At 35.2% G+C, this 144,179-nt stretch overlaps 8 protein-coding genes and 2 pseudogenes across 8 annotated transcripts; 3 read left to right on the top strand and 7 right to left on the bottom strand.

Annotated features, from left to right (window-relative positions):
- Positions 1–13,183: 13,183 nt before the first annotated feature.
- Positions 13,184–14,134, bottom strand: LOC144377530 (olfactory receptor 4F3/4F16/4F29-like). The gene has a single exon (XM_078048970.1). It carries the CDS (start codon positions 14,120–14,122, stop codon positions 13,184–13,186), a length of 939 nt encoding a protein of 312 aa, XP_077905096.1. The 5' UTR covers positions 14,123–14,134.
- Positions 14,135–24,008: 9,874 nt separating this feature from the next.
- Positions 24,009–24,959, bottom strand: LOC101978330 (olfactory receptor 4F3/4F16/4F29). Its single transcript, XM_005337154.3, has one exon. It carries the CDS (start codon positions 24,945–24,947, stop codon positions 24,009–24,011), a length of 939 nt encoding a protein of 312 aa, XP_005337211.2. The 5' UTR covers positions 24,948–24,959.
- A 13,910-nt stretch (positions 24,960–38,869) lies between these two features.
- On the bottom strand, positions 38,870–39,820 carry LOC101954481 (olfactory receptor 4F3/4F16/4F29). The gene has a single exon (XM_005337156.3). It carries the CDS (start codon positions 39,806–39,808, stop codon positions 38,870–38,872), a length of 939 nt encoding a protein of 312 aa, XP_005337213.2. The 5' UTR covers positions 39,809–39,820.
- Positions 39,821–47,860: 8,040 nt separating this feature from the next.
- On the bottom strand, positions 47,861–48,862 carry LOC101959094 (olfactory receptor 4F3/4F16/4F29). The gene has a single exon (XM_005337172.3). The coding sequence runs from the start codon at positions 48,860–48,862 to the stop codon at positions 47,861–47,863; it is 1,002 nt and encodes a 333-aa protein (XP_005337229.3).
- Positions 48,863–66,340: 17,478 nt separating this feature from the next.
- LOC101959372 (vacuolar protein sorting-associated protein 4A pseudogene) lies at positions 66,341–67,739 on the bottom strand (annotated as a pseudogene).
- A 137-nt stretch (positions 67,740–67,876) lies between these two features.
- Positions 67,877–68,818, top strand: LOC101954769 (olfactory receptor 4F21). The gene has a single exon (XM_005337157.3). It carries the CDS (start codon positions 67,880–67,882, stop codon positions 68,816–68,818), a length of 939 nt encoding a protein of 312 aa, XP_005337214.2. The 5' UTR covers positions 67,877–67,879.
- A 6,831-nt stretch (positions 68,819–75,649) lies between these two features.
- Positions 75,650–76,615, top strand: LOC101959654 (olfactory receptor 4F15). Its single transcript, XM_005337173.2, has one exon. The coding sequence runs from the start codon at positions 75,650–75,652 to the stop codon at positions 76,613–76,615; it is 966 nt and encodes a 321-aa protein (XP_005337230.2).
- A 14,427-nt stretch (positions 76,616–91,042) lies between these two features.
- Positions 91,043–91,987, top strand: LOC101955035 (olfactory receptor 4F3/4F16/4F29). The gene has a single exon (XM_005337158.2). It carries the CDS (start codon positions 91,049–91,051, stop codon positions 91,985–91,987), a length of 939 nt encoding a protein of 312 aa, XP_005337215.2. The 5' UTR covers positions 91,043–91,048.
- A 3,585-nt stretch (positions 91,988–95,572) lies between these two features.
- Positions 95,573–110,863, bottom strand: LOC101959945 (lysosomal cobalamin transport escort protein LMBD1 pseudogene; annotated as a pseudogene).
- An 18,104-nt stretch (positions 110,864–128,967) lies between these two features.
- Positions 128,968–131,373, bottom strand: LOC144377626 (olfactory receptor 4F17). The gene is made up of 2 exons (XM_078049025.1): positions 130,388–131,373; positions 128,968–129,031 (listed from the first exon to the last, which is right to left on the bottom strand). The coding sequence occupies exons 1-2, from the start codon at positions 131,371–131,373 to the stop codon at positions 128,968–128,970; spliced, it is 1,050 nt and encodes a 349-aa protein (XP_077905151.1).
- Positions 131,374–144,179: the final 12,806 nt, after the last annotated feature.

Raw genomic sequence — 144,179 nt, forward strand, 5'->3', positions numbered from 1 at the left:
AACTTGAGTACTCAGTCCTTTATCCCATCCCTCCAATCTCAACTTACTTCCTGAACCCAGTTTCATCATCTGTAAAATAAAGGGGCTGAGGCAGATGACATTAAGGAATCTTTCAAGTGTAATGTATCTATTATTTTATCCTTCAGTGCTGGTCTTCTCTGTAATGAAGCTCACCACAATGTTGATATTCTCTTCATTGAATTGCTAGTATTTTTGTATCTTTTTCTTTCTTTGTAGTCAGGTGTATCTCATATTCCATAGAAAGCCCTCTCTTCAAACTAATCTCCCTCTTTTATAATTCATTCTGTGATTTGATTAACAACATTGCAAATCTGCTGTATCACTTATTTTTTCATTTATCACAATCATCAACAAAAAATCAGCAAACATCTATTAGATGCCCATCATCCCCAGTGGACACTCTGAACTTCCTGAAGTATATTTAAGGCTTTTGCACTTTAGCACACACATACGAAATATAAAAATCAGTAAAAAGTAAACTATTTTAAAATGTCAAATAAGGCAAGGCTTGGTCGTGCACACCTATAGTCCCAGCAATTTGGGAGGTTGAAGCAGGAGGATCACAAGTTCAGAGTTCAGCAATTTAGCAAGGTCCTGAGCAACTATAGAGACCCTGTGTCAAAATAAAAAATAAAAATGTGTGGGTGTGTAGCTCAGTGGTTGAGCACTGCTGGGTTAAATCCTCAGTACAAAGAAAATGTCAAATATATAATATGATCATATGATTTTTGAAACAGAAAAGACATACATGAAACAGGGTGTTTAGGGCTGTCTTCAGAACAAAATCATAATCCGTGCTGCAGATTAAGTGAGGGATCTAATCTAGTTCCATATACAGCATCATAACAAAGCTAAAAGAATTACTGAATGAATTCCCCAGTCTGGAGAGGGATGATTACTTAAAGAGCTGCTTAATCATCCCCTAGACTGCAGCAGTGGCAGTGAGCTCTCTATAGAAATAATGATAACTCACAAAAACAAAAACAGTGACCACCATGTGCAAAACACCATAATTACTCCTTTACAGACATGCCAGGCCAGGAGTGAGTAGTAGAACTGATACTGATGCTCTTGCTGCTCTCATCCTACATGGAGAGCAGACAGCTTTTTCTTATGACTTCACAGTCGTATTGTATACCTAGACCGTTTCTGGGTGTCCTGTGTTCTACTCTCAGCACACTGGGCAAATCTAAGTGAAAAAAAGAGAGATTTGTCCTCAAGTGTTCACAGCATGTAGATTTCTTAGGCCACTTCAAATGCATCCATAATATATTCTGGCTTTTAAAATAAATATGGTAGGAGAATGCAAAGCCATATAAAACCTGCTGTGCTTTCAGACCCCCAATGTCTTGGTACCACAGAATCCCTTAGCTTTTTGCAGAAGAGACTCAGTTCTTACCTTCTCTAGTGAATGGACAAAGAAGCAAAGGCACTCTGTCTCCATACCCCAGAGAGTGCCCTCTCCTCGCATTGATCACGCCTTCTCCCTCTTCTGTAATTCATTTTCTGACTCGATTAACATATCATTGCAAATTTGCTGGATCATGTATTTTGTATTTATCATAATAATTTGTACTCAACCAACAAACATTAATAGATGCTCATCATGCCCAATGGACACATTGAAATTATTGATGTGTTAAAATATTCACTTCCTTAAGGCTTTCACATTTTTAGCACATCCACAACATGTCTCTGCGTCAAAAATGAACTCCAGAACTAATACAAGTAGATTCTGTTTAAACTTCCAAAACTTTCTCCTTAATGATCTTGTTCCCTTTCTCTGACTTCAAACTTTAATTGATGTGGATTTTTAAGAAAGAAATTTCACTTTCTGTGTCCTTTTCCATCTCATTTTATTGATGCTTGCTCATTAAGCTCCGCCAAAGCTGCTTCCCTTGTGCAGGTAATATTTAATTCATTTCTTTACAAAATAATACTGTCACTAGAAACATCTATTTAATAATACTTGCCCTTGGGGGCTTCAACACTGTACTTCAATATCCCTATTTCTGTATTTGCCACCAATCTACTCATTTAAAGACCAATGTGTAACTCTTTCCAAAACATAACCACACATTCCCTGGTCAGATCTAGCATAACTTTATGCACAAACATCTTCAAAAATGCTATTATTGTGAGAGATGGAACTAATTGGAACACAGGGGAATACTGACCAAATGATTTAGCAGAGACGGCATCACCAACATGAGACTTGGGATCACCAATGTCTATCTAAGGGAATTGTCATCCAGAACCTGACAAACCAATGGATAAGCTGTTAAGTGAGTCACAAAAGAGGGAGTGGAGGCAGAGATAAAAAATTTTAGAATATAAAAGACAAAAACTATATAAATGATAAGGTGACCCTAAGTGGCATCATACTCTGAAACCTAAAGCAGAAGTTTATGTTTGCATCTCTAGGGGAACTTGTTTTCAAGTACTCACAAAGAATACACAAAAGAACATATATCAAGTCACAGTAAATTTTCAAAAATGGAAATGGTACATTCTTTAACATGTTCCAATCATAATCTAAGAAAATTGAATTTATAATAATGTTAAAAAATAAGTTTAAATTTTAAAAATTTAAATTCCTCCTAATAATAACAAACAAGTGCTGGAGGCTGCACGGCTGGGGCGTGTGAGCTCTGCCGAGCTCTCAGGCGCGCCTTAGCTCCGCTCCTGCCACTGCCGCTGCTTTCACCTGCCGCCTTCCTGCTTGGGCGCCTCCGTGCGGTCCCTATCAATGCACGCCGGCTTGCAATCCCGCAACCCGGCTGGGCACAAAAACACAAGCCAGTCAAACTGAAACAAAGTTTTAATTTTGTAAGAGGCCTTGTGCGTCCCCCTAACAAGCCGGTCCACACACGTGTGTCTCTACCGGAGACTGGGGGGGGGGGCCGGGGGGCGGCTCCACTTTCCCCAGGAACACCCTCCTACCATCCTTCCCCAACCAATGGGAACTCTCCGGGAGTCCCATAACTTGAGTTCCCAAACGGGCCTAGGTGAACAGCAGGAGTCCATTTTCCATATGAATGTAATACTTTTGCAGTGGCTCCTAGCAAACAAGTAGGGGAAGAAAACTACAAAAATATTCTTGTGAAAACTGAGAAAACTTGAAAATGGATTGTATGTGAGATGACATTAGTTATTTGATATGTGTTTTGTTAGACAAAAGAGTTATGATTCAAAAATATTTACCACTTGATTCTCAGGGCATTAGTATCTGAAATATACAAAGAACTCAGAAACTTGACACCAAAAACCAAATAATCCAATTAATAAATTAGCAAAAGAACTAAACAGATACTCCTCAAAAGAAAACTACAATTGACCAACAAATAGGTGAAAAACGTACATCTCTAGCAATCAGGGAAATTCAAACCAAAACTACACTGATTTTGCCTCACTCCAATCAGAATGGCAATTGTCAAGAATACAAATAATAGTAAGCGTTGGTGAGGATGTGAGGGAAAATGTACACTCATACGTTGTTGGTGGAACCATAGATGAGTGTAACCACTCTAGAAAGCTGTAGGGAATTTTCTCAAAATCTAGGAATAGAGCCACCATATGACCCAGCTAGCCCACTACTCAATAATATATACACAAGATCCAAAATCAACACACAATGGTGACACAGTCATGTCAATGTGTATAACAGCACAATTCACAGTAGCCAAGCTATGGAACCAACCAAGGTGCCCTTCAACAGATGAATGGAAGATGCATAAAATGTGGTGTGTGTGTGTGTGTGTGTGTGTGTGTGTGTGTGTGTGTGTATGTATGCATGTGTGCCAGAAAAAAAGAATGGAAAGTTTGGTGTTTGCTGGTGAATTGATGGAATGGGAAGCTATCATGCTAAGTGAAATAAAGTAGACACAGAAAGTCAAAGGTGTAATATATTTTCTGACTTGTGGAAGCTAGTCCAAAATAAGGCTGAAAAAGAAAAGAGAGAAAGGGAAAAGGTGGGAAGGGATTCCATCAAAATAGAAGACATAAGAGTGGAATAGATGAAGAAGGGTAAAGGGAAGGGAAGAAAGGGAAGGAGGAAGGAAAGGAGAAAGGACAGAATACAAAAAAACCGTGGAATTAATCTGACCTAACTTTCCTATGCACATATCCCACAGTGCATCTCACCATCGTGTAGATCCACAAGACACAACCAAAAAAGAAAAAAAGTAAATAGCAGAAAAATCTGTAGAGTAGAGGGAAGGGAACAGGGAGAAGGAAGAGGGGAGGCAAAGGAGAAATACTGGGGACAAAATTTGAACAAATTATATTGAATGTATTTTTAATTATGTCAAAACGAATCCTATTGTTCTGTGTAACTAAAAACAATTAATAAAAATGAAAAAAAGTCTGAGAGAAAAAAGTATTTGTAATTCCAAGAGTTTTGAAGGAAACATTCACAATAAATTAGTAGTCAAATAATTACATGGCATAACAAAATAGTTTGAAGCCCGAAGAAAAGATTGGGAAGCTCTATTTGCATGTACATGAAATGCCCCAGAGTGATCCCTAGCATAAACTAGGGGCTTTGGGAGATAATGGAGTCTCCTCTGGTGGGGAATATTGGTAATGGGGGAGGTCATGAATACAGGTCTGGGTATATGGGAAATCTCTGCCTTCTGCTCCATTGTTTGTAATCTAAAATTGCTCTTTAACATAGTCTTCTATCTGGGCATGGTGGTGCACATGTAATCCCAGGAACTTGGGAAGCTGAGGCAAGAGGATGCCAAGTTCAAAGCCAGCCTCAGCAACTTAGTGAGACCCTATCTCAAAATAAAAAAATAAAAAAGGAGGGATGTGGCTTAGTGGTTAAATGTCCCTGGAAACTTGAAGATCAGAAATGAGGCAAGAATTTCATCTCTTACTATTTCTTTTTCTACTGTGACCTCAAAGTCCTGGCAAATACCATTAGATAAGGAAATAAAACATATAGAAATTGAGAAATAAAATGGTCTCTGTTCATAGAAATGAAAGAAAAACATGGTCCTCTCTGCAGAACATCTGAAAATTTATGATAAGAATGAAACTCAGTTAAAAAATCTACCAACAAAACCCCCTGGAATTAATAAGTGGTTACAAAACCCACTAATATTAAAAAGTCAATCAATTGCTTTTCTATACACAAGTAATGAACAAGTAGAATTTGGAATTAAAAACACAATACCATTTTCATTCCAAAAATTGAATTACTGGGCTGCTGATGTAGTTCAGTGACCAAGCACTTGCAGGACATGTGAAAGGTCATGTGTTTGATCTTTAGCACTACACCTAAAAAAATTACAACAGCAACAATAAAAACCTTAGTTATAGATCTAATAAAATATATGCAAGATCTGTATAAGGAAAAGACAAAACTCTGATGAAAGAAATCAAAGAATAGCTAAATAAATGGAGAGATATTCTGTGGTCATGCATAAGAAAACTTCATATTGTCAAGATGTCAGTTTTTCCCAACTTCATCTATAGATTTAAGGTAAACTGACTTGAAATCCAAGTCAGTTATTTTGTGGATATCAAGTATACATGGAGAGTCAAATGACCCAAAATTGCCAACAACCAATGAATATTGATTAATCAGAAGAAACAAAGTTGAAAGGCTGACATTACCTGATTTCAGAATTTACTATAAAGCCATAGTAATCAAGACAATGTGGTCTTTGCAAAAGAATACAAAAATAGACCAAAGGAACACAATATACCTATGTCCCCCAAAATAGATCCATGTAAATATAATCAACTGATATTCGAAAGAAGTACAAAGACAATAAAAAGATAATCTTTTCAGTAAATTGCATTAGAACAATTCAACATACACTTGAAAAAATGAATCTAGACACAGACCTTACATTCATAAAAGATAATTCAAAATGAATCACAGACCTAAGTGCTAAACATGAAACTATAAATTAAACTTTCAGAAGGTAAAATAAAAGAAAACTTAGATGTCTTTAGGTGTGGAATTACTTTTAAAATGCAACACCAAAGACATAATTAATGAAAGAAATTATTAAAAACCTAAAAAGTACAAATTTCTGCCAGGTGTAGTGTTGCATGCCTATGATTCTGAGATTTGTGAGGCTGAGGCAGGAGGATCAGCCTTAGCAACTTATCAAGATCCTAAGCAACTTTACAGAGACTTTGTCTCAGAAAAGAAAAAGGGCTGGTGATATTGCTCAGTGGTTAAGCACTCCTTTGTTCAATCCTCAGTTCTACTACTACTACTAAATTGGCTGCAAATTGGTGCAGCCATTATGGAAAGCAGTATGGGGACTTCTTGGAAAATTGAGAATGGAACCACCATTTAACTCAGCTATTCTTCTCCACGGTCTAGACCCAAAGGTCTTAAAAACAGCATACTATAGGGAACATATTTACATTAATATTTATAGCAGCACAATTATTAATAGCTAAACTGTGGAACCAAGCTAGATGTCCTTCAGTAGATGAATGCATTAAAAAATGTGGCATATATACACAATGAAATATTACTCAGCAAGAAAAGAGAATAAAATCATGACATTTGCTGGTAAATGGATGGCATTGGAGAAGATAATGCTAAGTGAAGTTAGCCAATCCCCAAAACAACAAATGCCAAATTTTTTCTCTGATATAAGGAGGCTGATTCATAGTAGGATAGGGAGAGGGAGCATGGGAGGATTAGATGAACTCTAGATAGGGCAGAGGGGTTGGAGGGGAAGGGAGTGGGCATGGGGTTATAAATGATGGTGGAATGTGATGATCATTACTATCCAAAGCACAGGTATGAAGACACAAATTGGTGTGAATATACTTTGTATACAACCAGAGATATGAAAAATTGTGCTCTATATGTGCAATAAGAATTGTAATGCATTTTGCAGTCATACATAAATAAAATAAATAAATGAGAAAATAATAATGAATGTAAAAATAAATAAATAAATTGTTGTTCTGCAAAAGACACTGTGAAGAGAATGAAAAGCCATAGACTCAAAGAAACTGTTTGCAAAAGAATCATGTGGTAATGGGCTCTCATCCAAAATGTACAAATAACTCTTAATGCTCAATAGTACAAAAATAACCAGATTTTAAAAATGACCTAAAGACCTTAACTAACATCCCACCAAACATGGCAAAAAAAGAGAAAACGTTCCATAGCATATGTCATCAGGGAAATGCAAATTACAAAATGTGATACCACACAGCTATTAGAATGGCCAAAATAAAAACACTAACATCACCAAATGCTGGAGAGGATGTGGAACCACAGGAACTCTCATTCATTACTGGTGAGAACTCAAATGATACAAACTCATTGCAGAGAGTTTGGCAGTTTTTTGCAAAACTAAATCCATTCTTACCATGCAATTGAGCAATTACACTCCACATATTTACCAAAGGAGTTGAAATGGGTCTATAGAAAAATCTGCATATAGATGTTTATAGCAGGGTTATTCATGATTTCCAAAACTTGGATGTAACCAAGATATCCTTCAGTAGGTGAAGGAATAAATAAACTGTGGTACATTAAGACAATGGGATATGATGCAGCACAAAAATAAATGAACTATCAAGACATTTAAAGATATGTATGTCCCCAGCACTGGTGGCGGGTGGGGGCATGTGGAGGAATCTTAAATGCATATATCAAATCAGAGAATCAAACCAGAAAATGGAGACAATAAAAGGATCAGAGGTTTCCAAGGGTTGAGGAGAGGGGGAATAAATACAAATATAGAATTTTAGAGTGGCCAAAGTACTTTACAATAATGTAATAAATCATGTTATTTTTATGTTATTGTCATTTTTCCAACTCCATAGAATATATTTAATTGCCTTTACAATGGGATTATGTGGGACCTTGAAGAGATAATTAGGTCCTTGGGCATCAGCCTTATGAATGGATTAAAGCCATTATTATGGGAGTGGGTTATTTACTGTAGGAAAGAGTGAGTTATAAAAGGGGGGGAGTTTGACCCATTTTTCTCTCATATGTGCATGCTTTCTTGATATGTGATACTGCCTACCATGTGGGTTGGCAAGAAGACCCACATCAGATGCAATCCCTCAATCTTGACCTTCCTTCCCTACAGAATCCTTAAGCCCAATAAACATCATTGTGTTGGGAGTCTTGTAACTTCTTTCTTCTAGTTATTTAAAAAATATATATCACATTTTTCCAAGTTCAAGTTTCTCTACTGTACCATAGAATATTCAAAATTATACTTCCCAATTAACTGTAGTTTGGAATCTGTTATCCAACTTTCTTCTATCCCTTTCCCTTTTCTAGTTCCTTGTGTTGAAACACTATGTTGCTTATTGAAATCCTTTTTTTAATTTTGGGCACTTATTTCTATAAAGTTCTCTCTTGTTAATATTACTTTTGTTGTATCTTATACATTTTAGTATGTTTTGTTTCCATTTTCAATTTTTAAAAGAGGTTTTTAGATTTCCCTTTTGATCTCTTTGATAACACAATGTACCTTCACAATATGTTGATTAGTCTCTCCTTATTTGGACAATTTATGAAGTTTATTTTTTGGTTGATTTGTATGTTTATTCCACTGTGGTTGGAAATGATAGATGCTATGATTTTTTTAAAATTTGTTGATGATCATTTGTGGTCTAATATGTGATCTGTTCTAGAGAATGTTCCATGTGTTGATGAAAAGAATGTGTATTCTCCAACTGTTATGAAAGGTTCTGTAAATGTTGGTTAGGTCCATTAGATCTACAGTATAGTTTAATGTTTATTTGTTTATTTTTTTAATATGGATGATCTTTCCATTCATGATCTCTCCAATTACAGGTCTAAAATTCCACAATTCTTTTATATAACAAAGAGTTTTCTAAGTGTCCAAAAGATGAGGTAGGAAGGCAGAAACTAAAGAAGGGAGGGGAAAAAAAGGAAAACCTAGTACTTAGTTACTATGGCAATTTGCTAGGTAGTTTGAATAAAGAACATAAACAAATTCAAAATGGGAAAAGGATTATTACACTAATTTCCAACTCTAAATAATTAAATGCACTGCTTGGCATCTTTTCAGGTTTAAGTCTATTGGAATTAGTGGACTAAAGGTGAAAATCGGCTTTGATTTGAAACATTTTACATTATAATTACATGTTCACATGGCATGAAATGCCTTCTCACACTTAGATGGCAACCTCCTATGCAAATTTCCTACTTTCACCAGCTTTACTATAGTATAATGGAGAAAGAAATATTTTTTTAATTTTTGAAATCTAAAAGTAAGGAAACCTGATTTTCATCTGAAATTTATTATACAATACCTCTATTCCTGACTATGATCATCTATAAAATGAATAGGATAAAAACAATGATATGTATTCAAGGTGTACCATGGGATGTTTTGATAAAAGTATTTATATAAGGAGATTATTACCATAGTCAAGCTAGTTACCATATCCATCACCTCACATAGTTACCTTTATTGTTGGTTGGAATAAATGAGATCTACCCACTTAAAAATTTTTCAAGGAAACAATACATCACTATTAACCATAGTCACCATTCTGAATGTTTGGGAGCCAGGACATATTTATCTTCCTCCTCAACTTTCAATACCAAGCTCAGCTTTCTCCTCTGAGACTTCTAAGCAGAATTGTTCATCTGCTCCTTTATGCTTACACCTCATTATAGATTTACACATTTATGGATGCATAGATAGATACAGGGATACAGGGATATGCATTGTATATGGCACTTATATGTTGTATTGTAGCAATTTGTTTCCTACCCTTCTCCTTCACTACACAGTGATATCCCTGGAATAAGTGTGTATTTTTCATCTTCTTATTTCCATCCCAGCTGGCACACAACAAGTCATTCTGAATTCTACTTAATTCCTGTAGACATTGATTATTGGACTAATCCTCACGTTTTGATTACAATTCAACCTTCTGCATCCACTGTCCCTTGAGAGTGAAAATGGGCTAACCAGAGGCTCCATCTAGGCTATCCTCTGGCAGTCAATTCCAGCTGTGAACCAGAAACTCATGAAAATTGGCTCATTCTCTGCCACTGATGAGTGCACTAATATAAATTCTGATTCTATGAGAATGAGGGAACCTCATGAAGTGTTCACTTAGGCTTCAATCTTTTCTTCAAATGGTATGACTCTATCATGGACTAAGTGTCTCCAAGGAGTAGAGAGTGCACTATCTCCATAATGATGCATAATGATGTTTGGATAGGAGAAACCTATAAAGTTATTTTATTATATAAATTACTTCTAAACCTTACCCCTTTTGAATAATAAATACATGGATATTTTAATGATATATTAAAATGACAGAACCTAAATTTCAAATAGCATATTTTGGAGCCCAGCACAGTGACACATGCCTGTAATCCCAGCAACTTGAGAGGCTGAGGCAAGGGGATCACAGGTTTAAAGCCTGTTTTAGAGATTTAGTGGGTGCCTAAGCAACTTAGTGAGACTCTGTTTCAAAATAAATAAAATAAAATAAGATAAAAAGTTTTGGGAATGTGGCTCAGTGATTAAGTGCCCCTGGGTTTAATCCTTGGTACTTTCTCAACCCCCAAATCAAATAGCATATTGTATTGAGTTGATGTATATTTTATCTTTACCATTATCGGCTGTTAAGTAGAGGGAAAAATATTTAGATTTTAAAACTACAGGTTTAAAAGGGACCCATCATCCTGTGAGGTTGTATAATATGGTGATTTGGAAGCGGGATGCTGAAGCAGAGGCGGCCTAGATTTGTATCTTTGCTCTATCGCTTAGCACCTGCATGTCCCTAAACTACTTGCTAAATATTTCTGTGCCTACTAGTTACCTAATCTGTGGAATAAAAATGAAAATATTATCTAGCTGACTGCTGTTGGAATTAAATTAGTTAATGTGTGTAAGCAACCTAGGATATTTCCCTCCACATCATAAGTGTTCAATAAATGTTGTTGTTGGTTGTGTTGATGGTGGTTTTGGTGGTGGTGGTGGTGTGAACATTGGCAGTGGTGGTGGTGTGGTGTTTATGAGAACAATGAATGCACTTTAAATATCTTGTGAGAGTATCAATAGATGCGAAAAAGTTATGACTGTTTCAATTAGGTTTGTAAAGGAAACAGCTAAAGGCAAGCAGAATGATGATAAAACTGATCTGAATTTTATTTGCAATGATTCCACATCTAAGTTCCCATTTTCCAAATTAAAAAAATCAGAGAATCACATAACTTTTATTATAATAATATCCAAAGAAGTCTATCAGGAGATCATCAAGAGAAACAGAAGTATAAAAAGTTTATCAAAAGGGAAGGGAAACAATTGCATAGATATACAACCATCACAGAGTAGCCATTTTACCAAAAAAGAAATATTTCTCACTTGGTTAAGTTAAAATCTAAGCGTGTATTTATCCTCATACTAATATAATTTACAAGTGAATTAACAATTTTTTAAAAGTCAAAAAAAGATAAGAAAAAAGAATATATAGAAGAATAAATTAAATTCCCAAAAGAAGTCTGAGACCTGATAATACTTTAACAGATGGATTCATGACAAGGACCTATGAAAAATCATAAACCATGCTGGTTGTGGTGAGATCTACCTGTAATTTCAGGGGCCTTGCAGGCTGAAGCAGGAGGATTATAAGTTCAAGGCCCTCACTAAGCAACTTAGGGTGACCCTGTCACAAAAAAAAAAATGAAAAGGGTTGGGGATAGAGCTCAGTGGTAAAGCATTGCTGGGTTCAGGCCCCAGCAGCAAAAAAGAAAGAAAAGAAAAAAGAAAATCACACGCCATCAGAGAAATGGATACAAATGTAACATTTTTCTAGATTTTTTATAATGTTTATGTTAGTATAATGTCACAGATATTAGGTTATAAAACAACAAATTAGTCTGTTAATAAATCAAAAATATTTTCTCTTTGCTTTATATTATCTTTAGGTCCTAAAATTTCTAAAGTGCTCTGGGTGTTCAGTCAAGGAAATCATGATCCACTGACAGAAGAATAAGAAGGCATGCAGTAACATACATACCCCAATTTCTTGAACCCTTATATCAGAAAACAGACAGATCTTAATAGCAATGAGAAGTGATGGTGAATGCCATTTAGAGGATTCATTCAGTAGAAAAGCATATGGACAGAGGAATACTGTTTAATTGTGGATGTTTTTTGTAAGTGACATTAAAAAGTTATCGATAAAGTATAATCATGTGGTTATGAAATAACCAGAACACAGTCCCAGATATTTATTGTTGCACTGCAAAGAAATAAGAAACTGGAAATTACATATGATCACAAGAAACCGATGACAATGAAAAGAACAATGTTCTCATTTGTGTAACTTCTCGTTGGGGTGAGAAACAGAAAGTCCACAGAAACCAGAGGAGCAGTCTGTTAGCAGAAAGCTCAGGAATTTAAATCAACAAGTGGGCTTAGATATATTTTCAATTTTTTAAATCTAAAAGTAAGGAAACTTCATTTTCATCTTAACTTTATAATGTAACACCTCTATTTCTGATTATGATCATCTATAAAATGAATAGGTTAAAAAAATTATCTCTCCAGGTATAGTTCTAAAATTCCAAAATCCTTTTATATAATGAAGAGTTTTCTAAGTGTCCAAAGGATGAGGTAGGAAGGCAGATACTAAAGAAGGGAGGGAAAAAAAAAAGGGGAACCAAGTACTTAGTTATTATGGCAATTTGCTAGGTAGTTTGAAAAAAGAACATAAACAAATTCCAAACGGGAAAAGGAGTAATACACTAATTTCCAACTCTAGATAATTAAATGCACTGCTTGGCATCTTTTCAGGTTGAAGAATATTGGAATTAGTGGATTAAAGGTGAAAATCAGCTTTCGTTTGAAATATTTTACAGTATAATTACAAAGAGAATGAATAGAAAGCATCTCTTAGTTATGTTTAAAAGTTATCAAAATAAAAATACTTACTGTGTAGTTATCATGAATATTAAATTATTTATGTTATTAACCAGTGCAGGGTCTATAGCATAGGAAGCTACACTGATAGATCCCTGTCTCCTTATTTGGTGAGGGAACTAGAGATACACAAGAGCATGGTAACATACCTAAATGTAACCTAGTGCACTAGAACAAAAATTTCAATGACTTTATTTTTCCCTTAGACGTTGAGTGTAGAGTTGCATTTTGGTTTAGAGTGTTTAGGACATCTTCCTGTAACCCACAAGCTGATAGAAAAGTTTCCTCATTGCTGCTTTCATCTCCTTGTTCCTAAATGTATAGATCACTGGATTCAGAAAAGGAGTGAGAACTCCATCAAAGATAGCCAGAAATTTGTCCACATGTGATGAAGGGAAAGGCCAGGTGTAGAAGAAGATTAATGGCCCAAAGAATAAAATTACCACAGTGACATGAGCTGATAAAGTGGAGAGGGCCTTGGATAAACCACCTGAGGAGTGTTTTCGAACAGTAACCAGAATGAAGATGTAAGAAATGATCAGTATGAAGAAGGACCCCACAGAGATGAGTCCACTGTTGGCCGTTACCATAAACTCCAGTTTATCAGTCTTTGTGCAAGCAAGTCTAATGAGCTGAGGGAGGTCACAGTAAAAGCTGTCTAGTACATTTGGGCCACAGAAGGGCAGGTCTACAACAAAAGCCAACTGGGCCACTGAGTGGATGAGGCCAAGGATCCAGGCAACAACCAAAATGATAATGCACATCCGTGGGCTCATGATGGTCAGGTAGTGCAGAGGCTTACATATGGCCACATATCTATCAAAGGCCATGGCTATGAGCAGCACCATTTCTGTGCCCCCAATAGCATGAATAAAGAAGATCTGAGCTATGCAACCCCCAAAAGAGATTGCTTTGTGTTTTCTAAAAAGGTCATATATCATTTTGGGTGTCGCAATGGAGCAACCTCCCAGGTCAAGAAATGAGAGCTTGGCCAGCAGAAAGTACATGGGGGAGTGTAGGTTAGGGTCAGCAGTCACAGAGAACAAAATGAGGAGGTTTCCCATTAGACTTGCCAAGTATAACACAGAAGAAAAGAGGAAAAGTAGAAGCTGGATCTCCCACAAGTTGGAAAGTCCCAGGAACACAAACTCAGATACCACAGAGTGGTTGGCTCCATCCATTGTCTCAGAGAGCAGAACTGTCCCAAGCATTACCTGACAAAGGAAAGTAACAAAAAAAAATCAAGCTTTGTAGGGAATCACTGACTATATGAGTTTTAACTTGTGAGGAAAAAATACTGCCTGAGCAATGCCAAAACCCTTTTGCCATTCAACTATAGCTGCAAAAACAAGCCACTGCTTCTAACTCCCAGATTCCCTAAAATTCTCCAATATGAAAATGAGATTAGGTAAAAGAAAGAAAAATAGATAAATAAATAAATAAATAAATAAATAAAATAAAATTAGGAATCAGAAGATCATTGGAGGACTAGGAATTCTTGGAATAATTTGATGATGGAGGGAAAAGGGCATGGAAATGAACTCTGATTTCTCCCTCACAGTTTATTACTCGTGCTCATGGAATTCCCCAAACTTCAAGCAAATTTTCATGACCTTTGCTTTCCTTATGTCACTCTCATTAATACTCCCTCGTGTTTAACTTCATACTATTCCTGTTTTATCACATCATATTCACTTTTTCCTCATGAGGAGAGGAGATAATATACAAACCCTAAAATTCCCCTTTGGTAGCTCAGTCCAGGGTGTAGAGGGATTACACAGCCTGGGATGTGACATTATTCTGGTATAGTACAAGGTCAGAAAGGAGATTTATGATGCAGAATCTAAAGATGGATGGAGTAAAAACCGGATAGTAAACAAAATTACACAAAAATGATACTTGGAGATCAACATCCATGCCATATTAACTTTCCCTGGTTCCTGGAACTGTAGAAAGAAAGAACTTCAAATCAGAAGAAAGTGAACATGTCCTGTCCCTGCCCTGAAAGAATTTGAGTACTCAGTCCTTTCTCCCATCCCTGCAAACTCAACTTACTTCCTGAACCTAGTTTTATCATCTGTAAAATAAAGGGGCTGAGGCAGGTGACATTAAGGAATATTTTCAATTGTAATGTTTTTATTATTTTATCATTCAGTGCTAGTCTGGTCTGTAATAAAGCTTACCACAATGTTGATATTCTCTTCACTGGAATGCTAATATATTTGCATCTTTTCTGTTGTTTGCAGTTTGGTGTATCTCATATTCCATAGAAGGCCCTCTCTTCAAATTAATCTCCCTCTTTTCTAATTCACTCTGTGACTTGATTAACATTGCAAATCTGCTGTATCATTTATTTTGTCATTTATCACAATCATCCACAAATAATCAGCAAACATCTATTACATGCCCATCATCCCAGTGGATACTCTGAACTTCCTGAAGTATATTTAAGGCTTTTGCACTTTAGCTCACACATACAAAATGTAAAAAATCAGCAAATAGTAAATTATTTTAAAAAGTCAAATAAGGCCAGGATTGGTGGTGTACACCTATAATCCTAGCAATTTGGGAGGTTGAAGCAGGAGAATGAAAAGTTCAAAGAGTTCAGTAATTCAGCAAGGTCCTGAGCAACTAGACCTTGTCTCAAAATAAAATTAAAAAGTTGTGGGGATGTAGCTCAGTGGCTGAGCACTGCTGGGTTAAATCTTCAGTACAAAAAAAAAATAATATGATCATATGATTTTTGAAACAGAAAAGACACCCATGAATCAGGGTGATTAGGGGTGTCTTCAGAACAAAATCATAATCTGTGCTGCAGATTAAGTGATGGATCTAATCTAGTTTAATATACCACATCATAACTAAGCTTAAAGAATTACTAAATGATTCCCCCATTCTAGGGGTGGGGTGGGCAAGGTTACTTAAAGAGCTGCTGAATCATCACCCAGTCTGCAACAGTGTTTGGTGAGCTCTCTATGAAAATAACGGTAACTAGCAGATACAAAAATAGTGACCACCATGTGCGAAACACCATAATTACTCCTTTACAGACACAATCCTGTTTGATATCTATGAAAATTGCTATTGTTGGCTCCTTTTTACAGGTAGAGAAATGAAGACCAAGGAGGAGAAGTAAGGTGCCAGGCCAGGAGTGAGTGGTAGAACTGATACTGATGCTCTGGCTGCTCTCATCCAACAATACAGCAGACCGCTTTTACTCTTGACTTCACAGTCATATTGTATACCTAGACCCTTTCTGGGTGCCTTGTGTTCTACTCTCAGCACACTGGGCAAATCTAAGTTAAAAAAAGGACAGATTTGTCTTTAAGTGTTCACAACATGTGGGTTTCTAAAGCCACTTCAAATGTATCTATAATATATTCTTTCTTTTTAAATGAACATGGTAGGAGAATGCAAATCCATAGAAAACATGCTGTGCTTTTAGACCCTAATGTCTTGATTCCCACAGAATCCTTTAGCTTTTCACAGAAGAGACTTAGTTCTTACCTTCTCTAGTGAATGGACAAAGAAGCAAAGGCATTCTGTCTCTATATCCTGTAGATTGCCGTCTCCCTCTTCTGAGATTCATTTTCTGACTCATTTAACATACCATTGCAAATTTGCTGGATCATTTATTTTGAATTTATCATGAGAATTTGTACTTGACCAACAAACATTTGCTAGATGCCCATCATGCCCAGTGGACAGTTTGAACTTACTGAAATATAAAATATTCCTTCCTTTAGGCTTTCTCATGTTTAGCACACCTATAACATGTCTCTGTGTCAAAAATAAACTCCAGAACTAATGCAAGTAGATTCTGTTCAAACTTCCAAGACTTTCTCCTTAATGTTTTTGTTCCCGTTTTCTGACTTCAACCTTTAATTGATGTGGACTTTTAAAAGACAAGAAAGAAATGTTAGTTTCTGTGTCCTTTTTCTTCTCATTTTATTGATGTTTGCTCATTAAGCTCTGCTAAAGCTGCTTCCCTTGTGCAGGTAATATTTAATTCATTTCTTTGCAAAATAATACTGTCACTAGAAACATGTATTTAATAATACTTGCCTTTGGGGACTTCAACACTGTACTCCAATATCCCTAAGATATTTCTGTATTTGCCACCAATCTACTCATTTAAAGACCAGTGGTGTAACTCTTTCCAAAACATAACCACACATTCCCCTGGTCAGATCTACCATTATTTTATGCATAAACATCTTTAAAAATGCTATTATTGTGGGAGATAGAAATAATTGGAACACAGGGGAATACTGACCAAATGATTTAGCAGAGACGGGATCACCAACATGAGACTTGGGATCACCAATATCTATCTAAGGGAATTGTCATCCAGAACCTGACAAGCCAATGGATAAGCTGTTAAGTGAGTCACCAAAGAGGGAGTGGAGGCAGAGATAAAAAATGTTAGGATATAAAAGACAAAAACTATATAAATAATAAGGTGACCCTAAGTGGCATCATACTCTGAAACCTAAAGCAGAGGTTTATGTTTGCATCTCTAGGGGAACTTGTTTTCAAGTACTCATAAAGAATACACAAAGGAACATATATTAAGTCACAATAAATTTTCAAAAATGGAAATGGTACATTCCTTAGCACATTCTAATCGCAATCTAAGAAAATTTGAATTTGATAATAATGTCAAAAATAAGTTTAAATTTTAAAAATTTAAATTCTTCTCAATAATAACAAACAACTAGGGGGAAAAACTACAAAGATATTCTAGTAAAAACTGAGACAACTTGAAAATGGATTGTATGTGAGATGACATTAGTTATTTGTTATGTGTTTTGTTAGACAAAAGAGTTATGATTCAAAAATATTTACCACTTGATTCTCAGGGCATTAGTATCTGAAATATACAAAGAATTCAGAAACTTGACACCAAAAACCAAATAATCCAATTAATAAAAGAGCAAAAGAACTAAACAGACACCCTTCAAAAGAAAAATACAATTGACCAACAAACATGTGAAAAACGTATATCTCTAGTAATCAGGGAAATTCAAATCAAAACTACACTGATTTAATCTCACTCCAATCAGTATGGCAATTGTCAAGAATACAAATAATAGTTAAGTGTCAGTGTCAGTGGGGAAAAACATACACTCGCACATTGTTGGTGGAATTACAGATGAGTGAAACCACTCTGGAAAGCTGTAGGGAATTTTCTGAAAATCTAGGAATAGAGCCACCATATGATCCAGCTAACCCACTACTCAAAAACATATGCACAAGATCCAAAATCAACATACTATGGTGACACAGTCATGTCAATGTTTATAACAGCACAATTCACAGTAGCCAAGCTATGGAACCAACCAAGGTGCCCTTCAACAGATGAATGGAAGGAGCATAAAATGTGGTGTGTGTGTATGTATGTGTATGTGTGCCAGAAAAAAAGAAGAGAAAGTTTGGTGTTTGCTGGTGAATTGATGAAACAGAATGGCAAACTATCATGCTAAGTGAAATAAAGTAGACACAGAAAGTCAAAGGTGTAATATTTTCTCTGACTTATGGAAGGTAGTCCAAAATAAACATGAAAAAGAAAAGAGAGAAAGGGAAAAGGTGGGGTGGGATTCCATCAAAATAGAAGAAAGCCAAGTGGACTAGATGAATGAGACTGAAGGGAAGGGAGGAAGGGGAAGGAGGAAGGAAAGCAGAAAGGACAGGAATTAATCTGTGAATTAATCTGACCTAACTTTCCTATGCACATATATGAATATCCCACAGTGAATCTCACCATCGTGTATATCCACAAGACACTACCAAAAAAGAAAAATGTAAATAGCAGAAAAATCTGTAGAGTTGAGGGAAGGGAACAGGGAGAAGGAAGAGGGGAGGCAAAGGAGAAATACTGGGGACAAAATTTGAACAAATTATATTGAATGTATTTTTAATTATGTCAAAATGAATCCTAATGTTTTGTGTAACTAAAAAGAATTAATAAAAATGATAAAAAGACTGAGAGAAAAAGTATTTGTAATTCCATCAGTATTGAAGGAAACGTTCACAATAAATTAGTAGCCAAATAATTACATGGCATAACAAAATAGTTTGAAGCCTGAAAAAAAGATTGGGAAGCTCTATTTACATGTACATGAAATGTCCCAGAGTGACCCTAGCATAAACTAGGGACTTTGGGAGATAATGGAGTGTCAATATAGATCCGCTCTGGTGGGGAATATTGGTAATGGGGGAGGTCATGAATACAGGTGTGGGTATGTGGGAAATCTCTTCTTTCTGTTCCATTGTTTGTAAGTCTAAAATTGCTCTTTAACATAGTCTTCTGCAAACCTGTAATCCCAGCAACTTGGGAAGCTGAGGCAAGAGGATGCTAAGTTCAAAGCCAGCCTCAGCAATTTAGTGAGACCCTATCTCAAAATAAAAAATAAAAAAAGGAGGGATGTGGCTTAGTGGTTAAATGTCCCTGGAAACTTGAAGCTCAGAAGTGAGGCAAGATTTCACCTCTTACTATTTCTTTTTCTACCGTGTCCTCAAAGTCCTGGCGAATACCATTAGATATGGAAATAAAACATATAGAAATTAGAAATAAAATAGTCTCTGTTCATAGAAATGAAAGAAAAGCATGTTCCTCTCTGCAGAACAACTAAGAATTTATGATAAGAAAGAAACTTTCAGTTTAATAAATCTATAAACAAAACCCCCTGTAATTAATAAGTGGTTACACAAAAAGCTAATATTAAAAAGTCAATCAATTGCTTTTCTATACACAAGTAATGAACAAGCAGAATTTGGAATTAAAAACACAACACCATTTTCATTCCAAAAATTGAACTACTGGGCTGCTGATGTAGTTCAGTGACCAAGCACTTGCAGGGCATGTGAAAGGTCATGGGTTTGATCTTTAGCATTACACCTAAACTCCCCCCCCCAAAACAAAACAAAACAAAAACCAAACTACTTAGTTATAGATATAATAAAAATATATGCAAGATCTATATAAGGAAAAGACAAAACTCTGATGAAAGAAATCAAAGAATAGCTAAATAAATGGAGAGATATTCCATGGTCATGGATAAGAATATTTCATATTGTCAAGATGTCAGTTCTTCCCAACTTCATCTATATATTCAAGGTAAACTGACTCAAAATCCAAGTCAGTTATTTTGTAGATATCAATAAACTGCCTCAAAAGTATACATGGAGAGTCAAATGACCCAGAGAAGCCAACAACCAATGAATATGGTCTACAATATCAGAAGAAACAAAGTTGAAAGACTGACATTACCTGACTTCAGAATTTACTTTAGCCACAGTAATCAAGACAATGTGATATTGCAAAAGAATACAAAATTAGACCAAAGGAACACAATATGCCTATTTCCAAAAAAATAGATCCTATAAATATAATCAACCGATAATCTAAAGAAGAACAAAGACAATACAAGAAGATAATCTTTTCAGTAAGTGGCATTAGAACAATTCAACATACAGATGCAAAAAATATATCTAGACACAGACCTTACATTCACAAAAGACAATTCAAAATGGATCACAGACCTAAGTTCTAAACATGAAACTACAAATTAAACTTTCAGAAGGTAAAATAAAAGAAAATCTAGATGTCTTTAAGTGTGTGATGACTATTAAAATGCAATACCAAAGGCATAATTAATGATAGAAATTATTAAAAATCTAAAAAAATAAATATATCTGCCAGGTGGAATGTTTCATGCCTATGATTCTGAGATTTGGGAGGCTGAGGTAGGAGGATCAGCCTTGGCAAATTATCAACATCCTAAGCAACTTTACAGAGACTTTGTCTCAGATAATAAAAAGGGCAGGTGAGATTGCTCAGTGGTTAAGCACTCCTTTGTTCTATCCTCAGTACTATTACTGCTACTACTACTGAATTGGCTGCAAATTGGTGCAGCCAATATGGAAAGACGTATGGGGATTTCTTGGAAAATTGGGAATGGAACCACCATTTGACTCAGCCATCCTTTTCCTCAGTCTATACCCAAAGGACTTAAAAACAGCATACTATAAGGACATACCCATATAAATGTTTATAGCAGCACAATTATTAACAGCTAAACTCTGGAACCAAGCTAGATGTCCTTTAGTAGATGAATGGATTAAAAAATGTGACATATATACACAATGAATTATTACTCAGCAATAAAAGAGAATATGATTATGGCATTTGCAGTTAAATGGATGACATTGGAGAAGATAATGCTAAGTCAAGTTAGCCAATCCTCAAAACTACAAATGCCAAATGTTTTCTCTGATATAAGGAGGTTGATTCATAGTAGGATAGGGAGAGGGAGCATGGGAGGATTAGATGAACTCTAGATAGGGCAGAGAGGTTGGAGGGGAAGGGAGTGGGCATGGGGTTACAAATGATGGTGGAATGTGATGATCATTATTATCAAAAGTATAGGTATGAAGACACAAATTGGTGTGAATATATTTTGTATACAGCCAGAGATATGAAAAATTGTGCTCTATATGTGTAATAAGAATTGTAATGCATTCCACCTGTCATATATAAATAAAATAAATAAATGAAAATATATATATATATATATGTATACATATTTGCTTTGCATAAGACATTGTAAAGATAATGAAAAGCCATAGACTCAAAGAAAATGTTTGCAAAAGAATCATGTGGTAATGGGCTCTCATCCAAAATGTACAAATAACTCTTAATGCTCAACAGTACAAAAATAACCAGATTTTAAAAATGAGCCAAAGACCTTAACTGACATCCTACCAAAGATGGCAAAAAAGCATAAGAGAAAATGCTCCATAGCATATGTCATCAGGGAAATGAAAATTAAAAAATGTGATACCACACAGCTATTAGAATGGCCAAAATAAAAACACTAACATCACCAAATGCTGGAGAGGATGTGGAGCCACAGGAACTCTTATTCATTACTGGTGAGAACTCAAATGAAACAAACTCTTTGAAGAGAGTTTGGCAGTTTTTGAAAAACTAAATATATTCTTACTATACAACTGAGCAATCACACTCCATGTACTTACCAAAGGAGTTGAAATGGGTCTATAGAAAAATCTGCATATATATGTTTATAGCAGGTTTATTTATGATTTCCAAAACTTAAATGTAAACAAGATGTTCTTCAGTAAGTGAATGAATAAATAAACGGTGGTACATTAAGACAATGGGAAATTATGCTGCACAAAAATAAATGAAGTATGAAGACATTAAAAGATATGTATGTCCCCAGCACTGGCAGGGAGTGGGGGCATGTGGAGGAAGCTTAAATGCATATATCAAAGTCAGAGAAATCAACCAGAAAATGGAGACAGTAAAAGGATCAGAGGTTGCCAAGGGTTGAGGGGAGGGGGAATAAATACGCAACATAGAATTTTAGAGTGGTCAAACTACCGTACAGTAATGTAATAAATCATGTTATATTTTTTATGTTATTGTCATTTGTCCAACTCCATAGAATATATTTAATTGCCTTTACAATGGGATTATGTGGGACCTGGAAGATATAATTAGGTCCTTGGGCATCACCCTCATGAATGGATTAAAGCCATCATTATGGGAGTGGGTTATTTACTGTAGGAAAGAGTGAGTTATTAAAGGGGGGAGTTTGACCCATTTTTCTCTCATATGTGCATGCTTTGTTGACATGTGATACTGCCTACCATGTGGGTTGGCAAGAAGGCCCACATCAGATGCAATCCCTCAATCTTGACCTTCCTAGCCTCCAGAACCATGAGCCCAATAAACACCTTTGTGTTGGAAGTCTTCTCACTTCTTTCTTCTACTTATTTATAAAATATATATCACATTTTCCTAAGTTGTACTTTCTCTACTGTACCAAAAACTATTCAAAATTATACTTCCCAATTCACTGTATTATGGAATCTGTTATCCAACTTTCTTCTATCCCTATTTCTTTTGTAGTTCCTTGGGTTGTATCACTATGTTACTTACTTGAAATCCATTTTTAATATGGGCACTTATTTCTATAAAGTTTTCTCTTGTTAATACTACTTTTTTGTATCTTATACATTTTAGAATGTTTTGTTTCCATTTTTATTTGTTTTGAGAGGTTTTTAGATTTCTGTTTTGATCTCTTTGATAACACAATGTACCTTCACAATATGTTGCTTAGTCTCTCCTTATTTGGACAAGTTATGAAGTTTATTATTGGTTGATTTGTATGTTTATTCCACTGTGGTTGGAAATGATAGATGTTATGATTTTTTAAATTTGTTGATGATCTTTTGTGGTCTAATATGTGATCTGTTCTAGAGAATGTTCCATGTGTTGATGAAAAGAATGTGTACTCTCTAACTGTTATGAAATGTTCCGTAAATGTTGGTTAAGTCCATTAGATCTATAATATAGTTTAATGTTTATTTGTTAATTTTTTTTAATATGGGTGAAGTTTCCATTCATGATCTCTCCAATTACATTTATAAAATTCCACAATTCTTTTATATAACAAAGTGTTTTCTAAGTGTCCAAAGGATGAGGTAGGAAGGCAGATATTGAAGAAAGGGAGGAAAAAAAGAAAGGAAAACCAAGTACTTAGTTATTATGGCAATTTGCTAGGTAGTTTGAATAAAGAACATACACAAATTTAAAATGGGAAAAGGCATAATATACTAAAATTTCCAACTCTAAATAATTAAATGCACTGCTTGGCATCTTTTTACGTTTAAGACAATTGGAATTAGTGGATTAAAGGTGAAAATCGGCTTTGGTTTGAAACATTTTACAGTATAATTACAAAGAGAATGAGCAGAAAACATCTCTTAGTTATGTTTAAATATTATCAAAGTAAAAATACTCATTTTGTAGTTATCATTAATATTAAATGATTTTTGTTATTAATCAGTGCAGGGTCTGTAGCATGGGAAGCTCCACAGCTAGATCCCTGTCTTCTTACGTGATGAGGGTACTATATATGCACTAGAGCATGGTAACATACCTAAATGTAACCTAGTGCACTAGAACAAAAATTTCAATGACTTCATTTTTTCCCATCGTCACTGAGTATAGAGTTGCATTTTGTTTTAGAGTGTTTAGGACATCTTCCTGTAACCCACAAGCTGATAGAAAAATTTCCTCATTGCTACCTTCATCTCCTTGTTCCTAAATGTATAGATCACTGGATTCAGAAAAGGAGTGAGAACTGCATCAAAGATAGCCAGAAATTTGTCCACATGCGATGAAGGGAAAGGCCAGGTGTAGAAGAAGATCAATGGTCCAAAGAATAAAATTACCACAGTGACATGAGCTGATAAAGTGGAGAGGGCCTTGGATAAACCACCTGAGGAGTGTTTTCGAACAGTAACCAGAATGAAGATGTAAGAAATGATCAGTATAAAGAAGGACCCCACAGAGATGAGTCCACTGTTGGCCGTTACCATGAACTCCAGTCTATCAGTCTTTGTGCAAGCAAGTTTAATGAGCTGAGGGAGATCACAGTAGAAGCTGTCCAGTACATTGGGGCCACAGAAGGGCAGGTCTACAACAAAAGCCAACTGGGCCACTGAGTGGATGAGGCCAAGGATCCAGGCAACAACCAAAATGATAATGCACATCCGTGGGCTCATGATGGTCAAGTAGTGCAGAGGCTTACATATGGCCACATATCTATCAAAGGCCATGGCTATGAGCAGCACCATTTCTGTGCCCCCAATGACATGAATAAAGAAGATCTGAGCTATGCAACCCCCAAAAGAGATTGCTTTGTGTTTTCTAAAAAGATCATAAATCATTTTTGGGGTCACAATGGAGCAACCTCCCAGGTCAAGAAACGAGAGCTTGGCCAGCAGAAAGTACATGGGGGAGTGTAGGTTCGAGTCAGAAGTCACAGAGAACAAAATGAGGAAGTTTCCCATTAGACTTGCCAAGTATAACACAGAAGAAAAGAGAAAAAGTAGAAGCTGGATCTCCCACGAGTTGGAAAGTCCCAGGAACACAAACTCAGACACCACAGAGTGGTTAGCTCCATCCATTGTCTCAGAGAGCAGAACTGTCTCAAGCATTACCTGATAAAGGAAAGTAACAAAAAAAATCAAGCTTTGTAGGGAATCACTGACTATATGAGTTTCAACATGGAAGTAAAAATACTGCCTGAGCAATGACAAACCCTTTTGCCATTCAACTATAGCTGCAAAAATAAGCCACTGCTTTGAACTCCCAGACTCCCTAACTTTTCCAGGTTTGAAAAAGAGATTGGGCAAAAGAAAGAAAAATAAAATAAAAATTAATAAATAAATAAATTAAAATTAGGAATCAGAAGATCATTGGAGGACCAGGGTTTCTCTGGAATATTATGATGATGGAGGGGAAAGGGCATGGAAATGAACTCTGACTTCTCCCTCACAATTTATTACTCCTTCTCATGGAATTCCCAAACTTCAAGCAATTTCTCATGACCTTTGTTACCTTATGTGTTTACTCCTGAATGCAATACTATCACTCTCATTAATACTCCCTCATGTTTAGCTTCATGCTATTCCTGTTTTATCATGTCATATTCACTTTTTCTTCATGAGGAGAGGAGATAATAGAGAAACCCTGAAATTCCCACTTTGGTAGCCAAGTCCAGTGTATAGAGGGATTACATCGCCTGGGCTATGATGGCATTCTGGTATAGTAATCGGTCAGAAAAGAAATTCATGATGCAGAATCTAAAGATGGATGAAATAAAAACAGGATAGTAAACAAAATTACACAAGAATGATGCTTGTAGATCACCATCCATGCCATATTAACTTTCCCTGGTTCCTGAAATGGTAGAAAGAAAGAAGATCATACTTCAAATCAGAAGAATGTGATCCTATCTCTGCACTGAGGGAATTTGACTACTCAGTTCTTTTTACCATCTCTGCAAACTCAACTCACTTCCTGAACCCAGTTTCATCATCTGTAAAATAAAGGGGCTGAGGCAGGTGACATTAAGCAATCTTTTCAAGTGTAATGTTTTTATTATTTTATCATTCAGTGCTAGTCTGCTGTGAAATGAAGCTCACCACAATATTGATATGCTCTTCACTGAACTGCTAATATATTTGCATCTTTTCCTTTGTTTGCAGTTGCATGCATCTCATATTCCATAGAAGGCCCTCTCTTCAAATTAATTTCCCTCTTTTGTAATTCACTCTGTGACTTGATTAACAATATTGCAAATCTGCTGTATCATTTATTTTGTAATTTTTCACAATCATCAACAAATAATCAGATGCCCATCATCCTCAGTGGACACTCTTAACTTCCTGAAGTATATTGAAGGCTTTTGAACTTTAGCAGACACATACAAAATGTAAAAATCAGTAAAAAGTAAACTATTTTAAAATGTTAAGTAAGGCTAGGCTTGGTGGTGCACACCTATAATCCCAGCAATTTTGGAGGTTGAAGCAGGAGGATCAAAAGTTGAAAGAGTTCAGTAATTCAGCAAGGTTCTGAGCAAATATAGAGACCCTGTCTCAAAATAAAAAATAAAAAGTTGTGGGGATGTACCTCAGTTTGGTTGAGCACTGCTGGGGTCAATCATCAGTACAAAAAAAGCTAAATAATTAATATGATCATATGATTTTTGAAACAGAAAAGACACCCATGAATCAGGGTGATTATGAGTGTCTTCAGAACAAAATCATAATCTGTGCTGCAGATTAAGTGATGGATCTAATCTAGCTCAATATACAGCATCATAACTAAGCTTAAACAATTATTGAATGAGTCCCCCAGTCTGGAGGGGGGTGATTACTTAAAGAGCTGCTGAATCATCCTCCAGTCTGCAACAGTGGTTGGTGAGCTCTCTATGGAAATAATGATAACTCACAAAAACAAAAACAGTGACCACCATGTGCAAAACACTATAATTACTCCTTTACAGACACAATCCTGTTTGACATCTATGAAAACCATGAAAATTGGTATTCTTGGTTCCTTTTTACAGGTAGAGAAATGAAGACCAAGGAGGAGAAGTAAGGTGCCAGGCCAGGAGTGAGTGGTAGAACTGATACTGATGCTCTCTCTGCTCTCATCCCACATGGAGAGTAGACAGCTTTTTCTCATGACTTCACAGTTCTATCACATACCTAGACCCTTTCTGAGTACCCCGTGTTCTACTCTCAGCACACTGGGCAAATCTAAGTGAAAAAAGACAGATCTGTCCTCACGTGTTCACAGCATGTGGGTTTCTTAAGCCACTTCAAATATATAATATATAATATATTCTTTTTTTTAAATGAACATGCAGGAGAATGCAAATCCATATAAAACCTGCTGTGTTTTCAGACCCCCAATGTCTTGGTCCCCACAGAATCCCTTTAGCTTTTCACAAAAGAGACTTAGTTCTTACCTTCTCTAGTGAATGGACAAAGAAGCAAAGGCACTCTGTCTCCATATCCTGTAGAACGCCGTCTCCCTCTGTTGTAATTCATTTTGTGACTCAATTAACATACCATTGCAAATTTGCTGGATCATTTATTTTGAATTTATCATGAGTATTTGTACTTGATCAGCAAACATTTATTAGATGTCCATCAGGCCCAGTGGACAGTTTGAACTTACTGAAATATAAAATATTCCTTCCTTTAGGCTTTCTCATTTTTAGCACAACTATAATATGTCTGTGTGTCAAAAATGAACTCCAGAACTAATGCAAGTAGATTCTGTTCAAACTTCCAAGACTTTCCCCTTAATGTTTTTGTTCCCTTTCTCAAACTTCAACCTTTAATTGATGTGGACTTTTAAAAGACAAGAAAGAAATGTTAGTCTCTGTGTCCTTTTTCTTCTCATTTTATTGATGTTTGCTCATTAAGCTCTGCTAAAGCTGCTTCCCTTGTGCAGGTAATATTTAATTCATTTCTTTACAAAATAATACCATCACTAGAAACATCTATTTAATAATACTTGCCTTTGGGGACTTCAACACTGTACTCCAATATACCTAAGCTATTTCTGTATTTGCCACCAAATTACTCATTTAAAGACCAATTGTGTAACTCTTTCCAAAACATAACCACACATTCCCCTGGTCAGATCTAGCATTACTTATGCATAAACATCTTTAAAAATGCTATTATTGTGGGAGATAGAACTAATTGGAACACAGGGGAATACTGACCAAATGATTTAGCAGAGACGGGATCACCAACATGAGACTTGGGATCACCAATATCTGTCTATGGGAATTGTCATCCAGAACCTGACAAGCCAATGGATAAGCTGTAAGTGAGTCACCAAAGAGGGAGTGGAGGCAAAGATAAAAAAATGTTAGGATATAAAAGACAAAACCAATATAAATTATAAGGTAAACCTAAGTGGCTTCATACCCTGAAACCTAATGCAGAGGTTTATGTTTGCATCTCTAGGGGAACTTGTTTTCAAGTACTCATAAAGAATACTCAAAAGAACATATATTGAGTCACAATAAATTTTCAAAAATGGAAATGGTACATTCTTTAACATGTTCTAATCACAATCTAAGAAAACTTGTATTTGATAATAATGGTAAAAAATAAGTTTAAATTTTAAAAACTTAAATTCCTCCCAATAATAACAAACAAGTAAGGGGAAAAACTACAAAGATATTCTAGTAAAAATTGAGACAACTTGAAAATGGACTGTATGTGAGATGACATTAGTTATTTGTTATGTGTTTTGTTAGACAAGAGTTATGATTCAAAAATATTTACCACATGCTTCTCAGGGCATTTTTATTCAAGATATAAAAAGAACTCAGAAATTTGACACCAAAAAAACAAATAATCCAATTAATAAAAGAGCAAAAGAACTAAACAGATACCCTTCAAAAGAAAAAATACGATTGACCAACAAATATGTGAAAAAAAGTACATCTCTAGCAATCAGGGAAATTCAAATCCAAATTACACTGATTTCATCTCACTCCAATCAGAATGGCAATTGTCAAGAATACAAATAATAGTTAAGTGTCAGTGATGATAGGGGAAAAAAATACACTGATACATTGTTGGTGGAACTACAGATGAGTGTAACCACTCTGGAAAGCAGTAGGGAATTTTCTCAAAATCTAGGAATAGAGCCACCATATGACTCAGCTAACCCACTACTCAATAATATATGCACAAAATCCAAAATCAGCATAGTATAGTGACACAGTCATGTCAATTTTTATAACAGCACAATTCACAGTAGCCAAGCTATGGAACCAACCAAGGTGCCCTTCAACAGATGAATGGAAGATGCATAAAATGTGGTGTGTGTGTGTATGTACGTATGTGTGCTAGAAAAAAAGAAGAGAAAGTTTGGTGTTTGCTGGTGAATTGATGGAATGGGAAACTATCATGCTAAGTGAAATAAAGTAGACACAGAAAGTCAAAGGTGTAATATTTTCTCTGACTTGTGGAAGCTAGTCCAAAATAAGGATGAAAAAGAAAAGAGAGAAAGGGAAAAGGTGGGGAGGGATTCCATCAAAATAGAAGACATAAGAGTGGACTAGACAAAGAAGATTGAAGGGAATGGAGGAAAGGGAAGGAGGAAGGAAAGGAGAAAGGACAGGATAGAAAAGAACCGTGGAATTAATCTGACCTATCTTTCCTATGCACATATCCCACAGTGAATCTCACCATCGTGTATATCCACAAGACACTAACCAAAAAAGAAAAAAAGTAAATAGCAGAAAAATCTGTAGAGTAGAGGGAAGGGAACAGGGAGAAGGAAGAGGGGAGGCAAAGGAGAAATACTGGGGACAAAATTTGAACAAATTATATTGAATGTATTTTTAATTATGTCAAAATGAATCCTAATGTTCTGTGTAACTAAAAACAATTAATAAAAATGAAAAAAAGTCTGAGAGAAAAAAGTATTTGTAATTCCAAGAGTTTTGAAGGAAACATTCACAATAAATTAGTAGTCAAGTAATTACATGAAATAACAAAATAATTTGAAGCCTGAAGAAAAGATTGGGAAGCTCTATTTGCATGTACATGAAATGTCCCAGAGTGACCCTAGCATAAACTAGGGACTTTGGGAGATAATGGAGTGTCAATATAGATCCACTCTGGTGCGGAATATTGGTAATGGGGGAGGTCATGCATACAGGCGTGGGTATGTGGGAAATCTCTGCCTTCTGTTCCATTGTTTGTAAATCTAAAATTGCTCTTTAACATGTCTTCTCTCTGGGCATGGTGGTGCACGCCTGTAATCCCAGCAACTTGGGAAGGCTTCAAAGTCAGCCTCAGCAATTTAGTGAGACCCTATCTCAAAATAAAAAATAAAAAAAGGAGGGATGTGGCTTAGTGTTAAATGTCCCTGGAAACTTGAAGCTCAGAAATGAGGCAAGATTTTCACCCCTTACTATCTTTTTCTACCATGTCCTCAAAGTCCTGGCAAATACCATTAGATAAGGAATTAAAACATATAGGAATTGAGAAATAAAATGGTCTCTGTTCATAGAAATGAAAGAATAACATGATCCTCTCTGCAGAACATCTGATAATTTATGATAAGAAAGAAACTCAGTTTAAAAAATCTACCAACAAAAACCTCTGGAATTAATAAGTGGTTTCAAAAAACGCTAATATTAAAAAGTCAATCAATTACTTTTCTATTCACAAGTAATGAACAAGTAGAATTTGGAATTAAAAACACAATACCATTTTCATTCCAAAAATTGAATTACTGGGTTGCTGATGTAGTTCAGTGACCAAGCAGTTGTAGGGCATGTGAAAGGTCATGTGTTTGATCTTTAGCACTACACCTAAAAAATAACAACAACAACAACAAAAACCTTAGTTATAGATCTAATAAAATATATGCAAGATCTGTATAAGGAAAAGACAAAACTCTGATGAAAGAAATCAAAGAATAGCTAAATAAATGGAGAGATATTCTGTGGTCATGGATAATAAAACTTCATATTGTCGCGACCCCTCGCCGGCAAGGGAAAACACGACACAGGATTCTTCTTTCAGCAGTTTATTCAGGCCTTTACTCAGACGTGACTGCAAGCTTCTCTCTCCTACCCATGCCTCCCAGCCTTAATAAAGCACCCCAAGCCCCAGTGCAAAGATGCCACGTGGATCTTTCTCATAGGGTGTTATCTCATAACGCGCCAACTCTCCCTAATAAGGAGTTGTTTATTACTGACCACAGCAGCAACCAGCGCCATATTGTAATGGCGGCTACGGTCCGCAGAAACGGCTCACCACATCATATTGCCAAGATGTCAGTTCTTCCAACTTCATCTATAGATTTAAGATAAACTGACTTGAAATCCAAGTCAGTTACTTTGTGGATATCAAGTATACATGGAGGGTCAAATGACCCCAAATTGCCAACAACCAGTGAATATTGCCTAATCAGAAGAAACAAAGTTGAAAGGTTGCCATTACCTGATTTCAGAATTTACTATAAAGCCATAGTAATCAAGACAATGTGGTCTTTGCAAAAGAATACAAAAATAGACCAAAGGAACACAATATGCCTATTTCTGAAAAAATAGATCCATGTAAATATAATCAACTGATATTCTAAAGAAGAACAAAGACAATACAAAAAGATAATCTTTTCAGCAAATTGCATTAGAACAATTCAACTTACACAGGAGAAAATAAATCTAGACACAGACCTTACATTCACAAAAGATAATTCAAAATGGATCACAAACCTAAGTTATAAACATGAGACTATAAATTAAACTTTCAGAAGGTAAAATAAAAGAAAACCTAGTTGTCTTTAGTTGTGGAATTACTTTTAAAATGCAACACCAAAGACATAATTAAGGAAATAAATTATTAAAAACCTAAAAAAACAAAAATTTATGCCAGATGTAATGGTGCATGCCTATAATTCTGAGATTTGGCAGGCTGAGGCAGGAGGATCAGCCTTAGTAACTTATCAAGACCCTAAGCAACTTTACAGAGACTTTGTCTCAGAAAATAAAAAGGGCAGGTGAGATTGCTCAATGGTTAAGCACTCCTTTGTTCAATCCTCAGTACTACTACTACTACTACTACTACTACTACTAATAATAATAATAATAAATAGGCTGCAAATTGGTGCAGCCATTATGGAAAGCAGTATGGGGACTTCTTGGAAAATTGGGAATGGAACCACCATTTGACTCAGCTATTCTTCTCCTCGGGCTAGACCCAAAGGTCTTAAAAACAGCATACTACAGGGACATAGCCACATAAATGTTTATAGCAGCACAATTATTAACAGCTAAACTCTGGAACCAAAGTATATGTCCTTCAGTATATGAATGCATTAAAAAATGTAGCATATATACACAATGAAATATTATTCAGCAATAAAAGAGAATAAAATCATGACATTTGCTGGTAAATGGATGGCACTGGAGAGGATAATGCTAAGTGCAGTTAGAAAATACCCAAAACAACAAATGCCAAATGTTTTCTTTGATATAAGGAGGCTGATTCATAGTAGAATAGGGAGAGGGAGCATGGGAGGATTAGATGAACTCTAGATAGGGCAGAGGGGTTGGAGGGGAAGGGAATGGGCATGGCGTTATAAATGATGGTGGAATGTGATGATCATTATTATCCAAAGCACAGGTATGAAGACACAAATTGGTGTGAATATACTTTGTATACAACCTGAGATATGAAAAATTGTGCTCTATATGTGCAATAAGAATTTTAATGCATTTTGCAGTCATACATAAATAAAATAAATAAATGAAAAAATAATAATAAATGTAAAAATAAATAAATAAAATTTTGCTCTGCAAAATATACTGTGAAGAGAATGAAAAGCCATAGACTCAAAGAAACTGTTTGCAAAAGAATCATGTGGTAATGGGCTGTCATCCAAAATGTACAAATAACTCTTAATACTCAACAGTACAAAAATAAGCAGATCTGTAAAATGAGCTAAAGACCTTAACTAACATCCCACCAAACATGGCAAAAAAAAAGAGAAAATGCTCCATAGCATATGTCATCAGGGAAATGAAAATTACAAAATGTGATACCACACAGCTATTAGAATGGCCATAATAAAAACACTAACATCACCAAATGCTGGAGAGGATGTGGAGCCACAGGAACTCTCATTCATTACTGGTGAGAACTCAAATGATACAAACTCATTGCAGAGAGTTTGGCAGTTTTTTTGCAAAACTAAATCCATTCTTACCATGCAATTGAGCAATTACACTCCACATAATTACCAAAGGAGTTGAAATGGGTCTATAGAAAAATCTGCATATAGATGTTTATAGCAGGTTTATTCATGATTTCCAAAACTTGGATGTAACCAAGATATCCTTCAGTAGGTGAAGGAATAAATAAACTGTGGTACATTAAGACAATGGGATACGATGCAGCATAAAAATAAATGAACTATCAAGACATTAAAATTTATGGAGGTTCCAGCAGAGGCGGGGAGTGGGGGCATGTGGAGGAAGCTTAAGTGCATATATCAAATCAGATAATCTAACCAGAAAATGGAGACAGTAAAAGGATCAGAGGTTTCCAAGGGTTGAGGAGAGGGGGAATAAATATACAATATAGAATTTTAGAGTGGCCAAACTACCATACAGTAATGTAATAAATCATGTTATTTTTTTATGTTATTGGACATTTGTCCAACTCCATAGAATATATTTAATTGCCTTTACAATGGGATTATGTGGGACCTGGAAGAGATAATTAGGTCCTTGGGCATCAGCCTTATGAATGGATTAAAGCCATCATTATGGGAGTGGGTTATTTACTGTAGGAAAGAGTGAGTTATAAAAGGGGGGAGTTTGACCCATTTTTCTCTCATATGTGCATGCTTTCTTGACATGTGATACTGCCTACCATGTGGGTTGGCAAGAAGGCCCACATCAGATTCAATCCTTCAATCTTGACCTTCCTCCCCTCCAGAACCATGAGCCCAATAAACATCTTTGTGTTGGGAGTCTTCTAACTTCTTTCTTCTAGTTATTTATAAAATATGTATCACATTTTTCTAAGTTATAGTTTCTCTACTGTACCATAAACCATTCAAAATTATACTTCCCAATTTACTGTATTTTGGAATCTGTTATCCAACTTTCTTCTATCCCTTTCCCTTTTCTAGTTCCTTGTGTTGCATCACTATGTTGCTTATATGAAATCCTTTTTTAATATAGGCACTTATTTCTATAAAGTTCTCTCTTATTAATATTACTTTTGTTGTATCTTATACATTTTAGAATGTTTTGTTTCCATTTTCATTTGTTTTGAGAGGTTTATAGATTACCCTTTTGATCTCTTTGATAACACAATGTACCTTCACAATATGTTGTTGAATCTCCCAATTTGGACAATTTATGAATCTTATTTTTTTGGTTGATTTGTATGTTTATTCCTCTGTGGTTGGAAATGATACATGCTATGATTTTTTAAATTTGATGATGATTGTTTGTGGTCTAATATGTGATCTGTTCTAGATAATATTCTATATGTTGATGAAAAGAATGTGTACTCTCCAACTGTTATGAAATATTGTGTAAATGTTGGTTAGGTCCATTAGATCTACAGTATAGTTTAATATTTATTTGTTTATTTTTTAATATGGATGATCTTTCCATTCGTGATCTCTCCAATTACATTTATAAAATTCCACAATTCTTTTATATAACAAAGAGTTTTCTAAGTGTTCAAAGGATGAGATAGGAAGGCAGAAACTAAAGAAGGGAGGGGAAAAAGAAAGGAAAACCAAGTACTTAGTTATTATGGCAATTTGCTAGGTAGTTTGAATAAAGAACATAAACAAATTCAAAATGGGAAAAGGAGTAATACACTAATTTCCAACTCTAAATAATTAAATGCACTGCTTGGCATCTTTTCAGGTTTAAGTCTATTGGAATTAGTGGATTAAAGGTGAAAATCGGCTTTGATTTGAAACATTTTACATTATAATTACATGTTCACATGGCATGAAATGCCTTCTCACACTTAGATGGCAACCTCCTATGCAAATTTCCTACTTTCACCAGCTTTACTAAAGTACAATGGAGAAAGAAATATTTTTTTTAATTTTTGAAATCTAAAAGTAAGGAAACCTGATTTTCATCTTAAATTTATTATGTAACACCTCTATTTTTGACTATGATCATGTATAAAATGAATAGGTTGAAAAAAATGATATGTATTCAAGGTGTATGATGGGATGTTTTGATAGAAGTATTTATATAAGGAGATTATTACCATAGTCAAGCTAGTTACCATATCCATCACCCCACATAGTTACCTTTATTGTTGGTTGGAATAAATGAGATCTACCCAATTACACATTTTTTCAAGGAAACAATACATCACTATTAACCATAGTCACCATTCTGAATGTTTGGGAGCCAGGACATATTTATCTTCCTCCTCAACTTTCAATACCAAGCTCAGCTTTCTCCTCTGAGACTTCTAAGCAGAATTGTTCATCTGCTCCTTTATGCTTACACCTCATTATAGATTTACACATTTATGGGTGCATAGATAGATACAGGGATACAGGAATATGCATTGTATATGGCATTTATATATTGTATTGTAGCAATTTGTTTCCTACCCTTCTTCTTCACTAGGCGGCGATATCCCTGGAATAATTGTGTATTTTTCATCTTCTTATTTCCATCCCCAACTGGCACACAACAAGTCATTCTGAGTCCTATTTTAATTTCTGTAGGCATTGATTATTGCACTAATCCTCATGTTTTGATTACAATTCAACCTTCTGCATCCACTGTCCCTTGAGAGAGAAAATGGGCTAACCAGAGGCTCCATCTAGGCTATCCTCTGGCAGTCAATTCCAGCTGTGAACCAGAAACTCATGAAAATTGACTCATTCTCTGCCACTGATGAGTACACTAATATAAATTCTGATTCTATGAGAATGAGGGAACCCCATGAAGTGTCCACTTAGGCTTCAACCTTTTCTTCAAATGGTATGACACTATCATGGGCTAAGTGTCTCCAAGGAGTAGAGAGTGCACTATCTCCATAATGATGCATAATGATGTTTGGATAGGAGAAACCTATAAAGTTATTTTATTATATAAATTACTTCTAAACCTTACCCCTTTTGAATAATAAATACATGGATATTTTAATGATATATTAAAATGATAGAACCTAAATTTCAAATAGCATATTTTGGAGCCCAGCACAGAGACACATGCCTGTAATCTCAGCAACTTGAGAGGCTGGGGCAAGGGGATCACAGGTTTAAAGCCTGCTTTAGAGATTTAGTGGGTGCCTAAGCAACTTAGTGAGACTCTGTTTCAAAATAAATAAAATAAAATAAGATAAAAAGTTTTGGGAATGTGGCTCAGTGATTAAGTGCCCCTGGGTTCAATCCTTGGTACTTTCTCAACCCCCAAATCAAATAGCATATTGTATTGAGTTGATGTATATTTTATCTTTACCATTATCGGCTGTTAAGTAGAGGGAAAAATATTTAGATTTTAAAACTACAGGTTTAAAAGGGACCCATCATCCTGTGAGGTTGTATAATATGGTGATTTGGAAGCGGGATGCTGAAGCAGAGGCGGCCTAAATTTGTATCTTTGCTCTATCGCTTAGCAGCTGCATGTCCCTAAACTACTTGCTAAATATTTCTGTGCCTACTAGTTACCTAATCTGTGGAATAAAAATCAAAGTATTATCTAGCTGACTGCTGTTGGAATTAAATTAGTTAATGTGTGTAAGCAACCTAGGATATTTCCCTCCACATCATAAGTGTTCAATAAATGTTGTTGTTGGTTGTGTTGATGGTGGTTTTGGTGGTGGTGGTGTGAACATTGACAATGGTGGTGGTTGTGGTGTTTATGAGAACAATGAATGCACTTTAAATATCTTGTGAGAGTATCAATAGATTCGAAAAAGTCATGACTGTTTCAGTTAGGTTTGTAAATGAAAAACTAAAGGCAAGCAGAATGATGATAAAACTGATTTGAATTTTATTTGCAATGATTTCACATCTAAGTTCCTATTTCCATATAAAAAATAGAGAATCTTATAGCTTTTATTAGACTGATATCCAATGAGATCTATCAGGAATCATAGGAGAAACAGAAATATAAAAAGTTTACCAAAGGGAAGGGAAACAATAGCATATATATCCATCACTCAGAAGCTATTTTACCAAAAAAGAAATATTTCTCACTTGGTTAAGTTAAAATCTAAGCGTGTATTTGTCCTCATACAAATATAATTTACAAGTGAATTAACAATTTTTTAAAAGTCAAAAATAAGGTAAGAAAAAGTAATGAATTAACTTTAAAAGTAAAAGAATAAATTAACTTTCCAAAAGGAGTCTGAGACACGCCAATACTTTAACAGATGGATTCATTACAAGTACTTATGAAAAAATCACAAACCTTGCTGGTTGTGGTAAGATATACCTGTAATTTCAAGGACCTGGGAGGCTGAGGCAGGAGGATTATAAGTTCAAGGCCCTCACTAAGCAATTTAGGGAGACGCTGTCTCAAAATAAAAAATGAAAAGGGTTGCGGATATAGCTCTGTGGTAAAGCACTGCTGGGTTCAATCCCCAGCACCAAAAAAGAAAGAAAAGAAAAAAAAAATCACAAATCTTCAGAGAAATTGATACAATGTGACATTTTTCTAGATTCCTGATACTGTTGATGTTAGTATAATGTCACAGATATTAGGTTATAAAACAACAAATTAGTCTGTTAATAAATCAAAAATATTTTCTCTTTGCTTTATATTATCTTTAGGTCTCAAAATTTCTAAAGTGCTCTGGGTTTTCAGTCATGGAAACCATGATCCACTAACAGAAGCATACGAAGGCATGCAGTAACATAAATACCCCAATTTCTTGAATCCTTATATAAATAAACAGACAGATCTTCGTAGCAATGAGAAAAGTGATGGTGAATGCCCTTTAGAGGATTCATTCAGTAGAAAAGCATATGGACAGAGGAATACTGTTTAATTGTGGTTGTTTTTTGTAAGTGACATTAAAAATGTATTGATAAAGTATAATCATGTGGTTATGAAATAACCAGAACTTAGTCTCAGATATTTATTGTTGCACTGCAAAGAAATAAGAAACTGGAAATGACATATGATCATAAGAAACCAATGACAATTAAAAGAACAATGGCCTCATTTGTGTAACTTCTCCTTGGGGTGAGAAACAGAATGTCCATAGAAACTAGAGGAGCAGTCTGTTAGCAGAAAGCTCAGCAATTCAAATTGACAAGTGGGCTTAGATATATTTTTAATCTTTTAAATCTAACTGTGAGGAAACCTGATTTTCATCTTAAATTTATTATGTAACACCTCTATTCCTGACTATGATCATCTATAAAATGAATAGGTTAAAAAAATGATCTCTCCAATTACAGTTCTAAAATTCCACAATTCTTTGTCCAAAGGATGAGGTAGGAAGGCAGATACTGAAGAATGGAGGGAAGAGAAAAAGGGTAACCAAGTACTTAGTTATTATGTCAATTTGCTAGGTAGTTTGAATAAAGAACATAAACAAATTCAAAATGGGAAAAGGAGTAATACACTAATTTCCAACTCTAAATAATTAAATGCACTGCTTGGCATATTTTCAGGTTTAAGAATATTGGAAGTAGTAGATTAAAGGTGAAAATTGGCTTTGGTTTGAAATATTTTACATTATAATTACAAAGAGAATGAGCAGAAAGTGTCTCTTAGTTATGTTTAAAAATTATCAAAGAAAAATACTCACTGTGTTGTTATTCTGAATATTAAATGATTTATGTTATTAACCAGTGCTGGGTCTGTAGCATGGAAAGTCCATTACTAGATTCCCTGTCTCCTTACTTGGTGAGGGTACTGGAGATACACAAGAGCATGTTGACATACCTCAATGTAACCTAGTGCACTAGATCAAAAATTTCAATGACTTCATTTTTCCCATCGTCGTTGAGTGTAGAGTTGCATTTTGGTTTAGAGTGTTTAGGATATCTTCCTGTTACCCACGAGCTGATAGAAAAGTTTTCTCATTGCTGTCTTCATCTCCTTGTTCCTAAATGTATAGATCACTGGATTCAGAAAAGGAGTGAGAACTGCATCAAAGATAGCCAGAAATTTGTCCACATGCGATGAAGGGAAAGGCCAGGTGTAGAAGAAGATCAATGGTCCAAAGAATAAAATTACCACAGTGACATGAGCTGATAAAGTGGAGAGGGCCTTGGATAAACCACCTGAGGAGTGTTTTCGAACAGTAACCAGAATGAAGATGTAAGAAATGATCAGTATAAAGAAGGACCCCACAGAGATGAGTCCACTGTTGGCCGTTACCATGAACTCCAGTCTATCAGTCTTTGTGCAAGCAAGTCTAATGAGCTGAGGGAGATCACAGTAGAAGCTGTCCAGTACATTTGGGCCACAGAAGGGCAGGTCTACAACAAAAGCCAACTGGGCCACTGAGTGAATAAGGCCAAGAATCCAGGCAACAATCAAAATGATAATGCACATCCGTGGGCTCATGATGGTCAGATAGTGCAGAGGCTTACATATGGCCACATATCTATCAAAGGCCATGGCTATGAGCAACATCATTTCTGTGCCCCCAATAGCATGAATAAAGAAGATCTGAGCTATGCAACCCCCAAAAGAGATTGCTTTGTGTTTTCTAAAAAGGTCATAAATCATTTTGGGTGTCGCAATGGAGCAACCTCCCAGGTCAAGAAACGAGAGCTTGGCCAGCAGAAAGTACATGGGGGAGTGTAGGTTAGGGTCAGCAGTCACAGAGAACAAAATGAGGAGGTTTCCCATTAGACTTGCCAAGTATAACACAGAAGAAAAGAGGAAAAGTAGAAGCTGGATCTCCCACGAGTTGGAAAGTCCCAGGAACACAAACTCAGACACCACAGAGTGGTTGGCTCCATCCATTGTCTCAGAGAGCAGAACTGTCTCAAGCATTACCTGATAAAGGAAAGTAACAAAAACAAACAAACAAACAAAAAACAAGCTTTGTAGGGAATCACTGACTACATGAGTTTAAACTTCTAAGGAAGAAATATTGCCTGAGCTATTACAAACCCTTTTGCCATTCAACTATAACTGCAAAAATAAGCCACTGCTTCTAACTCCCAGACTCCCTAAAAATTTCCAGGTTTGAAAAAGAGATTAGGCCAAAGAAAAATGAATAAATAAATAAATAATAAAATTAGGAATCAGAAGATCATTGGAGGACTAGGGATTCTTGGAATAATTTGATGATGGAGGGAAAAGGGCATGGAAATGAACTCTGATTTTTCCCTCACAGTTTATTACTCCTGCTCATGGAATTCCCTAAACTTCAAGCAATTTTTCATGACCTTTGCTTTCCTTATGTCTTTACTCCTGTATGTAATACTATCACTCTCATTAATACTCCCTCATGTTTAGCTTCATGCTATTTCTCATATTCACTTTTTCCTCATGAGGAGAGGAGATAATATACAAACCCTAAAATTCCCCTTTGGTAGGTCAGTCCAGGGTTTAGAGGGATTACACAGCCTGGGCTGTGACATTATTCTGGTACAGTACAAGTTCAGAAAAGAGATTCATGATCTAGAATCTAAAGATGGATGGAGTAAAAACAGGATAGTAAACAAAATTACACAAGAATGATACTTGCAGATCAACATCCATGCCATATTAACTTTCCCTGGTTCCTGGAATGATAGAAAGAACGTCACACTTCACATCAGCAGAATGTGAACATGTCCCATCCCTGTCCTGAGGGAATTTGAGTACTCAGTCCTTTCTCCCATCCCTCCAAACTCAACTTACTTCCTGAACCCAGTTTCATCATCTGTAAAATAAAGGGGCTGAGGCAGGTAACATTAAGCAATCTTTTCAAGTGTTATGTTTTTATTATTTTATCATTCAGTGCTAATCTGCTCTGTAATGAAGCTCACCATAATATTGATATTCTCTTCACTGAACTGCCAATATATTTGCATCTTTTCCCTTGTTTGCAGTTGGGTGTATCTCATATTCCATAGAAGTCCCTCTCTTCAAATTAATCTCCCTCTTTTCTAATTCACTCTGTGACTTGATTATCAACATTGCAAATCTGCTGTATCTTTTAATTTGTAATTTATCACAATCATCAACAAATAATCAGCAAACATCTATTAGATGTCCATCATCCTCAGTGGACACTCTGAACTTCCTGAAGTATATTTAAGGCTTTTTCACTTTAGCTCATACATACAAAATGTAAAAATCAGTAAAAAGTCAACTATTTTAAAACATCAAATAAGGCCAGGCTTGGTGGTGCACACCTATAATTCCAGCAATTTGGGAGATTGAAGCAGGAGGATCTAAAGTTCAAAGAGTTCAGCAATTTATCAAAGTCCTGAGCAACTATAGAGACACTGTCTCAAAATAAAAAATAAAAAGTTGTGGAATGTAGCTCAGTGGCTGAGCACTGCTGGGTTCAATCTTTAGTAGGAAAAAAAGTCAAATAAATAATATGATCATATGATTTTTTGAAACAGAAAAGACACCCATGAATCAGGGTGATTAGGGGTGTCTTCAGAACAAAATCACAATCTGTGCTGCAGATTAAGTGATGGATCTATTCTAATTCAATATACAGCATCATAACTAAGCTTAAAGAATTAATAAATGAGTCCCCCAGTCTGGGGGAAGGGGATTATTACTTAAAGAGCTGCTTAATCATCCCCCAGTCTGCAGCAGTTGTTGGTGAGCTCTCTATGGAAATAACAGTGACCACCATGTGCAAAACACTATAATTACTCCTTTACAGACACGATCCTGTTTGACATCTATGAAAACCATGAAAATTGGTATTCTTGGCTCCTTTTTACAGGTAGAGAAATGAAGACCAAGGAGGAGAAGTAAGGTGCCAGGCCAGGAGTGAGTGGTAGAACTGATACTGATGCTCTCTCTGCTCTCATCCCACAAGTAGAGAAGACGGCTTTTTCTCTTGACTTCACAGTTGATTGCACACCAAGACCCTTTCTGGGTGCCCCATGTTCTACTCTCCTCAAGTGTTCACAGCATGTGGGTTTCTTAAGCCATTTCCAATGTATCTATAATATATTCTTTCTTTTTAAATGAACATGGTAGGAGAATGCAAATCCATAGAAAACATGCTGTGCTTTTAGACCCCAATGTCTTATTCCCCACAGAATCCTTTAGCTTTTCACAGAAGAGACTTAGTTCTTACCTTCTCTAGTGAATGGACAAAGAAGCAAAGGCATTCTGTCTCTATATCCTGTAGAATGGCATCTCCCTCTGTTGTAATTCATTTTGTGACTCAATTAACATACCATTGCAAATTTGCTGGATCATTTATTTTAATTTATCATGATAATTTGTACTTGACCAACAAACATTTGCTAGATGCCCATCATGCCCAGTGGACACTTTGAACTTACTGAAATATAAAATATTCCTTCCCTTAGGCTTTCACATTTTTAGCACAACTATAATATGTCTGTGTGTCAAAAATGAACTCCAGAACTAGTTCAAGTAGATTCTGTTCAAACTTCCAAGACTTTCTCCTTAATGTTTTTATTCCCTTTCTCTGACTTCAACCTTTAATTGATATGGATTTTTAAAAGACAGGAACGAAAGGTCAGTTTCTGTGTTCTTTTCCTTCTCATTTTATTGATGTTTGCTCATTAAGCTCTGCTAAAGCTGCTTCTCTTGTGCAGGTAATATTTAATTCATTTCTTTACAAAATAATACCATCACTAGAAACATCTATTTAATAATACTTGCCTTTGGGGACTTCAACACTGTACTCCAATATCCCTAAGCTATTTCTGTATTTGCCACCAAATTACTCATTTAAAGACCAATTGTGTAACTCTTTCCAAAACATAACCACAAATTCTCCTGGTCAGATCTAGCATTACTTTATGTACAAATATCTTTAAAAATGCTATTATTGTGGGAGATAGAACTAATTGGAACGCAGGGGAATACTGACCAAATGATTTAGCAGAGACGGGATCACCAACATGAGACTTGGGATCACCAATGTCTATCTAAGGTAATTGTCATCCAGAACCTGACAAGCCAATGGATAAGCCATAAGTGAGTCAAAAAGAGGGAGTGGAGGCAGAGATAAAAAAAGTTAGGATATAAAAATTAAAAACTATATAAATGATAAGGTAAACCTAAGTGGCATCATACTCTGAAACCTAAACCAGAGGTTTATGTTTGCATCTCTAGGGGTACTTGTTTTCAAGTACTTATAAAGAATACACAAAGGAACATATATTAAATTGGCTGCAAATTGGTGCAGCCAATATGGAAAGCAGTATGGGGATTTCTTGGAAAACTGGGAATGGAACCACCATTTGACCCAGCTATCCCTCTCCTCGGTCTATACCCAAAGGACTTAAAAACAGCATACTACATGGACATAGCCACATAAATGTTTATAGTAGCACAATTCACAATAGTTAAACTATGGAACCAAGCTAGATGTCGTTTAGTAGATGAATGGATTAAAAAATGTGTCATATATACACAATTAAATATTAGTCAGCAATAAAAGAGAATAAAATCATGGCATTTGCAGGTAAATGAATGGCATTGGAGAAGATAATGCTAAGTCAAGTTAGCCAATCCCAAAACAACAAATGCCAAATGTTTTCTCTGATATAAGGAGGCTGATTCATAGTAGGATAGGGAGAGGGAGCATGGGAGGATTAGATGAACTCTAGATAGGGCAGAGGGGTTGGAGGGGAAGGGAGTGGGCATGGAGTTATAAATGATGTTGGAATGTGGTGATCATTATTATCCAAAGCACAGGTATGAAGACACAAATTGGTGTGAATATATTTTGTATACAACCAGAGATATGAAAAATTGTGCTCTATTGGGCATGTGGAGGAAGCTTAAATGCATATATCAAAGTCAGAGAAACCAACCAGAAAATAGAGACAGTAAAAGGATCCGAGGTTAGCAAGGGTTGAATGGAGGGGGAATAAATATGCAACATAGAATTTTAGAGTGGTCAAACTACCATACAGTAAAGTAATAAATCATGTTATATGTTTTTATTATGTTATTTGACATTTGTCCAACTCCATAGAACGTATTTAATTGCCTTTACAATGGGATTATGTGAGACCTTGAAGAGATAATTAGGTCCTTGTGCATCAGCCTCATGAATGGATTAAAGCCATCATTTTGGGAATGGGTTAGTTATTGTAGGAATGAGTGAGTTATAAAAGGGGGGGAGTTTGACCCATTTATCTCTTATGTGCATGCTTTGTTGACATGTGATACTGTCTACCATGTGGGTTGGCAAGAAGACCCACATCAGATGCAATCCCTCATTCTTGACCTTCCTCCCCTCCAGAACCATGAGCCCAATAAACATCTTTGTGTTGGGAGTCTTCTCACTTCTTTCTTCTACTTATTTATAAAATATGTATCACATTTTTCTAAGTTATAGTTTCTCTACTGTACCATAGAACATTCAAAATTATACTTCCAAGTTAACTGTATTTTGGATCTGTTATCCAACTTTCTTCTATCCCTTTCCCTTTTCTAGTTTCTTGTGTTGCATCACTATGTTGCTTTTTTGAAATCCTTTTTTAATATGAGCACTTTTTTCTATTAAATTATCTCTTAATAATACTACTTTTGTTGTATCTTATACATTTTAGTATGTTTTGTTTCCATTTTCATTTGTTTTGAGAGGTTTTAGATTTCCTTTTTTATTTCTTTGATAACACAATGTACCTTCACAATATGTTGTTTAGTCTCTCCTTATTTGGAAAATTTATGAAGTTTATTTTTTGGGTGATTTGTATGTTTAGTCCACTGTAGTTGGAAATGATACATGCTATGATTTTTGAAATTTGTTGATGATCTTTTGTGGTCTAATATGTGATCTGTTCTAGAGAATGTTCCATGTGTTGATGAAAAGAATGTGTACTCTCCAAGTGTTATGAAATGTTCCGTAAATGTTGGTTAAGTCCATCAGATCTACAATATAATTTAATGTTTATTTGTTTATTTTTTAATATGGATGATCTTTCCATTCGTGAAAGGGGGTCCTGTAGTCTTTCATTTTTATTATATTGTATCATTATATTGGATCCCTTAATATTTGTTTTATACAATTGTGTGGTCCATTTATAATCATTTTATTTTTTGTTATATTAACCTTTTTATCAGTATATAATGACATTTTTGTCTCTTTTTACAATTTTGAATTAAAGTCTATTTTGTCTGATAAAAGCAGAGTTACTTCTGCTCATTTCTGGTTTCTATTTACTTTGAATAACTTTTTTCATCATTTCAGTTTGTGTGTCTTTACTGGCTTATTGAGTTTCTTGTAAGTTGCCTAATACTATACATATATATATATATATATATATAAATCATCCAGGCAATCTGGACCATTTAATTGAGAAATTTAGTTCATTCATGATCAAGGTTGTTATTGGTAAATAAGAATATTCTCTCAAAAAGCCATCCTATTCATAATAATCTCAAAAAAATTGGGAAATAATCTAACCAAGGAGGTAGGTGAGTTCTACAATGAAAATTATAGAACACTGAAGAAAGAAATTGAAGAAAACCTTCTAAGGTAAAAAAACATCCCATGTTCTTAGATAGACAAAATTAACATTGTCAAAATGGCTGTACTCCAAAAAGCAATATACAGATTCAATGCAACCCCCATGAAAATATCAATTACATTCTTCACAGAATTAGAAAAACAATTCTTCAATTCATTTTGAAAAATAAGAGACCCAGAATAGCTAAAGCAACACTAAGCAAGAAAAGTAAAGCAGGAGGCATTATAATACCTGATCTGAAACTCTACTACAGAGTGTGTAGTAACAAAACCAGCATGGTATTGGCATTGAAATAGACATGAAGACCAATGGAACAGAAGACACAGAGACAAATCCACATACCTATAGCCATCTTATATTTGACAAAGGCTCCAAAATTATTTTGGGGAAAATACAGCCATTTTAATAAATGGTGCTTGGAAAATTGGACAGCTATATGTAGAAAAACAAAATTAGACCTCTGTCTCCAACCATGCACAAAATACAAACTGAAATGGACCAAAATTGGAATGTATTAAAATAGTTGGAACTCCACTGAATTTCCCTATCATCCAATTTACATTTTATAATCTATCTATGAAAAGAGCATAAGAAAATTTGTCAAAATTTTTTTGAGCCTACAAACTCAGACTTGGGGTTAAAAAATATTAGCTATCATGGTTGAGTGTGGTGGCACACACCTGCAATCTCAGGGACTCAGGAGACTGAGGCAGAAGGATTCAGAGTTCAAAGCCAGCTTCAGAAAAAGTGGAGTGATAAGAAACTCAGTGAGAACCTGTCTCTAAATAAAATACAAAATAGGGCTGGGGTTGTGGCTCAGTGGTTGAGTGCCCCTGAGTTCAATCCTCAGTACCAAAACAACAACAACAACAAAATATTAGCCATCTTGATGTTGTGGTTTGGATATACGGTGTCCTCCAAATGCTCCAGTTAACACCAGAATATTCAGAGGTTAAATGATTAGATGAGAGCTATCATATAATCAGTCCGTCTGGTTTGAATGGGCTGACTGGGAAGTAACCATAGGCAGGTCAGGTGTGGCTGGAGGTGTTTGGGTTACTGGGTGATGCTTGAGGTGGAGGTCATATTCTCTGTGTCTCCTTCCCCACCTTCTTTTCCTGTTTTCTGACCTTGCCATTATCTGAACAGCTTTCTTCCAGTTTACCCTTCCCCATGATGACCTTGTTCCCTGTGGGCCCAGGAGCAATGAAGTTGGCTGTATGTGGACTGAACCTCTGAAACCAAGAGTTCCAAATAAACTTTGTTTTCCTTTAAGTTGTTGCAAGCTTTTGCTCACAGTGACACAAAAACTTACTAAAAAACTTGGCATTCCTATTTGTTTCAAGAAGCAAGACTTCCAGTCATAGGACACTGTAGAGAGTACAAAGTTTATAGGCTCTTTGACTTACTGACACTGATGTCTATCTTTGGTGTTAGAGTACATCATATGTCAGCTCAAGCTCAGCTCAAAGGAATAAGTTTCACAAATTCTGCTCTAGTTTTCTGCATTCCTTCGATACTTCAGGACCAGCGGCTCCCTCACTCCAATCCAAACAATGTGAAACGTCCCACTACAAGCAGTAAACTGATTCTGATATTCTGTGTTTGTCTTCAATAATCATACCAGAGATTTAAAATTTTGTGGTCCATGCTATGCTATGTTGTGTTCCAGAATTATCAATTATTGAAGGTCTCCAATTGGGCCAGAGATTACAGGTTTTAGTGTTCAAGAGTTCACGTTTCATCACATAGTTTACTTTGAAATATCAAAACAATGGATATTGTTTAGGAAATAATTGAGGTAGAAAATTGTCATAAGCATTGAGTAGTATAGAATTTATTTTATTGTCAAATAATACTTACTCATTTGTGTCTCCATGATTTACCCCAAATTTCATTTTCTAATTCCAATTCTAACTAAATTTTAAAACCTTAGTGCTACCTAAATCTGTGAAGGGAACAAATTCAGATGTGAAAAGCCTGTAATTGTTAGAGCTGTCTAGGCAATTATCAGCATTTTTTTTATTCCTCAAGATGAGAGAATCAGAATCATAGGGCATGAATATAGTTAAATAGGTATATTAAAAGAGAGATATTTTTGAGAGTCATTGTCAAATAGAAGAGTGTCCAACATTAGGAATGGTAACTATGCCTGGTATGTGTGGTTTTAGCAATCACTGTCCCCAAAGTCTTCACTGACAAACAAAATTTCCAGTAATAAACATTCCAAGGCTGAATTCACCCCTCAATGTTTTCAGAATTCTTTAAGCAAGAGTTCCTTAGAATGGACTGATCGCATCAGAATAAAGTCCTTAAGGATATGGTTCATAATGTATATTTAAAACAATAATTAAATTGAAAATATTTTTGAAATCTTTTAATTAAAATATTGCTTTCCAAGAATTGCCAAAATGAACCCAAACTTCTTAGACTGCATAAAAGAACTCTTCCTAAAACTCGTTAAAGCCTTAACAAAGAATCTCCTCATTGCCACTTTCATCTCCTTATTTCTAAATGTATAGATGACAGGATTCATAAAAGGAGTGATAAGAACATCAAAGATAGCTAAAAATTTATCTATGGGTAAGGTAGGGAATGGCCACACATAGATTATGATGCAAGGACCAAAGAAAAAAACCACCACGGTAATGTGAGCTGAGAGAGTGGAGAGGGCCTTGGAGGAACCTCCTGAGGAGTGTTTACGAACCGTGACCAGGATGGAGATATAAGACACAATCAAGATGAAGAAGGTGCCCATGGAGATGAAACCACTGTTGGCAGCGACCAGAAACTCCAGTCTGTATGTATCTGTACATGCAAGTTTGATAAACCGGGGAAAATCACAGTAAAAGCTATCCATTTTATTGCTCCCACAAAAGGGCAAGTTTACAACAAAAGCCAGTTGAACTACAGAGTGGACGAGTCCAATGGTCCAAGCCACAGCCAAAAGAGAATTGCACATTCTTAGGCTGATGATGGTCAGGTAGTGGAGGGGCTTGCAGATTGCCACGTATCTGTCGTAGGCCATGACAATGAGCAGCACCATCTCTGTCCCTCCCACAGTGTGAATGAAGAACATCTGTGTGATGCACCCTTTCAAGGAGATGGCTTTATGCTTTCTGAACAGGTCATAAATCATCTTTGGAGTGGCGATGCTGGACACTCCCATATCGATGAAGGAGAGATTTGCCAGCAAAAAGTACATTGGGGAGTGTAAGTGATGGTCTGAGATGATGGTGAGCACAATGAGAAGGTTTCCCATCATACTTGCTACATAAAATGTTGTGAAGAACACAAAAAGGAGAATCTGAAGCTCCCAAGAACTGGTGAGTCCCAGCAACACAAATTCAGACAGCACTGAGTGATTTCCTCCCTTCATCAACTTCATGTGCAAGATTGACCTTGATGTTCTTGTTACCTGAGAAGCAAATGAGGCAGGAAAAGTTTTCAAGTTGAAAAGGACACACTGGCTATAGAGTAATGACCCAGATGTCAAAAACTGATGGTCACCTTATCATTTTACAGTTAAGAGTTCACACTGTACTTGAGTTATAGAGAGCTAGCCCCATAAATTTTTCCCATGTCTTGGTCTTTGGTGTCATTTAATCATGAAGCCTCAGTTTTAGCTTGGTCTTTAGTGTGTCTTCAGGAAGGTAAAATGTGAACAAAGGTACTTAAGATTTTAAGAAATCTATCAGGGAATGTACAGACTTTTACTCCCTAATTTCATGTGGAAATAATGCTACAAAAGGAGAAAATTACTTATTTACTCATTTATTTTATGATATGTAGCTGCCTTACAACATTCTAAAGTTTTGTTTTTCATGAAATATTTTGGGTTTTCTAGGTTTGCAATCATGATGTCAAGAAAAAGATAACTCTAATTTTTGCAGCTTTAAAATTTTATTAATCTTATTATCCCATTACTAACATGGAAGTCCTCTATACTTTTCTGTTCTTTTGATACTTACCACCTTTTTTTCATTACACATTTCCCTCTTCTTATTTTAAAAAAGAAACCAAATAGTTCACATAGTAGTATGTCCTATTTCTTTCCTGTCTTTTCACATCAACCAAATTGAGAACTTCAGAATACTTTTATTTTCCTCCTTCTTACCTCCTCTCTTCAGCTCAGATCAAATTGTTTTTTTTTTATCCTTTTGTAACTACTGTTGTTTTTGCACTTTTTGCTTTCTGAATCTATCCTTCCTATTTTGTTTTAACATTTCCACCTCATTATCTTAATGTTATGTGCTTTAAGATACCCATTGCTCCTACTTTAGCCTTGGTTTGAATTCCAGGGATAATCACCTTTTTTTAAAGTCTACTTCTGAATTGTTCAGCTCCAGAGAGTCTAGTCTATCTTGCACTTGAGTCTCCTTACATGCTATTATTATGCTTTATCCAAATTAGTATCTGCTTCTTGCAGCAGTCCTGTGTCAAAGATCAGACTAAAACTGTGTGTACTTAGTATGTTCCTTATGCATATAAAGGATCTGGCAAGAATTTTGGAAGTCATCCATTTCAACTGTTTGATTTCAAGATTCATTCATCATGTACAGTTGGATAGTTTTCATTCTTCTCTCTTGAATTTAAAACACAATGGTAGACTTGTTAAGTATTGTTGGAATAACTTGAGTTCTACAATAGAAAAGTACATACACATCTGTGAAATTCATAAATATCATGTTATTGATGTTTGAAGTAAACTATAACTCAAATAACAATATTCTTATTTATTGCTTCATGATTAAATGATTAAACAAAAGCTGTCTTAAGAATACGATTCTTTTTAAGGAAACAAACTTAAAATCACACTCCTTTCGAATAGTTTGTCACAATGAAGTCTGATCTTGAAAACAAGTGACATTTCTTCAAGATAACAAAAAACTAGAATTTAAAACAAAATTTAATCATTTATCCAAATCTAAATTTTGTGTATTATGTAGCTAACATAAAATAGTTTGTTCATTTTTTTCTTATGTTCAATGATCTAGAAAGACAAATGTAATGTATTTGTTAAAAATGAAGAATCACAGTGTGAACTGCTGGGTTAAACTTGACTCAACCACCTACCCTATCAAACCAGTTACTTCAGCTCATTGTATCTCAATATATGTTTCCATTACATTGGAATTAATAATAGTTTGGGTCGTAAAAGTTGCTATGAGGGGCCAGGAAGCTAGCTCAGTTGTAGAGTGCTTGACTAGTTTAGGTAAGGCCACGGGTTTGATCCCAGGTACTACAAGAAACAAAGTTGCTATGAGTAAAGAACTTAAAACAGCCTTTGAGCTGGATGTGGTGACACATGCCCATAAATCCAGTGACTCTGGAGGCTGAGACAGGAGGATCACAAGTTCTAGGCGAGCCTCAGCAATTTAGTAAGATCCTCAGCAGCTTAGCAAGACGCTGTCTTAAAATGAAGTAAAGCTGGAGAAGTGACTCAGGTAGAGCACCTCTGGGTTCAATCTCCAATGCTGAAAATTCAACCCAATCCAACCCAACCCAACCCCACAAAATCACAATAACAACACTAAAACAAAACAAAACAATATTTGGTATAGCAAGAACTCAATAGATGTTAGCTATAATAATGCATTATATACATGAGATCAGAAGAATGAAGGATGAAGATTATGCTATTCATATCGTCAATCAGTTTCACTAAACTCTCCTGGTAGTTCTAGTTCCAAAATTCCTCCTTTTGGCATGTTTTGGCTTTTCATCCTTCATAAGAACATTATTTAAAATCTTGCCTTCTTCTCTTCTCCTAGGGGGCTTTCTCTTTGGCCTTTTTACTACTGTGGGAAGGGAATATGTATATGGAAGGGTGTAGTCATATCCTTAATGTATTAATGTTAATTAAATCTGCATGAGTATTCAATTTTCACCTTAATTCTTTCTTAAACAATATAGTCTAATTTACTACAGTGCACTAAGCATTATCACTTATGGGCTTGTATATTAATCGTATTCATGTAAAATTTTATATGACTACAACAACACTAAATCATACCTCTACCGTCCTACATAACTTTCCTTCAGATGTATTATTATAAGCATCTCATCTATTCTGCTTCTTTCAAATCTCTCATTTGCTTTCCCAAATGATTACTGAAATTCTATAATTCAGGAAAGTTTACTTTTCCTCATTTAGCATGCATATGGCTATAAGATTACTCTTTTACTATTCCTAAGTAGTACTTTAATTATAAAACTAGTACTATCAAAAAGATGTTTATTGGTTCTCATTGTTTTGAAATGTGCAATTTCATAATCTAGAATGTGCTGCTCTAATTTGGCTATATACCATATTTCCAGAGTTATCTCCCTGTATGTTCCTATTTTTAATAAATACTTATTCAACTTTAATACTGTCTGCTCTATTGCCCATCCATGACTTCTTTCTTAACTCCTGGCAGTCTGATAGCATCCTCCATGTTTATGAAACCAGCCTTATGAGGATCAGTAAATATAAATAGCATAATCTTCATCCTTCTGATCTCTCTGCATCATTTTTGACCATTCACTATTTCCTACTTCCTGAGAAATACTGTAAATAGAGGGGTGTGCACAGATTGTCATCTTTCTCCATGGTAATGTCTAATTCTATAGGCTGGAATTAAAGAAGACACCTCTTCAAATAAAAATTCTAACTAGAGTCATTAACACAGGGAAAGGTATAAATCATCAATGCCTGGAGGTTAGAGGACAAATTAGGCCTAAATGTCCAACTTAATTCTAAATATATGCAGAAGTCTGATTGACAAAACTTGTTTTGGCATTCTGTTGCCTGTTTCATTAATGGTTTTCTTCACTCCTTCACACCTTCAGACATAATTTACTGAGGATGATTTTTAGGACCATTTAACTTGCTAAATCCAACTGTTATACACCAGATGTTAAAATTTCTAATATGAAGTAATTCCAAAGGAGTCAGCAACTAAATCTCTTGGTTACTGACACAGCCATCTATTTAAAAAACTTTTTCCAGTTCTCTAGATAGAGAGATCATATACAAAATAAAAAAATTATTTTTACCATTAGTAGCATTTCATTCTTATCACTTTTTAACATGTTAGTAGTTCTCTGATCATCTTCAGTATCTACACCTCATTTTCTTAATTAATATTTGTTAAAACACTTTAATAAGGGCTTCTCTGATTATAATCAATTTCTTGAATCTGAAGTTTGTATTTCTGTGAATTCTTATATTGGTTTAGGAAACAATGATTCTATAATGTAGTGGTACCTTATCTTCTGGAGATCAAGGTAGTGCATCTCAGTATATCATTAGTCCTGATGATTATCCCTGGCAGGTATGAACTCATCTCAATTGAGAATGTTTTTTTCTCCCTCACAACTTCAATAAAGACAATTATTTTCAACATCTGTCCTACCAAAAATGCTGCTTTTTATTTTTTGATCTTTTTTAGTAATCATTTCTTTCAGGATAAAAAAATTAAAATTATAACATTAATTTTCTTTGTTCCTAAACATTGATAGACTCCAAAAATCTTTCATATCTTTTATTGCAAAATAGCCAATGAGGAAAGATCCAAATTTCACATACTAGAAAATAAAGGCTTAAGGATTGACCCAGGGATTAAATTCAAGCTCAATTCTTACAATTAAAAAAAAATGGAAGTGAATAAAAAAAGTTTCTGAGAGAAATGTCAAAAATTTTAACAGTTGCTGTCTACTACTTTAAAATTTTTCTTGGATGTTCTACAATTGCTTCTTTCTACTTTTATGAATTTTCTAATATGCATATGTATTCCCTTTAAAGAAAAACATTCAAGAACAAGTTGACTCCAGTTTCCAGGTGTTTTTCATTATACTATTCTATGTCACTGACAGCCTAAAGTCAAAGATAGTTTTAAGGTGCCTGAGAAAGTATCTTTTACTATTGGAGTACTTGATAGAATTTCAAATAGGCAGCATGGGGTTTTGTTATCTACAATACATCTCCAACTCCTCTACCCCTGCCCTTTACAGGGCCACCTACTCCTATTTAGCTATTTTCTGCCTTCATACCTTCCTATGGCTGTCCAAAGACCTCATACTGTGTCATTTTCTCACGGATATGGTCTCCTGTAGATTTCTACCTTTCCAGATCCTTTTCAGTTAAAACATTCACATGCTGAGCCACTTCTATGTGAAGTGTTGGGAGGAAATCAATGCAGTTACTTGGACTTATGCAAGTTCAACTCTCATTATATTTAAATTTGTTATGTATGTTCCTAACTGTGCTGTTTCCTGACTATTCTGGGTTGCCATGTCTCTCATCTAGCCCCCATTGCCCATCAAATTAACACCCCACTTCTGAAACATTGCCTGTGTTCGATCCTAGCTTCCTATGGCAAATTCTTATGAGAACTGAGGCTTAATATTCACTATCAGCTTTGCCTGGTTTGCATTAAAAAATAAGAAAAAAAACAGGTGAATCTAAACTCTTCACACTCCAATATAAAAAGTTCAATTCAGTTTGTAAAGACAGGCATGAGAACCAGAACTCTATCTTACCTGAGACCAAAGAACCTAATCTATTCTCCTGAGATGGTAGATCAGTTCTTTCAAAAATCTGGGTGAGGTTAAAAGACTTTACTTATACAAGAGCTATAATTCCTAAAAAGAAAAATAGAAATTAGTTGAGTGATGCTGAGAACTAAACAATAGAAATTGGGAGTTTAGAATACACAGAAACTGAAAATATAATTTAAGAATTTATCTACCATGAAAAACTCAAAGGAAATGCAGGAGAGGGAACTAGAAAAGGAATAGAAAACATGAAAATATCAAGGTGAGTCCTCCTCCTGGAACAGCTTTTTTTTTTTGGTTGAAATTTTATCCTTCATTCAAGATCCAGTGTATTGTCTTCTCAAAAAACAAAAACAAAACAAACAACCAACAACAAACTTTCCACTAACAAAAGGCATAGCTGTCATCTTGATATTCTTCTCCATGCCTTCTGAGGAAAACACGTGAAACAAATCTACCAAATAAGAATTAAATTGTGGGTTAAATTAAGGAGGGAGATAATTACTGAGCAATAATTGAAGGTAGATCCACTCTCCAAAGACAGGTTGGCTTAACATCTAGAAATAGTGATGCATTTGATTTACATACATTTTACACGGAGAACTCTAGATTTAGAGGAGGATAAATTCACATGATGACAGATCATAACCTTTTCTAATACAAAGAGCCTACGTTGTTTTCCTCAACTAAAAAAATATTTTAATTAGCAACCTTGATTATTGGTGACCAAATGATAGCACTGAGTCTGGGGAATAGTTAGTCCTCCATTGATTGGATTTTCCTGGGAATTATACCTCAGAGTCCACACTATTTTTCACTCAGGGAATAAAAAGGACAAAATAACAGAAGGAAAAAAAGAACTTAGGGCACCAAATGTCGTTGTGTTTGGATGGACAGAAATATTTTTGTTTCAAAATATGTCAACAGAAGTATCTGGTGTGAAATCCAACACTTTAGAATACTTGAGAAACAGAACTGGAAGGAGAAAGATGATCAATTCTAGAACTAGAAATTTCATGACAAAAACATTGTTTTCAATGAGGATTTGGGAAATGAGAAACCACAGAACATACAAATATCTTCCACATTGACAATTTTGGTTTTGAAGATGCTTTGCAGTCTAGAAGACTCCAAACTCAGAACCTCAGACTAAAGAAGTTTTCCATCAGAGAATTTCAGGAATTTTTGCCTCATGTTAGAACTTTATCATGCTAATTACCGGAGTAGAAGAGGAATTGTCAGGTCATACAATTTTCAAATAAATATACCTTTTCCAGAACACCTTCATTGACCATATTTAATAAAGGGTCTTAATCTTTTCTTTCACAGTCCTGTGATCTTTCCTCTGATTCTGTAATTGCTATCCTTCCTCAGGGATTTTTGCCTCATGTTAACACTTAGAAAGAGCAACCGTTGATCAACTGGAAGACCATCCCACACACGTTCATAACCTGACCAGTAAGAAAGCAGTGGCTCATTGTGCAGAACATATAGTCAATACTTAACAGTCATTTAAAAAATATGTGACTCTGTTAGAATGGCTATCATCACCAAGACAAAAAGGAACAAGTGCAGATGAGGATGTGGAGAAAGGGAGCCCTTACTCAGTGTTGGCTGGACTGTAAGTTAGTACAGTTTCTGTGCAGAACTGTATGGAGGTTCTTCAAAACACTAAAAAGGATCTACCATATGATCCAGCTATCCCACTTCTGGGTATAAATCTAAAGGAAATGAAATCAGCATGTTAAAGAGATACCTGAACACTCATGTTTATTGCTGTACTATTTACTAAAGCTAAGGTGTGAAATCAGTCTAGATATTCATCAGTGGATGAATAGATGAAGAAAATTTGATTTATATACACAATGGAGTACTAGTCAACCTTAAAGAAGAATGAAATTCTGTCGTTTGCAAGAAAATGGATTGAACTAGAGGATGTTATCTTAAGTGAAATAAGTCTGACACAGAAAGACAAATACTGCATGTTTACTTTCATATGTAGGTGCTAAAAATTTTGATTTGAATATAGAATAGGGGTTGCTAGAGACTAGATGGAGTGATAGCATTGGCTAAGTAATGACAAAACATAGCAGTAATAAGCTCTAGTGTTCTACAGCTCAATGGGGGTAACTATATTTCACTATAATCTATTATATATTTTATGAGTAACCAGAAGAGAGGAGTTTGAAGTCTCCAAATGCAAAATGATGGTAAGGAGATGAAAATGTTAATTACCATTATTTGATCAGTCCCTATTTTATATAGGTATTGAACTATTATACCATTATACCTCATAAATATGTACACTTATTTTGTGTTAATCTAAATTAAAAACATAATATTGAAGGAAATGGAAATGTTAATAACCCAGGTCTGTTCACAAGACAACATATACAAGTAATGAATTATCACATTGCAACTCATTAATTTGTATAACTGAAAATTAATTAAAAATCTGCATTGTTATTTTTTCTGGTATAGTTTAGAATAATTTTATAACCAATACCTGTATGAAAATGGTTGATCCTTTATAGATGCAGCCTCTACCAATGAGCAGCTATCATAAGATCTTCAATGAGTAAGTTTGGGCATTACATATTTATAGATAATGTTAAAATTTGCTTTAAAAATCCATAATATGCCATGCTTAGTGGTACATGCCTGTAATCCTAGTGGCTCTAGAGGCTGAGAAGGATCGCAAGTTCAAAGGCATCCTCAGTAACTTAGTTGAGGCCCTAAGCAACTTAGCGAGACCCTGTCTCAAAATAAAAAATAAAAGGGCTTGTTATGTGGCTGAATGGTTAAGTGCCCTTGGGTTCAATATCAGCACCAACTCTCTGCCCCCAAATCAATCTGTATGCTGTTAACAAGGAACATACCTAAAAACAAAGATAGACAAAGTTGAAAGAAATAATATATCAAAAAGAAAATTAGCATAGCTATATTCATAAGAGGCAATAAATAAGTTAAATCAAAAGCCATTAGGAGAAGAGAGTATACTACATTATAAAATGTTCAATTTGCCAGGAACATTCTAAACTCATATATAATTCATATAATAATCTCAAAACATATGAAGAAAAACTTGCTCACAGGTGACATTTTTACAACATGGATGGAATACAACATAAAAGAAAACTTCAATACATTTCTTATACCATTTTTAAGTCAAGCAGACAAAAATAGTAATGTTATGAAGTGAATAATCATGGACAAAATTAGTCACGATATAATTGAAATATACAGAATTCGTATACTCAACAATGAGAGAATACACATTTTTCTCAAACACACATGAAGCAATTACAAAATATGACAGGGTAAAAGAATAAAGTAAGTCTTAACATATTCAAAGAATTAGGTTCAGATAGACCTCAGTCTTTGACTACTATATTAACAAATGAAAGATTTATAAAAGAGATATGTAATTTTAATTCCTATACATTTTTTTTAAAGAGAGAGAATTTTAATATTTATTTTTTAGTTTTTTTTCGGTGGACACAACATCTTTGTTTGTATGTGGTGCTGAGGATAGAACCCGGGCCGCATGCATGCCAGGTGAGCATGCTACCTCTTGAGCCACACCCCCATCCCTAATTCCTATACATTTGAAGTGTTTTTATTTGTGTGTGTGTGTGTGTGTGTGTGTGTGCGCGTGTGTGTGTGTGTGTGTGTGTGTGAGAGAGAGAGAGAGAGAGAGAGAGAGAGAGAGAGAGAGAGAGAGAGTGTGTGTGTGTGTGTGTGTGTGTGTGTGTGTGTGTGTGTTCCCTAGGGATTAAACCAAGGGCTTCACATATGTAAGGCAAGCACTCAGTCTCTAAGGTATATCCACAGCCCTTTTAATTTTATATTTTGACACAGGGTCTTGCTAAATTGCTACACTGGCCTTGAAGTTGTGATTCTTTGGTATCAGCTTCCTGAATCACTGGGATTACAAGTCTGTGTTACCATGCCCAGCCCAAAGGGACATTTTAGAATTTCTTAAATAATTTGTGTTTCAATGAAGTATATGTGATTATTTTAAAATACTTCGACCTTGTGGGAGTATAAAACTTACATTTACTTCAATGGTGAATGCACATATGTGGAAAAATAGGAAACCAAAAATTTAATTATCCAACTTTTCAAGATGAGGAGCTAGAAAAAGAACAAAATAAGATAAAAGAAAGAAGACAGATGAGAGTAAAATCTAAACCACTGGGGGGAAAAGAGTGAAATAGAGAAGTCCAACAAAGTCAGAAGTTGGGTTTTTGAAAAGACTAATTACTAGGCAATTCTCTGGTTAACTTGATCAATGAAAATAAAAGTTTATACCCCATAAAAAACACACACACACACACACATACACACACACCCACACACATAATCAAGGAAGGAATATATATCTACTTGATAAAGCAGAGTTTTTAAAGAGAAAGTGCTATAAAAATTTTTATGCCAATGAATTTTAAAATTTATATGAGAGAAAATTCTTTTAATCAGTAAAATATCTCAAAATTTATTCAAGAAAAAAATAGTAAGCCTAAAATAGTCTTATAAATTTGAGAAACTGAATAATTAGAATATTTCCCCAAGCTCTGGTAGTTGTGCTAAATCAAGTAGTTCCATCAAACTTTGAAGAAATTCTAGTTCTATGCAAACTCTTCCTGATGACAAAAGGGAATATACCCCTAATTTGTTCTACGAGATCCCATAACCTTCAGACCCAAACCAGTAAAAAGCAGTATAAGAGCCAGGTCCAGTGGGTACATGTCTGTAATTATGTTTGTACATAATCATGGGACTTATTACTACTTACTCATACATGCCCACACTATAACAATATAATTTGGCTAATATCAGTCCCCAGCTCTTCTCCCTTCCTTCCCTGTCCATAGCATCAACAAGTCCGTGAGTTCCCTTTCCTAATACTGTTGATTAGTCCACCCAAGTTATCCCTTAATTATAGTAATTTTTTGCTTCAGAGATCCATTGTCCATTCCTATGATTGGGTTGTGTTCTTTTTCTTTCTTTTTGTTCCTTTCACTTGGTGTGGTTCTTCAGTTCCATATGTATCTAATTGATGTGGCACATGCCAGAATGTCTCTTTAAAAGTTTCTGCACTTTGTAATGTCTAAGACAGAGTAAGAGGCCCAATTATTTGTAGATTTCACTGAATTTTGTAATCAGTATATACCACTGGGAAATTATAAGACTACAAGTTTTGAGGTGGCTCTGGAGCAGTAAAGGCTTTGGAGATTGTGTGAAAAGACAGATTAACTTGCATGTGTGGTGGACTCAGGCTTTTATGGTTTTCTACATAATATAACATACATATTATATTAATTACTATGCAGTGGTATAATTACTATTGCATGATGTGAAATTTCTTCTGCTTTCATTTTATTTGTCCAGCCTTATTTTTCCCAAGGACAAAGGACAACAATAGATGCAGAAAGTAAAAGAGTAACTTTTATTTGTCCTTCTAATTCCACTGACAATGCTTTTGTGTCCTACTTTGTGCCTTCATGAAGCTCTTCTCTTGTACCTAACTTGAGAATGGCATTTCTGATCCTGGCAGGGTCCTGACTGATTCAAGGGTACAAAATCAAAAGTCAATCAACTTGATTTTTTGCCTAAAAATCTCATTATGAGCTTTTGTTCAGTAACATGCACATCCTTAATCACACAATATATTATTGTATAAAAATGAAGTATTTAGAAATATTCTTTTAGTAATACATGGTCACAATATCTTTATTTTGTTTATTTATTTTTGTGTGGTGCTGAAGATCAAACCCAGGGTCTCACATGTGCGAGGTGAGAGCTCTACTGCTGAGCCCCAGCCCCAGCCCTATAAATATTCTTTTACTACTTAAATTATACTAAAAAATTAGCACATTGGGGGTTTTGGAGTTGATTGTAATTTTTTTTTCTGAGATAATATTTTCCTATTTTTGGAGATTGATTGTGGTATGAAATTATCAATGTATCAAGTAGCAAAAAGTGCCAAAAATTCCTACTTTTGTTTCTCTCTTTAACTCTAGCATTTTATGATGAGTTTTTACATCCTTTGATTGCATTGAACAAAAAAAGAAAAAAATTTCTCTAGGGAAAAAGTCCCTGAACCATTAGCTATTGTGTTTTTGCAGTATCACTTGGTCACTGCCTCTTTTGGTATATAAATAGCTTTTTATCTTCCCATGGCAGGGTATTATATAGCCCTTTATGTTAGACAGCAGAGGAAAATTTGAGTCCCAGAAGATGCTGTTCTTTTTATACAGGTAAATTGGATGTATGGAAACAAATTTAACAATGGGAAGTGTAGCTTTACTTTGAGACATGATTCTGTTGTAGGAATTGCTGTGAACTCAGTCAGATCCTAAAGGGTGTGAGTCTAGCCTAAAGCGAAGTCTTTTCCAGGAAACAAACTAAATAGCACAGGAGAACAGTTGTGAAAAAATTCATGGACATATTGGAAAAGGCTAACTGATATTGAGCTAAAACTTAACCACATTGTACGTAGGTAAATGTAAAAGATATTAGGAAATGTTAGAATGTTTTTAAAAATATTTTTCAATATTTTAGATTCTACATAGGTTGCAATTAATTCTTCTGTTATAAGTCATGATTATCTCAATGATCTCATCCTGTACTACTTGATAAATAGGCAAAAAATGGCACATGATGACAAATGAAAACCGAAACAAACAACAACAAAGCCCCCCCACCAACCAAAAACAAAGGTAATATTTTTCTTTATATTGATTTTTCAAAAGAGATGGGAATAAGCTGATTATCTTTTGCAGCTAGAAGTAAATTTACTAGGTATTTTTCAAGTTTGCCCTATGGAAAAGAATCTCAGAGACACTCAAACAGATATAAAATTTGACATGGAGAAAAAGACCCAAAGCTGAATAAATATTTTCCAATGCCATGTAATTTTGAAATGTGATGTCAAAAATTTCAAAACAAAACTTTAAACTACCAGGCTAATTTTTCTTGGTTGCTTTTGTGGTTTAGAATGAGTTTTTGTATCTTTTTTTTGTTGTTGTTCTGGGGATTGAACACAGGGATGCTTAATCACTGAGCCACATCCTCAGGCGTTTCTAATATTTCCATTTACATTCAGGGTCTTGCTCAGTTGTTTAGGGCCTTGCTAAATTGCTGAGATTGGCTTCGAACTCAGGATCCTCCTGCCTCAGCCCCTCCAGGTGCTGAGATTACAGGAGTGTGCCATGGCGCCTGGCTTTTCTATCAATTTTATCTCTGAACTATAAGAAGAATGGAAAAGTTTAAAGAGTATTGACAGATGGAAATTTTTCTGGTTTTGTGAGTAAGTGAGAAAGAAAATCAAAGACTAAAAGGTATTGTTTGTTTTCTTGCAAACTGAAAGCTATAGGGTGACTTTGTTTATTCATGTATATAAACACTCATTTGGAAAGGATAAAGAATTATGAATATTTTCCACATTAATAAAGAAAAGTAGAGGTATTCTTAAATCAAAGGGAGTAGATTTTACTTGGGTTTAAAGATGATTTTGTGTCAATTTGAAGAGGAAAAATATAGATGTTTGAACTGAGGAAAACAATGAACTTGCAATATTTCTAGATGGTGGAAAAACTATACATGAATGAAACACCTTATTTAAATCTGAGAGATGTCTTTAGGTCCCCTTTAACTTGATAATTCTATATTTAAAACCATATTACTCATTTTTCCCTTTATCTATACGGATTAAATGTCTGGGAATCTGTTTTGGAGGATTACCAAATGCTAAATAGTTCAGGGAAAGAGATTAATTACAGCACAGGGTAAAGAGGTCTTGTCCTTTGCATCACAGATATATAATTAGTTAAAAGTGAATGCAATTAATACATTTCAGAAAAATTATTTCAAAGTATAGCCAATCCATAAGAGAAGATAATTGTAACTTCTTTTCTTCAGGTGTTTCCCCCTCTATTAATGATTTCTTTGTGAATAAATGCTGTGTTCTTGAGACTACATCTAGAAACCTTTGCATGACTTTTTCTCTGTATTGAAATTTGGATCCTGACTCTGTGTCAAGTGACTTTCAAACTGTTATGACTCTAACTTTGTGAGTTTTTATATTCCCTGATATTTGGATGGATATAGTCTCATTCATTTGGCACATTCAAATTCCATAGTTATATTTCATTTTGTTTTAAATGCCCTTTAAAAAATTCTTGGTTCTTACCTAGTTAATGGGATCAGAGATCCAAAGATAAGTAAATTTAAAGCTAATGAAGAAACTCTTCTAAGAACCATAGTATGAAAGAGAATCCTGGAGAAATAGAACTGCAATTTGTTTATAATCATACAATTTCTGAAGAATATATCCAAAAAGCAGCATAGATCATATCTTAGAAACAGACTTAAAGTGAGCTTTTTCTTTCTTGTCTTCAGAATTATACATGTAATTTCCAATTTTCAATGTCCTTCTTGAATTTTCTTTTTGATCTTTTTTAATTTTTCTGTGATTCTTGCTCATTTTTATAATGCTTTATTTTCTATTTTTCTCTGTCACTTCAGAACTCTGCATGGTCTTGTTGCCTATCTTCTTTAATTATATAATTAGATACATTTTCTTGTATTTTCAAAGAAACCAATTACATCTTTTTCTATCTTTCAACAAATATTTATTTGTCCCTATTGTGTACCCATTGTGATTCTAAGTTTTGGGGAACATTGTAGAGAAGACAGATATGCAGTCTTTAACTTTGTGAGGATTGTAATCTAGTTAAGTAGGAGAACTTAACAATGGATTACATTTGTAGTCAGAACTCAAAATAAATACAATGTTCTTTAAGAGAAAATTAATTTACATTTAAAAGTTTACTGCTGATTACTGAAAGAATAAATGTTATAATCTATTTTTTTCATTTTTTATTAGTTGCTCAAGACAATACAATGAACTTGACATATCATACATTTGATTCAAATGGGGTATGAATTCTCATTTTTCCATGTGTACAGATTGCAGGATCACATTGTGAGAGAATGAGACAGTAAATATTTAGATATGGTATTTTAATGCTATATGCTTAACAATCATTTCTTTTTTATTTATTCATTTATTCCATGCATGAAGCACTATAAGGGCAAGTGAAAGAAAAGAAAGTAATGTTAATATTTACTGGAAACTACATATGGAATACCTACATACTGAATGTATGAGTCTGATCTTTAATTAATTCATCCCTACAACAAAATGTCAATATTTTAAATTTGTTCAATAGATAGATAAACTGAGGCTCAAAAGTTTAATACCCTGCCTAATATTAACTTGTCAGTGGTTGAACCATGAAATAAATCTTGTTTTTCAGAATCCAAAGTCAATATTCTATCTACTATGTTATTTCTCTAAATAAAATCAAAATTACAATATAATTTGGTAAGTACATTCATAGAGGTTTAAAAAAATGCTGTCTGCTACATCACAGTGCCCCTCATAGGGTGAAGTTTTCAGATCCTGTGCTAAGTACACCCAGGCAATGACTCTCTCGTTATCTTATAATTTTTTTCCCCCAGTGCTTCATAGGCTGATACTTTAGTAGAATGCAAAATCAGACATTTGTTCTTCAACTGTAATCAAATGAAGCTTCTAAACATTTATTCACCATCTCTATAGCTAGGGTGGTGCAAACTGGTAATGGACAGTTCATGGACCTGCACCTTCCTGTGAACCACTTTTTCATGGCTTCAGAGAATCTAGACATGAATAGGTCATTATCCCTTTAAGAAGTTTACTGGTGAGCTAGTCTTGTAAGTAGTTCACTAACTTAAAAGATGTAAAACAAATGCTAATAATATAAAAAGCAAGACCTTCTAGCTATGGTAAATGTTTAATAAACTTTGAAGATAGTGTTTTCCAGAGGTGGGTAGTAGGAAGGAAGGGCTTATTTGTCAGGATAATCTTGTGGTTTTGGTGGGTACACTATCTGAGAAAAGGTGAGTAGTCTCATGTGACTGAATAAGGCTATGTGTTTTGAAGAAAAAATTAAAAGAATTTGGCTTGACTCACAGCTTCCTCTATCTCATGAGGAACATCACTGCAACCACTCTGGGAGTAAGCAGAAAGATATTAAATTCAGAGACAATACTGCATGGAACTCTGATGACAACCACCAATTTGTCTGTTTGGTCACAATTTAAAAATCTATAGGCACAATAATGATTTTTTCCCCTTCTAGTTTCATTATGATATAAAAAATGACAATTTTTAAATTTTCCACTTTTTTTGTTTTTTTTTAATTATACATGAAAGTAGAATTCATTTTTATATAGCTGTACAAGTATAGAATATTTCTTATTCTAATTAGGACTCCCTTCTTGTGTGTATGTACACAATGGTGGAATTCACTATGGTGTATTCATATAGGTACATAGGAAAATTATTTGGGATTCATTCCACTGCCTTTCCTTTTACCTCCATTGCTTTCATTCCCCTTTGTCTAATCTACTGAATAATATCTATTCTTCCCCTATTTACCCTTATTGTGGATTAGTTTCCACATATCAGCAAAAATATTTTAGGACTGCAGCTTATTTCACTTAGCAGGATCCATTCATTTACTGGCAAATGGTGTAAAGGTACTCTACTTAATGGCTGAGTAATACTTCATTGTGGATGTATGCCACATTTCCTTTATCCATTCATCTGTTGAAGGGCTCCTAGGTTGGCTTCATAGCTTAGCTGTTGTGAATTGAGTGCTATAAACATCGATGTGGCTGCATCAGTGTAGTATGCTGATTTTACTCCTTTGGATATATACCAGGAGTGGAGTAGCTGGGTCAAATGGTGGTTCCATTCCAAGTGTTTTAAGGAATCTCCATACTGCTTTCCAGAGTGGTGCACCAATTTGCAGTCCCACCAGCAATGTATTAGTGTGCCTTTCCCCTGCATTCTTGACAACCCCAAATGAAAAATGTTATGTATATTTATGGTGTACAGTGTGATGTTTTGATATACATATGCAGTGAAATTATTGGTTCAAACTAATTAACACATTCATCACCTCATACACTTCCTTGTGGTGAGAACATTCAAGATCTACTTTCTTAGGGATTTTCAAGGACACAGTACAGTATTATTATTAACCATAGTCACCATACTGCACAATAAATCTTCAGAAATTAACCATCCTAACTGAATATATACCTTTTGATCAATATCTTCCCATTCCCTCTCATCACCCACCCATGACTTATTTTCCACATATAAATGAGACTTTTCAGTATTTGCCTTTCTATGTCTCTTTAATTTCACTTGGCACACTAACCTTTAGATTCATTCATATTGTCACATTGTGTGTGTGTGTGTGTGTGTGTGTGTGTGTGTGTATGTGTGTGTGTGCGCGCGCGCGCGTATGTGAGATCCACTCAACTGTCAATGGTCAGTTAATTAGTTTCCATATATTGGATATTATTAATAATGCTGCAATGAATATGGGAAGATATTTTTGGGATACATTGATGTCATTTCATGTGCATATTTATCTACAAATGATATTGTGGATTATGTAATAGTTCTATTTTCAATTTTTTTCTTATTCATTTCTTTCATTATTGTGTTATACTTCTCTGATAATTATTGATGTTTAATATTTATTCATATACTTTTTGGTCTTTAAGTTTTTTTTTTTATTTCAAGAAGGGAAAAGGATTTATTAGACCATTTCCATGACAGGAACCCAAGACAGTGGCTGGGTTCAGTGTTCTTACACTTGGGGTGGGGGATGGCAACAGTGAAGATATGCCTGTCTTCTCTTCTGATAAAAACAGCTTTGTGCTCACAGAAACCATCTCCTCCTCTTGCAAGAAGGCACAGGGCTCTGGATGTAATCCTAGGAACACGGGGATGGCTTTTCTTACTCTTCATCAGTCTGTTTTCAAGGAACCAAACTTGGGCATTAAAGGAACAGCGGGTGGGTGGGGGCTACTCCCATTCCTTGACACTTCCAGGGGATTTTTTCTTTATAAACAAGACAAATCAAAGAAGCATTAATTTAGGGGAACAAAATTTAAAAATAAAAACCTAGAGGGGCAGGGAATGGAATTGGTCAGCATCCAGAAGAGAGAAGTAGGAGGAACCAGTACCCATGGTGTACCAGACCACAGTGAAGCATTTGCAGCTGTGGAAGCCCTTTTCTTCCTGTTCCCTGGCTGGCAGCCAGATGGCAGAGGAGACACTGTAGTGACTTTTAAGTCGAGCCTTGGAACCCTGTCTGGCCACCAGTGTAGGGAGTACTGTAGATGGGCCCCAATCAACCTCACACCTGCACCTTCACCCATGATGAAGAAGCTTTTAACTCTCCTATCCAAAGTCCTCTGAGAATCTCTTCACTTTCAGGAGATCGTCTGCATTTACTGTGAGCTGGGTGGTGGCCAAAGACCAGTGTCCAACATGCAAACCACAGGCTCTAAGAGTTTTTCACCAGGGACGTCCATCCAAGTCATCTCTATGGCCCCTGGGTCCCCTGGAGAGCATGGAGTCAGGAGGTCATCAATCACAATGCTAGGGTTGGTGTGGGAATGGTCATAAACCTTTTTAAGGTGTGTTGCTGACTGCATTTTTCTGACAGGCTGCATAAAGGAGCCCCTCAGAATGATGGTGATGCACCTGAGTAGCATTCTGTCTTCCGGGCCAACTTGTGGATGTTTGTATCTATGAGGTTGTGGGGAATTCTTTCCCCAGATGCAATTGGAGCATTTGGGCCTGGGCAGCTTCTTCTGGCAGTATGATATAAACGTACGTTTCAAACCTCCTGCTAATGCCAGAATCCAACACCCCAGAGATATTTGTGACACCAAGAACCAGAGTCCCATTATTGTTATTCACCACCCCCTGCACCTGGATCAAGAACTCTCTTTTGGTCCTTTGGGTGATCTTGCTCTCATTATCATTCTGGGACCCACAGAGAGAATCCACCTTATGGATGAAGACAATGGGTTTGTGCTGGCTGGCCAGCTCAGACAGATTCTCAACTAGCTTCTCATTCTCCCCTAAACACTTAGAAATCAAATCTGAAGAGGACACAGAGAAGGTAGAATTGTTGGCCTCTCTTGCCACAGCCTTGGCCACGTAGGATTTCCCTGTGCCAGGGGTTCTAAAGAGCAGTATTGCCCACCAAGGGTACAGCTGCCTATGAATGAGTGTGGGAATTTAATTGGCAAAATGACAGCTTCTTTGAGAGCCTCCTTGGCCCCCTCCAGCCCACCAATATCATTGCATCCTATGTTGGGATTCTGCATCTCAACAGCAGCCCTCAGTTGTTCTTGCAGTTTCTTTTCCTTTGGATTATTCCCTTCACTGTCACTGTCACTGTCACTGCCCTTGCCCTCACTCTGATTTCTGTAACTGGCTTCTTGCTGTATCTCTGTTTAGGCAACTGCACACTCTTGGCTTGAAGCTCTTATTGGCTTTGGTCCCTGTGTGCCTCAGACTTAATAATGTGGAGGAAGCCTCTGCAGCATATTGGTAGAGCTGGAGTGCCTCCTGGTATAGTTGGCTTTATTCTCTTTTGTGGCTTTTGTCACCATATCAATGGCTTTCTCCTGGGTCTGCCTCACACTCCGCAGCTCTGCTTGCAAACTTGGTCAGACCCCTGTAACCAAGGTGCTGGGTTCTGGCGCAGGGAGCCTGGCAGGGCATACTGGGTGTGAGGAGGGCGGTCTCTCTGTAGGGGCCTAGTCTGAGGGCCAACGAGTTGCATCTTTCAGGTTGAGTTTAATGTTAAAGTAAAAATAGGTTTTCATGATTTTGACCTCTCTCCTCCTGGTCTATTAATAGAGTTGTCATAATTTGCATTTTCTTTCTGTTATTCTCCTTCAGGCAGCACCTCCAACAGAGCCAATGGATGGAGCAAATCACTCTGTGGTGTCGGAGTTTGTGTTCCTGGGACTCACCAATTCCTGGGGTATCCAACTATTCCTCTTTGTTTTCTCCTCCATGTTTTATGCGGCAAGCATAACGGGAAATTCCATCATTGTGTTCACAGTGGCTTCTGAGACTCAATTACACTCTCCCATGTACTTTCTGTTGGCCAACCTCTCCTTAATTGACCTGGGTGTTTCTTCTGTCACTTCCCCAAAGATGATTTATGACCTTTTCAGGAAGCGCAAAGTCATCTCCTTTAGAGGCTGCATCACCCAGATCTTCTTCATCCATGTCATTGGTGGTGTGGAGGTGGTGCTCCTCATAGCCATGGCCTATGACAGATATGTGGCCATATGTAAGCCTCTGCACTACTTGACCATCATGAGACCAAGAATGTGCATCTTCTTTTTAGTGGCTGCCTGGGTGGTTGGCCTCACGCACTCACTGGTTCAATTGGCTTTTGTAGTAAAGTTGCCCTTCTGTGGCCCTAATGTGTTGGACAGCTTTTACTGTGACCTTCCTCAGTTCATCAGACTTGCCTGCACAGACACCTATCGACTGGAACTCATGGTCACAGCCAACAGTGGTTTCATCTCTGTGGGCTCCTTCTTCATATTGATCATTTCCTATGTTGTCATCATTCTCACTGTTCACAAACACTCTTCTGCTGGTTCCTCCAAGGCTCTGTCCACACTGTCAGCTCACATCACTGTGGTGGTCTTGTTCTTTGGTCCTTTGATATTCATCTATGTACAGCCATTTTCCTCCACACACCTGGATAAGTTCCTGGCTATATTTGATGCACTTGTCACACCTTTTCTGAATCCTGTCATCTACACACTAAGAAATCAAGAAATGAAGGTGGCAATGAGGAAAGTATGCAGACAGCTAGTGAGTTATGGGAAGATCTCTTAAGTGATTTTGCATTGTGAACACTGCAACAACAAAGTGTTTTTGTTCAACAAAGCGAGTTCATTTTTTATGTTAAAACTCAGAAAAGTCTTTCTTTGCCTATTCTGATTTGGTGATTGAAACCACTCTATCTTCTAGTTATAATAGAGAAAAATCACTTAGAAAACAGAGAAGGAATCATATGTAAATTATTTATAAATCAAAGATTATAATAATCCTGAACCTCAATTCCAAAGGAATAATATTTATTACTATTTAATAATAATATTATAATATAAATTATCTTTTTTTTAAAGGAAGAATCTCTCCTTCATACAGAAATTTCTGGTAGCACTCCACTGGGGGATAAGGGATATTGAACTGGGTCTTCTTTCTCTCTCTTATCACTTGCAAATACTCTTTGCCATTTTGGGACTCTGCCAGTCTGTGCAAGGAGGTCAGAATCTTGAAAGCACACATAGAAGTCTATTAAATAAATGTTTTGGGGTAGAAGAGCAAAAGCTGTGTGAACTATCAAATGATATATATGCATATTGTGTCTGATCAGGGGGTACATTATGTAGGAAATGAAATATAATAATGAGGTCACAGCACATGGAACTTAATTATCTACCCACATGCCCCATCACTTAAAAGCAACTGACTTCATAGACTAGTGGAATAGTCTGCTAAGTTTCAGTAACAATACTATTTGGGGATCAACACTTTGGGATGATGAGCAGTTTCTTTGGATTCAGTAAAGGCCTACAATAAGCTACAGAAACCAGCTGTTATTCTCCTATGTATGGATCCTATGGGGACACCCTTTTCTGCAGTTGTAGCTTACTTGTGTTTGTAGAACCCCTTCCTACCCATAGCCCTGTTACCCTATGGATACTAAGAGCTCTTTTCCTTTGCTGGCCCTGTATTCCTTTTCCGTCTCTTATTGGCTCTAATAACTCTGCCCAAACTCCTATATATAATTCCTTCAATAAGTTCTCTTCAGTTTGTCATTTGGGTGTTGTATCACACTTAAAGAAAAGTTGGAGAATAAACAAGATGTCCCTGAATACCCTTTTTCTGTTCTCAAAAATCTAGCCAAGTTAAGGAAACATTGAGATCAAACCTGGGCTGGAATGTCTAGATGCATATTATGTTGAAGGAATGGCTTTCTTTCATGCACACTCTGACTTGGGCAAACTAATTTTATCTGTGGAAGTTGCTTATTATTATTTGCATGTACATCACAATATGTCCCCTTGGGATGCTGGGCATACAAGCAAACCAAGCAAGCTAATGCTGATGATGTCACTGCTCCTGCAGCCTAACACATAGATCCGCTCTCAGTGGTGACTGGAGTAGAACTGAGGGTACAGTTCAAAAGATATGTGTCACTCATTCAGCCAGCCGCCACTGCTTGGCAAAGCACAGCCATGGACGGAGGTGCTACTCGTTCACCTGTCACTACTGGACCTTCCCTGTAGGCACTTCTCCAATGAAGCCTATGTCTCACATGCAATCTCAGGGCACTCTGCTTTCCCCCTTGCCCTGGCACAACTGGCTGTGGGCATGACAATTGTGATATCTCTTCTTGTCTGGGCCTTGATTAATTCCTGGTAGTATCTATAAAACAGTGAAAAGAAACTAGAGTCCTCTGTGTCTACAATGTTAAGTACACATAAATGTAAAGCTAAGAAAGGTCTGGAATACTGTGACCATCTGTTGTTATCCCCAGGGACGAAGGAAGGGGACTTGGATTAGGGGTCATTGTCAAAGGATCTTTGGTTTTATTTTCGATGTTCTATTTTTTTTTTGCATTACAATTCTTAATACACCTTTATACCACAATTTATCATATCTCTGTTTGTATATATGGTATGTCGACAACAAATTCACATCTTCATACATGTATTTTGTATAATGTTCTAATTTTAAAAATGAGATTAAGCTCTTATACTCCCGATGCAATTAAAATGATTTAAAAACGAAAAGTAGTGATCTTTGCTGCTCTCAAGTCATTCTGTGATACTTTAAACTGGATTTTGAGTTTTCAAAGTATCATTAGTTAATATTAAAGTTAGGATTTTCTTAACTCTAATATATCAAGTATATTATCTTTTTTTTCCCAGCTAAAATGAAGCTTGCTTATAATGTTTGAATTTATTGTGCTTTAGACTGCTCTGGGGTAAAGATGCATGAACTTCTGAGCTGACAGAACATAGATGTGCATCACAAAGCATTTTCTCATTGTTTTCCTAGGCTTTTTGAAAGGGGTTTGTGGGCCATAGACATGAGTGGCTTTGGAGAGACACTGAAGGGGATCAGGGGTTCTTCCTGCTTTGCTGTCATGGAAAGTCTTTCTTAGGAAGCAGTTTCAACATAGGCAGTGTTAAGAATTCAGTTATTTGCTTATTTTTCAACCTTATTTTATAGTGTCTTCTCTTTAAAATTTATAATTTTAGACCATTCTATCGTGATTTGTTTCTGTTTTAATCATTTGTTATGATTTTATTTTAAAATTCTATTTTTAGCTTTGGATTAATTTTATTCTTCATATTTTAGTTTTGCTCAACTGAACAAATATTTATAGAGTGCCTAACATATGGTAGAAAATGCACAAGGCAGTGGAGGTGGAGAGAGAGAGAGAGAGAGAGAGAGAGAGAGAGAGAGAGAGAGAGAGAGAGAGAGAGAGAGAGAGAGAGAGGAGAGAATGAATATGAATGAATAAGGCAATATTGCTGCCCTTGAGACTCTTCCACTCTGCAGGGTAGAGAGAAACAGTTTCAATGTGATAAGTTTGATACAGTTCAAAAGATATAGTATGGAACTGCAAAGAGAAGTGTAGAGCAGAACAGCAGCTTTCAATGAGAATTGCTCATGAGGATTACCTGAGGCACTTTCAAAAAATATTGAGAGTCTTAGCCCACCTTCAAGGAGTTTGATTCAAATAGTCTGGATCAGGTGTATTATTTTGTAAAAACTCTCCTACCACTCTCCACCTGTACTTACTGTCCTGTTAATTCTAAACCACTTAGTTCCTCTCACATGCTGAACTTGCCATACTTCATTCTGCAAGCTCTTACTGTTCTTGGAATTCATCCTTCTACCCTCATTCCCATCTCCAGCTCTCAAGTCTCCACTCAGGTGTTACTTCCCCTGGAAGGTCTGCCCACTTCCTCACAGGCAGGTGTAAGGGTTCTTGCTTCTGTGTTTCTACCCACTGCATGGATGATGTCTTCAGTGGAACTATTACCCAGAATGGGTTAAGGTGCTTTGCTTGTGGGGCTTCAAGCTCTTTGGGCAGGAACTTTCATATGGGTAGAAGAATGAGCTGAATAAATAAACTCCATGTCTAGCCCTAGCTTTTAAGAGAGTTGCAATCTAGTGGACTTTTTAAAAATCGGATATGATTGTTATTTTGGAGATTGTACATTGATGCTGAAGTTTAGGGTGAAATCTACATGAATTTGACTAGCTGTGTTCATATTTCATAATTTGCCTAATTTTAAGCAATAAACAAGCAAGTCAGAATTGGAAGATATAATTGCCAAAAGTAATAATTTTTTCTTTTTCTTTTTTGCAATACTGGGGATTGAACCCAGGGGGCACTTTACCACTGATCTACATTCCCAGCCATTTTTTGAGACGGGGTCTCACTAAATTGCTAAGGCTAGCCTCAAATTTGTGATCCTCTTGCCTCAGCCTCCAGATTTGCTAGGATTATAGGCATGCACTGCTGTTCCCGCAAGGTGATACTTTAAAATATCCAGTTTCAGTTTTGTTTCCTCTCCAGTGACTCATTACAAAGTTTTTCTTCTGGTTATTCTTCCTAAACCAATTGGGTTTCAGGGACAATTCCCCTGACAACATGAGAAAACCTGGAAAATTTGGTTTCTGCAGAAGTACTTGGTTATTCTCCAATGCTAGTAATTACTCATCTTTTTGATTTGTTTTAGTTTTTTACAAAATAGCAGTCACACAGTCCAAAAACTCAGCTACTCAGGGAGCCTGATTACCTGAAGATGCTATGGTCTGGGAACAGGTAGGCACAAAGACAGAAAGTGAAGATAACAACAGAAAAAAAATGGACTTGATATATTAAATTCAGTTACAGAAAAATAGCCTAGTGGTAGAATCTCCATTTGCAGACGTCAAATAACTTTTTGGTCATGGTCAGGTAAGTAATAATGTCAGGAAGAAGGAACAGATCATACTAGGGAGTACATATTGTGGAAAAAGTAAATAACTGACTTTGACTTTTAACCTGTACTAAAAATGTGTCTTGGTTTCAAGGGTGATATCAAGACTATAGGGAAACTTGAGGTCAGCAAATGTGACATCTTCAGCATAAACAGGGCGTTTGGGAGTTCCAGAAATGCTTTAGTAAAGAATTTACTTATTTAACCATTTCAACAAGAATGAAGGGAAATTAATAACCTACAGAAGTTCAAAGTTAGGACTACTTGCTTTGTTTTATTTCTGTCTTTTCAGAAAAGTTGAAAAGGGAGAAGTTCACTACAGTTTATTACCTTTACTGGAACTAAAACCAAATGATACACACAGAATTTAGAGAAGGATTGACTGGTAAGATGTCTTTTTTCAGACACCCCACCCCACCCCACCCCACCTGCCTTTCCTGAATGCCTATTTACAGATCCACAGGATCATTTTCAACTGTGACATAAAAAAATTGTTATAATGGTATTATTGGGGGGGATAATCATTCTTCTATGACCTTTGTTTGTTGGGAACTTAGATGTTTTTATTCTTCCGACTAATTTTGGTCACCCCGATGCAAAGTAAATGTAAATGAACTTCAGGAAAAATAATAAATTCAGGGACATGGAAATTAGACTTAAGAGGCAAAGTGAAAGGAAGGGTAGCTGAATTGGTTACTTAATTCAAGTACAGTAAAGATTCATTGAGAGACTCCCTGATAATATTTTTATTTTGACAGTTAATGAAGCAAGTGGACACAGGTTTAAAACAAAGAACCAGAAAGTCCAGCTGGGAGCAGGGAAAAAGATTTGGACTATCAGAATTATAAAAAGCATAGGAATGGCCAAAAAAAGAGAGATGTTGAGTTTTCAAGTAGTATGGCTGAAATATTTTGGATATGCCTCTGATATGAACCAGATTGGAAGTTTTTTTCATACATTTCATTCCTGGTAGGGTATTCATTTTCTCCATATTCTATAAATATGAGCTTTAAAATGCATAAGAGTCTCCTCTGGGAAGCTGACCAAATCCATGTAAATTTATAAAACAAGGCATGGTACTTAGAGAACACATATTAAATAATTATAGTTTGTAACTTCAATGGCCTTTAGTTAAGAAGAGAAAAGGTAAGAAAATAATAGTCCTGGAAAGCAAAGTGTGTTTGCCTCAGCCTCCCCCCTTTTATGAAGGGTGAGGTGCTGGGGTGGAAGCCAGGGCCTTGTGTATGTTCAGTGGTCTACCACTGAGCCACAACACCAGGCTCCTTCTTAAAGCTTCAAACATCTCCTTATTCTAGAGTCCTCATTAAATTTGTAACTGAATGTGCATTTATCAGTACTAGGCATATTTTCTTGTAGGTTTGGGGATTTTTGTTTATTTCCAGGTGAAAATTCTCCAGTGGAATGCAGTGTTTCATTGTCTCCAAAAGGCCAGTTCCCTATGTATCATCTCAATATATCCAGGATCTACTTTTCACTGCCACTACCTCTGCCACTACAGTCTGAGTAACATCATCTCTTGTATCATTGCTTGCTCAAGATAAAAAAATGTGTTTTTAGCCTATCTTCCTGTTGCTATCTTTGAGACTTTGAAGTGTATTCACAATGTAGCAGTCAGACTAATCCCTTAATGTGAGGTAGACTTTTTTTGTTTCTTTGTTCAAAATCCAGTTGTTGGGTAATTTTTCAAAGTAATAACAAAAGCCCATGTGAAGACCTATAACGGCCTACATGGTCTGTGTTCCCCTGGCTTCTCATCCCTATCCACACTCCTTCCTCACATACTCTGGCCCAGCCTCTTTAATCTCTTTATATTTCTTTGAACTTGGCATGTGAGCTCCCATCTCAGGGCTTTTGCTCTTTCTATTGGTTGTCTCTGCCTAAAGTGCTCTTTCCCCAAACACCTTCATGCTTTTTAAATTCAGTTTAATACATTAATTTTTATACATTAATAGAAACTATTTCATTCCAATCATTTGTGAACTCAAAATATCTTTTTGATCACTTAGTATTTGCAAGACATTATATGGGAAACTATGGAAATAAAAACTTGAAGGGATGATTTTATTATTGATCAGTTTATAATCATATGGGAAGAACGGATATATGACCAACAACTAAGGTAAGTATGTTTGGGTGCATAAGAGGGTCATGAGGAAGGTGTGACAGATGAGTTGCCATTCAGTTTGAGTATTAAAGGACGAGCGACATCTTCAAAAGTATAAATTAGAGAAATATAATTTCTGGTTTGAGCAACAAAATCAGTCATAGAATTCTGCAAATGTCATGTAATAGTTTTTGTCTTTCTGGAATACAAAATTGGCTATTACTCCTTCAGGGAGAGAATGGTTAGCATTGATCATACCATCACAGCGAGTTAATGTCAGTGCTCTATGTGGTTTTATCAGGTGCCACATGTGTACCAGTCCACTAGACTGCTCACATTCCTGGTGTTAGCAAGCCCTGATGAAGCACATTTACTGACATATGTAACAACAGCATTTAGTGGTCAACAGAATATTAGATTTTTGTGAAATGCTCAGGTAATATTTGGCTCCAATAATTTATACACTTTCCCATAGAGGAAAATAATATAATACTAATAATTTGAATTTTCTCATTTTTTCCTTTAGGAAACATGAAAGTAAATCTACCACATGAGCCTGTGAATAGACCAAACCACTCTGTAGTGTCTGAATTTGTGTTCCTGGGACTCTCCAATTCCTGGGAGATCCAGATTTTTCTTTTTTGCTTTTCCTGTCTCTTCTATATGTCCAGTTTGACAGGAAACCTCCTCATAGTTGTCACTGTGACCTCTGACCCTTACTTGCATTCCCCTATGTATTTTTTGCTGGCCAACCTTTCTGTCATTGATCTGATATTTTGCTCTATTGCGGCACCCAAGATGATCTGTGATCTCTTCAGAAAGCAGAAAGTCATCTCCTTTGGGGGCTGTATAGCTCAGATCTTCTTTAGTCATGCTGTTGGGGGCACTGAGATGGTGCTGCTCATAGCGATGGCCTTTGACAGATATGTGGCCATATGCAAGCCTCTGCACTACCTGACCATCATGAGCCCACGAATGTGCATTTTTATTTTAGTGGGTGCCTGGACCACTGGTCTCATTCACTCATCAACCCAGTTGGCTTTTGTTGTTAACTTGCCCTTCTGTGGCCCCAATGTCCTGGACAGCTTTTACTGTGACATACCTCGGCTCATCAAACTCGCCTGCACAGACACCCATAAACTGGAGTCCATGGTCACTGCTAACAGTGGGTTCATTTCCTTGGGGGCGTTCTTCCTGCTCATCCTCTCTTACATCTTCCTCCTGGCTACTCTTCAGAAACACTCCTCAGGAGGTTCATCCAAGGCTCTTTCCACTCTATCAGCTCATATTACGGTGGTGGTTTTATTCTTTGGCCCACTGATATTTTTCTACGTGTGCCCCTCTCCTTCAACACCTCTGGACAAATTTCTAGCCATATTTGATGCAGTTTTGACTCCATTTCTAAATCCAGTCATCTATACATTCAGGAACAGAGAGATGAAGGTAGCAATGAGGAGAGTGTTCAGTCTGCTCCTGGGTGTTAGAAAAACCATTTAAATGGCTTGATTGAAACAAAATTTCCAAGTGACTGTTGAAAGTTTATAACAGGCAATCTTCTTGAAGAAGAGTCTTTATTCTAGGCATTATTGGAATGTTCACAAGCATACATCAACTATCTATTGGGTCTATTTTATTCCCATGGAAGTATGGGTGCCATATTCCTCTTGAAGAAAAAGATGGATTTTATATACAGCATATAAATCAAATATTATATTATATATCAAGGATTATATTTAATCCCTAAAGAACTGTGCCAACAATAGCTTTCACATATATTAGTGGTGCAAATCAGTTTGTTTCTCAGAAATATGAAGTACTGTTTTCTGTTGTCCTGCCATATAATTGGTATACTTTTAACACCAGGCTTTATTATCTCATATCTTACATCTCCTTTTCACTTGTTCTGCTCTATTGTCTTTTAGTTATGAGCAAACTGTAGCCGTCACCTTTAGGATTTGTGATGACTTATACATTCTAATCCACAAATCCTGCTTCCACCCTTTGTTCTATATATTGAAGAGTGTGGTCTATTTTATCCTTACTCCAATAGATCAGGTGTTGGCAAATGCTCTGCAAAGAATTAGATTGTTAGTAGTTTTGACTTTGTGGTCTACATAACCTGTTTGACTCAATCAATTTTGTTGTTGTAATGTGGAAATATACACACACAACTTAAAATTAATGGCTGAAGTCCAATAAAACTCTTCAGAAAAACAGCAACAGACCAGATTCAACCTAAAGGTTATGGTCTATCAACTCCTGAAGTAGATTGTGGCCAATATGTAGGTTTATTCACTCTCCCAAATATCACAGTCTTGATCTCAGCAAGAGTCTAAAATGAAAGACAGTGTTTTATCATACAAAATTAGCAGTTAAAATACAGAGTTTTTGGTCATTATAATATCAAATAAACTTGTTTTAACTAACTTAACCTCTCTGAAATTAAAGTCTTTAAGTGTGGCAATAGAACTCACAGTTTTATGATGATGATGAATTCAGTGGTTTTTGAAAAGGTTTTATCAACTTAAAAATTAGTTTGTCTTCCTTCCCTGGGCTGTAATTATTTGCTTGGAGTCCATCAACCTGGAATTAAAGTTCATTTTATCTTCTAATTTATGTATCACACATTATTTTCTACTTTATACTCTTTCTGTCTCACACATACATGTGATATATCTCCATGATCTTGGCTTTCATTTCATTCTGGCATACACTTTCATTGTTTTTTGTCACCTGTAGAATTGAAGATTTAAATTTCCTTTCTTCTTTAGTTCATTGGTAAGAATAATAAGGTTAATATTTACAGAGCATATATCAAATGTCAGTATTGCTTTTAATTTCATCTGTAAACTCATTTAATTTTCACCACAGTCTTTGAGATAAATACTATCATCATCCTCATTTTATAGATTCATAGATCGGAAGCACAGAAAGGCCAAATAACTTGTCAAAGATTAGTAAGTGGTAAATTTGTATTTGAACCCAAGCAGTCTGGTTCCAGAGCCTAGAATCCTAGTCATTATGTGATTTTTTCCCCCCATAAAATCGGTTTAATATCCATGCTGGTGAGCCCAAGGTTACATTTATTCTAGGGCCAACTTGTCTATATACCCCTTTCCCCCTATATTTATGTCAATACCTTGTTCATAGTAAAATAATACTGAATAAATTATTTTATGGGCACACTGTAGAATTATGTACATACAATATAGCTATTGTAGAATAATATTTAATAACATGGAGAGTTGCTAAAGATAGCTTGATAAGAGAAAAAGATAGGAATAAAAGATTTAAAATTGTTCTGATTTTAATTCAATGTATGGATATAAACTAAAATGTTAATAGTAACATTTCTCCAGTGGGAAGAATATAAATGGCTTTTACTACCTTATTTTTGTTTTGCTGCCTGTGATTTTGGGTTCATATAAGAAAATCATTGCCCAGGTCAATGTCATGGAGATTTTTTCCTATGTTTTCTTCTAATAGTTTTAAAGTTTTGTGCCTTACATTTAAATCTTTAATGAATTTTGAGTTTATTTGTTGTATACAATATGAGAGTCTGATTTCATTTTCTGCTTATGGCTATCTGGTTGTCCTAACACCATTTACAAAAGAAAATGTCCTTTCTACATTGTTTGTTCTTGACAACTTTGTCAATAATCAATTGATCCCAAATATATGGCATTATTTCTGGGCTTTCTATTCTGTTCTCTTTGCCCTATGAGTTTGGTTTTTATGCCAATAATATGCTAATTGCTGTATATGTATAGTAGATTTTGATGTTAGGAAGTATGATGCATTCAACTTTGTTCTTTATTCTCAATACTGCTTTGGCTATTTAAAGTCTTTTGTCGTACATATGGATTTCATGTGAAAAATGTCATTGGAATTTTGATAGGGATGGCATTGAATCTCTATATTACTTTGGGGAGTATGCACATTTTGAGTATTAATTTTTCCAATTCACGAACATGGGATATCTTTACATTTATTTTTGTCATCTACATTTTTTTTTGTTTGAGTGATTTCTTTAAGTTTGATATTGTTCTTAGTTGACATATAATAATTGTTCATATTTATGGGATAGAATGCGATGTTTTGATAATTATATACATTATCATTAAATTTGATGTTATGATTAAAGCATTGTAGTTAACATATATATTACCTCAAATGTTTATCATTTTTTTGTGGTTAAAACATTCCAAAAATATTCTAGATATTTTGAAGTATGCACTACACTATTGTTATCTATAATGATACTACTAATGGACAAATACTATTCCATTGTGCATGTATACTAAATTTCTTTATCCATTTATCCACCGATGGAAACAAAAGTTGATTCTTTATCTTCACTCTTGTGAATAGTGCTGCAGTAAACTTGGGAGGCCAGATATCTTTTCAACATAGTGATTTTGTATTATTTGGATAATATCCAGTAGTAGAATTGCTGGATCATATGGTAGTTTTATTTTTATTTTTTTTTGAGGAAACTTTATACTGTTTTCCATAATGGCTATATCAAGTTGTGTTTCCAACAATAGCATGTGAAAATTTTCATTTTTACAGAACCATGTCAGCATTATTTTTTAGTCTTTTTGATAATAGTCATTCGAATTGGGGTGAAGTGGTATCTCACTCTAGTTTTGATATTTTGTTTCCCTGATGAATTGTTGCTTTAGCATTTTTCCTAATTGTTGGCTGTTTGTATGTCTTATTTTGAGAAATGTCTATTTAAGTACTTTGCCCATTTTAAATTCAGATTATTTAGTTTTTTTTCTATTTACATATATCCTGAATATTAACCTCTTTTCAAATGCAAAATTTACAAATATTTTCTCCAATTTTGTATGTTGTTTCGTTACTCTGTTTTTTTCTTCTTGTACATCTTTTTGTTTATTGAAATTCCATTTGTTTTTACAATTTCTGTCATTAATGTTTCTTTAACAATTTTTTTTGACAAATTCTTCTTTCTACTTACTAATTTGAACATTCTTACTCTAATCTGCTTTCACTCCATGTTTGTGTTTCCATTATTATAAGTCTTTAATATTAACATATGCTTGCACCTTTGAACTTCTGTTTTGACTTTTGAAAACATAAGGAGTTTAGTTGATGAAGAATGTTGATATTTCTAACTTTTAAACATATATCTGATAAGGGGTTAATATCTAAAACATACAAGGAACTTGTACAACTCAATAGCAAAACCCCCAAGTAATCCTATATAAAAGTGAGGAAAAGATGTGAAGAAGCCAAATTTATAAATCAGCATTTGGGAAGAGAAGACTGGAAGCTAGCTTGCATATTAAACTCACAAAACTTTTATTATAGTTTTTCTGTAAATACTTAAAACAAACAAACTATGGATCAGAATAATAGGCTAGATTTAACAAAAAATGAGTATAAAAAGGGTAAATGAATGATCCTGAAATCAAGTGCAAAGTATTAAAGGCACAAAAACAAGAAAAAAATAATGGAACACTTTTTGTTATCAGTCAATATTTTTAATAGTTAGAACCTGATCCTAAGCTTAAAAGCAGTGTTGATACTCTAAATCTTTTACAACTGCCTTGGTACACATAAACGTTTTTAAAAATAGACACTCCCTGAAATGTTTTGTATATAGCCCACTGTAGACTTGATAACCCAAATCATTTTTTTCTCATCTTTAGAAACCTACAAGGGAACAATCAGATCAAACAGATCTAAAGCTATTGTGTGTGTACATCTATTGTATGTGCTGTACATCTATTTGGATTGTATATTGTGTTTGTGTGTTTAATAAATATCTTTATTTTGTTATTTGCTTTATTTTTATATGGTGCTGAGGATCAAACCCAGAACCTCACATGTGTGAGGCAAGCACTCAGCCACTGAGCCACAACCCCAGCCCTGTATTTATAATTTGATTCATACCAACTTCTCATGTTATGGAATTGATTTGCATTGTGTAAATAAAAATAAATATGTGGCCAAAAGAACAACAAAAAAAGTGAGTGAAAGAACTCAATAAATATATTTTTTTAAAGATGGACTAAAAATGGCCATTGGGCATATAAAAAGGTGTTCAACAATGATAATAACTAGAGAAATACAAATTAAACCACAAACGAAATGTCACATCACACCTCTAAGACTGGCTATTATCAAAAAGATGAATGTTGGAAAGGTTGTGGAGAAAAGGAAACATTTGTACACTGCTGGTAGTAATGTACATGATAGAGCCATTACAGAAAACTGATGAAAGTCCTCCAAAAAATTAAAATAAGAACTACTGTTGTTGTGGTTTGGATATGAAGTATTTCCCAAAAGCTCATGTATGAAACAATGCACGAATGTTCAGGGGTGAAGTGATTAGATTATGAGAGCTGTAACCTAATAAGTGGATTGCAGATGAATAATTTGAATGAATTCCTGGGTAAGTATAGGCAGGTAGGGCATGGCCAGAGGGTAGGTCACTAGGGACATGCCTTATGGTTTATATTTTGTTCCTGGTGCCTCACCTTTTCTCTCTCTGCTTTCTGGCTGCATGAACTATTGTCTGCAATGCCTTTTATACCATGTTATTCTGCTTCACCTTGAGCCCAGAGCAATGGAGCCAGCCAACAATGGATTGAACTTCTGAAAGGATGAATCCAAATAAACTTTTCATCATTTAAGTAGTTCTCGTCAGATATTTTGGTCACTGAAATGAAAAACTGAGTTACACTGCCATATGATCCAGCAAAACCACCTCTGGGATGTGAAGGAAAAAAAGTGAACTGTTTTTTCTTGTGCTTTCACCCTCAACACAGAAACTTCTGTGGCCAGATGTGCATGGGTTTTTACAAGCAATTCAGTAAATACCAACAGAAAATCTTATAATTCAATTAATTTCTGACAGTGTCTACCTGAGATGGCGACAATTCTGTAATGAACAACTACAAATCTGCCCTTTCACTTCAGATGCTAATCACAAGTATCACCTATATTTCTGACTGACCAGAATTGGATTCCCACAATCCTTGGGTTCCATTAATTGCTACAGTGCTCATAGAATTCAGGGAAACACTTTGCATATATTTACCCATTTATTCTAAAGGATATTACAAAGCATAGCAATGAGCAGCCAGAAGAAAACAAAACACCATATTGTATGGTATGGGGGAGGGAATGCATAACTCTTCTAGGTATACCACCCTCCAGGCACCTCCACAGATTCAACAATTTGGACTTTATCCAACTCTTTCTTTCCCTTTGAGTTTTCATGGAGGATTCACCATGTAGGTCATTGGTATCAACTCAAATTTAACCCTTTTTCATTCCCAGAGGTTGGATATCTGTGGTTGCAAGTTTGAACCTTCTAATCATATCTTAGTCTTTCTGGTGATCACCCTCATCCTGAAGCTATCAAGGGCCCTCAGCTTCCATCATCTCATTAGCATATGAAAGACATCACTCTGAAGATTCTAAGTGTTTTTTTGTTTTAATTGCCAATGCACATTACTTGTACAAATCACTGTGATAGTTCCATATATACATATGTCATGTTTTGACCATGTCAACCTCTCCCTCTCCTTCCTCTCCTTTTTTAGGCCCCTTTCTTGCCTTTTCCTTGCCTAATAGTTACTCTTCTACTTTCAGGTATTTAAATTTTTTTTTTTTTTTTTTTTACTTTTCACATGTGAGATAAAATGTGATATTTGTCTCTCTGTGTCTGGCTTATTTTCCTGAAAAATGACATAATTTTATTCTTTATGTATGGATAATAATCTATTGTGTATATGTACTACATTTTCTTTATCCATTAATCTGTTGATGGACATAGGCTGATTATATATGTTGACTGTTATAAATATTGCTTCAATAAACATGGATATGTAGGCATTTCATTTTTCTGCTGACTTCATTTCTTTTAGATATAATCCCAGGAGTGGTTTTACTGGACCTTTATGATAGTTCTATTTTTATTTTTTGAGTGTTTTGAGGCACCTTCATATCATTTTATATAGTGACTGTACTAATTCACATCCATTTATTTTTGTTCCAGTCTTTATTCTTTCTTTCTTTTTACTAATTTTGAGTTTAGCTTTTTTCTGTTTTTTTTCCCCAAAATCTTGAGATGTATGCCATTTATTTGAGCTCTCTCTAATATAGGCAATCAAATCTCTAAACTTCCCTCTTAATACTGCTTTTACTGTATCCCACAGGTTCTGGCATATTGTATTTGCATTTTCATTTGATTCTAGGAATTTTTTAACTTCCCCTTTGATTTATCCAATGAATCACTGATCCTTCAAAATGTATTGTTCAATCTCCATGTGTTTGTACAATTTCTACACTTGCTGTTGATTTCTAGTTTGATCCTATTATAATATGTATGATAAGATAGTAGGGCAGTTTTTCAGTATTGTTCTGAAATTCATCTTTAGTCATCATAAAGATTTAGTTGTTGAAAATGGCAAAAAGGTCTATTTGTCATAAAAAATTAATGTCTGTTACTTCTATTAATTAAGCCTATAACTGCTTGGCTGCCCTGGGAAAACCACAACTAAATAGGTGACAATTCCCCAGGCCAAGTGATCTCAGTCAGACAATTCCAGATCTCTGTAGCATCATTTGGTCAGTACTCTCAGGGGCTGGTATGGGTTGCTGCTTTTACTGTTTATATAGCTGTTGGTGTGTGTTTGTAGTGATTTTGTTTTGGATCTCTTTGATATTGCAAAACGATATCATTATGGATCTTTAAGAATGCTGTTTTCTTAGTTCCCTTGCCAAAACAGGTAGGTGAAAAGAATAAATAAAACCTATCGTGAGTAAATCAGTGAGCCAAGCTTTCTGTCTTCTATGATTGAGAAATGTTTTCCTCAACTCACTGGGATGTCAACCTTCTGTGTGACTGTTTGCTTCAGGTGCTGAAGAAAAGCGTGGGGTGGGAATCAGGGACTATGGGGTGCTGACTGTGTATGGGCCGTTATGGCTACAGGCAGGGAAAAGTCAAAATCAGCCCTTAAAGAATGAGAATAGATCTAGAGAAAAGCGTGAAGGAAGAAGCAGAGTTTGACTACTCATACTTCTTCCTAAGTTGTCCCAAGCATTTACCCCACAGTTTTTTCTTCTGCTGCTTGTGGTTTTCAGTGAGGCCTGTACTCTGTGATCAGCCCAGCAGCCTGGTCAGTCTGTCTAATGACTAGAAAAGTTTCACCTTTTTTTCATTTTCCACCTTATTTGGTGTTCCCCTTCTCATCCCTCATCAGTCTCATGATTGGAGTTCTTGATTTCAAGCTGTTGACCATTGCTGATTGCTGAGGTATGTTCTCTGAAAACTTTGCCATCAGTCTGCAAAGGAAAGTAGTTTTTAAAAATTTACTTATTTATTTATTTGTTCTAATTTGTTATACATGATAGCAGAATGCATTTCAATTCATAGTACCCATATAGAGCACAAATTTTTATTTCTCTGGTTGTACACAAAGTAGAGTCACACCATTTGTGTCTTCATACATGTACCTAGGGTAATGATGTTCATCTCATTCCACCATCTTTTCTACCCCCATGCCCCCTGGCCCTTCCCTTCCCTCTCCTTTGCCCTATCCAAAGTTTCTTCATTTCCCCCATGCTCCTTCCCCATCCCCATTATGGATCAGCTTCCACTTATCAGAGAAAACATTCTGCCTTTTTCCCCCTTGGGATTGGCTTACTCCACTTAGCATGATATTCTCCAACTCCATTCTCCAATAGAAACTTTTAATATATTCATTCTTTGATAATTTTATCATGTTCCTTATACTACTTACTCTTTAATTAATTCATTTGACACTTATATCTGCCAACAATACACCAGGCCCAAACTGCCCATTTACAATGTAGAAAATTTATGTAAATATGTTGTAAATCTTAATTTTTTTATATTTCTTCTCCTGTACCCTAGCATCCTTCTTTACTGACTGTATCAAAATCTTTCTACTCTCCTTTTTTGTTCTCCCTTTGATATGCCCTTTTTGCCTTTTATTTATTTTTTTAGCCCATCACTGGTTATCCTTCTACTTTTGTAATTGTTCTTCCTATTACCTTTGCTCCTTTACCTCCTTTCACATTATTAATGTGTATCTTTTTTAATAGTTGTATCTTTGCTTTTTGAAATTTTTTCCTCAGTATTCTTTCATTCAGGGATCTTATTCACTCTTGAGCATTACATTACTTTTTTATTGACTTATAAACAATTTTATCTTGTATCTCTATTTCTTTCAATATATCCCATCTCATACACCCATCAAGACATTTTAGCAGTACCTGAAGTTCAATTTGCTTTTAATACACATGCATCTATTTTCTCCCATTCCACATATTTCTTGTTCAACTTTCATATTCTTAGAGAGAAACCTACTATTGTCCTATCTATTCATGCTCAAATGTTGGTGTCATTTTTGACTTTGCTCTCCTCTGTGTTCACTCCAACTTTAATCAGCCACCAATTTCTTTGGGTTTTTACTTCTCATTATTTTTGTTTTCTGCATCTATAGTCATATGGCTAAACCCATGGTTCTGGTGCATCAGCATAATCTTTCAAATCTGTTAAATTATGCATTCTTTTAAGGGCTCCCTAGCTCTATGGTCTCTTTCCTTCATTTGATTTATCACTTGTAGATGGAAGATTTCCCCTGATTGCTGGTCTCATTACCAATTCTGTGCACTAATGCTTCATTGGCTTCCTAAATTATTTAATAATTCTTAACTATGTTAGGGATGTTCCAAATGTTAGGCAAAATGAATCTCAACCATCTTATTCATCTTATTTCCTTCTGTTCATAGACACATATTCATCATTAACCAAGTGTACACTGAACTGTATTTAAAATATTTTACCCAACTCTTGAAATGATTTCTTTAGATCTTATATTTGTGTATTGTAATTTTACCATCTTTTTGTGCATAAATAAAGTGCCACACTACTACACTGCTTTCTGTCATCACTATAGTTCTGTCTTTCAATTCTACTTATGGTGAAGGGTCTGTTCCACTTCTGTGCCATGCATCACACTGTTCTGAGGCATATTCACATGTGTGCTGGATAAGAATTGGCTTCAGGCAACACTGTTTTTCCTTGATATCTGACACATACTAAACAAATCCACCTTAAATTAACAAAATAAGTTAATGAGAAATTAAGGATGTACATGAAACATAACTGTGGCTGAGAATTTAGTCTTGAGAAGCAATCTGATTTTCTTATGTGCATAAACTACCTATTTTCTGCACATTTGAAATTCAACTTGAGATTGAAACCGAAGAATTCCATGTCACGCCAAAAGGGAAGAAAGTTTGTTTTCCTGAGAAGAAGGTATCTACAGTTTGGTTTCCTTGCCTTGGAAGGACAACAAAAATTTATATCTGCATAATCATAGCTTCAGAAATCTCTTGAGGCATGTATTCTGGTCCTTGTATTTTTTCCTGTTTCTCATTCCTAATGACAAAAATAAATAGCCAATGTTAGTTGAAGTGATCAGGAAAGCCTTAACTTTTTTTTTCTTTTCATGTGGGAAAATTGAAATATTTTACTTCAAATTATTATTATTATTTTTTTTTTTACCATTGTGGAAGTGGTACAACTTAGAGGATAAACCTTCTTTGTATCCCTTAGGCAGTCTTTGATTAGTGTCTCAACATAGGAACAAAATCATCTTGTGGGAAATGTACATAAGTGATTAGCAGCAAGTGCAGACATCAAAAGCTTGCCTGAAGCTAGGACTAGTTTCCATAACTTAGAATAACTAAGAAGTCAGAATATGAGGATAATTTTCTATACTTGAACATTATTCATGTACCTAGTATTCAATATATGATGCCAATTACTGTATTATGTGCTAGGTACTAAATTTGACGTTTATATATTTTATATTATTTAGTCCACACACACTTTTCAGGGATATAATATATCCATTTCAATAATCAGAAGTCCCAAGAGGTCTAATGACTTTGTTGTGTTTATCTTGCCATTGAGTAGTGGAGCCTAGACTTAAAACAGATCTGATTGATATCAAGGACCACATTATTAGCCTTTCTAATATAATGTATGAAATTAATCTATACATTTTTATATTTTTAGGACTGAAGAGGAAAGAGAGGAAAATTTGGAAATTGTTTCTGGATTTCTGAATGGGAGCAGACAGCGGTGTGACAATCACACGCTGTATAAGGACCAAAGTCTTTGAAAATAACTACTGTGACCCGCAGGAAAACAAGCTGACTGGACAGAGAGTTCTCCTGGTGTGGTGGAAAACAAGGAAAAGGAACCCTAAGGAGAATTTCATGTGCCTGTGGTCTGCTGTTCTGTACACATCCTTCTCCTGATTAGTATATGTTAAGTTTCTGAAATCAAAATAGTTATAGTTTTACAGTGAATTATGTTTATATATAATTGTGTAATATAAAAGGAAATTTTTCCATTTATTGAGTTTCACAGAATCTCTATGAGCCCAACAAGACAGGTAACAGAAAAGTCTCACCTTTAAATTCAACCCAATGTCAAAGTTAGGAGAAGTCCTGAATCTGCATTAAAGGTGAGAGATTGATTTTATTAAGTCTCTATTTCTATAACCTATATTCTCAAAAATGCACACTCCCATATTTTATACTACCTGAATATTATCAGCTCTTTCTCTTTTGTCTTTGTCTTTCCTTTAGTTTTCTTATCATTGTGCATATCTTTACTAATTTCCTCATATTTCTAATCTTCATTCTGTCACATTTTATCTCCATTCTACTTTGTCTGTGTCTCAGATTATCCTGTAGACTTCAGCAAAATCAATTGGATGCTTGGTTGTAAGTTTGAGAATTAAGTGCTATCTTATCCTCAGAAAGAATTACATATGTATATATATTATAACACACACACATATATATGTGTATATAAAATATATTTTCACTGGGAGACCATTAGTCATGCTTCTATAAATTTTTAAATGAGACATTTTCTCTTATGAATGCTGAATGTATTAGAAAATATGATGTAGAGAAGAGAACCAGGAATAATAAATACCATTGACTTGAATGTACGGTCTTTATACAGGGTGGAGTTATAAATCTAATCAAGAGCTATTCACTATATATACCTGAGAATATAACATCTATTATATATACAAGAATAATGATATTTAATACTAAAAGTCTCTTCATTTTATATGATTTAAGGTAGTTTTTACATCTGCTGTACTTTTTCTGTCTTCTATTCATTTTTTAATAAATCCCTGAAAATCCATATCAATGTCTCTGTCACTGGCAGAGCTGTCCTGCTCTTGATAAATTTTTACCTTCTGCCCTTGAATCCCTATAGCACCTCCCCCTACAACCTTGCCAGACATTTAACTTAGTATTCATTTGATATTTATTACATGCTGCATTAGGCTGTGCTTGTTATATGTACCATTCATGTTTTTCAACTATTTTCTTGGTTCTTTGATTTACAGGAGTTAAAAAAGAACAAATCATTATGAAGGAGAATTGTCAGTAAAACTACAAGAAGAGATTGGGATTTTAATTGACCTATCAGGATAATAAAATTTAGAAAGACTCAAAGGATGAACTTCTTAAAAGCATGACCTTAAGATTTTAACAGCTGTAGAGACTAGTTATACAACCAGAAAAATAGAAGAATGAGTACACAAAACATGATAGTAATGAACAATTACTTTCATGTTAAGTAATTTTTAAGTACATATTATATATACTATTTATTTGGTATTGTTGCTATATAATTTAGTATTCACAATATATTTTATGAATGTCTCTTGTTAGTTTGGGTTTTAACCAGGAAAAACATCTTTTTCTGTGCTTCGAGTTTGGTCTTTTTACTTGACTATTTTTTTACTTCAATATTTTCTCATTTTACTTGGTTATAATTATGATTTATCATATCATATCTTTTTAAAATTTTTTATTTAATTGTTGACAAACCCGTAGTTTATCCATTTGTATGTGGTGCTGAGGCAACTCTCCCACTGAGCCACAACCTCAGCCATCATATCATATTTTATGAAATAAGAATCATGGGATCTGGGTTCTGGTACCCATTCTGCAAATTGTGTTAATTTTGGAGGCTCAGCTTGCTTTTCTGAGTCTCAGATTTTTCATGTGAATGATGGTGAGCTTGGACAAAATTTTCTTTATACATTCCATGTACATTTTCATCTCATTACACTGGAGACATGTGTTTTCCCTCACCAAGGCTGTAGCTATTTTTCAACAGTGACTACATTTTCCTGCCTTCTTCCAAGTGATCATAATCTCTGTATGCATGTTCATCCAGTTAGTCCCATGCTGACTCACCCTACTCACATGGGTAGGACCTGTGGTTGTTCCTGCTCCTACCCCAGGCTATGGGTTTCTAGTCTTGAAAAGTATACACATGGAGTTTGTGGACTATAAGCTCAGGAATTGAAAGTGTAATGACTATGTGTAGATGATACTAGAGAGAGACTCATGCTAATGGTGGTGACAAGGATAGGAGGGAAGACATTGTATGTCTCTGAGTCTTGGAGTCCAGGATGAATGATGGCATTAGGCAGATGGCCCTTTGTATGAGAAGGTCTGAAATTGTAGCTACAAAAAAATAGGATGTCAGAGTACCTATTTTATTTGTACCTCAGAAACTTCTAAAAATAACCTTTATTAGGTGTTTTCAGGAAGTGCTTTCTACTTTAGGAAATGATTGAGGTGAGTATCAATTTGGATAAAGAGAAATAAGTTTTTAATTTGCTCGTCCTCTACTTCACACATAAATATAATATGCATTAAAGGACTAAGTCCAGTGTCATCCTGTGCTTTAAAGTCAATAAGAAAGCTCACGGAACCTTCTCAAAAGTGACCTATTAATGTTTGAAATTCATCTCGTTTTATAATCATGAATTTTAAAGTATAAAGCTCCCAAATTCCTTGAAGAGAAAATACCTGTATCTGAATAAATTTTAGACAATATAATCAGAATAATACCAAGTGTTATTTACTATGTGGAGGTACTGAATACTTCACAAGGTGAGGAATGCCAAGGGACCTAAAAGTTGATATCAAGAAGAGGCTGAGACACAGAGGAATTCACACTAATAGCTATTCCAAGAGCTAGTTCTCAACATCTTCATGAAGATCTATGCTACATCCTCTTTAGGCTTTTTAGACTTGTTTCTTAGTAGAAACTCAGGTGAAATTCTCCAGATGCACATTTATTAGGTCTAGAGAAAGACATGATGGGCAGAACAGGTTTCCTATGAAATCTTACAGGGCATGAAGCCATTGAGGGTTATATAATAATGAAAGATTATGTTGAAACTGGAGGCACTAGATAGCAGTGAACATGAGAAAAGATGTTTTTAAGCAAGTGAATGTGCACATATTTCCCCTGTTGTCCTATGGTTGAGGGCTAATTTCTCATATCCTGGTTTCTCTATACTCTCCATCTATAGCCTACCTTAATTCACTCTCAATTCATGACTCAGACACCTCTGTTAATCATGATATTTTCCTCTTATCCAGACATTCTATTAGAGAATTGTGTGAACTGGAGAGGGAAGGGAACTATGAGAATATGCATAAATGCAGCATGGAATATGTTGGAAATGAAAAAAAAAGTCAATGCTACAGTGATTTAAATACCCGATGAACATTATGTATATTCATTAATCATTTGTTTTTGCCAAATTTGTTAATTTGAGAAGAGAACATTACAATGAGAGGGTTGGTGACATGTTTATATCCTGCTGCAGCCTACACATTGTGATGATATTATATTGCTTTTATTATTTTTGTACATTTGAATAACTAGATTATGCTATACTGTTCATTCCCAATGAGAACTCTGTAATGATTTTAGCACGTTGTTATCCCCATAATCAAAATTTCCTCCTCATTTTCTCAATTCTTGTAAGTTTAGCCACAGCCCAGTTGGCTGGATCAATGGATGGAGGGAATCACTCGGTGGTGTCTGAGTTTGTGTTTCTGGGACTCACTCGTTCGTGGGAGATCCAGCTTCTCCTCCTGGTGTTCTCCTCTGTGCTCTATGTGGCAACCATGACTGGCAACATCCTCATTGTGTTTTCTGTGACCACTGATCCTCACTTGCACTCCCCCATGTACTTCTTACTGGCAGGTCTCTCCTTCATTGACTTGGGAGCCTGCTCTGTCACTTCTCCCAAGATGATTTATGACCTTTTCAGAAAGCGCAAAGTCATCTCCTTTGGAGGCTGCATCACCCAGATCTTCTTCATCCATGTCATTGGTGGTGTGGAGATGGTGCTGCTCATGGCCATGGCCTTTGACAGATATGTGGCCATATGCAAGCCTCTGCACTACCTGACCATCATGAGCCCACGGATGTGCATTTTGTTTCTGGCTGCTGCCTGGGGCCTTGGCGTTTTTCACTCACTGTTCCAACTGGCATTTCTTATTAATATACCCTTCTGTGGCCCTAATACATTGGACAGCTTTTACTGTGACCTCCCTCTGCTTATCAGATTGGCCTGTGCAGACACCTACAAATTGCAGTTGATGGTCACTGTCAACAGTGGGTTTATCTGCGTTGGCTCTTTCTTTATGGTTCTCATCTCCTACGTCTTCATCCTGTTCACTGTCTGGAAACATTCCTCAGGTGGTTCCTCCAAGGCCCTCTCTACTCTCTCAGCTCACATCACTGTAGTCCTTTTGTTCTTCGGTCCGGCACTGTTTGTTTACGCATGGCCACACTCTAATTCACAGATAGACAAATTTCTTGCTATTTTTGATGCAGTTCTCACTCCTTTTCTGAATCCAGTTGTTTACACATTGAGGAATAAAGAGATGAAGGCAGCAATGAAGAGAGTATGCAGACAGCTTGTGATTTATAGAAAGATCTCATAAATGATAAGATAAAGCTGTCTCATTAACTATGATGCAACTTTATATTTCTTTCTTTGATATTTTAGATTCTGGAAATTTGAGACAAAATATTGATTGGAATGTTATAGACACATAATTATTATCTGATGAATATATGCATTTCTTTTGAAGAATGTATCATAAATACATTGTATCCATTCATTACTTTCTTTCTTTTAATTTCTTTTGGCAATGTTTTGAAGTTTTCGGTAAACATATCTTGCATATTAAAAAATTATCCCTAAGTATTTTATATTTTGGATGTACTTTTAAATGACATTGACTTTTAAACGATACTGACTTTTGCTTCAATTTATGATTGTTGGTTGTGAGTATATAGAATTATAGTAGATTTTTGTTTAACTGTATATCCTGCAAATTTACAAAACTTTATTGTTAGTTTTTTTTATAGATCATGTAGGATTTTCTTTATAGATGACCATGTCAGTGAATTAGTGTATTTTCAAATTCTAATATAGATTTTATTTTATTCACTGTTATTGGCTTATTGTACTGTTAGACCAGGATGCAAGAAAAGACCCCTGACTCCAATTAAAATCAAATTAAAGCAAGCTTATTATTTCGACCGGCAGGCTGCCTCTCCCACCCCAAACCGCGGGAACAAGACAGCACCGCAGGTTTCTTGCAGCCCAACTTTATAGCCCAGAAAGTTACACAAAGGGGGGTTACAGATAACAAAACTTTGACGAGCATAATATTTTTGATGGCCCTGGCATCAGAATTTATGAAAGTCATTAGAGCCTCAGAGAGGGTGGTTATCAGGCCAGGGAAGGCCGAGATTTATGAGGCATCACTAAAGTTTCAGAGAGGGCTGCTATCTGGTCAGAGAGAGCCAGGCATGAGCAGGCATTCCAAGCTAGTTCAGAATTTGCAGTAATTTATACTAGAGCCGGAATTAGCTTTTCATGGCTTTGTGGCGAGATGGCTCCCAATTGTAAGAGAAAATCAGGTTGGGTCTATCAGTACTTGCTAGATCATATGCTACAAGGCTGAATAGAAGTGGTTAGAAAACTATTCAGTCTTTCATCATTAAGTCTGAAAATTATAGTTTTTCATTGGTACTCTAATAGGCTGAGAAATTATTATTTTTTTTTACTGTTTGTTGAAAGATTTTTTTAAAAAATCTTTACATTGGTACCCTAATAGACTGAGAAATTATTATTATTATTTTTTACTGTTTGTTGAAAAATTTTTAAAAAATCAGGAATGAAGGCTGAATTTTGTAATTTCCTTTGTTTGTTTTAATATCAGGTTAATACTGAACTTTTATAGTGAGTTTGGAAGTATTTACTTCTCCTAAATTTTCTGCCAGAGTGTTGGAGAATAGATATGACTTATTCCTCAAATGGGAGAGCACTTAAATATTTTTTTCCAAGTTTACCCTTAAGCAAAGCTGGAAAAAGTGATGGGTAAACTTTGCTATGTGTAGCCTGCCCCCTAGTGGTGATTTATGGGTGCTTCATTATTTTAATAGGTGTAGAGTTTGGAGAGGGTAATGCCAATGCCTCCACGATTAAGAGGTGTGTAAAGAAAGCTTTGTGAAAGATAATGTGGATGGAGGATCTGATCTATGGAATAAGATGTTGGTGGGATAATGACAACAGCAATGAGTGCAAGAATATTGATAACCTATTGATATATAATCTTCCTTAAATGTGGATGCTTTCAGTGGTGAGGATGACAACAAAAGCTACTGGCCTATTTTTTTTTTTTTTTGCTGAAGACTCAGATATGTTAGATGTCTTTTTTTCCATTTATAGTACTGGGGATCAAACCCAGGGCATCACACATGCAGAGATCTTAGATGTCTTGCAACGTAGGACAGTTAAATAAATAAGATACTCTATAGTAAATGGTGATAGAACTAGGAGACCATGCCGTCTATAAAAGGGCTACATTTTTTTCTTTCTCGATCTGATGGTCAGAGGATTATCTCCATGAGGTTCTAGGCATAGTAGTGAGAGAACGCAATGTAGTAGGGGCCTTGAGCTTGTAGATCAATTGTTTATGAAACATGTCTTCAGGATCTGCTCGAGCCCAATCTTGCATGTACCAGTTCAATATGACTATAGAGTGCTACTGGACATGCCCAACTTGATAGCTTTTGGGTCACAATACCAAGTTAATTTTGGGAAGCTCAGGTTGCATGATATGTTGCTGGCCCTTATTTAAGTGTTCAGTCTCAATTAGGGTCCAGCACTAAGCCAAAAGTTCTTTCCTAAAAGTAGATTTGGTATTTGCCAAAGAAGGGATATGTTTGCTAAGACTGAAAAAAGGCTGAGGTCATGATTGATCTTCAGGAATCTTCTAAGAGAATCCTACATATCCTCTATGCCACAGATGCTTTATGGAATCTTCTGGGTTACACAGAACAAGTGTCAGGGCAACTTTCAAGGCAGCTGGAAGCTGTGAACATCCATCTTTGGTCTGGGCCTTATTCAAAATTGAAGTTACTTGGTAACTATGCTGGAATATCACGCCAAAATGAAGTGCTTCTTTCTTCCCAAATACGAAATGGCACAAATTGATGTAATGGTATAACATATAGGAACTTGTCCTTTATTTAGACCTCTAGACTTCCCCAGAACATTACTCTTCTAAAAATTTCACTAAGATGATAGGCCCTTGAATATTTTTGAGAATCATTTTCCACACTGTGGTGTGTTTGTGTGTGTCTTAACCAGATATCTAGAGTGGTTACTACATCCTGCTTGGCAGGACCATATTAACAATACAGTGAATAACTGAGGTGTTCTTTGGAGTAGTGACTAATTCACTATAGATTAGATTATAAATAGGACCTGAAATGCTAGAATAACTAAGGTAAGACAGCCAAGTGTTGTTTTTGGTTCTGGTTACCAAAAATAAGTTGTTTATAGTGATCTTTACTAGCAGGAATGGGGGAAAAACATTTTCCAGGTTAATAGTGACAAACTAGACATCAAGGAGATTAAATATATCTGGGACCAAAGCTGCAATTAAGTCAGCACTTGTTCAGCTGTCTTTCTCTGAGATCCATTTGTCTTCTTCACATGCCACTAGGTGATGTGAATAAGGACATAGTAGGAATTACTCACTATACATAGTTTTTTAACAACACAAGTGATTTGCTATTATTTTTTTTAAATGCCACAAAAGCGAATATTAATTCTGGAAGATTTTAAAATCAATCTAACACTATTTTATATATATTTATAAGGTGTAGATGGACACAACACAATGCCTTTATTTTTATGTGGTGCTGAGAATTGAACCTGGGTCCCACCCATGCTAGGTGAGCACTCTACTGCTGAGCCACAATTCCAGCCCCACTATTATATATTTAAAGAAAAAATTGTCCGACAAACATTCCTCACAAAGCAGTGGTTTCATATTTACACACTATTCTTTTAGCGATTTTAAATGTTAATCTGTGATTCAATGATGTTACTTCAGAAACATAAAAAGTACAGCTCCTTTTCATGGCCATGCTTTCATTTTTGATGGAAGCTGGTTTATCCTAATGTAGAACTTTAAAACTATAAAAACATCAGCTTTATAAAACCTTTAAGACAGAAGACTGTCAAACAGAAAAGAGGGCTTATCATCACTTAGGTCTGAATCTTCATCTACTCCTTCCCTTTACAACTGGATACAATTAGTGCAATAAAAAATATCCTAAGAAAGGCCCAACTACTGAAATAGTATGCAGCACTTAAAATCCAGAACTTGTGAAGGAATGTCTGGGTAACAGTGCACTGATCTTCAGGGGCATCTGCATCACCTCTCTTTGGCACAGGGGGTCATTAGAAGTTGCATTGCTCTCTGTTAAGTACTTTGGCTTCCCTACACAACATACTGGGGAGCAAGATTATAAATCAAGTATCTAATGGGCTGGGGATGTGGCTCAAGCGGTAGCATGCTCACTTGGCATGTGCGGGGCGCTGGGTTCGATCCTCAGCACCACATAAAAATAAAATAAAGATGTGTCCACCGAAAACTAATAAATAAATATTTTTAAAAAATTCTCTCTTTCCCCCCAAAATAAAAATAAATAAATACATGAATAAATAAATCAGGTATCTAATATGAAGGACAATAAATAGAAGTATAATACCAAGAAATATGAGTGCTTGAGGTCCACTTTTATTTATTCTGATTTTATATAATGTAATTAAAAAGGGCCATCTGGCAGTATATTTCTAATTCCTGCCATTAAAGTAAAAATAAAGTGCATAATAATAATCGTTATAAGAATATCAGCAAGAGGGAAAATGAGTAAAGGAAAAAGCATAGTCAGTGGATTACTTGAGTTATTATTATTATCAGTAATATAATATCTGAAACCAGAATCTATTCCAATTGAATGAAGAGCTTTATTTAAATTTGACAAGAAAAGAAAAATTACAAATAGCAAAGCAACCAAGATGAAAAATATTTCCCAGATGATCTTCAGGGAACACAGAGTGCCACAAAATTTTGTTCACCAGCTGTTTTCAATGAATTCTAAGTGCCTATCTCTTCTCCTACCTGTTCATAACCCTTCTTCAAATTGCTTTTGAATCTTGTGCTGGCAAAGGTCTACCAACTGTACTTTTTGATTTAATGTTCTGAATATGTTGCTCCACTTCTTCATTGTCTTCTAAAGGTTCATGAGCAACACTTCCAGCACCTTTGATCAGATTTAAGTGCTGACATGCCATAGGCTGTGTAAGTTATAGTTGTCAGAGAACTAATGGGAAAAGACAGTGCAGCTAACCTACAATTGCTTCCAAGGTCTTCAAACCTTAGTCATATATGCACATAGGGTAATAATGTCCGATTCAGTCTACTATTCTTCCTACTCCCCTCCCTACCCCCTCCCTGCACTCCCCTCTGCCTAATCCAAAGTATCCCGATACTTAGTGATAAAGAATATTTTTCCATATATCTGTTGTCCATTTGTATGTTTTCTTTTGAGAATTATCTAAGTTCTTTGCCCATTTTTGGATTGGGTTACTTGTTTCCTTTCTATTGAGTGTGTTTCTTACATATTTTTAGGTATTAGCCTTTTTTCAGATGCCTTATTTGCAAATAATTTCTTTAGACATTGGGTTGGATCTTTACTCTCTTGTTTTCTTTTGCTGTGTAAAATTTTGTTTTAGTTTGATAAAATTTTCTTTTTGTTTTCATTGCTGGTGCTTTGGGGTTCATATTCAGGAAAGCATTGTCCAAGAAATGTTGTGGTGCTTACTCTCTGTTTTCATCTACAAGCTTTATATTTCCAGGGCTTGCATTTAGGTCTTTAATCCATTTTGAGTTTATTTCCATATCTAGTACGAGTTAAGGATCTAATTTTATTCTTGTGCATCTGCATATCCAGCTATTCCAACACCATTTGTGGGTGAGACTATCTTTTCTCTACTATGTATTCTTGGTATCATTGTCCAGTATCAAAAGTGTGAATTCAAGTCTGAGATCTTTGTTGTTTGTTTTTTTCTTTCATTCATTCATTTTTTCTTTTCTGTGTTTATAACAGTATTGAGCTGTTTTGATTTGTTTATTTTTGTAATAAGTTTGAGGTCATTCTTCTTTTGTTCTCTTTGCTTGAGATTCCTTTGGTTCATCAGGGTCTTTTGTTGAAGAATGACATTGAAAATTTCATAGCAAAATTTCACTGATACTTTATATTTGGTAACATGGGCATTCTAAGAATATTGATTCTTCTTAATCATAATCATAGAATATATTGCTATTTATTTATATTGTCTATAATTTCTTTAATCACCTATTTTGTAGTTTTCAATATATAGATCTTTCACTACTTTGATTAGATTTACTCTTATTTATTTTTTTTGTGTTATTATGAAGTACAATAATTTCTTAAGTTCTTTTTCAGGTAGTTCATTGTTAGTGTAAAGAAATGCTACTTTTTTGTATGTTGCTTTTTTCTAATTTTAATTTTATTTTTCCTTAGTTGTAGTTGGACACAATACCTTTGTTTTTATTTATTTTTATGTGGTGCTGAGGATCGAACCCAGGGCCTCACATGTGCTAGGTGAGTGCTCTACTGCTGAGCCACAACTCCAGCCTCTGTATGTTGCTTTTGAATTCTGCAGCCTTACTGAATTTGTTTATGAGTTCTAACATTTTTTTTGTTGTTGTTGGAGACTTAGGAGTTTTCTAAACTTAAGATCATGTCATCAGCAAGCTGACACTGTCTTACTTTATGCTTTATGACTGGAAATCTTTTATCTATCTCTCTTATTTAATTGCTGTAGTACTATGTTGAATAGAAATGGGGAGAGTGGGTACCCTTGTCTTACCCTTGTCTTGTTCCTGATTTAGGGGACAAACTTTCAGCTTTTCACCAATGGTTATGATGTTAGTCATGGGCTTGTCATATGTGGCCTTTATCATATTAAAGTACATTAATCTATGCCTAATTTGTTGAGAGGATGTTGAATTTTGTCAAACACTTTTCCTGCATTTATTGAAATAATCATTTTTTTTGTCTTTTACTCTGCTAATGTGGTGAATCATATTTATCCATTTATCAATTTGCATATATTGAACTTTGTATCCCAGCGATAATAGACTGCAACACAAAAATAATAGGGATTTTTTTTTAAACTGGGGAAAGAACCCAGGGCCACTTAACCATGGAGCCACATCCCCATTTTGTGTTTTATTTAGGTTTCACTGAGTTTCCTAGGGTCTTGATAAGTTGATGAGGCTGGCTTTGAACTCATAATCCTCCCTCAACCTCCTGAGCTGCTGGGATTATTGGTGTGTGCCCTGGTGCCTGGTTCAATAATAGGGAATTTTAATATCCCATTTTCAATAATGGTATATCATCCAGACAGAAAATCAGTTAGGAAAACACTGGATTTCAAACTGGACCTACCAAACCTGTATAGAACATTTCTTCCAACATCAACAGAATCCATTTTTTTTCATAAGGGCACAGAGGACATTTTCCAGGGTAGATCACAATTTGTGACACAAACAAGTCTAAACCAATATAAGAAGCTTGAAATCATATCTGATAACTTTTCCAACCATGATAATATATAACTAAAGATCAAAATTGGAGAAATCATGACAAATTTACAAATATGCTCCTGGACAACTATTATATAAAAAAAGAAATTAGAAGGAAAATAAAAAAAAATGATGTAAATGAAAATGGAAACACAAGATACCAAACTATATGGGAGGCAACAAAAGTGGCTTCAGTTTTTATATCTACAAAAATGCTCATTTGGGGGCTGGGGATGTAGCTCAGTTGGTAGAGTGCTTATCTTGCACGAGGTTCAATCCTCAGCAATACACACACACACTCACACACACTCACACACACACAATGCTCACTTAAACATAATAACAGATACAGTACATTTCAAGGCTAAAAGCATTACTGCTAATAGTCTCCAAACCACATGGTAGTGATACAAAGCTGTATAAGCCCCTAGGCCCCTAGGTACTTTTTATTTCTTGCTCGCTTACATGTGCTCAAGTTCTTTCTTTTTGTTTGGAAAGCTCATACAATTCATTCCTTTTTCTCACTTTCAAGATTCACCTTAGACCATCATTGCCTTTGGAAGACTTCCAAGAACCTATTCCTCTGTGATCTTCAGTAAGTTTTATATCTTTATTTAGTTTTCCACTTACTAGATTTTTTTTACTCTCTTTACATGTCTAACTTCCATTAGGTAGAGTTTCTGAAGCTCAGAGACTCCTTACTCAACTTTGTATCTTTAGCACCCAGCACAGTTTCTGGTTCCCTGTAGCCACTCAGGAGATATTTGTCAAATTAATCTCCATTTGGGGGGCACTGACTTGATACTGCAGTATCCTTATGTTTATTCTTTTTTATATAGATGGTTGGGAAAAACCTGTTTTAATTACACAATTATATAATTATCCTGGAGTATAAATGAACTCCATAACTCTTTACACATTTTACCTGCAGTCCTGTCTCTGTCTGGCTCACTGTGTCTCTGTCTCTCTGTGAATATGTAAGTACACAAGAATGCACAGGGGGCAAGTATGAACAAAACTGGTTTCATGTGCAGGCTCCAGATCAGATTTTCTGCTTTCAAATGCAGGTTCACCAATTTTAGAGTTAGGGAAAATATTAAGTGGAAAATATACTGCTTTTCACAGTCAATAAATATTAAACACCATATTTGCTTTTATTTTAAACCACGGCTTAAATAATTATTCAGTCGTCTCCCCTTGTTTGGGTATGTCTGAATAGTAGATATTTGTTACCTTTTAATTTATATTTACACTCAGTGTTTTTGTACTCATTATATTCTCATGAACCATTTTAAGTTTTTCTGGATCCAATATTTTCCTTTAAAACTGATAACTACAGAAAGTTAACATTTGGAAGGCTCTGCTCAAACTAAAACTAACATTTCTAAGATCTATATTAGTGTAATCATTGATATTCATGCTTTTCATCATTGCTAATTAATATTTTTGTGGATAAACTGATCATGGATAGTTCTTCCATCTAGAATTTTGTGACTTTGATTTATTTATCCTTGCTTTTTTTCTTATTTGCCATGAAATAGTTGATGAGTAGATATACAAAGCAACAGATTGTTCTGGCAGCTTCAATTTAAGTGCTTGAGTTGAGGCTGTGGTTTATATTCTTAATGTAGAGCTAATTTTAAAAGCATAAAATTGTTCAGTCAATTTTTTCTTCCTGTTATTTTTTTCAGTTATAATTTGCTTTCCTTATTATTTGGCTTCATGACAAAAAACAAAAAATCTGAGGAGTAAGAAATGATAATTTACAGAAATAGATGTCATCCCCAAGTGACCCATTAACTACCTTTCTCCTTAGTTTCCTTGGGAAAACCAACAAGACTCTAGAAGATAATTACCACAGCAGAGTGATTTCTATCTGGCAATATCAGGTTTCTGAAGTTCCTTTTGGTCACTACCCAAGCTCAATTAGTGCTCTTAATTAACTACCTTTACAATAGCAGCATCTTGTGTAATTATTTACACAGGAGAATATTATGCAACAGAGTAAAACTTTCCGAGTTCTGACTCCCTGAAGATGCAGTTGCCTATGCCCTGAGTCAGAGAACAAATTTTCTCCTTTTTATTGTGTTTCAGCGTTAACAATGTGAGAGCACTGATGGGATTTGATTCTGGCAGTGAGAGTGAATGCTGGCCTGTAGACAAATGGTAGTTAGAGGTTTTGTGCCACTTGTTTACCAGGTTTCGATTTTGATTTTATTTATTTATTTATTATTTTAAAGTTGCAAAATAAAACATAGTACAGAAAAAGCATAAAAATGAGTATTTTTAATAAAGTAAGAACCCCTGTAATCTTATTCAAGTCAAGACAGAATTTACTAGCCATCCCCAAAATCCTCATTGTGACTCTTCCCAGTTCAATCTAACCACTCTCCTCTTAAAAGTAACTATGATCCTGACTATACAATTAGAACATCTTTTAATTTTTACAGCTTATTCTTCTTAGTGTGCATTATAAAACATTCTTATTTAGTTTGCTCATTTTTTCATCTGTTATGTTTTAAAAATCTCTTCCAATATATAGAATTCTTTCTATTTTTATTTCCCTTATTTTGTTTGTTGAAAACTTTTATCCAAATGGCACTTGGCTCCAAAGGTTTGACTATACACGTTTGTTTTTGTTTATAAGTGGTTTTGTGTTCATGCATCAGAAAGCATAATTATGACTTTCCTCTGTGATTAGCAGCTCTTAATGTTCAATATGAATATATATGCATATGCCTATGTATATTATATATGTAATGTGTTATATAGGTAACACATATGTAATATAAATACTATGAAAGAGAGAGAGAGAGAGTTTGTTTTGAACACCAATGCTAATTCAACTCAGTTAGCATCTTGTCGTCTATTCCATATTTGTATCTCTCTCCTTTCATAGTGATAACCTGGGTTCTTTACATACATATATTTATTTATTGGATTAATTATATCATTCACATGCATTTGTTTCAGAATTACTATGTTAATACCATTGTAAAAGAAAAGCACATAATATGAAGACAACTTTTTTGTAGTTATTTTATTTTTTAGTGAAATTGTGTTAACCTGAATGCCCAGGTAAACTCATGTATTGGAAATATGGCCCCTAGTATGGCAAGATCAGAGCTGGGGCTTTTAGGAAGTAATTAATTTGTTCATTTATTTTGTAACCTCAACAGTGTATTAATTGATTTTGATGGATTAGTGATTTGGACTAGTAGGTGGTAACTGTAAGCAGGTAGGTAATGGTGGAGGTAGGTCCCTGGGGGTGTGACCTTGGTTTGTATCTGTCCCTGCCCTGACCCCCGCTTGCCCTCTCTCTCTCTGTCTCTGTGTTTCCTGGCTGTGAGAGGAGCAACCTTTCTCTACCACACTCTTCTATCATGAAGTTCTGCCTCACCTCAGACCTGGAACAGTGGAGTTGGCTGATCATGGGCTGAAGCTCTAAAAACTATGAGCACAAAATGAACTTTTCCTCCTTGAAGTTGTTCTTGTCAGGTATTTTGGTCACAGTGATGAAAAGTTAACACAAATGTTATGTATTCAAAATATTATGTTCAAAATTAATTGGAAAATAAAATAGGAGCAGTCAAAATTAATTAGATCAGTTCATATTTTTTTTCTTCAGTTTGGTTATGTCACTGGATTATTTGAAATGTATTTGTATTCATTTGTATCTCTCTGCATTCAGTTTACGAATTTTTATCAAGGTACATTTGTTAGCTTAATATTATGCTTTGAATATGTAAAATATGAAACTGGACTAAAAATTTAAAATTATTAATAAAGGCATTCTTACAAGTATGTTTCATTCTCCTATTTACTTCTACTATATTCCCTCTCACTTACAGATAAATTGTGTTATCTAAATCTGGGACATTTTTGCAGCATTCCATTTTTGAACAAATGAACAAATTAATCCTTTTTAAAGTTATCTGAATTTAAAAAAATTATTTGAGTACTATGCCTATTCACTTGCATTTGTATTTTTCACTTATGAAATAATCCCATTTCACTTCACATAGCTCTCTTTTATATTTCATTGCTTCACAGTACTCTTTAGTGTGTATGTTTCAGAGACTGTTCAACCTATATTGTCAATATTGGCATACTTATATAGTTTTCAACATTGCAATCATTCTTGCATGTGTATTTTAGTGGTGTTTCTCCAAGGTGTCTGCTGCGGCCTGCGGATGAACGGCTAATGCAGGCTATGAGCCAACTTAAGAAAATAAAAGTCAAAAGAAATATAACAAGCTTTAAAGACAAAGAAATATACTAAGAAATAAAGACAAAGGACTCAAAAATGGAGCAGAAACAGGATCCCATGAGTGATCCAAGCTCTAATGGAGACTGGATCTAAGTAAGGAATGAAAGCCACACATTTATTATATAGGTATAAGCATTAAAGGGTTTCAGTGTGAAAAACTTCTTGAAGTGAAAGGTTGAAGTTGAGAAAAACCACTTGGTTGGGGCTCAGCAGTTTACGCCTATTTCTTCTACCTTTGGGCAGCAGGCCTTTGAAATCAAGGCTTTTGAACTAGTGAATTCATGACAAGTGTGGAATTCTCCCTATCAACAGAAGTCACCTTGCAAATGGGCATTCCCTGGCACTCTTGGATGGCAGCGTCTCACTCTCCAGGTTAGATAGTTCAAAGAAATGATTTATTTACTGCTTACAATACCAGGATAAATTCTTAACATTGAGTAGAAGACTAATACTTACATGGTTTTTTAGATATTGTTAAATTTCCTACGTAAGAGTTGAACTATTTTGCATTCCCAAATAAACTGTTTCTATACAGTCTCACCAAAATGGGACTTTTTGGGACTTTTTGCCAACCTGATAGGAGAGAAACAGTATTTCATTGTGGTTTTAATTTGTACTTGTTTTATTATGGTGAAGATGAAATAACTTTTATATGTTTATGAGATAGTTTTATGTCTGTTTTGGGTGTGTATATATATCTCTCTTGCCAATTTCTTCATTTTTAATTTTGAGGCAGAATTCACATACCATTTACCATTTTAAAGTGAACAATTCAGTGTAATCTGGTACATTCACAGTGTTTCACAATCACCGTCTCTTTAGTTTTAATACATATCATCCTGGAAGGGAACTGTACCCATTAAATAGCGTCCATTCTTCCCCTTTCTTCAGCCTCTGGTAACTACCAATCTACTCTCTGTCTCTGGATTTACCATATTGTGGAGTGTATCAGCACTTCATACTTTCTTCTAATGGTTGAATAACCTTTATACACACACACACACACACACACACACACACACATCACATTTTGTTTATCCATTAAACTATTGATGAACATTTGAATAATTTACTGTTTTGGCTATTGTGAATGGAGCTGTTAAGGACATGTATGTACATGTTTTTTGGGGAGAAACAAGAAGAGAAAGCCTACAGAATGGGAGATCATTGCCACTTACTCTTCAGACAGAGGATCAATATCCAGAGAATATAAAGAACTCAGAAAACTTAACACCAAAATAGCAAATAACCCAATCAATCCATGAGCCAAAGAACTAAACATACACTTCTCAAAAGAAGAAGTGCATAATGTCCAACAAATATATTTAAAAATGTTCAACATTCCTAGCTATCAGGGATATGTAAATCAAAACTACATCTCACTCCAGTGAGAAGGGGAATCATCAAGAATACAAATAATAATAAGTGCTGGTGAGGATGCAGAGAAAAGATCTATTCATACATTGTTGGTGGGACTGCAAATTAGTATAACCACTCTAGAAAGCAATATGGGAGTTCCTCAAAAAACTGGGAATGGAACCACCATATGACCTAGCTATCCTACTTCTTGTTATTCATCTAAAATATCTAAAATTACCATACTGCAGTGATACAGTTACATCAACGTTTATAGCAGCATGATTCACAATAGCCAAGTTATGGACTCAGCCCAGGTACTTGTCAACTGATGAATGGATAAAGAAAATGTGATATATATCTCACACACAAAATGGAGTTTTATTTAGTCATAAAGGAGATGAACTTATGTCATTTGTAGGTAAATGGACACAACTGGAAACAGCATGCTAAATAAAATAAACCAGACCCAACAAGTCAAGGGTCAAATGTTTTCTTCATATGTGAAACAAGACCAAAATAAGGGAGGGGAAGAAAGGCAGTGGGGAGAATCCCATGAAAATAGAAGAGAGAATAATGGAGAAAGTGGATTAAAGGGGAGGCAGGAGGGATGGGAAAGGGAGGAATGATGGAATAAAACTGACCAAACTATTCTATGAACATATATACCACAGTGAATTTCACCTTTATGTATGTCTATAGTGTATTAATTAAAAGCTATAAGTAAATAGAAGAAGAACAACTGACAAATTAGAGAAAAGGGAATGGGGAGGGAGGAAAAGAGGGCAAGGGGAAAGAAGAAGTACCATGGGTGGAATTGAGACAAATTATATTACAAGTTTGTATAATTATGTCAAAATGAACATCAATATTATGTATGTATAACTATAAAGTACTAATAAAAAATTAAACATATCTCTTTTCAATTATTTTGAATATACCTAAGAATAAAATTGTTGTATCATATCTTCACTTTCTTTAGTATATTTTGAGGAACTGCTAAAATGTTTTCCAAGTAGCTGTATCCCTTTATATTATCACCAGCATTGTGTGGGGAATCCAGTTCCTTCAGAGCTTTGCCAACATTGATTATTTTCCATCTTCCTTTATTATAGCCTCATGATGGGCATGAAGTGGCATCTTGTGGTTTTAGTGTACACTTCCCTAATGACTAATGATGTTCAGCATCTTTTCATGAACTTCTTGACAATTTGTATATTTCCTTTAAAGGAATGTTTATTCAACCTCTTTACTCCTTTTTTAACTGGATAACTTGTCTTTTGGTTGTTTAATTATAAGTGTTCTTTATATAATCTATAACCCTTAGAAAGAGATGAATATCATTACCCTGGGTACATGTATGACTACACATGTGGTGTGACATTGTGTAAAACCAGAGAAATGGAAACTTGTGCTCCATTTATGTAAAATGAATAGAAATGCATTCTGCTATCATGTATAACTAATTAGAACAAATATAAAACACTAGATGCTTGGAGGTTTTGCAACTGTTTCTTCTATTCTGTAGGTGTGTTTTAATCTACTTGATAATGTTCTTTGTTGCACATAAGTTTTTAATGAGGATGAAGTCCAATTTATTTTTATTCATTGCTTTTACTTTTGATGTTTTATCAAAGAATTCATTGACAATCCAAGATCATGATTCATTCCTGTTCTTTTTTTTTTCTGAGAGTTTAGGGATCTAGCTCTGATATTTATATGCTATTGATTCAGTTAAATTTTGCTGATAGTATGAGGTAAAAGTTCAACTTTATTCTTTTGCAAGTACCTATCCAGGTGTCTAAGCACCTTTTGTTGAAAAGATCATTATTCTCTATTGAATAATTTTGGCTCCCTTATAAAGAAATCAGTTGACCAGAGATGTTTTCAGTAGTCTAGATACAAGTTTGTTAATTTTGTTGATCATTATAAGGATCCAACTTTTAGTTTTGTTAATCTATTTATTATTATTCTATCCTTTATTTCATTGATCTCTACTGTAATTTTTATTTATTTTCTTCTGCTAGCTATGCATTTAGTTTGACATTTTTAATGCTCATGAGCAAATAGTTTATTTTTTCTTTTAGATTTCAATGAGTAAAATTTGGTTATTGATTCATGTTTTTCTTCCTTATTTATTGTAGGTGTTATAATTTTCCCTCTGAGTACTGCTTTTGACATATGCATTTTAGTATTTTGTATTTTTGTTTTTATTTATGTCTAAATATTTTCTAAGTGCTCTTGTGATTTCTTTTTTTGATTCATTGATTGAATAACAGTGTGTTAATTTCCAAATATTTGTGAATTTTGCAGTTTTCTTTCTGTTTTTTTTTTTAAATTTCTTGTTTCATTTCATTGTGATGAGGTACTTTGCATGAGTTCCTATAAATTTTACTGAGCATGTTTTATGGCCTAACATTTTTTTCCTGGAGGATGTTTCATGCTCACTTGAGAAGAACATATACTCTGCTGCTGATAGAAAAAAATGTTCTTTATACAACTCTTTGGTTCATTTTGTTTATAGTTTTGTTCAACTTCTCTATTTTCTCCACGAACATGTATCGACATTCTATTTTTTATTGAAGCTTGCTTTTTGTAGTCCTCAAATATTTTTTTAGAACTGTCAGTCTCTCCCTCTAATTTTCATAGTACTTGCTTCAGAGCTCTATATCATTTTAATTGTTCTATCTTTTTTAAAATTTTTATTTTTTGATACTGGGAATTGTACTAAGGGGCACTCAGGCACTGAGCCACATCCCCAGCTCTGTTTTGTATTTTATTTAGAGACAGGGTCTCACTGAGTTGCTTAGCACCTTGCTTTTGCTGAGGCTGGCTTTGAAATCAGGATCCTCCTGCCTCAGACTCCTAAACCTCTGGGATTACAGGAGTGTGCCATGGTGCCCGGCTTGTTATATCTTCCTGATTAATTATTTCTGTTATCAGTATATAATGTCCTTTTTTGTTGTAAGAGTTTTTCACTTAAAATATATTTTGTTAATTCACTTCAGATATCTTTTGTTTACTATTTGCATGGGATATCTTTCCTCATACTTTCACTTTCAAAGCATTTGTATCTTTTGATGTAAAGTAAATATTTTGCAGACCACATAATTGAATAATCAAAAAACTCAATTCTGTAAGTCTCTCTCTTCTAGATTGAAAACTTTAAACCATATTATATGTACTTTATATTTACCTTTTCTATATGTTTTAAAAGACATTTTCTTAGTGGTTTCTGTAAGGACTGAGCTTAACCTAATTTAGAATAATTTAGTTTAAGTAGAAACTCAATTAACATCAATTCTGCCAAGCGACCAGCGCTGGCTTCATTAAAGAAGGTTTGAATCGTGAGAAAACGCTAGGGAGTTTTAAATTAAAGAGACAAGACTCTACCTACCTTTAAAACCAGCTCCAGGACGGCTTCTCCTAGCGCCTGCCTCTAGCCACCTACTGCGGTAGTGAGGTTTACCAAAGAGGTGAGATAGAGAGAAGAGAGAGAGAAGAACATGTGAGGGAATGGGCTTTTATTGGGGAACAAAAAATTCCAGGGAAAATCCCATCCAATGAAGGTTAAGGGGGGCAACATCCCAAGGTCAGAGGCGATGATTGGGTCTTCGGGGCAGTGGCCAGACACGCCTCTGCACAGACAAGACCTCAAACCTGGAAAAAGGGTGGGGAATAGCTCTGACACAGCTGTGTCTAAGTGCCTCTCACCCAGCCAGGGAGGTAACTCAAATCACATGGGAGAATGGCCTCCCACAATCAATAACACACAAAATCTCTGCTCTTTCCCTGCACCTTGCCATCTTCTTTATGTTGTTAATTTCACAAGTTACATCTTTATAAAATGTGTTCCTATTAACATATTTTTACAGTTTTTATTTTATACATTTGTTCATTAAACCATAAAGATATATAGAACATAACAGGAGTTGCAAATATTGGCTTTCATATTTATTTTTGGGTTACATATACTGAAGTTATTTATTTTTTCATTTGGCTTTGGGTTTTTTCCCAGTGTCTTTTGATATCTATTTAAAGGCCACTCTTTAGTATATCTAGAAGTACAAACCCACTATTTATGAACTTCTTTAGATTTATCTGTCTTTTTTCATGTAGGAATGTTTGATTTCTTATTTATGCTTGAAGGATAGTAAGTAATTCTATATTCTGGATATAGAATTCTTGGTGGAATTTTTTCCTTTCATCACTTTAAAATGTCATCCCCAAACTTTTTAGCCCCCATTACTTATGGATATCTGTTATTAGTCTCATTGATGACTCTTTGTAAACAATAAATTGTCTCTTTCTTGCTACTTTTAAATCAGTGGATGTGTAACCGATGTGATTCTGCAATCTGTATACAGGGTAAAAATGGGAGTTCATAACCCACTTGAATCAAAGTGTGAAATATGATATGTCAAGAACTATGTAATGTTTTGAACAACCAACAATAAAAATTAAAAAAAATAAAAAAGATTCTCTTTGTCTTCACTTTTGACAAATTGATTATATATGTCTTAATGCTAGATACTTTTGCATTTTTCCTTCTTGGAATTTACTGAACTTTTTGAATGTGTAGGTTTGTGTCTTTAATTAATTTGGATGTTTTCTACTATCTCTTCAAGTGATTTTTTCCCCCTTCTCCCTTCTGTTTTGTGGTGTCCTTTATGTCGGCATCTTGATGTTGTGACACAGGTCCCTAGGTTTTGTTTATTTACTTGATTCTTATCACTTCTTTCCTGCTCCCCAGACTAAATGAATTAATTTAATTTGTCTTCAAGTTCACTGATTATTTTTTCTATCTCCTCAAATCTTCCATCAAAACCTTCTAGTGATTGTTTTCATTTGGTTATCGTACTTTTCTGTTTTAGAGTTTCTGTTTGGATTTTTTTTTATAATTTCTGTATTTTACTTATATTCTTGATTTGTTTATGCATCATTTTCTTGGTTTTATTTAGCTCTTTGAACTTATTCAAAACTGTTAATTTAAGGTCGTTGTACAATATCTTTGGTTTTTCATGTTCATTATATATATATATTTCTTGTGAGTGAAGGATATTTTCTTTTTGCATGAATCTTAATTCTTCGTTAAACACTTGACATTTTAGATGTAGTGATCCTGGAAGAAGGTTCTTTTTAAATTTGCTATGGCATGGCAAACTTTTTTTTAGTAACTTTTATCTGTATTCTCTTGCGAGGGAGTACTGGGGATTTAACCCAGGAGCACTTTACCACTGAGCTATATCCCCCAGCTTTTTAAAATTTTTTTTGAGATAGGGTCTCACTAAGTTGCATAAAGCCTTGCTAAGTTGCTGAGGTGGACCTTGAACTTGTGGTTCTCCAGCCTCATCCTCCCAATCTGCTGGGGTTAGAGGCAGGAGCCATCACACATGGCTTAATATATGTATTCTTTCTCACATTTTATCTCTGAAGGTTCTGTTCAGTTAGCTTGTGTATATTTAGTGATTTTTAAAAATTGTTTTGTGGTGTTGGGGATTGGACCCAGGGCCCCAAGGGCTCAGGCATGCTAGGCAAATTCTTGACCACTGAGCTAAATACCCAACTATTGAAGAAAGAAAAATCCAGCAAAAAACCTCTCCCAATATTTGCTGATTGAGTGTGTACTGGGGTACTCCTTCAACACTCAGACAAGCTATGTATAACTTTGCTTGAGTCTTAAATTTTTATTTTACCTGAACCTAGAAATCACCAAAGGCAAAAGCTTAGTGTCTTCTTGGTCATTTTCTCAGCATGTCTGCCACCCTGGGCATGCATTTGGCTTTTGAAGCTCTTCAGGATAAGTTGGTTCTTTTAAATATCCTAACTTTCTAAAGGAACTTTTTTCTTTGCATTCCTCCAATGTTTCCAGTAATGTGGAGTTTGCCTTAATTGTGACCTTTTTACCTCTGAGAGTTGTGAGTTATTGTGTCTTGTTTTGTCTCAGTGTATTGTATTGTCTTTGTGATGCAAATATGGAAGGGGTGTTAAGTAAATTGATAAGGGAAGAAGGCACCCCAGTGGAACCAAGAATAATTAGGGCATGTGTTGATAAGAGCCCAGGAACTCTAGTCAGAAAGAAAAAGAAAGTTCAGAAGAAGAAGGATTATCAGGAAAAAAGTTGCAGCAAAAGGCTATTACGAAATATTTTTCGTTACCGAAGGGTGCGTGAATTGGTGCAGCGGCTTCCACAAGCAGGAGCCAGTCATGGCGCAGCAAGTACTTTCCAAACGGTGGCAGCCAGCTCTTCCACTGCCGTGAGCCCAAATCCAAACCTGACCCAGAGGCACAGTCTCACAGGCTCTTGCTCCCTGTGCCCAGTGGCAGTTTGAGTCCGGAACACTCCCCAGGGCCATCTGGGGCTGCCCAGGATGCTACGGCCTGATGTTCGGTCATTTTCAATGCCAATAACTAAACTACAATGGTTCTCCCACACCTGGAAGCTAATGAGTAATGAGCACTATTAAGGCCTATTTCAAATGTAAAAAAACCTTGAGAAAATGTACCAAATTGTTCAGAAGGTTGTTTTCTTAGTGGAATACTACAGGATTTTCTTTAGCCATCTGGAGTTCCTGCTTTCATCCCAGTGCCAGTGAGGACAAGGGTGGAAGAATTTCCAGTGTTGCTGAGAACCGGACTAGACTTCAGATCAAGCTAGCTGCCTGCAGAACTTACCTGGACTGTGATTTAAGCTAGCTGCCTGCAGAACTTACCTGGACTGTGATTTACCTGGGCTGTGAGTTAATCTATTGAGACACTACTTTACCTGGACTGTGACAACAAACTGTAATCTACAACAAATTGTAACTCGGTATCTTTGCTAACGTGTCATTGCTCGTATAATTTTTCCAAGGGCTTCTTGCATGGAGCCATCAATTGGCTTGGTATTGTGGCATTTTTTATCCTCCCCTTCTGCTTGTAGCAGATTATTTATGGTGTTTGTGTAAAAACCACTATGGTTGTTATTTAAATTAAACAAAAGGGGGAAATGTTAGAGTCTGTAAAGAAGTCAGGATGGCGCCTGGCATTTTGCCAGGGGGAGTGGTTTGTGAGATGGCGCCAGCGAGCCATTAAGTGTGGACATTTCTTATTGGTTGACTGCTGTATCTAATTTATATTAATTAAGATAAGCTGTGTGGAATGTATAAATACCCCTCCTGTCCTACAATAAACAGCTCCTACTCCTGCTGTATCAACATACACAAGTTGCTCGTCACCCCCCGGTTATTTTGCTGCAGCTGGACTGTGGCAGCATATGATGGATTTCTAAAAAATGTTTTTGGTTGCAAAACCTGTTATCATTAAAGGTCCATAAATTCATTGTTAAAAAAATCACATTTTGGTTTAGTGTCACAGAATGATTTCCCATATACTCAGTGATTTTAGGAACTACCCATACTTTCTACAAATGTTTGTATATTTTCATTCATTTATTTATTTATTTGCTTTATTAATTATCATTTTCACTGTACATATGTATGGAGTACAGTGTGGTATTTTGATACCTATACATAATGTGTAGTGATAATGTCATGATAATTAAGCTTTCCATCTCTTTATCATTATTTTGGTTTGGAACCTTCAAGCTCTTCCTAGTTGTTCATAAAATATATGATAGGTTATTGTAAACTACATTCATCCTACTGTGTTATAGGGTAATAATTTTATTACCTTGATCTAAATGTATTTTGTATGCATTACTAGTCTCCTTCTATTGCTCTCCAACCCACCACTCACAGCCTCTGATAATCACTGTTCTACATTGATTATTTTAGCATCTACACATGAAAGAGAAGATATGATATTTGTCTTTCTGCATGTGAATTATTTCACTAAATGATGTATCCTCCCATTCCATCCATTTTATTGCAAACCATAGGATGGCATTCTTTTTTTAATGGCTAAACAATATTGTATTGTGTAAATTTACCACATTTTCTTTATCCATTTGTTAATAGGTATCTAGGTTGATTCAATATCTTAGCTTTTATAAATAATACAGCAATAAACATGTCTGTGCAGGCATTCCTGGGTATGTTGATATAATTTCCTTTAGATATATTTACAGAGTGGGATAGTTGGATTATATGAAAGATCTATTCTTAGTTTTTTTTGAGGAACCTCCATACTGTGCTCCATAATGGCTACACTATTTTACATTCCCACTAACAGTATATAAGAATTCCTTTTTCTTCACATCTTTGCCTGCACTTGTTATCTTTTGTCTTTTTGATCATAGCCATTCCAATTGGGGTGAGATAATATATCATTAAAAATTTTTTTATTGTAAATGCACACAATACCTTTATTTTATTTTTATATGGTGCTGAGGATTGAACCAGTGCCTTCCACATGCAAGGCAAGCACTCTGCCACTGAGCTACAATCCTAGACCTAATATATCATTTTTTAAAAATTTTATTTCCCTGTGGCTGATGACAATAATTTTTCATAAATTTGTTGGGCAACTGAATTTCTTCTTTTGAAAAGTGTCTGTTTCATACCAGGTTACTTTTTTTATTATTGAAATTTCTGAGTTCCTTATATATTCTGGATATGAATCTTTTGTCAAATGAATAATTTGAAAAATGTTTTACCATTCTGTATGTTTTCCCTTCATGTTGATTGTTTCCTTTGATGTGCAGAAACTTCTTAGTTTGATGTATTGCCATTTATCTATTTTTGCTTTTGTTTCCTGTGCTTTTGTGGTCTTCTAAAAAAAATTGTTCCTTTCAATGTTTCCCCTATTTTCTTCCAATAGTTTTCTAGTACCAGGTCTTACATTAGATACTCGATCTATTTTGATATATTTTTTTTCATATAGGGTGAGAAAGATAGGTGTCAAATTTAAACATTTTGCATATGGAAATCCAATTTCCCCACCACCATTTATTTAAGAAGCAATTCTTTCTCCAGTGGGTATTTCTGACAACTTTGTTGAATATCAGGTAGCCGTAAATGCCTGGGGGGTAATTTCTTAGGGACTCTATTCTGTTCCCTTCGTTTATGGATCTATTTTTTTTTTTACCAATGCATGCTGTATTGATTACTATAACTTTGTATATTTTGAAGTCAGATAGTGTGCTGCCTCCTGGTTCAGTCTTTTTTCCCCCTCAATATTGCAGTGGCTGTTCAGGTTTTCTTTGTGTTTCCATATAATTTTTAGTATTTTTTTCTAGTTTTTAAAAATGTTATTGGTAATGACATTCCTCATAGAAATAGAAAAAGCAGTCATGAAACTCATCTGGAGAAAGAAGAGAACCAGAATAGCTAAAGTAATCCTTAGCAAGAAGAGTGAAGAAGGTGGCATCATTATACCAGACCTTAAACTATACTACAGAGCAATAGTAACAAAAACAGCATAGTATTGGCACCAAAAGAGACTTTCAGAACAATGGTATAGAATAGAGATCACCGAGACTAACCCCCATAATTACAGTTATGTTATATTAGACAAAGGTGCAAAAACGCACATTGGAGAAAAGATAGTCTTTTCAAAAAATAGTGCTGGGAAAACTGGAAATCCATATGCAATGATATGAAATTGAGCCTGTATCTCTCAACATGCACAAAACTCAATTCAAAGTGGATCAAAGACCTAGGAATTAAATCAGAGACACTGCACCTATTAGAAGAAAAATAGGCCCAAATCTCCATCATGTTGGATTAGGTCCCTACTTCCTTAATAAGACTCCTATAGTGCAAGAAATAAAATCAAGAATCAATAAATGGGATGGATTCAAACTAAAAAGCTTCTTCTCAGCAAAATAAACAATCAGTGAGGTAAATAGAGAGCCTACATTTTTGGAAACAAACAACAATAAGTGTTGGCAAGGATGTGGGGGAAAAGGCACACTCATACATTGCCAGTGGGACTGCAAATTGGTAAATCCAATATAGAAAGCAGTATGGAGAATCATTTGAAAACTTGGAAAGGAACCACCATTTGACTCAGCCATCCCACTCCTCCATCTATACATAAAGGACTTAAAAACAGCATACTACAGGGACACAGCCACATCAATGTTTATAGCAGCACAGTTAACAATAGCTAAACTGTGGAACCAATCTTGATGCCCTTCAGTAGACGAATTGATAAAGAAAACGTGGTATATATACACAAAAGAATATTATTCAGCATTAAAAGAGAATAAAATCATGGCATATGCAGGTAAATGGGTGGAGTTGGAGAATATAATGTTAAGTGAAGTAAGCCAATCCCAACAAACCAAATGCTGAATATTTTCTCTGATTTAAGGATGCTGATTCATAGCATGGGAGTATTAAATGAACTCTAGATAGGGCAAAGGGGAGGGAAGGGAAAGGAGGAAGCATGGTTGTAGGAAAGACGATGGAATGAGGTAGGCATCATTACCCTAAGTGCATGTATGAAGACATGAATGGTGTGACTCTACTTTGTGTACAACCAGAGATATGAAAAGTTGTGCTCTATATGTGTAATATGAATTATAATACATTCTGCTGTCATATATACAAATTAAAAATATGTCATTGGTATTTTGATAAATATTTTATTAAATCTGCAAATTACATTGATTACTATAGAACATTTGACTATATTACGTCATGAATGCAGAAAATCTTTCCAAAGTTTTCAACTTCTTACATCAGTGTTTTGTAATTTGCATTGTGGTGGTCATTTATTTCTTTGGTTAAATTTATTCTGGTGTATTTTATTTTTGTGGCTATTGCAAATGAACTTAATATAATGATTTATTTCTCATTGACATAATTTTTAGTGTATAAAAATGCTATTGATTTATGTATGCTTACTTTGTATTCCTTAATTCTACTGAATTTATCAGTTCTAATAGTCTTTTTGTGGATTCTTTACTTATTTTCAAACAGAATAATTTGATTTTTGCCCTTATTATTTGTAAGCTTTTTGTTTCTTTCTTTGGCATAATTGCTCTGGCTAAAACTTCCATCACTCTATTGAATGAGAGTGGTGATAATGGACATCCTTGTATTGTTCCAAATCTTAGTGGAAAAACTCTCATCTTTCCTATTCAAATGGCTGGTTATGGGGTTGTAATATATAGATTTTGTTGAGGTATGTTCTTTCAATACTTAATTTGTATAGAGCTTTTATCATGAAGACATGTTGAAATTTATTGAATGTTTTTTTCTGCATCTATTGAGGCAATCAGGATTCTTCTCTTGTGTTGATATAATGGATTGCATTTATTAATCTGCATACAGAGAAACATTCCTGTGTTCTTGGAATGAATTTCCTATGATCATGATGAAAGATCTTTATGATGTTCTGTTGGATTTCATTTGTCAGTATTTTGCTGAAAAATTTTGCATCTATATTCATATTAGTCTATGGTTTTCTTTTTTTGCCTTATCATTATCTTGTTTTTGTATCAGGGTTGTTCTGGCCTCACAGGATGAGTTTGGAAGAATTCCCTCCCTTTCAATACCTTGGAATAGTTTAGGAAAAATTGGTGTTAGTTTAAATGCTTGGTAGCATCTAGTAGTGAAGCTATCTGGGCATCAGATTTTCTTTTTAGGAGACTTTATTACTGATTCAATCTCATTGTTACTAGTTTGTTCAGGTTTTCTGTCTTCATAGTTCAATTTTGGTAGGTTATATGTGTTCAGAATTTTATCCATTTCTATCCATATGTTTTCAAATTTGTTGGTATATGCTTGTTTCACAATAATCCCTAATGCTCCTTTTCATTTCTGTGGTTTTGGTTGTAATGTCTCTGTTTTCATCTCTGATTCTATTTACCAGAGTCTTTTCTTAGTCTAGCTAAAGATTTGCCACTTTTGTTTATCTTTTAAAAAACTAACTCAAATTTGTTGACATTTTATACTTTTCAGTTTCTTCTCTCATTGTTTTTTTTTCCTATTACTTTTGGATTTGATATTTTCTTATTTTTCTAGTCATTGAGGTACAGCAAAAACTGATTTATTTTAAGTCTTTCTGAATTTTCGGATTTAAATATTTTCTGATAAGTTTTTCTGTTAGAATTTCTTGTGTTATATCCTAAGAGTTTTGATGTGTTGGGATTCCATTTTCATTCATTTCAAGAAAAATTTAAAATTTTCTTTTGATATCTTTCCTGAGACATTGGTTTGTCAAGAAGAATTTATTTAATTTCCATGTATATGACTTGGATATTTTCTAAACGTATACTTGCTATTTTTATTTTATTTTATTGTTGTATACTTAGATTGCACTGTGGTCAGAAAAGATACTCAATATGTTCTTGTCAATTTTCCCCTACCGTAGCAAATACATAAAATAATCAACTTGTAAAGGGCAAAGTGTCATTATGGCTTGTGATTTTGGAGGTTCAAGTCCATGAACATTTAGCCTCATTGCTTTTAGAATTGTGGTAAGGTGGATCATCATGGTAGTATTGTGTTACAGACAGAACTGCTTACCTTATGGCTAGGGACCAAGAAAGAGGAAGAGACAGGGGTCACACAATCTCTTAAGATATGCCTCCATTGACTTGAAGATGTCTCTTAGGACCCTTGTCTTAAATGTTCCTCACCTCCCAATTATGCCACTTGAAAAACAAGCCTTTAACACAGGATCTTTTAGTGGATATTCCAGGTCAAAACCATAGCATACCACAATCTCAATTTTTAAAAATTTGTTGAGACTTGTTTGTGGCCTATCATTTCATCTATTCTGATAAAATTTGCTTGTGCTATTAGGAAGAGTGTTTATGCTGCATTTGTTGGATGGATGGTTCTGTAGATGTCTAAGTTCACTGGTTTAAAATACAATTTAATTCTGCTGTTACTTTATTGATATTCTGCCTGGATGATTTGTCTATTGCTGAAAGTGGTGTGCCAAAATCCCTTACTGTTAATATATTGGAGTCTATCTCTCCATTTTAGGTCTAATAATATTTGCTTTATATATTTGTATATGTATTGGTCATATACATGTGTGTATGTGTATATGTGTGTGAGTATGTATATATACACACAAATATGTAATATATAATATATATTTTTACTTCCTATTGTTGGATTGACTCCTTTATAATTACATAATGACCTTTATTATCTCTTTTTTACTGATTTTGATTTAAAGTCTATTTTATATGGGTATGGCTACTCCTGCTTTCTTTTGGATTTCATTTTCATGGAGTATCTTTTTCTATCTATGCATAATCTCAGAGGGGAAGTGTTTTTTTTGTAAACAACATAGCTGGGTTTTGATTTTTATCCATTCAGTGTTTCTATGTCTTTTAATTAGAGAAATTTAATTAATTTATATTCAAGGTAATTATCAATAGAAATTATTTTCCTACAGCTGTTTTATAAGTTGTGTTCTATTTCTGCCTTCCTTCCTTCCTTCTTTCCTTCCTTCCTTCTTTCATTCCTTCCTTCCTTCCTCTTTTCTCCCTCTTGTTCCTTTCTCTTTGTCTCTATCTTTCTCTCTTTCTCACTTTCTTTCTTTTCCTTTTTCTCTTCTCTCATAGTCTTCCTTTGTGGTTAAGTGATTTACTCTAGTAGTGAGTTTGACTCTTTGCTTATTATTTTTGCTTTGTCTTTTATAGATTTTTGCTTTGTGGTTATCATGAGTTTTGCAAAAAACTTACTGACTGATTTAACACCTTATTTTGTAATGATAGCAACATAACATGATAGTTAAGGTAGGGAATGAAATGGAGGAAGACAGAGATGGGCGTGGATATACTAATGGAAAACTCTACACTTGCAGTCCATTTATTCCTTCATTTTTGAATTTTTTATATCTCATTTTACATCTTTCTCTATTGCCCATCTCAATATGTTAATGTAGCTATTATTATTTTAATTATTTTGTGTTTTCATTTTCTGTTAATGTGAATGGTTTGTATACCATTGTTACATTAAGACATTCTGAATTTGTTTGTGTACTTTCTATTATCAACAAGTTTTATGCCTTTCCATGTTTTCTTCTTATCCATTAGTGTTTCTTCCTTTCAGTTTGGAAAACTCCCTTTAGAATTTTGTATAGGACAGATCTGGAGGACATACATTTTCTATGTGTTTGCTTCTTTGGGAATGATTTCTCTCTTTATTTCTAAAGGATAGTTTTACTGGGTACAGAGCTCTCAGTGGACTCCCCCCCCCCACCTTTAGTACTGTGAAAATTTCATTCCACTCTTCTGGCTTATAAGATTTCTGTTGAGATATCACTTGTCAGACCAGTTGAGACACACCTATGAGTTGTTTGTTTCTTTTTCATTGCACATTTGAGAATCTTCTCTTTAATATAAGCTATCTTGGGGCAGACTTGGTTGAGTTAAATTTGACTGATGACTTTAGACCTCTCTGTACTTGGTGTTTGTATCCTCTTTTAGGTTTGGAAAGTTTTCTGTTGTTATCTATCTATGCTCTCCTAATGTTCCTAAAGTTTTTTTCATTCCTCTACATTCTTGTTTTCCTTCTCCGTGTACCTTTTTTTTTTTAAAAAAAATAAATTTGTTTTAATTATTTATACATGACAGTAGGATGTACTTTGATACATCATATATAATGGTGTATAAATTCTCATTCTTTGATTGTACATGATGTAGAATGACGGGTTGTATAATTATATATGTACATAGGGTAATAATGTCCCTATTCTATTATCATACCCCATCTCCTCCCTTCACTTCCCTCTACCTAAACTTACTAATTCTTCCCTAGTGGTGGTGCTGGGGTGGGTCCCCCCACTCCCGCTCCTGCCATCATGTGAGTTAGCATGTGAGTTAGCATCTGCATATCAGAGAAAACATTCAGCTTTTGTTTTTTTTGGGATTGACTTATTTCACTTAGCATGATATTTACCAGCTCCATCCATTTACCGGGAAATGCCATAATTTCATTATTTTTTAACGCTGAGTAACATTCCATTATATATACATGTGCCCCATCTTTTTTATCCATTCATCTGTTTAAGGGCACCTAGGCTGGTTCCATAGTTTAGCTATTGTGAATTGCTTCTCTGTGTACTTTTGAGTAACCTCTGCTTCATCTATCCTGCTGCTAATGCCTTCTATCATGTTTTAAATTTTGCTGTATTTTTCAACTTCAAGATTTTGATTTGAGTTTCTAGTTGCTTCCATCTTTTGTGGAGCTTTTCTGTTATAATATTAAAACATTTATCTATGTTCTTTTAAAGTTCACTTAGTTTCCTTAAAACAGCTGTTTTAAATGATACTCCCAAGCATTTGCTCATAATGTTTGCTATCTGGTTAGTTTTGGTGCCTTATTTTGACTGTTTGATGAGGTCATGGTTCCCTGAAAGTTCTGGATGCTTATTGGTGTGCAGTGTTGGCTGTGCACCAAAGGATTAGGTATTCACTCCTGTTTATAATCTGGCTTGGTTTGTTCCCATCTTTCTAGAAGTTCTAATTAGGTTTCTTATTTCTTCAGCCTACATTGTCTTCCACTATTTCAGCACTAGATGGTGCCCTAATTCCAAGTTTTCGGTGAGTTCATGGTTGATATTTTGTCACTGTTTTAGTGGTTGACTATGATACCATGATATACTGCATTGCCACAGCCCTACAAGCAATAGAGCCAATTGATCATGGAGTAAAACCTTCAAAACTATAAGTCAAAGCAAATCTTTCTCATTTAAAGTTGATTATCTCAGGTGTTTTGTGTTGATAAACAAAAGTTGACCAAGAGACACCAAAATAATAAACAACCAAAGCAAAAATAGACAAGGAGAAGTGTGTTAAATTAAAACATTCTGCATGGCAAACAATTAACAGAGTAATAATACATCTTACAGTTTGGTAGAAAATACTTTTAAACTATACATCTGATAAGGGGTTTATATGCAAAAACTATAAGATGGGTACAGAACCTGAAGAGATATTTCTAAAAAGATGATATAAACACCAAATAGGTATATTAAAAGATGCTTATCACATTAATTATCAGAAAAATTCAAATAGAAACCACAATGACACCAAAAACCCTGCTAAAACATCTCTATTACAAGAAAAGACAAAAGATAACAAAAGGTTAAGATGCAGAGAAATGGAAATCTTTGTACACTGTTGCTGGGACTATATATTGATATAGCCATTATAGAATTAGTATATATCTCAAACAATTAAAAAGACTTATCATATGATTCTATACCTTGGTCTATATTTGAAGAAAATTCAATCAGTATGTCCAAGAGATATCTGCATTCCCATGTTCTCTACAGCATTACTTACAATAGCTAAGACATGGAAACAGCATAAGAGTTCACTGAAAGATGAATGGATAAAAAATATTTGACACATATACACAGTAGGATAATATTCAGCCTTAAAAAAGAAGATCTTGCCTCTTGCTACATGTGGATGAAAATGGAGCCTTTATGCTAGAAGTGACAGTCTGGAGGAAGACTGCAGCATCTACTTAACATGTGGAATCTAATGTGGTAAAACTCGGGGGAGATCTGAAGTGTTCTTGTTACATGTGCACACTGGTAACATGCACATATATATGCATACTGGTAATTATGTAAGATGAAGCATGTTAATTAGTTCAATTGTAGAGGTTATTTCACAGTGTCCACGTATATTGACACATAAAGCCATACAGCTTAAGTACATGTGATTTTTATTTGTCAATTATATATCAGTAGAGATGAAAAAAGAAGTTAGAAAAAGACAAGCAAATTAAACTCAAATGAACAGAAAGAAAGAAGCATGACAGATAAGAGCAGAAATCAATAAAATAGAAAGTAGACAAAATATATTAAATTAATGCATTAGGGTTCTCCAGAGAGACTGAAACAATAGCGTGTGTATGTGCTTCTATTTCAAAGAATTAACTCAAGCAAGTGTGGAGTCTGGCAAGTGTAAATCCAGCAGACTTGAGACCCAGGGAAGAATAGATATTGCAGCTGATGAGTTTGAAAGACTAGAGTCTAGAGATAAAATCTCATATTCTTTTTTTCTTTTTGCCTTTCCTTCCTTCCTTCCTTCCTTCCTTCCTTCCTTCCTTCCTTCCTTCCTTCCTTCCTTCCTTCCTTCCTTCCTTCCTTCCTTTCTTCCTTCCTTCCTTCTTTCCTTTCTTCCTTCCTTCCTTCCTTCCTTCCTTCCTCTCTCTTTCTTTTCTTTTTTTATTTTTTTGCTTAAGGACTTCAACTGATTGAAGGAGGCCTCTCTACACTATAGAGGTTCTTCTATTTTATTTAAAGTCTACTGATTTAGATGCTAATTTCATCTAATAAGAATACGTTCAAAGGACTATCTAGACTAGCATTTGCCAAAATAGCTGGGTATTATAGCCTAAGTTGACCCATAAAATTAACCACTATATATAAAAAAACCCCACAACTCTAGCAAAGCTTAAATCTTTGAAATGTTTAGTAAATTTGATTAAGTCCTTAGTTAGGTTGATCTGTAAAATAGAAAAAAAATGACTGAATTAGAATGAAAGAGGAGATATCAATGAAGATACTAATGATGTTAAAAATCATAAAGTAATATTGAAAAGAATTCTATGCTAATACATTTAACAGTTTAGATGGAATCGACAAATTTGTCAAAAAGTATATTTTTGTCTTGGAACAAGGCAAAAATATCTTCTCTCAAGAATCCTGTTCTTCATTGTACTGGAAATCTTAGGCATTGCAATAAGAGAAGTAAAAGAAGAAAATGATAAAAAAATTTAGAGTTGTTTCCACTTACAGATGATAGCATTACTGGTTTGGCAAATATTAAAAATCCTACAAAGCAGTCACTAGAAAAATATGTAAATTTAATAACTTATTAGAACATGATATTCATAAAAAATCATACAGCTGTAGGATTATCTTTTCACAAAATTGTGTAGTGAAAATTATATAACACTACTGAAAGAAATGAAGGAAGAGCCAAGTAAACAGAGAGATACACATTGGAATACTCAGCCAGCCATTACAATTTTCAATTAGAAAACTCTGTTTCTCCCTGGTACCCTCCCCCCAAAGAAAAATAAAACCTGAAAAAACAAACAAACAAACAAACAAAAAAACAAAAAGAAAACCACTCTGTTTGTCATTTCCTTGATGTCTCAGTAGAATTCAGTTCTCACTTTTGCTTCTTTTAGCTCATGAGGTTGTCAGAGGCTCTGCTGTGTTCTCTTTCAGCAGCTTCTCTCTGCTTGATTTTTCAGCCTTTTGACTACACCAAGAATTGATAAATGGTAGAAAATGATATGCAAAAGTTGGGCTTATCTCAGTGAACTTTTCTTTTCTTAGTTCCTCAATTCCTAGCTGCTTCTGATATTTTCAAATCAATCTCTCTCTCTCTCTCTCTCTCTCTCTCTCTCTCTCTCTCTCTCTCTCTCTCTCCCTCACTCACTCATTATCTATGGGAATCAAATACTTAGTCTTTATTCACTTTTTCTGGTTCTGTCAAACACTTTTGCTAGAGTGTGTTCAGATGATGTCAGCACTGCTTTGGTTGTGTTGACTTTTCAATCTGTTGACTTCTCTCATTTACTCTCTTCTGCTTTTTTAACTCCATGAATTTATTTGCTGAATAATCCAGAATATTTGTCCTCTTGAATAGTCTATGCTTTGCATTTATTATTTTCCTACATTTTCACTGATGCACTATAATTGGGCATAATGATGGGATTTATTGTTACATTTTTGTACATACACATAACAACATATAATTTGGCCAATATCATGCCCCAGAACTTCTCATTTCCTCTCTGCTTCCTACCCTTTAGTTGCTTTTCTCTACTGATCTCCCAGAGGTCATTTCTTTTTTAAAAATTTTATTCTAATTAGTTATATGTGACAGTAGAATGCATTCAGACACATTGTACTCAAATAGAGCATAACTTCTCATTCCTCTGGCTGCATATGGTGCTGAGTTGCATGGGTAGTGTAATCATACATGTTATAGGGTAAAAATGCCTGTTGCATTCTACTATCCTTCCCATGTCCACTACCCCACCCTTCTCCTCAGTCCCCTCTGCACAATCCAAAGTTTCTTCATTGTTCCCTACCCCCTCTCCCACTTCGGAAAAGCATCCAATTATCAGAGAAAACATTTAGCCTTTGGTTTTTTAGGATGGGCCCATTTCCCTTAGCATGGTATTCTCTAGTTCCATCCATTTACCTGCAAATGCCACAATTTCATTCTTCTTTAAGGCTGAGTAATATTACATTGTGTATATGTACCACATTTTTTAATCCATTCATCTCTTGAAGGGCATATAGGTTGGTTCCACAGTTTAGCTCTTGTGAATTGAGCTGCTATAAACATTGATGTGGCTGCATCATTGTAGTATGCTGATTTTAAGCCCTTTGGGTATAAAGTGAGGAGTGAGATAGCTGGGTCAAATGGTGGTTTGATTCCAAGTTTTCTGAGGAATCTCCATACTGGTTTTCAGAGTGACTGTACCAATTTTCAGTCCCACCAGCAATTTATGAGTGTTCCTTTTCCCCCCAACTCAAAAAAACTTAACACCAATAAATAAATAAATAAATAAAAATAATGCAGTCAATAGATGGGCTAAGGGACTGATAGACACTCCACAGAAGAAGAAATACAACTGATCAATAAACACATGAAAAAATATTCATCATCACTAGCAATTAGAGAAATGCAAATCAAAACTACTCTAAGATTTCATCTCACTCCAGTCAGAATGTCAATTATTAAGAACACAAGCAATAATAAATGTTGACGAGGATGTGGGGAAAAAGGTACACTCAAAGGTCATTTCTTACAGCAGTTCAGCCTCTCAGTGCTGGTGGAGTGTGATGTGATTCAATTGTATTTTCTTTAGTAATGATCTGGGGAAAGTCGCTGTGACAATTTGTAGGGGCTGTCATACCACAGGTCGCCAGACAGTAGCTTTATCAACAGACATTTATTTTAGGAGGCCAGATATGAAGATGTTAACTGGAAAGGTTTCTTCTGAGTATTTTCACCTGGGCTTATCGATTGCGATTTTCTACCTCTGTGGTCTAACTCCCAGGATCTTTTGTGCTTCTTTGCATTATTTTCTCCTCTTATAAAAAGTTTGAGGGACATATTTCTGAGGGTGACTTTGAACTTGTGTTCCTCTGACTTTCTGGAATTATAGGTGTGCACCACCAATCTCTGTCAGGAAAAAACTGTAGGCTGAGACAGGAGGATTGCAAGTTCAAAGCCAGCCTCAGCAAAGGCGAAGCACTGAGCAACTCAGTGAGACCCTGTCTCTAAATAAAATACAAAAATAAGGCTGGGGATGTGGCTCCATGGATGAGTGCCCTTATGTTCAATTTTCAGTACCAAACAAACAAACAAACAAACAAATAAACAAAAACTGTAGGTATGGTTTTTACTGCTGATGGAAATCTGGGTTTCCTCTGAGGGGCTGAGGCACATGTACAAAATGTCCTTTTTGTCAGGTTGACTTAGGTCATTGCTCTGTGGGTCCACAGAAATATCTTTCAATCATGGATGATACCTTTAATGGCCTCCACGATTATTATCTTTATTTCTCAGGACTGAGAACTCCAGATTTGAAGAAAATGAGTTATGGTAGGACATCTTCAAAAGTCAAAAATCAGAACGAGCAGGTTTTGACAATATCCAAACTCTGTACTAACAAAATGAATGAAGCTCAGCTTTTGGAATGATAAACTTTTTGTTTTCTCCTCTGATGAGAATTCTTGGGTTCGATGAGAAGATATATCATTTCCTGGTTTTCTGGATGCCCAGCATTCTCCCTGTGGTTCTATCAGTACCTGTATAGCACGGAAATCTCCAGAGTGTAGGAGAGGAGGTCCAGAAATGGATCTGAAGAATCTATGCTTTGTATTTATGTCATCGAGTTCATGTAGTGTTCCACATATTTCTCTCTGCTACAGTTTTCCTATAGACTGGCATTAGAGAGTGTTTATTAATCAGACTCATTTTTATACTTTGTGTTATTTTTTTCCTATTTCCTCCATGTGATATAAATATTGACCAATGTGTTAAGGTATTGTCAGCCTATCTTTTTCTTATAAGTTTTTTTTCCTGAAAACTGTTAATCAATCATCTTAGTGTCTATTGATTGCTGCCTTAGACCCATTGATTCATTATGAATTTCAAAATATTGATTATTTTAGTTCTATAGTTCTCATTGCAACTAGTATCTTGAATTTCTTTTTTTAAAATTTTTTATTTTGAGAGAGGGTCTCACTAAGTTAATGAGGCTGGCTCAGATTTGCCATCCTCTTCCCTCCCCTCCTGAGATTATGACCTTCATTTCTTTTTTAAAAAAATATTTTGTTAGTTGTAGTTGGACAAAATGGCTTCTTTAAATTTATTTTTATCTAGTGCTGAGGATCAAACCCAGCACCTCACATGTGCTAGGCGAGTGCTCTGCCACTGAGCCACAACCCCAACCCCAGTATCTTGAAATTTCTTTACAGATATTTTTCTTCATCAACAATGTATTTACCTCCTCTCAAAATTATCACATAGGAAGGACATAATATATTACTTGGGCCTTTCTTTTTTTGTCATCAAGTTTCAGAACATTTAGTAGACATATTAATTACTTCCAAAGGATGGAAATATACTATATTTTATTTTGATAATTGTTGTGATTTTTATGGATACTTTTATGTAGTGAGGCTTCAATCTGTTAAACTGATCATTCTTATTATTTATGCTTATATGGTTTCATTTCTGGTTAACTATTAACTGTTGAAGTTGGCTCCTGTGTTTTTTTGACATGATCCCAATATTTTTATTTAGCTTCCTTTCATTGAGACCTGAAAAACATGTTCCAGAACAATCATGTGTGTTTCTGCTTCAGATCTATAATGAATTATTTATCTAAGAATCCCTGATTCTTCTTAGTGGAAAATAGCATTTGAATGCTGCACAAGACCATTAGGTGAATTCATTGCTACTGGGCTGTCCTTGCTTCAAGGTCTTTTCAGTGGATAGAGTTAAGAAATACTTTTATTATTAGTAAAAGAAAACTAAGTTAATACTTCATATTTCTAATTCAAATAAGAAAAGATTATTTGGTGTTTTAATTAGTATCTTCTTTAATGCTGACAATTTTGACTCTTATTGCTATTAACACAATTACTTACTTACTCAAAATATTTCTGTAACAGTAAAACTAATATTTTTACTAGTAGCAAGTAAGAAGTTTTGGTTCTTTTTATGTTTTCCATTCTCAGGATATATTCCATATCACTTTGACTTTGTCTTAGTGTCTAATGAAATGATTATTTTCTCTGATGTTATACCACCCAATTAAAAATGCCACTAAATTACTTGTTTTGGTTTAAATGTGATTTTCTTTTGAGATTGAAGTTTCTTTTCCTGTTTATTTAATTTTAAGTATATAGAAAATAGTTATATGATTCCAAAGCCAAACCATAAGATATATTCAGAAAACCTGGCTTTTATCCCTGTGCCTTGCCTTGTTTCTTTATCCTGCCCAAATAAAACTTTTTGTTGTTTTTCATGTTCTATTTAAAATGCTTACTTAAATATTTATACATCTACATATACATATAAATCTAATATATATGTATCTCCATTTTAACATAGAAATCAGTATTGTAGAGACACTCTTTGGCACATTATTGTTTTTCACTTATGAAATATCTTGTCTATTATTCCAGAAAAGTATTTGGAGATATTAGTTGCTTAAAACTGCACTAATATATAATTTATGTGAGGAGTTCATTTTTACTGATCTTATCTTAGGTATTTTTCATTTCTTGCTATTTAAAACAACATCTCAATGCTTTAAGCCTTGTGGTTGGTTGTTTTGTATTTTTGCTAATATATCCTTAGAAGATTTCCAGATAAAAAATAAATGGAGTGTGAATTTTTCTAGGTAGTGCTAAGAGGTTTTACCATTTTTTTTTCACCAACAAGGCATGAGTACCTCTTTATAGGTTCATCAACAGGTTGTTTTATCACATACTTAGGTCAGATACTCAATACCATATAGACCAGATCCGACATTTAAATTGTAGGAGTTCTGTGTTTGGGATTGGGTCTCTGATACTCTTCATGATTGTGGCATGCCTGGCTGCTAGGAAGTTTCTGTGCAAAGGTACAGAATGCCTGGCTGCTAGGAAGTTTCTGTGCAAAGGTACAGAATGCCTGGATACTGGGAAACTTCTGTGTCAAAGACATGAGATGCCTGGCCACTGTAGCAATGCTCTTCAGGAGGGTTTCCACCTTGACTTTGGGCACATAGCTCCTGGGAATAAAGGAAGTGGCTTGCTTGATAACTACAATGTTTCATCAAGCTCTGGTGCTCCTGGAGCTGCCCGCCTAATAGTAACTTCAGACAATGGACTTTCTTGAGAACTGCACAAAACTCCTAAAGTCACATATTGTAACTGTGAAATGTAACTGCAGTATAAACAACTTTATTGATACTCTAAACAATAATAATATTGTGGTTTTGGTTGATGACCTAATGTAACCTATTGGTATAAATAAATGTGGCCGCTTGGACAAACAGCTACTCTACCACCTTCCCTGCCCCTTCACCTTGTCTCTGTATCTCCTTTCTTTGAGATTCTTTACATTTAGTATAACTGTACTTTGCATATATCTCAACCTAAGAGAGCTTGAACATTTTATCATGTATGTATTTAAAGATGGTGTTCACCTTTTAAAGTATGAACTGTTAGTTTATATTAGTTGTCCATTTTTTCTATTAGTTTGTTAGATTTTTGGAAGTTCTTTACATATTAGAACTGTTACTCCTTGTGATGTGAGTTGCAAATACCTCTCATTATCTTCTTATTTTTTTAGATATTTTTATCAATTCATTAAAAACTAATTCTACATAGTCAATAGTATTAATCTTTATCACATTTATAGATTATAAAGACACCAATTCATGTTTTCTTTTAATATTTGAACTGTTTTCCCCCATATTGCTATACAATTTTTTTCCCACTGTCAGTTTAATGGGTCCTTCCTTTTCTCACTGATTTGAAATACTGTCATTAACATATACTATTTTTATTAGGTGTTTTAAATATGCTTATAAATCTCATCATCTTTTTTCCTGGAGTAGAAATAATCTAACCCTTTTATTATCTGACTCTCCTTATCTATTAATTCAAGCCAAACTTTGACAATACATTCCTTTTTCCTTAGGATTCTCACTGGGAAGAGGAGAGAGTTGTCAGAATCATTTGTTAAGTGTCTTTTTTCAACTGGTATTCTTATCTTCTTTCATACTGATTGTTTAGAGTGCCTTCTGAGGATGGCAAAGTCTGAATGCAGGAGTGCATACATAAATACACACACTGGCACAAAAATACATATCCTTCCTCTTAGGACTGCTGTGCTCTCAATGAAAATTTGCTAAGAATAGAACATACTGCATTCCTCAGTTGTGTCAGGGAAAAAATAATGGTTGAGAACTTTTGACTTTATTGATATATAGGGTTTATATAATAATTATAAAATTACTTAATATTTATTGAGTGATGAATATGCCACAAATTGTGTTATCTGATATATATTTATTATTTATTCATTATTTCATTTTCTCTCTCTCTCTCTTTTTTTTTTTTTTTTTTTTTTAGTACTGGGGATTGAACTCAGGGGCACTGGCTGGACCACTGAGCCATATCCCCAGCCCTATTTTGTATTTTCTTTCTTTTTTTTGTGGTACTGGGGATTGAACCAGGACCCTGCATATGCAAGGCAAGCACTCTACCAACTGAGCTATATCCCCAGCCCTTGTATTTTATTTAGAGACAGGGTCTCACTGAGTTGCTTAGCTCCTCGCCATTGATGAGGCTAGCTTTGAACTTGCGATTCTCCTCTCTTAGTCTCCAGAGCTGCTGGGATTACAGGCATGTACTATTGTGCCCAGTTCATTGTCTCTTATAATAACCATATGCAACAAGTATTATTATCTCTTTGTTTTAAAATATGGAAACTAAAGCTACAATAGCTAAATAATATACTTAAGATATGGTTAGTAAGAAGTAAGTAGAGTTGATCCTAGTTATTTTATTTTATTTTTTTACTTTAAAAAGCTAATCAGGAAAAAAGGATACAGGTGGATTCAAGCAATACACTTCATGCCAACATACCAAGACACTGGATCCCTTTAAATTCTTTTTGTTGCTTATCAGGTGTTGTCATATACCACAGGATATCAAGTACCTTCAAGGTAAATTTCATGTTGGTAGCCTTACGCTTCCTATCATTCTCTGATAATTCACTCATAGAGTAAGGATTGTTATAGTGGCAGGAAGTAAACTATAAATTGTTAAGCCTCTTACAATTTTTTAACCTTTTAAAAATTTACATAAATCCATATCACTAAGCATACTTTCTTGAGATAGTCATGTGGTAATTCCTTTATTGATGTTTTTAGTGTAAATGAGACAAATAAAATTGAAAAATATTTGTATAAGCCAGACTAGTTTTCATCTTGACCTCTGTTTAACACAAAATTACCCATGAAGGCTCCCAGATACTAATGGATTTACGCCTTCCATTGTTGTAAAAATTTGTAATGTCTTTTGAATGCATGATATTAATTTTACATTTGTATCCAAAAATAAAGCACACAAAGATGTTGAAAGCTAAATTGATGCAGCGTATGTGTTTAACAGTTATTAATTGATGAGGGAATGGAAGTAACAATTTTCGTGAACTTTTCTAAATAACTTACAAAATTTACTATATATTATGTCATTATATCAAATCAATCTCTCAGTTACAGAAGACCTAAGATGTTATCCCTGAATTCCATTTTCCCAGCCGTCTCATTGCAGTCTTCATGTCTTTGTTTCTCAGCGTGTATATAATTGGGTTCAAGAGAGGAGTGACCACAGAATAAAACACAGCAAGGAATTTATCTAATGATTTAACAGGGAATGGCCAGGCATAAATGAAGATGCATGGTCCAAAAAACAAAAGAACTACTGTGATGTGAGCAGTCAAAGTGGACAAAGCCTTGGATGACCTGTCTGAAGGGCGACGCTGGATGGTCATTAGGATGATGGTGTAGGAGATGATTAGGAGAACAAAAGAACACACAGTGAGCACACCACTGTTAGCAATGACCATTATATCCAACCTGTAAGTTTCTGTACAGGCAAGTTTGATTACCCGAGGGAGGTCACAGTAAAAGCTGTCCACCTCATTGGGACCACAGAAGGGTAAGTTCACTGCAAAGGCCAACTGGCTCACTGAGTGAAGGAAACCAATCCCCCATGCAGCGGCTACAATGCCAACGCACACATTGCCACACATAATTGTAGTGTAGCGTAGGGGTTTACAGATCGCTGTATATCTGTCAAAGGCCATGGCGATGAGGATCACCAACTCACTCCCACCAAAGAGGTGAAGGAGAAATATCTGTGCCAGGCAGCCCTTGAAAGAGATGACTTTACGAGTTCTGAAAAAGTCAGCAATCATCTTGGGGGCTGTGACTGAAGACAGAGACAGATCAATGAGTGAGAGGTTGGCCAGCAAGAAGTACATGGGGGAGTGAAGGTGTGAGTCTGAAGCCACCGTTATGACAATAAGAAGGTTTCCAAACACAATTCCTACATAGAAAACAAAGAAGAACAGAAACAGGAAAATCTGGAGTTCCTGAGAATTGGAGAGCCCAAGAAAAATGAACTCAGTCACCACAGAGTGATTTGCTTCACTTATTGATACATTCCAGGAGATGGTCTCTACAATTCCCTTGGAGAAGAGAATGAAAAAGAAATCAGAATTGTTATATTCAATCCAAAGCTTCATTCTGTGCACTCTCCTCACTCATAGAATGAGTGGTTCACTATATAAAGGTTTTATAATTTAAAATCTAAAGTTAGAACTTTATCTCACACCATTACCCTGGTTATCCCTTATAGTTAGGTTATCTAAGTCTTTACATTATCTCCACTCATATTGCTTATTTCTAATAAAATACAAGTAACTCTATTACCCTCTTTGCCAGGTTGTCTGTACTGTTACAGTACAGTACAGTATATTCATCTCATTTTCCTCTCAAATTCAAAAACTGTTCAAATTCTTTAGCAAACATTTTCCATTACTTGATGATATTAAAGTTCTTGGAATATACCAAAATGAAATGCATGAGGAAAAATAGAACAAAAAAGTGAAAATATCAAGATAAAATTTTAAAAGTGTGAGAGGATAAAAGGATGGGATATCCAAAGGTGGAGCAAGAAAGAAGGAAATGTGATCAAGTTTACATGAGAGAAAGTGTGAAATTTAATGGGAGATAACATATGAAAGGGATTCTGGAAAACTATCAAGAGCTATTGAAGACTTATGAACAACTGTTTAGTAAATTAACTCTTCTCAACGTGAACAGGAAGTGGGGAGACTTGAAGTCAAACTGATGGTTTTAAGCCCAACCATAGGTGATAAGTTCAGATTGTGATTGTGTGAACAGAAACAAGGTGAGGGAAGATTTGTGAGTGTCCATCAAGCAACACCTTAGGGTAGGTAAGATTGGAGCTTCTGTGCCAGGAGGCCTGGCTTCAAATCCAGGCTGTATCTATTTATGTTGGTGGATGACTTTGAACAAGCCACCTAGATACTTTGGGTCATCTGGACAAGGCTTGCTAAAAGGATTAGATGTGGCCATGAATATAAATTTTCTATAACATAGTATCTGGTAAATATATAGAAGTCATTGTTCAGGGAAAATAATAGAAAATGTGTCAACAGTATGTAGGAGATGATAAAATATTATTCATATATTTTCACTTTGAGCATTGTGGTGGATTTAACCTTGATAATAATTACAATAACTTTAAAGTAGCAATGTTTAACATAAGGATGACTTTCAGGAGTAGAAATAAATTTGGAAATGAGGTAAAGAATAATGGTAGTCCTCTATACAGATAGAGGAGCTGTTGGGGCATCTTTGTAAGTTGCTCTCTCCTAGGCTAGAGGTCAAATGGTGACTCTTGGACATGATTTGAGAGAGTCATTTCAATTATGTACTTAGGAGAGAAAATAAATACTGTTTCAAGAAGTATTGCAGTAAAGTAGGGAGTGTAATGTATCCTAGATGTGAAAAATAGCCCTGAGAATACTTGTCGGATTGGGTGGAAGTAAAATGTAAAGGAGGTAAATGGATGGACAATGCTCTATTGGAGACATGAAGATATACAAAGTTACACTTGCCAAATTTCTCAGAGGAAATACTATTTTTTATTTGGATATTTATTTAATTGTAGTTTTCCATTGCCCTTGGAAATTACACTTTCCATTATCCTGGATTCTATTTCTTAGTCCTACTCACTCAAACAGCACATTACTGTTTACAAAGTCCAATAAAGATTTAATAATTCTAATTTCCCCAAGCATAAAGAACCTAATGATGAAATAAGTCATGAATATTCATTTTAGTTCTCTTCTGCTAACACAATAATAAATAAAATTGTACTAATTAATGACAATACAAATGGTACAATTTCTGATTGTCAGATCATTTCTGATGTGACGAATTGGTTGGGATTTCTTTTAGAGTCAAAATATGCAATTTAGAATTGACTTTAGTATTTACCGATGTGAAACTCAATTCATAGATTGAAAAGTGCATACTTGAAATTATGTCTCCATGGGAAATATGCCAAGGATAGTTGGCCCAAGGTTTCTCCTGTATGGCAAAAATATTTTCTATCATAATTGTAAATAAGAATTCAGGAATGCTATTCTCTAACAAAAGAAATTTCTTACTTATTTAAAACATCACATACCCTAAACTTATGCTGTTCCAATTAGAGCAAAAATAGAGGACTCTCTGCTGAAGGAGACCCTTCACCATAATCCTTTCAAAGCTCATTTATGACTCTTCAAAAGTGATTCATGAAGTTTTATTTTTTATTTATTTTTAATTGTTTTACTTAATTACACATGACAATACAATGATCTTGACATATTATACATTTGAATCATATGGTATATACTTTCTCATTTTTCTGAGTACACATGTTGCAGAATCACATTGGTCATGCAGTTTTAGAAACAGTGTACTGATTGTAACAGTAAGCTAATTGGAGGAGTTTTGGGAATCTTAATTTTTAAATTAACACTGATTATGTTGATCACTAAGAGATAGCCACATCTAAAAATGAAAACCTTCCCACTATTAGAACTTTTTTTCTTAAAATTTTTTACCCTTCTTTACATATAAATACCATATATCTTTATAAGGTGTCATTGAGATGGAAGTCAGGAACTTGGTTTCTAGTACAAATTCACTGGGTGATTTTGGACATGGCATTCAAAATATTTGACCCTTAGTGTTTTTATTTTAAAAATGAATTCAGTTAATCAAAAGCTGTCAAAATCTTTCCCCCTTTAATAGTATGATTTATACCTTTATATGAAAGAAATGTTACAAACCAACTTTCATTGGTATTATAAGGAGCTGGGCAACAAAACAAAACAAAACAAAATGTAACACTAGATTTGGGGAAAATAAGGCTAGGATCACCAATTAAGGAGGGTAGAATACAATAGCCCAGAAAATTTGGGAAAAGGATTCAACAATTGCTGCCAGTAGAACACTAAATATAATGTGTTATCTTTCCTTAAATTTTTCACATTAATTCTTCTAAGAATTTAAGCCAACCCTACACAATCCTTCCATTTTCCTGAAAATAAACACCTGAGTAAATTCTGTAAAATGAATTTCTACAGATAGAAGTATATCATTGTCAATAAAATGCTACAATTTGGTTAGTTATACTAATATATTTCAGTTTCATCAATCCACCTACCTCTTTCATAACTGGAAGAGAGTACAGCAATTTTCAGCAAAAGAGGAGTACAAATTTCATTTTATTTTTACTCTCTCAAATTGTAAAAACTACTAAGAAAATACCATTTAAATGAATTATTCTCCTTAGCAAACTATCTGGTTAATTATAATCCCTTTCTAAAAGTGACCAGAATCAGCCAAAAGGATCTGAAGTAGTCAGGCTGAGCTTTGAGTATTGAGACTTACTCTTATAGTCTCACAGGTTTTCCCTTGGTCATAGAGGAAATTAATTTAATTTAATAATTTAATTTGAGTTAATGGATATCACAGTAATTTCTTGGTGCATATGAATATTTTTACTATTTCACTGAGTCTAAAGGTGATTTTTAAAACAATTATAGTAAAACAGATGAGATAAAGTTATTAAATTAAAATATAGATAGGTTAGTAAGATAGTGAGTAATATACACTTGGATTCTATAAAAAGAGAATAACTTAGAACATTGGTGACCAAGTTGTGGAGAATATATAGGAAAAACACTTTGACCAATAATGGAAAGCCTCACTTTTTATCACTTATTTTACAACTTTAATTACTATATTGAAGATAAAAATGAGTGGCAATCCAAAAATTAATGTTTATTAAATCTGTTTTAGGAATGCATTCAAGTGACATCTCAATTGTGTTTCTTGGCCACCAGGGTTTTCAGATTTAATCTTTGTTTAAAAATTATTTATTATAGTTTATTATATATGAAGCAGAATGAATTTCAATTCATAGTACATATATAGAGCAGAACTTTTCATGTCTCTTGTTGTACACAAAGTAGAGTCACACCATTCATGTCTTCATACAGGTACTTGTGTAATGATGCCCATCTCTTGCCCTGTCCCCCCACCTTCCTCCCTTTTTCCCTATCTAAAGTTCCTCCATTCCTCCCATGCTCCCCTACCATCCCCATTATGAATCAGCATCCTCATGTCAGAGAAAACGTTCAGCATTTGTTTTTTGGGATTGGCTTACATCATTTAGCATTATATTTTCCAACTCCTTCCATTTACCTGCAAATGCCATGATTTTATTCTCTTTTAATGATGAATAATATTCCATTGTCTATATATACCACAGTTTCTTTATCCATTCATATGAGAAAGAGCATCTAGATTGGTTCCATGGTTTGGCTATTGTGAATTGTTCTGCTATAATCATCGATGTGGCTATGTCCCTGTAGTATGCTGTTTTTAAGTCCTTTGGTATAAACTGAGGAGTGGGATATCTAGGCCAAATGGTGGTTCCATCCCAAGTTTTCTAAGGAATCTCCATACTGCTTTCCACATTGGTTTCACCAATTTGTACTCCCACCAACAATATATGAATGTGTGTTTTCCCCCACAACCTCACCAACACTTATTTTTGTTTGTATTCTTAATGGCTGCCATTCTGACTGGAGTGAGATGAAATCTTAGAGAAGTTTTGGTTTGCATTTCTCTAATCGCTAGAGATCATATATTTGTTGATTGATTGTATATCATCTTCTGAGAAGTGTGTGTTCAGTTCCTTGGCCTGTTTATTGATTGGGTTATTTGTTTGTTTTTTGGTGTTAATATTTTTGAGTTCTTTATATATGCTAGAGATTAGTGCTCTACCTGATGTGTGTGTGCTAAAAATTTGTTCCCAAAAAGTAGGATCTCTATTCACCTCACTGGTTGTTTCTTTTGTTGAGAAGAAGCTTTTTAGTTTGAATCCATCCCATTTATTGATTCTTGATTTTGTTTTAATAGGAGTCTTATTAAGGAAGTCAGGGCCTAATCTGACATGATGGATATTTGGACCTACTTTTCTTCTATTTGGCACAGGGTCTCTGTTTTAATTCCTAGGACCTCGATCCACTTTTCATTGGGTTTTTGCATAGTTGAGATAAAGGGCCTTAATTTCATTTTGTTGCATATGGATTTCAATTTTTCCCAGAATTATTTGTTGAAGAGGCTATCTTTTCTCCAATATATGTTTTTGGTGCCTTTCTCTAATATAAGATAATTGTAATCATGTGGATTTGTCTCTGGGTCCTCTATTCTGTACCATTGGTCTACAAGTCTATTTTGGTGCCATACCATGCTGTTTTTGTTACTATTGTTCTGTAGTATAGTTTAAGTTCTGGTATAATGATGCCACTTGCTTCACTCTTCTTCATAAGGATTGCTTTAGCTGTTGTGAGTCTCTTCTTTTTCCAGATGAATTTCATGACTGCCTTTTCTATTTCTATGTGAAATGTCATTGGGATTTTAATTGGAATTGCATAAAATCACTGAATAGTGATTTTGGTTGTATGGTCATTTTGACAATATTAATTCTGCCTATCCAAGAATAAGAGATATTTTTTCCATCTTCTAAGCTCTTCTTCAATTTCTTTCTTTAGATTTTTGTAATTTTCATTGTAGAGGTCTTTCACCTCTTTTTAAAGTTGATTCCCAAGTATTTTATTTTATGTTTTTGAGGCTATTTTAAATTGGGTAGTGCCACGACCCCTCGCCAGCAAGGAGGACACGACACAGGATTCTTCTTTCAGCAGTTTATTCAGGCCTTTACTTATGTGTCTCTGGAAGCTTCTCCTCCTCCTCCTCCTCCTCCTACTACTACTACTACTACTGCTACTACTACTACTACTACTTCACCCGAGCGCCCCAGCCTTGATAAAGCACATCAAGCCCCAATGCACAACTGCCACGTGGACCTTTCTCATAGGGTGTTTTACAGCTACGTGCCATCTCTCCCAAAACAAGGAGTTGTTTATCACAGGCCATGGCGCTTATCAGCGCCATCTTGTAATGGCGACCACGGTCCGCTGATACAGCTCACCACAGTTCCCCCTTTTTGTTTTACTAAGACAATACAGGCGAGAGTAGAGGTCCTATCCCACTGTGCAGAAGGGGCTGCATAGTATGGCTCAGCCCTAGGGGGGCCCTTCCCTGGATCTGACTCCATATCAGCCGACACCTTTTTTCGTGGGACGGGGCGTGGACGTCCAACCCGCATGCAATAGGACATGCTCTCCTTGAGGCCCACTGTAGGATCACTCAAGTGCAGTGCCTTGCCTCGCATCCTGTATCGTGACGATGGTGAACATAAGGGGATAGCTGGGACTACCTCTGTAGGACAACCACAATTAAGTTGGTGACACCCTGAGAGAAAGGCACGGGCTTTAAAGCCATAGCTAAAGACCAGTGTGGAAACCCTTCTGCATGCAATGGCAGCAAGGCCTGCAGAGTGCAAGGGCTTTCCAGCACTAGAAGAAAGACAAAAGAAGGACATGTCGAACCCAGTGCAATGTTAGAATAACTTGGGGTGCAACGACCATGTCAAAGATTTACTGCTTAAGCTGCGCAAGCCAGACCTGAGGCGAGTTGCCATTTTCTAAAGCAGCAAGAGCTTGGACGAGCATTGCCTTTTCTAGAGCAATGCGAGCCTTAAGACGACAGAGAAGCCACAAACAAAGTATCACACCAAAGCAACATACTGCCCCCAAAATGCTTACTCCCACCCACTCTTTAAAAAAGGAAAAAGCAGAAGATATCCAATTAGTGAATTGACCCAAAGTCACAGGATCAACACGGGTGTTATTCAAGACAGCTATCTGAGTCAGTTGAGACTGGATCATGTCTTCCGCCGCCATGGACCAATTCCCGGCCAAATAGTCACCGATGATGCGGGAAGCATTCCTGGAATCATTAAATCTGACAGAGGTTATACATAAATGCGCACGTTGGTCAATGCAACCCAAAAGTACCAGGTCAGACAATTCTTTTAGCTGAACTTGAAGTAGATCTATTCTTTGGTTAGCAGCCAAAATCCCTGACAAAATATGTTGATTAATTTTATTTTGAGATTCGAGTATGGTGGAAGTTTGTTGAATAACTTGATTAACAGTGACAGCAGTTTGCACCTGGCTGGCCATGGCTACTCCGGCCATAACTGCTGCAGCAGCAGCAAGGCCTGCATTGGTTAATGGCCCACCTATCTCTCTACAGACTTTCATCCAAGCCTCTATGCCTTTGTTTTTATAAGGAGTAATAGCTGCCTTACATTTTTTAGTACACTGTTCAAAGACCAATTGTTTAATCAAGGGCATGGCTCTATCGGGATTGCCAAAAATTTTTCCTGCAGCATCCACCATCCTAGCAACAAAATCTGAGATCTGTATTGACTGTTCTCCAAACTTGAGAATGAAAAGTCCTCCCGGAGCCTTGGACTCCACCCACATACGGGGGCGGAACTACTGGAGGCGCGGGGAAGGGTGGAGCAGCATCAAGTACTGGCTCCTCCTCTAGATTTTCAACTTCCTCCCCAGAACTGGACTTATTACCCTTCTCACAGCAGGCTTTTACATCTGTTGTTTCCCGTTTTTTCTTTTTTATCTTAGTCTTACGTAATTGTTGTAATAACTTGTCCAATTCCTCAGAACTGTCCGAGCTACTTGTGTCCTTGGGAGTTTTTAACTCAGTCAAGTCCGGATAGAGCCTTCTCCTCTGTTTAGCTTCAGACTCCCTTGTCTGTTCACCACTCTTACTCCTAATACTTTCTGCTACCTCGCTATGTGACCCCTCCGATTTTTCTTCATGCAATTACTCAAGAACGGCCTGACCCTCGCTCACAGCTTTCTGGCATTTACCATCCATTATACACCCCCTCACTAATTTCCAAAGCGGAATGGTACCACCCTTTAAAGTTCCTTGTTTGTAAGCGAAATCCAGATCTTTCCCTAATTTATCCCAACTGGGAATCGTGAGACTCCCTGAAAAAGCAAACCAAGGAGCTACAGAGTCAATCTCTTCTAAAAACCTCTGTAATGTGCTCCGCTTCACTTTAAGTCCCTTAGAACGCAGTAACCCGTCCAAGGCCAGCAAAATTGGGCTTGAGGAAGTAGCGCCCATACTGTTCCAAGCAGTATAAAGAAAGTGAAAGTACAAAACCCCGCTCTCTCCTTATTTACAGAGGAGCGTCTTATTTTATTATTTTTCCCCCGCTCTCTCTTTATCTACAGAGGAGCGTCTTATTTACTATTTTTTCCCCGCTCTCTCTTTATCTACAGAGGAGCATCTTATTTTATTATTTTTTCCCGCTCTCTCTTTAATTACCGAGGAGCACCCCGCTTTCATTTGCGGATTCCCACTTTACCTGGGAACTTACCGGTGCACCACCCTGACTGCTGAAAGTTCTGGATCCTGGGTCCGAGGAGGTGTTCCCCATCCGGGCCACCAACCGCCTTAACCCCTCGCCAGCAAGGAGGCACGACACAGGATTCTTCTTTCAGCAGTTTATTCAGGCCTTTACTTATGTGTCTCTGGAAGCTTCTCCTCCTCCTCCTCCTCCTCCTCCTACTACTACTACTGCTACTACTACTACTACTTCACCCGAGCACCCCAGCCTTGATAAAGCAAATCAAGCCCCAATGCACAACTGCCACGTGGACCTTTCTCATAGGGTGTTTTACAGCTACGTGCCATCTCTCCCAAAACAAGGAGTTGTTTATCACAGGCCATGGCGCTTATCAGCGCCATCTTGTAATGGCGACCATGGTCCGCTGACACAGCTCACCACAGGTAGTTTTCCTAGTTTCTCTTTCAGAGGATTTATCATTGATGTACAGAAATGCCTTTGTCTTATGAGTATTGATTTTATATCAGGCTACTTTATTGAATTTATTTATTATTTATTGAAGTTTTCTGGTGAAATTTTTTTTTGGTCTTCTGTGTATAGAATCATACACATCATTGGCAAATAGTGATAACTTGAGATCTTTTTTCCCTATCTGTATCCCTTTAATTTCTTTCTTCTGTCTAATTGCTCTGGCTAGAGTATCAAGAACTATGTTAAATAGAAGTGATGGAAGAGGGCATCTCTATCTTGTTTCAGTTATTAGAGGAAATGCTTTCAATTTTTCTCTGTTTAGAATGATGTTGGCCTGAGGCTTAGCATACATAGCTTTTACAGTGGGATATGTTCCTATTATTTATAGTTTTTCTAGTGTTTTGAACATGAAGAGTTGTTGTATTTTGTCAAATGCTTTTTCAGCATCAATCAAGGTGATCATATAAATTTTTATCTTTAAGTCTATTGATGTGATGATTTTTACTTATTGATTTCCATATGTAGAACCAACCTTGCATCCCTGGGATGAACCCCATTTGATCACAGGGAACTATCTTTTGATATACTTTTTATTTGACTTGACAGAGTTTTATTGAAAATTTTTGCATCTATGTTCATTAGAGATATTAGTCTGAAGTTTTCTTTCTTTGATGTGTCTGTCTTGTTTTAGTATCAGGGTGATATTAGCCTCATAGAATGAGTTTGGAAGTGTTCCCTCTTTTTCTATTTCATGAAATAGTTTGAGGAGTATTGGTATTAGTTCTTATTTGAAGGTCTTGTAGAACTCAGCTTTGTATAATTCTGGTCCTGGGCCTTGTTTGGTTGGTAGGCTTCTGATGGCATCTTCTATTTCATTGCTTGAAATTGATCTGTTTAATTTATATATATCATCCTGATTCAGTTTGGTCAAATTATATGACTCTAGAAATTGGTCAATGCTTTTGATATTTTCTATTTTATTGAAGTACAAATTTTCAAAATAATTTTTAATTGTCTTCTATATTTCTCTAGTGTTCGTTTTGATATTTCCTTTTTCATCATGGATGTTAATAGTTTGAGTTTTCTCTCTCCTTTTTGTTAACATGGCTAAGAGTTTATCAATTTTATTTATTTTTTCAAAGAACCAACTTTTTGTTTTGTCATTTTTTCCTATTGTTTCTTTTGTTTCAATTTCATTGATTTCAGCTCTGATTTTAGTTGTTTTCTGTCTTCTACTGCTTTTGGTTTTGATTTGTTCTTTTATTTTTTTTCTAGGACTTTGAAATATAATGTTAGGTCATTTATTTGTTGACTTTTTTTTTCTTTTAAGGATCAAACTCCTTGCAACAAACTTTCCTTTTACTACTGTCTTCATAGTGTCTCAGAGATTTTAATATGTTTTGTCAGCATTCTTAAACTTACCTCTAGGAATTTTTAAATCTCTTCCTTGATGTCTTTTGTAATCCATTGTTCATTTAGTAGCATATTCGTTATCTAGTTGTTGGAATAGTTTTTATTTTTTATTTTATTGTTGATTTCTAATTTCATTCCATTATGATCTGATAGAATGCAGGGTAGAATCTCTACTTTTTTGTATTTGCTAAGAGTTGCTTTGTTGCATAATATACTATCTATTTTAGAGAAGAATTCATGTGTTGCTGAGAAAAAAAGTGTATTTGCTCATTGATGGATGCAATATTCTATATATGTCAGTTAATTCTAAGTCATTAATTGTTTTATTGAGTTCTATAATTGATTTGTTCAGCTCTGGTTTGGAAGATCTGTCCAGAGGTAAAGAGCTGTGTTAAAGTCACCCAGAATTATTGTGTTTGTTGTATTGTTGTTGTGGTCTCTTTGACTCTTGAACTTGAGAAGAGTTTGATGAATTTATATTCTCCATTATTTGGGGGATATATATATATATATATATATATATATATATATATATATATATATTTATAATTGTTATGTCTTGTTAGTGCATGGTTCCTTTGATCAGTATGAAATGTCCTTCTTTATCCCTTTTGACTAACTTTGGCTTGAAGTCTACCTTATTTAAGATGAGGATGGAAACTCTTTCTTGTTTCCACATTCCATGTGAGTGGTATGTTTTTTCCACCCCTCACCTTCAGTCTGTGGATGGCTTTTCCTATGAGATGAATCTCTTGAAGGCAGCATATTGTTGTTGTTTTTTTAAATGCAATCTGTCAGTCTATGTCTTTTGATTGGTGAGTTTAGACCATTAACATTCATAATTATTTTTGAGACATGATTTATATTCCCAGTCATGCTTATTTATATTTACTATTTTTGGTATTCATTTTGGTATTTAATTTGACTTGGTTTCTCCTTTGATTAGTATTTTCTTTATTGTCTGCTTTCCTTTGCTGATTTTAATTGTTGTTTTTTTAATTTCCTCCTCATGGAATATTTTGCCAAGGATGTTTTGTAGTGCAGGCTTTCTAATTGTAAATTCTATTAACTTTTATTTATCATGGAAAAATAAAATATGAAATAAAATTTATTTCATCATCAAATCTGAATCCTAATTTTGCTGAATATAATAGTCTTGGTTGACATCCATTTTCTTTCAGAGTTTGGTATGTGTTGTTCCAGGATCTTCTAACTTTCAGAGTCTGGGTTTAAAAACTGCAGAGATCCTAAATTTTCCCCCCATATGTATTCTGATTCTTTTCTCTTGTGGCTTTTAAAATTCTCTCCTTATTCTATATGCTAGGCATTTTCATTTTAATGTGACTTGATGTAGATCTGTTGTGATTTTGTACATGTCATGTCCTGTAAGCCTCTTGTATTTGATTTTCCAATTCATTATTTATGTTTGGTAATTTTTCTAATATTTTTTCATTAAATAGATTATTCATTCCTTTGGTTTGGAACTCTATGCCTTCCTCGATCCTAATGACCCTTAAATTTGGTCATTTTATGTTATCCTATAATTCTTGAATGTTCTGCTCATTGTTACTTACCATCTTCACTGTGTGCTTAGCATTCTTTTCAAGACTATATATATTGTCTTCATTGTCTGATGTTCTGTATTCCAAGTGATCTAATCTGTTGGTGATGCTTTCTATTGAACTTTTAATTTGGTTTCTTGTTTCTTTTATTTCAAGGGTTTCTGTTTTTTTTTTCAGAACTTCTACCTCCTTATTAAAGTAATCTTTTGCTTCCTGTATTTGCTTATGCAACTCTTTATTGAAATAATATTTCGCTGCCTGTATTTGCTGTCTTATATTATCATTTCAGAGAACATTTTAATTATGTGCATCCTAAACACCATCTCTGTCATTTCTTCTGTTTTTCTGGCCATGGATTCTAATAATGTAATATCTTGGTTTGTTGGGGGCATTTTCTTCCCTTGTTTTTTTTTCATGTTGTTTGTGTCTTCCTTTCTAACACTTTTGTTCTGAGGTGTTACAATTTTTATAGTGTTCCTGCAGGTTTCCAATACCTCTCCTTTAGGGAGAGAACAATGTGAATAGATTCCAATACAAACAATATACAGCCTAAACCAAATAGCTGCTATTAAGATGTTACAGTTTTATTACAATAAACTGAAATGTTAATTTCAATTATTATCTACAATATAAACAGTAGGTTTGTAAAAGGGTCTACAGTTTCCACTGGTGGACAAAGAACTGGGGGTAAGGTGTAGGATGAGATGTTGAGGGGGTAGGAATGAGAATATAGAGTTATTAGATTTTAGAAAGTGTGAAAGAGGAATCTAAAGAAGTTGGTTAGTAGCAGAAGAAGAGACAGATGATTAGGGGGAGATAAGGAAGTGGGAAGACAGTAGGATACAGAAAATAAACAAACATATATTAAGAGAAGTTAAAAAATGTTAGAATAGGAGATAAAAGAATATTCAACACTGTTGCCAGCTGGTTGGGCTGGGTTCAAAGGAGCTGACTGTATTAATAACTAAGAAAACATTGAAGAAACCATGCAACACATGAAAATGAGTTTCTAAGGTGAAGAGCGGGACTGCTTGGTAACCCCAAGGGTCAGTTCCATGCTGAGCAGCACTGGAAGGAGAGAACATGCACCTGGATTCTTTTTATTTTATAGGGGGGACTCACACAAGGGAGGGTTGATAGAATGTTCTTCACCAAATGAGGCAGGGAATTGGGTTTTGAAGGTGAAGTCTTTGTGATGTCTTGTGGGCAAGAGATTGGTTGA

The sequence above is a fragment of the Ictidomys tridecemlineatus genome, chromosome 5 (assembly GCF_052094955.1).
Source record: "Ictidomys tridecemlineatus isolate mIctTri1 chromosome 5, mIctTri1.hap1, whole genome shotgun sequence".
Lineage (NCBI taxonomy): Eukaryota > Metazoa > Chordata > Mammalia > Rodentia > Sciuridae > Ictidomys > Ictidomys tridecemlineatus.

Excerpts from the sequence above, each read along its gene's own strand:
- LOC101978330 (XM_005337154.3), bottom strand. The coding sequence starts at position 24,947 with ATGGATGGAGCTAACCACTCTGTGGTGTCTGAGTTTGTGTTCCTGGGA.
- LOC144377530 (XM_078048970.1), bottom strand. The coding sequence starts at position 14,122 with ATGGATGGAGCCAACCACTCTGTGGTATCTGAGTTTGTGTTCCTGGGA.
- LOC101954769 (XM_005337157.3), top strand. The coding sequence starts at position 67,880 with ATGGATGGAGCAAATCACTCTGTGGTGTCGGAGTTTGTGTTCCTGGGA.
- LOC101959094 (XM_005337172.3), bottom strand. The coding sequence starts at position 48,862 with ATGAAGGGAGGAAATCACTCAGTGCTGTCTGAATTTGTGTTGCTGGGA.
- LOC101955035 (XM_005337158.2), top strand. The coding sequence starts at position 91,049 with ATGGATGGAGGGAATCACTCGGTGGTGTCTGAGTTTGTGTTTCTGGGA.
- LOC101959654 (XM_005337173.2), top strand. The coding sequence starts at position 75,650 with ATGAAAGTAAATCTACCACATGAGCCTGTGAATAGACCAAACCACTCT.
- LOC144377626 (XM_078049025.1), bottom strand. The coding sequence starts at position 131,373 with ATGAAGCTTTGGATTGAATATAACAATTCTGATTTCTTTTTCATTCTC. Across the intron at positions 129,032-130,387 it reads GACATGAAGACTGCAATGAG|AAAAGTTCTCAACCATTATT; the intron begins ACGGCTGGGAAA and ends ATCAATAAAGTC.
- LOC101954481 (XM_005337156.3), bottom strand. The coding sequence starts at position 39,808 with ATGGATGGAGCCAACCACTCTGTGGTGTCTGAGTTTGTGTTCCTGGGA.